Source organism: Mustela putorius, unplaced genomic scaffold (assembly GCF_011764305.1).
Source record: "Mustela putorius furo isolate JIRA1106 unplaced genomic scaffold, ASM1176430v1.1 tig00003863_pilon_pilon_pilon, whole genome shotgun sequence".
Taxonomy (NCBI): domain Eukaryota; kingdom Metazoa; phylum Chordata; class Mammalia; order Carnivora; family Mustelidae; genus Mustela; species Mustela putorius.
The window spans coordinates 17,002,518-17,146,696 of record NW_025422015.1 but is presented as its reverse complement, the minus strand read 5'-3'; the positions used below and the strand labels follow the sequence as shown (position 1 = coordinate 17,146,696).

General features: G+C 39.1%; 2 protein-coding genes, 2 long non-coding RNA genes and 1 pseudogene across 4 annotated transcripts; 2 read left to right on the top strand and 3 right to left on the bottom strand.

Annotated features, from left to right (window-relative positions):
- Nucleotides 1–40,292: 40,292 nt before the first annotated feature.
- On the bottom strand, nucleotides 40,293–59,652 carry IL22RA2 (interleukin 22 receptor subunit alpha 2). The gene is made up of 5 exons (XM_004740287.3): nucleotides 59,557–59,652; nucleotides 58,720–58,855; nucleotides 56,219–56,397; nucleotides 42,150–42,319; nucleotides 40,293–40,710 (listed from the first exon to the last, which is right to left on the bottom strand). Exons 1-5 carry the CDS (start codon nucleotides 59,615–59,617, stop codon nucleotides 40,561–40,563), a joined length of 696 nt encoding a protein of 231 aa, XP_004740344.1. The 5' UTR covers nucleotides 59,618–59,652; the 3' UTR covers nucleotides 40,293–40,560.
- On the bottom strand, nucleotides 43,686–43,824 carry LOC123387859 (annotated as a pseudogene).
- Nucleotides 49,250–66,593, top strand: LOC123387846. The gene is made up of 2 exons (XR_006602338.1): nucleotides 49,250–49,293; nucleotides 57,965–66,593. It is a non-coding gene; the product is annotated as an uncharacterized LOC123387846 (long non-coding RNA).
- Nucleotides 66,594–72,857: 6,264 nt separating this feature from the next.
- On the bottom strand, nucleotides 72,858–95,413 carry IFNGR1 (interferon gamma receptor 1). Its single transcript, XM_004740288.3, has 7 exons — nucleotides 95,218–95,413; nucleotides 84,233–84,347; nucleotides 82,951–83,114; nucleotides 81,010–81,179; nucleotides 78,918–79,107; nucleotides 75,975–76,099; nucleotides 72,858–74,229 (listed from the first exon to the last, which is right to left on the bottom strand). Exons 1-7 carry the CDS (start codon nucleotides 95,300–95,302, stop codon nucleotides 73,654–73,656), a joined length of 1,425 nt encoding a protein of 474 aa, XP_004740345.1. The 5' UTR covers nucleotides 95,303–95,413; the 3' UTR covers nucleotides 72,858–73,653.
- Nucleotides 95,414–95,453: 40 nt separating this feature from the next.
- Nucleotides 95,454–96,562, top strand: LOC123387845. The gene is made up of 2 exons (XR_006602337.1): nucleotides 95,454–95,753; nucleotides 95,950–96,562. It is a non-coding gene; the product is annotated as an uncharacterized LOC123387845 (long non-coding RNA).
- The last annotated feature ends 47,617 nt before the right edge of the window (nucleotides 96,563–144,179 follow it).

The following is a 144,179-nucleotide window of genomic DNA, read 5'->3' as shown; positions in this document are numbered from 1 at the left end:
AAGTTTTTATTCCACTTCGAGGAGCTCTGTGTTGTAGTGAAATCAGCCTATTGACTAGAAACCAAGATATTGAACTCTACTATGGTAGAAAATAAACATGAATCTGCTCAGTCTAGCTCATTTATTTTTCTATTATGAGAAATATATTTTTATCAACGTATTTTACTTATCCTTTGAAAATGTTAGTTGTGCTATGTACTTACAAAAGTGGTTTTATATTGATGTAATTTTAACACTATAGCAAAAGTTTGTGAAGAAATTTGTTGTAAGAAGCCATCCTAAAAATAATAAGATAATTAAAATGATTAAAAAAATAGATAAAATAAATACAAATTAAGTTCACAGTGTACAATTGGGTTGGGAGAGAGCAATAATTACCCTTCTTAATATTTGCTATTAGCGGGACGCCTGGGTGGCTCAGTTGGTTGGACGACTGCCTTCGGCTCAGGTCATGATCCTGGAGTCCCGGGATCGAGTCCCGCATCGGACTCCCAGCTCCATGGGGAGTCTGCTTCTCTCTCTGACCTTCTCCTCATTCATGCTCTCTCTCACTGTCTCTCTCTCAAGTAAATAAGTAAAATCTTTTAAAAAAAATAAAAAAAAATTTGCTATTAGCTCTCTGGAATCTTGCTACTCAAACTTTAATGTATATTTGAATCATCTTGGGATCCTGTTAAAATTCAGGTCCCATTGCAGAAAATGTGGGGTGGAGCCCTGTGTGGAACCCATTTCTCACAATCACCCAGGTAATACCCAACATTTTTCTGCAGACCACACTCCGAGTAGAGGTAGAGGCTATGCGGTATTTAATGGAGGAAACAGCTTTTGTGCCTCTGTTGTTTGACTGCAGACTCTATGCCAGCTGCCAGTTGAGGTCCTCGGAGATAATGCCGCTCTTTTTGCATAAGCTTGAAACTACTTGGAAAATGAAACAAGAAGGTAAATATTGAAGCAAAAGTAGTACCTTTATTACTAATGGAAGTCTAAAGTAAAAAATGTAGCTTCACATAAGAGGTACGTGGGCTCATTCTAGAAGATGGCAAGCCAGCTTACCCACCTGCACAGCACTGCTGGACTGATGCAGTGTCCTAGGAGAGAAAATCATCTGCTTTTTGACCTAGCTCACTCCCCAGAGGAAGAAGCCAGAGCAAGGGTGAGAATGCCTTGTTATTCTTCCTAAATTGACCAATCATATAGTTAAAGGGATGGAGAGCAGTCTGGAGTTATAGATCTTTAAGGGAAGTAAACACTGCAAAAGAAACAGTTCCCATGCCCACCTGCTTCCTTCGAACCAGGCAGCTGCAGATCAGCAATGTCTCCATCTTTAACCTTTAGGGAGAAAATGCCTTGGAAGAAGGCATACTCCCCAGGAATCATCAGTAGGCTTAGGGATTTGGGGGGCAGTTTGCACCTGTTTCCATCAGTATGTCACCTGAGCTGTGCTTTTGTGCTGCCCAGATAGAACCCCCTTGGAGGCCAATACTGGAAACCAGCTGCAGTTAGTTGCACAGAAAAAAGGCAGGCAGGAATTGACATAGGACAATGAGGGGACAGCAAGAGGAACTCTTTAAAGGTTTCTTCCAGAGTCACTGCTTCTACTAGATGCCCTGCTTCTCAATGTCATATAGATAGTGGGCAGAAGACACCAAGGTAAGAAGTAGAGCCTAAATTGACATAAAAAAAAGACAAGAATTGTGGGGAAAAATCCAGAAAAGATGTTTGGAGGGTCACCAGAATCAACTGCAATTGATAGATCAGAGATAAAAAGTTAGATATATCAAAGAAGATATGGCAAATAAGCATGGAAAAATGTGCTCCACATCATTAATCATTAGGGAGATGCAAATTAAAATGAGGAAATACCACTACACATCTATTAGAATGACTAAAATCTAAAATGAATAACAATACCACCGGTTGCTGAGGAGGATGGGGCAACCAGAACTCTCTTATGCTCTTGGTTGAAACGTCAAACGGTATCATCACTATGGAAAATAGTTTAGCCGGTCCTTAAAAAGTTAAAAATTTACATACCATAGGATGCAGATATTCCACTCCTACATATTTACCTAAGAGAAAGGAAAGCATATGTTTTTGCAAAGACAAGGTCACAGCCGATTCATGTTTATGGCAGATTTATTTGTGACAGCTCCGCACCGGAAATAATTAAGTGCACATCAAAAGGCAAATGGAGGGACACTTGGGTAACTCAGTAGATTAAGTGTCTGTCTCTTGGTTTTGACTCAGGTCATGATCTCATGTGTCGTGAGATCAAGCCCTGCATGAAGCTCCATGCTCAGTAGGGAGTTTGCTTGAAAATTCTTGTCCCTCTGCTCCTCCTTTGCCAAATGTGCTTGTTCTCTCTCTCTCTATCAAACAAATAAATAAATAATTTTTTAAAAGGCAAATGGATATTTAAGAGACCAATGTATTTGAAAGAAATATTAGTTTATATTTTGGGGCACACAATGAGACGTAATTTTATGATATCCGCAATCAAAAAAAGTGAGAATGGAACTGTAAAGGAGCAGAGTTTTTAATGTTATTGAAGTTAAGCTGGCGTAAATTTAAATCAGAATGTTATAACTTTAGGATGTCAAATGTAATCCCCATATATTTTGTGTTTGTGTTTGTGTTGGTAACCACACACACACAGTTAAGGAATATGCACAGAAGTATAGGCTCTGCTCAAGGCCAAGTCTGGTTGAGATTCTCTTTCCCTCTCCATCACCCTCCCCGTCATGTCCTGCTCCTGTTCTCTCTCTCTTTAAAAATAAATAAATAGGGGCGCCTGGGTGGCTCAGTGGGTTAAAGCCTCTGCCTTGGGCTCAGGTCACGATCCCAGGGTACTTGGATTGAGTCCCGCATCGAGCTCTCTGCTCAGCCAGAAGCTTGCTTCCTCCCCTCTCTCTGCCTGCCTTTCTGCCTACTTGTGATCTCTGTTTGTCAAATAAATAAATAAAATCTTTAAAAATAAATAAATAAATAAAATCTCTCTTTCTCTCTCTCTCTCTCTCTTTTTTTTTTTTTTAAAGAATATACAGGGGTGCCTTTGTGGCTCAGTCAGTTGAGTGTCTAACTCTTGGTTTCGGCTCAAGCCATGATCTCAGGATTGTGAGATCAAGTCCTGCATCAGGTTCTGCACTCAGTGGGAAGTCTGCTCAAAGATTTTCTCCCTCTACTCCTCTGGTGCAACCCCCCAAATTAATAAATAAAATCTTTTTTAAAAATGACTATTCACAAAAGGAAATGAGAAACTTAAATGTCTCACCACAAAAAAGTGAATTAAACATAGAAAAAGATAGTTATGCAGGAAATGAGGAACAAAAAAGCTATAAGGCATATAATTAACAATAAAATGACAGAGTTGAGTTCCTCTTTATCAGTAACAATTTAAATATTAATGAATTAAAATCTCTAATCAAAAGACAGAGATTGGCAGAATGAATAAAAATATAGGATCCAAATCTCTGTTTTCTTACAGTGGACTCAGTTTAGATCTAAAGATACAAATAGATTGAAAGTGAAAAAATAGAAAAGGATATTCCATGAAAATAGCAACCAAAAGAGAGCAAGGGTAGCTATACTAGTATCAGACTAAATAGTTAAAGTAAAAAAAAAAACAAGAAGGACATTATATATTTATAAAGTTTCAATACAGCAAGAAAATATAGCAATTATAAACATTTATGCACCTAATAGCAGACCATCGAAACATATGATGCAAAACCTGACAGAATTGAAGGAAGAAATAGACAGTTCTACATTAGTAGTTGGAGATTTAAATATCTTACCTTTAATAATGGATGGAACTGCCAGACAATAAGTAATGACAGAGGATATAAGCAACAAGATAAGCCAACTAGATCTAACAGACATATCCAGAATGCATACCCAACAACAGCATATGCATTCTTCTTAAGTGCACATGATATATCTCCTAGGATGGATCATATTTTAGGCCACAAGTAGGCCTCAAAATATTTAAAAAGATAGATATACAAAGTATCTTCTCTCTATAGCAGAATTGAGTTAAAAAAATCAATAACAGAAATAAAACTAGAAAATTCCAAACTTTATGGAAATTAAACTACTTGCTCTTAAACCAGCAATGGATCAAAGTATTAGAAAATACTTTGGGCTGAATGAAAGTGGACATACAACATACAAAAGCTAATGGCACACAGCAAAAGTAATGCTGGGGGACATTTATAGCTATTAGTGCTTACATTAAAAACAGATCTCAAATCAACAGCATAACTTTATAATTTAGGGAACTAGAAAAAGAAGAACAAACTCAACCTAAAATTAACAGAAGGAAGGAAATATTAGAGTTTAGAGTGGAGATAAAAGTAGTAGAGTAGAGAAAATCAATGAAATCAAAAGGTGTTTCTTTGAAAAGTTTAACAAAATTGACAAACTTTAGTTGGATGGACTAAGAAAAATGAAGGAAGACTCAAATTGTCAAAATCAGGAAATGGGGACATTACCTCCAATTCTTAACAGAAATAAAAAGAATTTTAAGAGAGTACTATGAATAATTATATGCCAACAAATTGAATAACCTAGATGAAATGGACAAAAACCTTTCAAACCTAAATCACAAAGAAATCTGAGTAGATATATAACTAATAATGATATTGGATCAGGAATCAAAAATATCCTGACAAAAAAGCACTGAACTTGATTGCTTCACTAATGAATTCCACCCAACATTTAAGGAATGTTGGGTGGAATGTCCACCATGGAATGTCCAAGAATGTTGGGTGTTTAAATGTCCACCCATTTAAAGAAGGAAGATCAGTCCTTCTCATACTTTTCCAAAAAGCTGAAGAGGTGGAAAAATGTACTAACTCATTCTATGACGTCAATAATCCCGATGAAATAGTCAAAGACAATCCAAGATAGAAAACTACAGACTAATATCTTTTATGAACATTGAAGCAAAAATCCTCAACAAAATACTAGTAAACTGAATTCAGCAGCATGTTATAAGGATTAAACACCATGATCAAGTTGGATTTATTCTGAAATGCAAGGATGTTTAAATATATGAAAATTTATCAATATGATATACCGTAGTAACAGATGAAGAAAAAAAAAAAGGCCATGATCATTCAAAACAGAAAAATCATTTGACAAAATTCAATGATTTAATGATAAAATCACTCAATAATGATTTAATGATAAAATCACTCAACAAACTAGAAATAGAAGAAACTACTTCAACATAATAAAAAACATATATAAAAAAACAATAGCATACATTATACTCAATAGTAAAAGACTGAAAGCTTTTTTTCTCTAAGATCAAGAACAAGACAAGGATGTCCACTCTCACCATTTTTATTCTTCCAGACTAGAACTTCCAGTCAGAGAAATTAGCCAATAAAAAGAAAGAAAAGGTATCTAAGTTCAAAAGAAAAAATAAAATGATTTCTGCTCACAGATATGATCATATATGTACAAAACCCTAAAGATTTCACAAAAAACTGGTAAAACTAATAAATTCAGCAAAGTAGTAAGACACGGTCAACAGAAAAAAAGTCAGTTTTACATCTCTAACTGTGAACAATCTGGAAAGGTAGTTAAGAAACTGTTGCATATGCAATAGCTAAAAAAAAACCCCAACAAACAGGAATTAATGAAGGAGGTGAAAGATTTGCACAATGAAAACTACAAAACATGGTTGAAAGAAATTAAAAAAGAAACCAGTAAATGGAACCATATCCCGTGTGGCATGGAACACTGGGTGCTATACATAAACAATGATCATGGAACACGACATCAAAAACTAATGACGTACTGTATGGCAACTAACATAACATAATAAAAAAAAATTAAAAAAAAATCCCCGATGTTGTTTTTGTAGAAATAGAAAATCCATCTTAAAATTCATATGGAGGGGCACCTGGGTGGCTCAGTGGGTTAAAGCCTCTGCCTTCGGCTCAGGTCATGATCCCAGGGTCCTGGGATTGAGCCCCATGTCCAGCTCTCTGCTCAGCAGGGAGCCTGCTTCCTCCTCTCTCTCTCTCTCTGCCTGCCTCTCTGCCTACTTGTGATCTTTGTCTGTCAAATAAATGAATAAAATCTTAAAAAAATAATAAAATTCAAATGGAATCTCAAGGACCCTGAATAGTCAAGACAATCTTGAAGAAGCAGCCCAAAGCTGGAGGACTTGCGCCTGCTGATTTCAAAACTTACAACAAAGCTACAGTGACCAAAACTGTGTGTTAGGACATTAAAAAAAAAAAAAGACATATAGACCAATGGAATAGAATAAAGAACACAGAAATAAAAACTTACATATAGGGCCTAATGACTTTTGACAAGAGTGCCACAACCATTCAATGGAGAAAGCACAGTGTTTTCAACAAATTGTTCTGGAAAACTGGATATTCACATACAAAGGAATGAAATTGGAGGATTACCTAACATTGCATACAATAATTAACTAAAAATGGAGCAAAGACATAAATGTAAGACCTAAAACTATAGCTGTCTTGGAAAAAATAAAAAACAGGATAAAATCTATAGCAATGATTTCTTGGATACAACACTTAAGGCATAGGTAATAAAAGAAAAAATAGACAAATGAACTTCATGAAAGTTTTAAAATTTTTTGCATCAGAAGACCATTTTAAACAGGTAACCCATAGAATAGGAGAAGATATTTGCAAATCATCTCTTATAAGGTATTAATGCCCAGAATATATGGAGAACTTCTCAGACTCAATAAAAACAAAAATGTGCAACCCAATTAAAAAAGTGGACAAAGAACTTGAATAAGCATTTCTTCAAAGGAGATATACAACTGGCTAATAAGCACTATAGAGGATGCTCAACATCACTGATAATTAGGGACGTGAATCTCAAAACCACAATAAAATATCACCTTGCAGCCGTTAGGGTGGTTGGTATAAAAAAAAATCAGAAAATAAAATTTGAAGAGATTAGAACTGTTGTGTCCCGCTAATGGGGATATAAAATGGTATAGCCAGTGTGAAAAACAGTTCCACAAAAAATTAAAAATAGAATTACCACATGATCCAGTAATTTCACTTCTGAGTATATACGCCAAAGAACTGAAAGCGGGATCTCAAATATTTGTAAACCCATGTTCTGAGCAACATTATTCATGGTAGGTACACTTGAAAGCAATGCAAGTATCCATGTGTGGATGAGCAAAATATGTATATACATACAATAAAATATTACTCAGCTTTAAAAAAGAAGTAAATCTTGCATAGGCTACCACATGGATAAACCTTGAGAACGTTATGCTAAGTGAAGTAAACCAGTCACGAAAAGACAAATACTGTATGACTCCACTTATATGAGATACTTAGTCCAAATCATAAAGATGAAACATAGAATGGTGGTTGCCAGCAGCTGGGGGAAGGCAGAAATGAAAGGCTATTGTTTAGTGGATATAGAGTTTCAGTGTTATAAGATGAAAGTGTTATGAAGATGGATATTGCACAACATATGAATGCATTTAATACCACTGAACTAGATGCTTAGAAATGGTTAAGATGGTAAACTTGATCTTATGTTGTTTTGCCACAATTAAAAGAAAATTGGGAAAAGAATCCAGGTGAATGGATAAACAAATGTGGTATACCCATGCAATGGATTTCCACTCCGTCGTGAACAAAAAGGTATACTGATACACACAATTCTGTGGACAAATAATTGTGTTTAGTGAAAGAAGGTAGACAAAAGAAGTATATACTGTAGGATTTTATTTATATAAAATTCTATATGATGCAAGCTAATATATAGTGAAAGACAGCAGAGCAGATTGTTGGTAGACAGAGAGATAGGAAGGGAGGTGTGGAGGAAGATAACATGAAGGGGTAGGACGAAATGAGACCTTTGCAGAGATGTGAGCTCAGTAACTTGATTGTGGTGATGGCTTCGTGGTTGTATGCTTTTGTCATAAGGTATCATGTTGTGTACTCTAAATAATACATACAGGTTTGTTGTATATCAATTATATGTCAATATAACTATTAAGTTTAAAAATTATTGCTAGCATTTTGGGGATACTCTGTTCATTGTGGTATATATCTGACAGCTGGTAAGCAAGCCTCACTTAAAGGTCCAATGTGGTGTGGACCATCATTGTTGTTACAGATGTTTGCTGATGGCATGGCTCCCTGGACCATGTGGGCATCCTGGGTGATACGGAGTGCAAAGGAGAGACAGCCAGAGTTACTGCTTCTGCACTTTGGGAGTTCTGTACCACATCCCTCCTTCCCAGCTTGTTGTAGATGCTGGCCACCCTCCCAAGGGCCTGGAGGAACTTCTGTCATCACTTTCTTCCTCTTCCCCACCTTTTTTCAAAACTGAGGAGGGACTCCCAAGTCTCAGTGCTCAGGTTTGCATTCAGGCTTCAGGCTTCTGAACTATGATGTGATGTTAGAAAACTGTTACCATTTTCCTAGGGCTTCCTAACAAAAATACCGCAAATTGGGGCGCTCGGAACAACAGACATGTATAATCTCATAGTTCTGGAAGGTACAAGTCCAAAATCAAGGGTCAGCAGATTGGTTTCTTCTGGAAGGTACAAGTCCAAAATCAAGGGTCAGCAGATTGGTTTCTTCTGAGGGCTGAGAAAGGGGGTCTGTTCCAGGCCCTTCCTCTAGCTTCTGGTGGTTTGCTAGCAATATTTGGCCTTCGGCTTGAGGCAGGAGAACTCTAATCTGTACTCGGCATTCTCTCTCTGTGTGTGTATATGTCTCTTTTTAAAAGGACATCATCATACTGGATTAGGGACTTACCCTTCTGCAGTATGAGCCTATCTTAACTAATTACATGTGCAAAGGCCCTCTTTCCTAATAAGAACACATTCTGAGTTTTAGGGATTAGGACTTCAGGATATGAATTTTCAGGAGATATAATGCAATTCATGACAACAACAACTTGAACTTCTCAGTGCCTTAGTTTCTCTTCCTGCATAACATGGATATCAATAAACCTTCCATCGTGGGGTTGGTATAAAGATTCCATCATCAGAACATGGGAAGCACCTGCTCCCTAACACACAGTGAGCAATTGCGAAGTGTCATGACCACTGCTGTTCTCTCCCACTGCATGTGCAGATTTTGACCCTGCAAAGAATTTCTGTTCTGAATTCACAAGTCTACATCTCCTTCCAGCCAGTCACCACCCAAAGTTTTTAATAGCACACATAAAATAATACAAAGCAGAATATGCCAACTATGGAGGTCCTGAGGGGGTGATAGTTCCATCTGCCAGGTAGTAACAGGAGTCTTCATGGAGATGCTAGAAGACTTTGAGGACAGGGAGAAAGATTTGAGTCCTTTTTTTTCCAAGAGAAATTTTGTACTTCAGATTTTGGGGGAAATTACTGATCTCCAAACTTCAAGGTCTCATTTGTAAAATGAGAATACCATAATTATTGCAATGATTACATGAGACATTGTAGCTAAAGTGCCTTTCTGATGCCCCAAACATAATAGGTTCTCAATAAATAAAAACAAATAAACAAAGATAATTCCACATCTGAGTACAACGACAGACAGTTCCCCAAGGATGATACGGGAGCACAGGGACCACATTAGTCAGGGAACCTCTCTGGCAGCAGCTGGTTGTAAGTTGAAGAGGGCACTTTGAAATATAGCCACAGGGGATCAGTTGTGTCCTGTGGGTCAACAAAGAGGCAAAAAAACTCAGTTCCCTGTGCTATTTTTAATTCATAAATTCCTTATTCTAAACTAGGAGTTTCTTATTCCTTTTGTATAAATTGACAGGCTAGCTTGAAGAAAGCATGTTTGCAGGTTATAAAATAGAATAGGCATTAACCTCTTCTTAAAGATTCATGTGCTTGAAGTATTTGAAGAAATGGTATTTTTATTAATCCTATGTTTGAGTTAAGGGTGTGACCACATATATCACATTTATATCCCACCTTTTCAGAGAGAGGAGACTCAAACACATTGACCAATGGAACTATAGTAAGCATAATTTCAGATTTCTTGATATTTGGGATGGCACTTCCTTATCTTGGATTTTGTCACTATGGATACTTACATTTCTTTTTTGAGCCTCAATTCTTGATCTTTACAATGGGATGATACAGTTATTATAATAATTAAATGAGACAATATAGGTGAAGGGCTTATTATAAAACCCTTAAATTTGTGGTTCTGGATGCCTAGTGTTTTTCCTGTTTTGGGAGAATCCAAAAATTGATGGGAGACAGGGCTTGACTTACCCCAATAGAAATCAAAGGGAGGCAGATTCTTTTTCTAATATTGACCCTGGACTGCTAGAGCATGGATGGGTGGCCAAGGGGTGGTCAGTCAGATGTTCCCAATGGGAGCATTCAAAGGCTCAGGGCCACTTAGATATTATCTATTTGTGGTAGTGGCTGTGATGCCAATGGCACAGAAGCAAGGACCCAGGAACAGCAGATTCCAGCAGGGTGTTGGCTGGGCTTTGCCGATGTTAATTCTGCTTAAACACAGCTCCCCCAGTGATCCCGGGAACTAATTTCTATCCTTTGAACAAATTCATGTTTTATTTAAATTAGCTGGAAATCTGTTTTTTTGTTTGCAACCAGAATCACTTTTAATTTTACAGCAAATGTGCAAAATTACCAGTTAAAGAAGGACTATGGCTCGTGGATGGTTGAGTTTCTCCTGAGTTTTACTTCACAGAATAGTCAACAATTGTTACAGAAAACCAGGGTAATTCAGAAGAAGACTGGTGTCTTGATATTCCAATATAAATAATATTCCCTAGGCACCGAAAGCAGGCTTTTAACCGTACTGTCGTTGTAAGTCAGGAAGTTGTTAGTCAGTACCTGAGAATTGCTGTGGGTACTCACTGTCCCAGACTGTCTAGATGAGTTAGTTGGGTTCTGAGTGGCTTCTCCTCCTTCTTATTTAGGAGGCTGCAACCCAGCTCAGTTTCCCATGGGACCAGTGACTTCCTCTCTCACTTCCAATCCCCACCAGACCTCAAGGAGACTAAATGAAAATGCCTCTGAAATCCGCTGGTAAGAGAGCAGCAGACACATTGTGTATGTCTGTGTGTGCAGACATGCCTCTGTATTAACAGATAGACTCCTGTGTGTAAGTCATGCAACAATACCATTTGGCCACCAGCCGTTGTGTCAGAAGGTATTTTCTCTTCAGATAATAATGAGGATCGTTCGTTCAGTTTTTAAAGTCAAATGTCATCTGTCTTTTACATTTTCATTGTGATTGTAAGCTGGTAACTAAAAACAAACAAACAAACAAAAAACCCCAAATGAGCCCCAAACCACTGCTTTTTGTCACTACAAACTGTGCTTATCACCACATGAAAACTCACCAAGACAATTTTCTTGACAGGAGAACTTGCATTTTCTTCCTTCGTGTTTCCCTTCCTCTCTCCCCTTTTCTCCTTCTCTTTTTCTCTTTCTTTCTCATGGGAAATACATAATGTTTGGTTTAAGTGTTTTTAATGCACTTGGAAGGGTGAATTTTTTTCTCCCTCTTCCTTGCTGTCTCCCCACCCCATCTCTTACCCCAGGAATGAAGAGGTAGGATAGAATGATTTCCTCATAAATGTCTGAGGAAAATAGGTTTGCCATCCCATAATATGAAAAGATATTTGTATCATTTATATTCCAGGTTGATGATAAAACCATCTTATAAAATTGGTTAATTATTCTGGGGTTCAATGGTTTATCATGTTAGAAAAGTGGGGTTTGGGGAAAGATCCAAGATAAAGACAGTGATGGTAAGGGAAGACTCAATTTATAGCTTTTACCAGCAGTAAAATCTGAAGGCTTGCAAAATCTCGACAGGGCCCAATTACATAAAACCAAGTTAATTTTCCTTGCATGAACGGTATTTAAAAGCCATTTGGTGAGCCATGTTGGGACACCTATGTTTTGAAGCATGTAAGGAAACAGCTGTGGTCACATTTATAGGAATCTATTGAATAAGATGCTTCCAATTCAAGCCATGTGATTTCAAATTTGTGATGTTTACAGGTATCTCTGCATCCAGAGTACATAAAAAATGAGGTAAAATCATAGAAACGAATTTTCCTCCTTTCTTTTGCTTTTTACAAACTCTATTTTTAACTAGTGCTTTTTGCATGATTGCCTTTTCCCTCTAATTCTTAAATATTTTCAAAATCATGTGCAATTCTTCAATGACTCCTTTCTGTGCCAAGCAGAGACCTACTTTGCATACCCCCCTTTCTTACTAACTTCAACACAAAAACCAACATATTGATGTATGTCTGGAAAATGGTAAAAAGGATGTTCCCTTTCAAAGATAAACAAAAGGGAAATGCAGGCAACCAAATCCAATAAAAAGAATGCATGTGACATCATGGTATTGTAGAAAGAAACAAGTTACGTTTTCAGCATCACTGATATTTATAAGTCACTCGATGAGCCGTTGTGAGACTCCTCTGTTTGCAGTGTGCTAAGGTAACAGCTGGGTCCCATTTATAACATTCCACTTAATAGGTATCAGAGTCCAGGTTTACAATTTCAGATTTGCAATTTACAGGCATACTTACCTGCAGATATCAGAAGACAATTTTAAATTGGGTAAAATCATTGAGGAGAAGACAGATCATACTACTGCATTACTACATCATTAGTATGATAGGTTTTTCAAATATTGCTTTAGTTTTGAATCATCTTAAGATCTTAAATCATTCCCCTTCCTACCAGAGTCATACTTAGCAGCCTCTTTCCATACCTATTCTGCAGTACAAAACAAATCCTCTAACCAATTGAAGATGACTTTTTAACATGGAATGTTGGATCTTATGATGAGTCTTATCGAATTCTCCAGTCTTTGGAGCATATTATTTTGAAAAAACAAAAAATGCATGGTCTGTGGAGGCTGACTGATCTGTGTTCATATAGCTATTCAGTTAGAACCCCTGACTTGACCTCACTGAGGCTTGCTTCACTCTCTTTGTTGAAATGGGCAAAAACATTGTCAACTTGCCAGACTTGTTTCAATGACTGAATGAGAATGACAATAATAGCTAAGATTCATGAAGGAATTTCTATGTGTTAGAAACTGCTGGGGGAGGAAAACACTTTTCCTCTACCGTCAGGTTCATTGTCTGGGGGTCTGTGAATTTAACTGACAAAATACAGATTAAAATGAGAGAAGGAATATCAATTTATTAATATGTTTGCACGCACAGGAATTCACAGAGAAGTGAAACCCACAGGAGTGGTTAGACTTGGGATGTTATATACAATTTTAACAAGGGAAAGAGGGTTTAGGCTTCAAGGAACTGTAAATTGTGGGGAAGTAACAAGGAAATACGTGGCAGAACTAATAAAAGTTTATTTTGTAAAGCTTCGTTTATGCAGACTCATTTTGGTGCTGACTCTGTCTCTTGCGATACAGGGTGCTTTCTTCATCCTAGTACAGGAGGGTGGGGACATCTTATTCCAGCTTTACAAAGGGAAATGCACGCCTTGCACATAGGCAGGAAAGGGGAAGACAGAAAACTCTTCTTGTATCTGTTAATTCTTTTATTTTTTTTAAGATTTTATTTACTTATTTGACAGAGAGAGATACAGTGAGAGAAGAAACACAAGCAGGGGGAGTAGGAGAAGGAGAAGCAGGATTCCTGCTGCATAGGGGGCCCAATGCGGGATTTGATTCCATGACCCTGGAATCATGACCTGAGCCAAAAGCAGAGGCTTAACAGACTGAGCCACCCAGATGCCCCCATCTCTTAGTTTTGGCTCAAGCCCTTATCTCGGGGTCCTGAGAGCGAGCCCTGCACTGGGCTCCACGCTCAGCATGGAGTCTCTTTCAGTCTCTCTCTTCCTTTCTCCTTGCATCTCCCATCACTCCCTCCGACTCTCTCTCAAATAAATAAATCTTAAAAAAAAAATCTTTATGGTGAAGTGGTATATTTTGGGATAGCATACCCTGATCCTGTCAGTATCCTACTTTACATTGACTTGATAATTCATGCAGACCAAGTGCACATGGGAAAGTTACAACATTGAATAGGCCAGAGAAATGTGAATTTATTCCCTCTTTCTATGTCATTATAAATTTTTGTAAGAAATTTTTACATAGTACACATAATAGCCTAATGGACACATCTTAATATACTTTGCCATTTCCCTCTAGTTGAAGAGCATTTAGATTGTTTCTACTTTTTGTTTTGTTATTAAAACTTACACAGCAATGAATATTACTGTGTGTGAATTTGTATTTGCATTTTGAATTTTTCACCCTTAGTACAGAGGCCCAGAAATATAATTACTGAGTCAAGGGATATGAACACTTTAAGGCGAATTTGCTTTCCAAAGTGATTACCTTAATTTATCAATCTCATCCTCTCCTTATTATTTATAATTTAATCATTTTCTGGTTGACGGTTATAGAATGGTGCTTTGTTTTACTTTAACATTTTAACCTTACTAATGAATTGAATAATAAAAATATTTACTGGGAATTAGTATGTCTTCTATTGAGAACTGTTTATTTGTGCTTTTTTCCTATTTATCTATGTTTTGATGTTTTTCTTATTGATCCCTAAGAGCTCTTCATATATTAAGAGAAATGCTTTGTTCATTATCTGTTAAAAAAACAAAACAAAAACAAAACAGCCACACCCTGCTATTTGTCTTTTACTTCAGCTTATGTTAAATTTTAAGATTTAGCTTAATTTTAGGTTTTATGGGTAAAAATCTATCAATCTTTTTCTATTAAACCTTCTTCCATTTTTTCTTTTTATAATCTAAAACTTTTTACCTTCCAGAGATCAGGAAAAAATGTGAAGTGTTTTCTTCTAAGTTTATTTTTGGTTTGAGGGTTGTTTTTTTTTTTTTTTCAATTTAATTCTCTGGTTTAGAATTTGTTTTGATGTGTGGTATGGGAAAAATATCAAAGTAATTTTTCTATTATAGCACAAAGATAGGCCCTTGTAATCTGGTCTCCATTAAAATTAAATGAACAAAGACATCTAAAGCAAAATACCCAATGCCAAAAAAATCAATTAATGGATTTTTTTTGAAAACTATCTTTACAAAAGAAAGAAACTTAGAAAACTGTTATGTAAGATTTTTAAAACACAAGAAAAATCTCTTTTCATCTTAATTATTCAAGGCATACAAAATACTGCTTTCCCCTTATTTTAGAGTACAGTGTTCATATATTTTTCTCTTGCTATATAAAAATGTTGAGTCTTCTGTATCTTTGTCTCTATGTCTACCTATGTACATATACATGCATGCATTCCTCATGTGGCCGCTACTTACCTCCTAAACCTCATAAAAATGAAATGATCCTCCAGGTGAATGAGAACTGGTAGTTGTGGTACAAAGGACTGCTGGATTAATTCTCTGTCACACTGCAAGTTGAGACCTCAGGAGGGTATCTTGATTGAGATTGAAGCATATACATAAATAAATCCCCAGCCATTGCTTGATTTGAATAGATATATGGGAGCTGGGGACAGAATTGACCAGATGCTGGACCATATGATAAACACAGAGGGTCATGGTGTGGTATAAAAACTGGGCATTTATATGGTACAGCTGGCCATGCATAATCTTCTCCTAATTTATAAGCAGGAGCATCTGTTCTCTAGCTGCCACTCTTTCCAATTTTCTAACGGCCTTCTCCTTGAGTCTCTTGTTTAATCGAGCAGCTCCCCCATGCTGTGGGGAAGAAGGTGGGGGTCACCAACAGGGAAAAATGACATGGCCTTGAATCTGCTTTTCAGAGAAGAAAAGGAAAAATATCTCCAGAAACATTCTTGGTCTCATTCTCAGTAAGATTTCTTTATTATCCAATGGCATTTTGAAATGGTCTTAAATGGAACATCTTGGGCTGCCATCATTGGGCCAGATCATTATAAAGAGAAATTTCTCTCTGCCCCTTAATAAGAGAACTCAGGTCAAATTATCACCTCACATTGCTTCCAGTCAGAGAGTTAGTATCACTTTTTGTTTAATTTGGATCAGCTAGCAGTCCAGGAGACTACACAGGCGAAATCGGGAGGCAAGAGCCAAGATGTCCTTGTCATCATGCAACTTACTTCGAAAAAATGAAGAAAAAACAAAACAAAACAAAAACAAACCCAAAACCCCAAAAAGCTTTTGAGAAGGACTATCTCCCTACTCACAGTTCTTTCCTTCTGCTACCATTTTTCTTTCTGCTTCCTGCCAGGGCACGGTGGGGTTGTGGTGGTGGTGGCGGCGTGTCCTCCATTACCCACTAGAGGAGGTCCAGCTTTCCTGCCTCTCTGTTCAACCCCACTGATGTCATAGGTGTTGGGGACTTAGAATGTTTTTATTTCAAAAGGGACTTCTACCACTGGTATTAAAAAAATCAAGGAAATAAACATTTTAGTGATGAAATTTTGTTTTTGGGGGGACATATAGATAATATAGTTTAAAGAGAGGGAATACTTTACTTTAAAATAAGACTATTTTGGAAGAAACTCATTGGTCTAGGGCTTAGAAGAGTCTTTAGCTCTTATTCTGCCCCTCCAAGTATTGTGATGTTGGTCCTGTCACTTAGCCTCTCTGAGGCTGTGTTTCCAGAACTTAACAATGGGGATAATAAGTACTCCAATTCATTTTACGAAAATACCTTTTAAGTTAAAAGATATGAGACAAATAGAAGTGACTATTACTAAATCCGTGGTCAAGTGGAATTTAAGAGCTATATGAATTTTTCTAGTTAATATAAGTTACATAATTTATCATCCAAACCAGGATACTTTGAAACATTTTAGGGGTGAGAAGCACACAGGAAGCTGTGATAATAGTAAACTGTCCTGGGAAAACCTGGACATATGATAGTCTTGGCCATAAGAGGCTCTAGAAGCCATATGCTTTAATTATTCATAAGACCAGCTTTGTCCCTGGACACTATACACTTAAGAGAGGATAAAAACCTAAATAAGTAAAAGGTCTTTCCACTGATATGTTGTTATGTGTTAGGGGAAACTAAACACATTCAAAACACTCAATGATGTTATATGTGATGATCATCTAATGTTGCCTTTTGACACAGTATCACCTTGGCCATTTGTACTCCCAGAAGCCTCCTGCCTTCCCTATCCAATAGTGTTGATAGAATAATATAGAACCATGCCAAATGGTCGAGATGATTTCTGCAGTGCTTTGCACACAGTGGGCAAGGGTGAAGGACAACTGTGACCCTGATGATCCCTTTTCACTCCCACCATCAACTTTATCCATTTCTTCTGTGACATGCATGCTGTCCTTGAATGCCTGTGACTCCCCACCATGTCCTGCTCCAACCTAAGACCATATACACTGATGGTGTTCTGTGTTTGAAATAATAAAGTTTTCCCAAATCCTCTGATCATAAGAATTACCTGGGATGCTCTCATGGTGACTCTGAGTCAGTAGATTTGAGATAGGGTCTGGTGATCTACATATTTAACCAAGTTCCTGGGTGATTCTTATGATCACATGAGTCTGAAATACACGGATATAATAAATTTGATGGAAAAATATGCCTTCCAGATCTTTTGAACCAGTAGTTATTAAAGTGTGGCTTTCCAACCAGCAGTATCAACATCACCTAGGGACTTGTTAGAAAGGCAAATTATTGGTGCTATATTGAGTAAGAAGTCTGGAGTGGGAGGGAAATGATCTGTATTATACCAGACCCTCCAGATGATTCTCATGTAGGCTAAAGTTCCAGACCACTGATTTGGACCAATCCTTTCTTCTTGTCCTCCATTTTTTAGATTAGGAATGTTGGCATGCTCTTCTTTCACTTTGGGACCTTGGGTGTTGAGAGAAGGACCTATAATCCTCAGATGATTGGGAGCACGGTAGAAAAGAGATGGTCGGGGGCTACTGAGGATAGGCATGGCCCTCCATTCTGTCTCTCTACTCCCAGAGCGAGGGGTCTTGTATGTGTGGATAAAGACTCTTGTTTGCCAAGGAACTCTTAAAAGACACAGGTTTCTGAAGAGCCACACCCCTGTGGTAAACCAGAGCCTGGGTGTTAATGGTGATGCCCCACCTAAGAAATCCCCTGAGAACCCAGACACCAAGAAGCCCCAGTTCCTTACAGAGAAAGACATGTTTCACTCTTGGTGAAGTTTCAGCTCTGCTTTTGGTGGTTAGTCTCTGTTTATTCTCAGGGTGGTTGATGAATGACTCTTCAAATTAGTGCTGCGGAAGAATATCTGAAATTGTAACCTATGGACAACTATTGATGTGGTTTAATTACACATCTTACCCTGTCACACTGAATGAGTGAGTATTCAGACATCTCTCATATACTCAGTGTTCTGAGACTTCTGTCATTAACTATAATTTTCACAATGTTTTCAATATTCAAGTACAATATGTGCTATTATTTATTTAATATTTTCCACTTATTCTACTTAACAACTCTTTCAGAATAGTTCTAAATTTCTAAAAATTTATGAAGATAACAGAGAGATTTTCCCATTTTTATACCCTTCACTCAATTTCCCCTATATTAACATCTTTCATGTTAATAATATACATTTTATTATAGAATTTTATACTATATATTATATTTATCAATTATACTATATTTATCATAATGTATTAAAGTATATAATATATATACTATGTATATAGTATATATATTTATCATATGATATATTAATAGTATATAGTATAGTTATCATAATTATAGTATATTTGTCATAATTAATATATAGTATATGTTTATACTATACATTGATATATAGTATAGTTATCATAATTATAGTATATTTATCACAATGAGTTATATAGTATATTTATCATGAATTAATACTGATGTATTATTATTACTAAAGTCCATACCTTATTCCAGATTTCCTTAGGTTTTACCTAGTGCCCTTTTTCTGTTTCTTGATTTCATCTAGGGTATCACTTAATTAATTACTCAAATTATATTTGGTTTTTAACCCAGACCTATTGATCAGTGAACTAATGTAAAATGATGCTACTCTAGCAACTGCTTTTGCTATGAGTATAAAAGCCCTTTGTCTCTGACCCAAGTGTTTCCTGTCTACTGTCAGCATCAAAGAAACTTTGACAGGCTAACTTGTTATCTTACAATACCAGATATCTCAAAGTTCCTGACAGTTTGTCATACAACTGAAGTGGGGCTTCTGGGTAGTTCAGTAGGTTGAGCATCAAGCTCTTGGCTTTAACTCAGATCATGATCTGGTGGTCAAGGGATCACATTGAGTGCAGAGTCTCCTTCAGATTCTTTCTCCCTCTCCCTCCTCCTCTGCTCCGTCCCCCTCCCCCACACTCCCTCAAATAAATAAAATCTTAAAAAAATAATAATTCAATTAAGTTGTGAAAGCCATCTTAAAAAGTGATTGTTAAAAGTTGCTAGATTTATAAAGAGTAATAAAGTTTATGAGTTGTACTGAAAAACTCAAGGAATATCAAGGGATTTGAATTTGTAGATTTTGTAAATTAAAATATTTATATAAAAACATTACAACATTGCTAGAGTAAGGTTTCTTGCATGAAGGATGTCATAAAACTTCTATAAATAATACTCTACTGGACTGTCTCATCTTGGATTGCTGTCCTATGAACTTGCCCAGAATGTTTATAGCCAGGAATGAAAAGCTTTACTGCCTCAGGGCATTTCACATAGGACAAAGAGCTTAATCCAAAGAATGAATCTCTAATGGTGGAGTTTGGGCACCAGTGTGGGACTAACATTCCTCAAGTCATATTATGAGGCAGAGACTTATTTTGCGTATTCAAAGGTTGGAGCAAAAACCTCCTATCTTGATCTCTGCTGAATACTCATGACCTAGAACAGGCACATCATTTGTGCTCTTTAAACATACGTTAAAGTATTATGATTGAACTAATTAATGGTTTTAAACAAGAGATAGCCATGACCAGATTTTCATTTTAGAAAGGATATCCTTTCTAAAGAATATCTGAGAATTAGATGGGAGGAGGCAACTCTAAATAGAAGACCGAAAAGGAAGTGGCAAGTGAGCTTGATAGTAGACACACAGCTGAGACTTCTAGGGTTTTGGAAAAAATTTTTACGCTTTTCAGCAAATAACTAGTCTGGTTCAGGAAAACAGTTATTGGCTTATTACCAGGCCCTTAGTGAAGCCAAAAGCCTGACCAAGTGTAGCTCTGTGACCATGTGACCTAAGCTCTCTTCATTAATGGGTGTTCTCTTGGACCATCAAGCTGGAAGGCAGGAGAGGCTTAACCAAGACTAAACCCAAACATGTTCTTAGGGCACACATAAGTTGCAGAACCTTGAGAATCAACAGATAAGCTGACCCATTCTGTGAATATGTGACCTACTCAACCTCTTTCCCAGATACACCAACTTTCTCAGTGTGCTCATGAACAAATGTCCATGCAGTAGAGAGGGAGGCTATTAAACATAGCTCAAAAGCATGAGATTCCTCTCACTGAAGCTGGCCTGCCTTCTGCCATTCTGAGTGCCCCTATTGGCAACAGCAACAAGAAACCTATAAACACATTGTATGTTACCATATCTTGGAGGGAGCAGTGATATGTACGCCCTGGTGTAGGCCCATCTAGATTTAGGTTTGCTTTGCTAGCCCACCAGGCTTCTGTTTGGCACAGCATCTGTGGATTTACTGAGTTTTTTTATTGTCCATCATGTTTTGTCACACAGTATTGCTTCTCACAAACATAGTCTCTTCATACGAAACAAAGTAGAGTGCATATACCAAACTACCTTACTTGGCAACTCTTTGGTGATGTTTTAAAGGCACTTCATACTCAACATATCCAGACCTGAACTCCTGATCTTCTCAACCACAATCCAGTGCTTGTGGATCAATTTCTGAGTGACTGGCTCTGCCGTCTATCTGGGTACCCAAGCTGGAAGCCTCAGTGTCATGCTTACCACCTCCTCCTCTTTTATCCTTCATATCTAATCTCTTATGTTTGCTTCTGGACAGTTCTTAAATTAATCTACTATCTCCATTCTTACCATCCATGCTGGATGGCACTTTCAAGAAGAGTTTAAATTATGTTATTAAATAAAGACTACCACAGCTTCTGTTCTTTCCTCTGCTTCCTTATTCCTGATGGCTCAGTGGATAGGAGCCCTGGAGGGGCAGAAAGTGTCTTAGAACCATGAGGTAGCAAGAATGTCGACAAAAGCCAACAGGCCGAAGAATGGCAAAGTGGAAGAACAAAATGAGCTTGGATCCCCAAGGACTTGTTGCACTGCCATGATGTCTCAAAAATGGAGAATCTTTGTGAGAGGAGGGGATATGGGTGAAAATGGCTTTATTAGATGTACTCAGCTTGTGATTAAAAACTCAGGTTAAAATGGCCGTGGACTGTGTAACCCCCAAATTTGTGGGTTCTACCCCAGAACCTGCAGGATCAGCTGGTCTGCGATGCTTTTTGTCCTTCCTTCCTTCCTTCCTTCCTTCCTTCCTTCCTTCCTTCCTTCCTTCCTTCCTTCCCCTCTCTCTTTCTTCCTTCTTTCCTCCCTCTTTCTTTCTTTTTTTTCATTCTCTTTCTTTCTTTTTTTCTTTCCTTCCTTCTTTTAGATTTATTTATTTGAGTAGAGAGAGAAGGTGTGTGTCAGAGAGTGCGCATGCATGGGGCAGAAGGCCAGAACGAGAGGGAGAAAGTCTTAAGCAGATTCCCTGCTAACCATGGAGCCCAACACCAGACTCCATCTCAAGCTCCTGAGATCTCGACCTGAGCCAAAACCCAGAGTCGGTGGGTTAACTGACTGCACAACCCAGGTGCCCCATCCCTTTGTTTTCTTTAGGTCCAGTAAGATTATTAAAATCCTAAACAAGTTATAAGGCAGTAGTTGGCAGGATTATTGAAACCTCCAGAAAATATAAAAAGTGAAAGCCTCAGAGTTGTCTGGGTGGCTCAGTCAGTTAAGTGTCCGACTCTTGATTTCAAATCAGGTCATGATCCTAGGATCTGGATGTTGAGTCCCACATGGGGGGCTCTGTGCTCAGCACAGTGTCTGCTTGTTCCTCTCCCTTGCTCCTGCCTCTGCTCTCTCAAGTAAATAAACAAATGAATGAATAGATACATAAAAAATTAAAATCTTAAAAAAATGAAAGACTGGGAATGTGAGGGATAAAAATAAAAAGTTTATGCTATAAAATTATTTTGATATAATAGTTTAAATCAGTTTTATAAACTTTGCAATAGTTAGTCTTCGGTGTATTTCTTAAGAGATTTAGAATATTTCTGAGTCTTTAAAAGGTCTTTGATTAAGTTTTTATTAAGTGTTTAAATGTTTGGATAAATCGAATTGGTTAACCTCACTTTTTGATTACTTGTGTAAGTAATATATGGTTAGTTAGGAAAATGCTTTTGTAAAGAATGTCACTTGGTTAATAAGTTAAACAGATTCATAAATGGAGTGCTAAATGATATATTACTATTAATATTTCTTTCAGGGTGCCTGGGTGGCTCAGTGGGTTAAAGCCTCTGCCTTTGGCTCAGACCATGATCTCAGGGTCCTGGGACTGAGCCCCACATTGGGCTCTCTGCTCAGCAGGGAGCCTGCTTCCCCCCTCTCTCTGCCTGTCTCTTTGCCTACTTGTGATCTCCGTCAAATAATAAATAAAATCTCAAAAAAAAAAAAAAAAGCACATTTCTTTCATAGGCTTAAACCTCTTGAACATTAAACCATCTGTCCATCCTTTTCTGCTCTGGGTTCCTTGACTTCTGTAGCCCGAGATCCACTCTGTTAAGGTGACCTAACTAAACACGGGTTCTTTGATTCAATACAAATATATTGAAAATATTCTGCACACCACATGCAATGTGCTGACACAGTCCCACACATAGCCCTAAACATCTGTTCTCTGGACAGATACCCGTTAAGACATGGGGTGGCACTTATTTATACTTCCTGCTCTATGTCTGGAAACAAAATAGTGTGTAGAGTGGTAAGTTCTGTTCTCAGTATGCCAGAGCAGACAGCTTCAGATCACATTAGGAGGACTTGAAAAGCAGACCTACCTAATAAGAGAAAGCACAAATTGAGTTGCCACTCTTCCTTTCATTACACCAATTAAACTAACGAATGTTTGCATCCAAAGCATCATTTTCCAAAATCATTCATTTTCTTCCTTTGTTCATACTCCAAAACATCTTTCCAGAAGTGCTCACAAATTAGTGTTGGATACACAGCTATTGCATGTAGTAGTGGTTAAGACACATTTTGTGGGACTGAACACTTTTTTTTTCAACTTAATACTGTATCTCTTAGGTGTAGTTGGAATATCATGAAAGGTATTGCTTTCTATTGCTTCTATTGCAATCAGAAGGAAATGGTACCTTAGAATTGTGAGTTAATTGTTATAGAATATGTAATATGATTTCATTGAAATCTCAAATCATTAAATTTTCAACTTAAATACTTTTGGTATTTAAATCTCCTTAATTATAAGCTTTACTTTATTAATTATAAAGTGGTCATTAATTATCTCCTTATTTCGTTATTTATACTTTTAATTTAAAATTTTTTTTCTTTATAGAGAGAGAGAAAGGAAAGGAGGAGCAGAGAGAGAGAGGGAGAGGGAATCACAAGCTGGGCATGGAGACTGACATGGGGCTTGATCTCACAACCCTAAGATCATGACCTGAGCTGATATCAAGAGTCAGATGCTGTACCAGCTGAGCCTGACAGGAACCCCTTTTTTGCCTTTTTAAAAGAAGATATCATGGAGATGCTTCAATGCTCAGTTGTTGAGCGTCTGCCTCAGGTCAGCTCATGATCTCAGGGTCCTGGGAACAAGCCTTGCATTGGGCTCCCTGCTCAGCTGAAAACCTGCTTCTCCCTCTCTGGCTCCCCCTGCTAGTGCTCCTTTTCTCGCTGTGTCTCTCTCTGTCAAATAAATACATAAAACCTTTAAAGGAAAAAAGATATCCTGGATATTTTAATGGAAAATAACTTTTTGAAAACAATATAATAACAATATTTATATTTTATCTTAACATGTACTTTAAAAATATATTCAAATTCAAGTCCATACACAATATTATATTTTTAATCCTTAATCATTAAGAATAGCTATAAGTCAAGAAGATGGTAAGGATTGAATTTCATAATATAGCATAATATAATTTCTTCATCTGCTTATATATAGAATAGTTTGGTGAAACACATAGCAAGAAAAAAAGGTGAAGAGAAAAATCATAGAAAATCTTGAAATAAATGGTCAGCTTAACTTAAAATTTGGAAACAATGATAGAAACTAGACTTCACAAACTATTTAATGAAATTGTAATTACTGGTTAAAGCAATGAAAATGAATAAGAAAATCACCTCAAATACATGGTTCCATCATTTCAGATGGAATCCCTATGATGTCATATTCTTTATTAAATGAAGATTTAATTATAGATCATAAAACTACACATGCAAAAAGCACAGACGCAATCATTCAGCTGGAAAGAAAGACTGAATAGATAGCAATCAACACTATTTGAGAAAGGCAAACTAACACCACCAGAAAACATTGATGTCATGTTTGCATAGAATAATACTATATGTCCAATATTTAACCAAGCATAGTGATTTTTCTTTTGTAAAAATAGCAAAAGAGTTAAGGAAAATGATGTGAAATTTCCAGGTTCTGTAGAAATATTTTTGAAGTTTGATTCAATAATGGGCCAACATGTAGGACTTTCTAAATACAAAAGAATCCCTTTCTAGGATAGGGAATTCAAACTGAGATCATTACTAAATATATAATAAAAAGAAAGGATAAATCATACATAAAAATTGAAAAGACAAACATTTTACCTTTACCTAGAGCAAGGACAAAGCTCAATGTTTTAACAAACAAATATTTATCATAAATATTGCTGAGCTAACATAAAAAGTAAACAAGGAAGTTGAAATATAATGATTACTTCACTATCTTATACCTCATTTTAAAAAAGTAGAGGTTTGAACTGAAAAAAAAATTAATCTTGAAATTTTAGTCATTGATTTAAAAGATTTTCCAAAGCACACCATGATAATGGCATTAACATGACTGGTAATGAAAATGGAAATGGAAAAAGCCAGAATTTTGGCTAAAAATCCAAAAGCAGTCTTTGTGCCTTGTATGGTGCAGTTAGAATTTGTTACCAAGAGACAAGGCTGATAGTAATGAAATTCTTTGGAACAGTGCAGAGATTATATAAATATTTTCATCTTCCTAAAGATGAAGCAGTTTGATGAAGCACATATAAGATTTGACCTCACAGGGATACCTGGGTGTGGCTCAGTGGCTTAAGTGTCTCCCTTTGGCTCAGGTCATGATCCTGGAGTCCTGGGATCAAGCCCCGCATCAGGCTCCCTGCTCAGTAGAAAGTCTTCCTCTCCCTCTGCTCCTCTCCCTGCTTGTGCGCATGAGCGGGTTCACAAACAAACAAACAAACAAACAAATAAATTTGACCTTGCAAACATTCTCAAAGGATAGGCATGCTGAATAAGTGCTGTTAAATGAGCTGGTTTTTCATTCAGGCAAGACACAAGATGCTTTGAAAGAGAAGCATTGGACTGCTGTTCTCCAGAAAGGAAATCATGGTCTTTGGTGGAATACCAAATTAATTTTGAATTTTTTTTCTCTACAGTTGTTTACTGTGAACCATTATTCCCTATTAATAAAATAAGCAAAACCTTCAAAAAATAAAATAAAGACAACAAAACCAACTTGAGTTTAGCTATTTCACTTTTCCAAAGCAGTCTGTGGAAAACTTCTCCAAAACGAAATCAGTAAAAACCCTATCAGAACTACGGTGTCTGTAGGGGGGGTTGTTTATTTTGCGTTACTGCCAGCAGAACACAAGATAAGTGAAAATCTTGATTCCAACAACACAATTAGTAATTGTAAAATGAGGCAAATAGAAGTGAGGGCATGAATAATTAATATCATGAAGTAAATAGATAATGATAATAAACAGATAATAATGTACGAATTACATGCCTCTCTAGTTTGTTACTCCTCTGAATGTCAATGGCCCATTAGCAGAACACTCAGACATATGTAATAATAACAAATTTAGTCATCATGGATATTTGACCAACTTTAAGCCACATAAAAACCATAGTTTTCCACACTTCTCAATTTTATGCTTATGAAGGCATATTTGTCAAGATTGCAGGATAGGATTTTTTTTTTTTTTAAGATTTTATTATTTGTCAGAGAGACACAGAGAGAGAGAACACAAGCAGAGGAATGGCAGGCAGAGGGAGAAACAGGCTCTTGCTGAGCAAGGAGCCCAATATGGGCCTCGATCTCACTATCTGGGACAATGACACAAGCCGAAGGCAGACACTTAATCAAGGGTGGCATCCAGGCATCCCAGGGTAGGATGTATTTTATTTAACAGCTTGTTTGTTTTTAAACAATTAGTTTCTGAAATGTGAGCCTCATTTATTTCTGACCTTCCCTTAGTTCCTGTAATGTTGGGAACAGTTTTGCTCTTCACAAAGGGTTAGGCCTCCAGCACACAGGGCCTCCCTGAGGCTGACCCTCACACCCTACCATACACCTATCAGAAAGAAAAAGGGACCTCTCCCTTCATCTTAGAATTGCTGCAAATGACCAGAGCTGAGACCTACATGGGGTGAGTATCTGCAAAGTTAGAGTACTGCCAACTCCTGTCAGTTATTTTTCTCCTAAAATGTCAGTTATTATTCTCCTAAAGTGTAAAGTGGAGGCCAAGCTGGTCCTTTAGTCCTCGTTCCTATTACTTCTGGTGGTACAAGTTTATTGAAAAGAGAGAAATTTAGGGGAACCTGGGTGGCTCAATCAGTTCACTGTCTGCCTTTGGCTCAGGTCACAATCCCAGGGCTCTCGGAAGGAGCTCTATGTCTGACTCTCTGCTCAGCAGGAAGTCTGCTTCTCCTTCTCCCTCTGTGGCTCACCCTGCTTGTGTTTTCTCATTCTCTCTGTCTGTCAAATAAATAAATAAAATCTTTAAAAAAAAATAAGAAAATAAGAAAGAAAGAAAATAAAAAAGAGGAATTCATAGGAGACTTGGTGCTTTCCCCACACTGACATCTGAGGGGAAGTCCAGGAGGGCAAATCCTGCCTCAAGGAGAGATTGGCGTCTCACCCCCATCTAGTGTTTGTTGACTTGCTACCACTTACAGGCTCTCCCGAATGTTCCAAAGATAAGGTCGATGAGAGAGCTCTGGCGGGGAGCATGGTGGCTGAGAGTTCATGACTCACAAAATTAAATATGTTCCTCAGATTTTTGAACATACATACTGGTGCCTGCCTTCCTCCTGAAGAATTCTGATAGTAGGAATCTGGCTAGAGTAGATTTGAATGGCTGCACAAGGCAGGAGGGAAGCAGCAGTAAAAGGGGCTTTCTCCCATTCAGTATGGCAAGGAGGTAATTTTCCCAGAGACATGAGGGTTACTGGGTTTGAGCTGTCTTGGGACCCAACACCAGAGGGTTGCTGGAGCAGAGGACTCAAGGACTAACATGCTATGAGGTGGTCTGCTGAGGGCAGAAAACTGAGGGGATTTTAAAAGATCAGCAGTCATAATGGTCAGATTTCAAAAATGGCCCCCAAGGACCCCTGTATCCGTTTATAACCTTGGGTTGTCCTCTCTCAGACTGTACCTGACCTGACCATTATGGCAGAAATGAGGGCATGTTTCTTCTGAGACATAAAAGACAATGCTGGTTCCATCTCTTTTTCCCTCTTTCTCTCCTTCTTTCTCTTTTTCCATCAGATCATGTGCTTTGGGGAAGCCAGCTGTCATGTCATGAGGAATCCTATGGAGAAATCCATATGGCAATGAACGGAGTGAGGCCTTCTGCCAATAGCCACCTGAATGAGTCTGGGTTTCTGTCTACATTCTCCAGCCTCAGATTAGCCTGGAGATGACTCTCTCCGCAGCTGACTGTTCATCCTCAGATGGGAGTGTGTGTGTGTGTGTGTGTGTGTGTGTGTAAATGGCAGGAGAGGAGAAGCTTGAATTGGGTGTGGTATTATGGTTTTGGTTTAGCCTAGACTGGAGTTTTCAATACCTAAAATTGGAAAGTTAGTTTACCGGAGATGCCAAGAGTTAGGGAAGGGAAATCCAACATTGCATGATGGAAGCTATGACGAGAGACACTTAAAGCCATTTCCTCTTTATTTGTTTATTTTTTTAAAAGATTTTATTTATTTATTTGACAGAGAGAGATCACGAGTAGGCAGAGAGGCAGGCAGGGGGGTGGGAAGCAGGCTCCCTGCTGAGCAAAGAGCCTGATGCGGGACTCGGTCCCAGGACCCTGAGATCATGACCTGAGCCGAAGGCAGCGGCTTAACCCACTGAGCCACCCAGGCGCTCCCATTTCCTCTTTATATTCCCCCATTAGATCAGCCCATTCCATCGAATGGGAACAAGCGAGGTGGATGTTTGTGTGTATGTGTGTGTCTCCTATGATATAGAGAAGAGGTAGGCAATGATTTCTGTAAAGGTCAAGATAGTATTTTAGGCTTTGTGAGCCACATACGGTCTCTGCTGCAAAGTCTTAAAAAAAAACACTCTTAGCAAATGCAAATACACTCAGCTCATGGGTTTTACAAGAATACAAAATTCAGGACAAGGTCTGAATTTTGCTCTCGAATAATAGTTTACCAACCTTTGATATATGTGATATACAGGAACAAAGAAAGAGACACTAAGAGAAAACAGTTATCAGTGATAAAATGAAAGCTGTTCAAACCTAGGGATGGCGTGGCCAGACGACCTAAATCTATACTGAACGAGTACTGTGAATCTTAAAAGCTTAAAGATTTAAAAGACTCTAAATAATACTCATTTCATAAAATCCAAACGTCCTAATTGCTCATATTGTCTTTAGTGAATGTCTTCATACAGGGTCACCTATGGCTCTGCACATGGGTCTGAGCCCCCAACACTGGAGATTCTTTCAGTGGGTCTAGGGGAGGAATTCACAAACTTTTCCTATAAAAGGTTGGAAGGTAAATATTTTAGGCTCTAGGCCACATAATAATTTGTCATGAAGGAAACTAGAATATGTCACTCAAAAATTGGTCTCTTTGATATTAAAAAAAAAATACTGTGAGCTGAAGGCAACAAACACAGGAAAAGTCTCGATACTCTCTCCCTTTTCTGTCTAAAAGCGAGTTATAAATTCTCCATTCACTGGAGACAGATGTCTTCAGCCCAGGATGGTACCAGAGGAGTCTGCAAATAAACCTTCTTTCACTAGTTTTCTCCCATATATTGACCTTACCTCAGTTTGCCACCACTGGAGACCTGAAACAGCTTTCCTGGTTCCCCGGTCAGTATCCCTGAATGCTTCATTGTTTGTTAAGATGCCAGATAAGCTGGAATACTAAGCTGCCATCTGAGTCACTCTTTGCTTAGCTTCCTCCCTCATGATACCTGCCCCATGTGTTAATAAAAGATTTGTCTTTCTCTTGTTAATCTGCCTTTCTGTTAATGAGTCCCTGCTGAAATCCTTAGATGGGGCAGAGGTGAAGTTTTCCTTATCAACAATCACAACTACTTAATGGGCCATTCCAGTACAAGACCAGCCAGAAACAGTATGTTAGAAAGTGAGCACTACTTCATTTACAGGGTGGATTGGGTCCACAAGCCTATTTTTTGCCCATCTCTGATGCAGAGTTTGGCCCAAGGATACTGTATTCGGAAAAGCACTATGTTTTTTTTATAAAGTGCTCATAAAAATTTGTAAAAAAACAAAACAAAACAAAACTCAAAACCCAATAGAAAACTGGCAAAAATTTAGAATAGGCAGTTACAAGGGAGAAAAAGAAATAAAATGATTTTATAAAGAAAGGAAAAAAGCAATATAATTAAAGAAATGCAAAATGAAACAGAACACCACCTGTTCCCCTGCTAAATTAGCAAAAACTAAAAGATCAGAAAATATGCACTTCTGTCAGGTTGTGGGAGAGCAGGAGGGTAAATTAGTCCATCTTCACAAGGCAGCTGAACAATAGCTATCAAAATTATTTATAAAGAAGTTTTACAATAGCAATAAATTGAGAACCATTTAAAAACCCACCAAGAAGGACATGGCTGAAAAATTCTGTTATGTTTGTTCTTTTTTTTTTTTTTAAGATTTTATTTATTTGAGAGAGAACATGCACAAGAGTGGGGAGAGGGGCAGAGGGAGACAGAGAAGCAGACTCCCCACTGAGCAGGGAGTCCAAAACGGGGCTCGATCCCAGGACCCTGAGATCAGGACCTGAGCTGGAGGCAGACACTTACACAACTGAGCCACCCTTGTCTGTTCCGTCTTATACTACATAAACATTATGTAGAATAAGGTACAGCAGTATGCTACCCATGGCAGGCTGTTGATTATCCTTCCAATTCATTCTCTCCCTTTGTACTGAAGGGGGCCACCCTCTTTGAGACATTCCTCCAACTCCCTCGCAACTGGATATAGCCATGTGCCTAATTCCTCACCAATGGAGACTGCAATTGATGTGTATAATTGCCAGCTCATTTTCTTAAAGATGTTTCTTTTGAATCACTCTTCCTTTTTCTATTTCTGTGGCAGCCTTAGAAAGCTATATGTTAGAGATTACCCACCTGCCTTCTTTCCAGTGGGCTCCTGATTTCATTCCAATGATTCAAATCATTTCAATGATTTCCTGGAGCAGAACCCATTTTTCAACCCTGCACTGTAATGTGAGAAAGAAATTAAGAGCTATCATACTTCAACGAGGATGTTTTGGATTCTCTTTACAGCACTTTAGCCCTTGCCCTAACACAGAAATGGGAAATGGTGCTTTCATAGCTAAAACATAAAACGTGGCATTGGTATAATGGGACAATGGTGGGGATGGTGTCCCTACTGCATTTCAGGCTCAAAGACTGATGACCTTTGTTCCAGTTGACACATGCATTTGGAAAATTAATCAACTACAGTAATGGAGAAAGCAGACCCCTTCAGAGGAAGCTCTTAGAAAGAGTCAGGAAGCTCTTGGTGATTGCTGGCAATCCTAAGCATTCCTTGTATTGTGGCTTTGTAACTCCAAACTCTGCTTCCAGCTTCACATGGCCGCCTTTCTTGTGTCTGTGTCTGAATTTCCCTAGTTTTATATGAACATCAGTCACAAAGTTACTTCTGGATGAGTTAAGTTTTCTTGCAATTTTGTTACCTTTTGCTATGTTGATTTTTTTTTATTTTTTTTTAAAGATTTTATTTATTTATTTGACACAGAGAGATTACAAGTAGGCAGAGAGAGAGAGGAGGAGGAAGCAGGCTCCCTGCTGAGCAGAGAGCCCGATGCGGGACTCGATCCCAGGACCCTGAGATCATGACCTAAGCCGAAGGCAGCGGCTTAACCCACTGAGCCACCCAGGCGCCCCGCTATGTTGATTTTTAAATGCTATCTGATCACTCTTACCAATAGGTAGCCAGACTACCTACTATGGTCATTCTCTGACCACTGATCACCAGCACTTGCATTATGGAGCCAAGTGAGCTCCTTCTGTGTTAATTTTATTGGTTTTGTCTTTCCAAGGTCAGATCTTGGATGCATAAAAATATTTTTTCAAGATTTTTACAAATAACCTATTACAAACTGTGGTTCCCTGGAGGTCCTCCAGGCAAGAGATGTTCAGTGTGTGTGTGTGTATGTATGTATGTATTTAACTTTATTAAAAGAAGGATGCTAAAAATAATTAGCTTTGGTGTGGCCCATATTTTTTTACTTAGCTCAACACTCTTATAAGAGCGGTGTGGGAAAAGTTGTCAAAGAAAGAGACGCTCAGCCTTTTTCGTAGGTTAATTCTGTATTGGTAATATATTACTGATAGATGTGTTTCAGAGCATGGACAACATTACAGGATAGGTTGGAAGGTCCTGGGAATTTGTGAATGCCTTGGCTATCTACAGGCCATTCTTACCTTCAGGGGAAATATTGATCAGATCCTCTTAAAGTAAATATGTACTATACCCTGATAGAAAATTTTGGTTTCCTCCATTCTGATATTAGTGGCAATTATAACAAATTAACTGCAGCTCATCTGCCTTCTCATAGACAAATGGTTTCAGTCTTCCTTCCATATTTGCCTGAGGGTTCTGTCATAAGCTATCACTATAAAAATGGATCTTTAACAGAAAAAGATGGTTTCAGGGGTGCCTGGGTGGCTAAGTCATTAAGTGTCTGCCTTCAGCTCAGGTCATGATCCCAGGGTTCTGGAACTGAGCCTTGCATCAGGCTCCCTGCTCAGTGGGAAGCCTGCTTCTCCCTCTCCCACTCCCTGTGCTTGTGTTCCCTCTCTCGCTGTCAATCTCTCTCTGTCAGATAAATAAATAAAATCTTAAAAAAAGAAAGAAAGAAAAAGTTGGTTTCAGAGACTTAGTGGAAAGGACTCTACCAGATATATCTGCATCTATTGTTACTTGAAAGACCAGACTCAGAATAGCATAGTTTCTGTGTGATACTATGAGCACAGACTATCTACCTCCAGTATCTAGGCATGCAAGAATTCATCAAATAAAACACAATGAACTGAGGAGAAACATCTAACTGATTTTTTATTGAAATAATGTATAGTTGTAATATTGTATTTTGATAGATATATGCTAGATATTGCTACTTAATCTATCTCAATGTCTTGCATCTCTAATCTTAATTAAGTAGAACATTTTTGAAAGGTTATCATTCCCACTGAGTCCTTGGAATTCAGAAACAATTATTGCTAGTGAAGCTTTCCCCCTTTAGTGACTATGTGGTTACTTGTATAGAGCCATTTAATAGCCCTTTAAACCAGAATATGATTTGAAGAACTGATTGTGCAATCTAATTGATTCTTTAAAGGGTCAATAACTTTTAAAAGAGATTTTATTTACTTATTCAGAGAGAGAATGAGAATGCACACATGAGCAGGGAGGGGGTAGGAGGAGAGGAAAAGAGAGAATCTCAAGCAGACACCACGCTGAGCATGGAGCCCCACTCAAGTCTTCATCCCATACCTCCAGATCATGACCCAAGCTGAAATCAAGAGTCAGACCCTCAACTGAGACACCCAGGGACCCCAGAGTCAATAAATTTTAAAAAAATAATATGCTCCCACCATTATGGAATAAGGGTTGTACTTTACATATAGGACCAATGGCTAAAAAGTCCCCTAGTAAATGGTCTAGTACCTATTTTGATTTACAGAGATCCAGCCTTTCATACTAAGGAGGGTCAATTCCTGATGGGCTTAGTGTTTGTTTCCTTGTATGTTTAAGTAGGCTTTATACCCAACGTGGGGCTTGAACTCACAATCCCAAATTCAAAAGTTGCATGTTCTACCACTGAGCAGGCCAAGAGCCCCAGGCTTGGTGTTTTAAAAGATTTTGAAGAGAGAGGAACTCACCCACATTTATAATAACTACAGGTAAAATCTGGTGGAATGAATTTCTTGGGTTTAGTTTTCTAAACTTGGAATAGAACAATTGAAAATACATCTTTGGAGAGATGAAGACTATTGAAAATACAATTTCTGCAAAATTTTGATATGGAAGTTAATATTCTGGTCTTAGTAAATGCTTAAATAGGTACAGCTCTAGATCTGCTGATTATACAAGTTGACTTCTATATGTTAAGTAACAGTTCTTTGTTGTATCTATGTAAGTGTACCAGGCTGAAGTACACGGTTATTGATCATAACAATGAAGGATCCACTAATAAAGGATAAAAGGGATTTTATCTTACTTTTTCTTCCTTTAGAGATGTATGTGATTTTCAGAAGATAACCTTAAAGTTTATAGTTTCATTGACCTCTAGGACATTAACCAGGTTTGTGTCCAACATTCTTTCTTTCAATGACTATAAATGCTTCTCTGTCTCCTATATTCCTTTGAATAAGATTTACCATTCTTCTGGTACTCTCATTCATGAATGAAATCTCTAATACACACTCATTTAAACACACACACACACACACACACACACACACACACACATCACTGAAATATGACTAAATACCCACCAGTAGGACAAAAATTTAAAATATTAACAATACCAAATATTTACAAGGATATAGAACAACTCAGATTGTCATGTATTGCTGATGAGAATACAAATTAAAATACTTTGAAAAATTGGGTTTGTTAATATCCACTAAAGCTAAACATACTTACACTTAATGACATACTCCTGGGTATATATCCAACAGAAATCCGTGAGTATGTCTGCCAGAAACATACATAAGAAAATTTGTAGAAACTTTGTGATAATGCCAAACTAGAAGCAACCCGGTGTCCGGGAATGGAAAAGATAAACTGTGTTTTAAATATACAATGGAAATTTACCCGTTAATTTAAAGAGATGAACAATTGATACATGCTACAACATGGATGGGTTTTACATCACTGACATTCAATGAAAGCAGATGCAGAATACCACATGCTGTACGACTTTATTTATATGAAGTGCAAAAACAGAAAAAGTTTGCCTCTGAGACAGAAATCAGGATGTGGGTATCCCTTGGGCATACTAAGTGGGAGGGCTAAGCAAAGAAGCCTTTGGATGTTGGAAGTGTTCTATATCTTGGTCTGAAATACATACAGCATACCTATGTAAGAATTACTGACCTATATCCTTAACACTTGTGGGGGTTTTGGGCATATAAATTATAACTTAATTTTAATCGAAAGAAATAAATGTACTTGGAATACCTCACGGGTTCTGGGGGGTGGGAGTGGGCCAGGGAAGAGAGAGTCATTTGGAGGCTGCACAGCCAGGAACAATGTCCAAGTTGTGCTGCAGACTGGCCCATTAAAGCCGCCTGTGCTGCAGTGGGCATGCGGGTGCCATTCATACCACGTAAAGCTCAAACACCAGCATCAGGTGCTGCCACCGAAACTGCAGCCACGACCATCTCTGTGCCACTCTCTCACCACTCTGGCTGACATGGATTCTGTATAAGACTGCTCATTTGAAACCTATTTTGGGATTCAAAGCCTGGGCGGGGCTGTCAGTTTAGGAGAGCTGCAGTACAAGGTGCAGGGGAATTATGGAGAGAAAGCACCTGCTGTTATTTCATAAACTAGGGGTTGGGGGGAATTCCTGAACATAAGACAGTGGTTCCAACATGAAGCAGCCTGAAAGAATAACAAATGTGTGTATAGGGTATGTAATTCAATTAATCAACAAGCGCTTAAAGTGTGCCTGTGTTGTACCAGCTGCTGTGCTAGTGAAGGGAATCCTTAGGCTGCTCCCTGTTAGATTATTTTTCCTCACTTATTTGCGGAAAAGAACAGGAATTGGCACCCATTCAGGGTGAAGGTGCTGAGAGATTAAGTTCAGATCTTAATAGTAGATCTTTTCCTTCCAGAACAATGTGAGCTCACTTTTCCTTTTATAGGTTTATGAAAAAAGTAATGATCTCAACTACCTTTTCCTTAAAAGAATGAGATTTATTACTTTTAATAATGAACTTGAATGATTGGAGCACTATATATTGATGGCAGTGGGTCCCAACCTGTGGCTTGGCAGACTGTCAGTGACTTTTTTTAAATTTATTTGACAGACAGAGATTACAAGTAGGGGGAAGCAGGCTCCCTGCTGAGCAGAGAGCCCAATGCAGGGCTCCATCCCAGGTTGGAGATCATGACATGAGCCGAAGGCAGAGGCTTTAATCTACTGAGCATCCAGGTGCCCCAGACTGTCAGTGTCTTATCTCCATAGCTCCATTCTTACCATTGTGGCAAAACCATCGATACCTAGGATTGTGCCCTGGGGTGCCATATAACATCGAAACTAAGAACAGAAATACACTTGTAAGCTGGAGTTCTGTTACAGAGTTGACAAACAATGTTTATGGAAACATTCTTCTTTGCTAAAATTACTTTGAGAAAACAAAAAAAAATAGATAAACTTTAAACACCCCCAAATATTGTTCTCTTTGTAAATATGGAAGGTAATAGTAAAGTCAGGTCTTAGCTAGAATTTAGACAGAGTAACAAAGCTCTGTTCTCAAACCAGTAGAGATGACATGCTATAATGGCAACTGCTGTGTGTGTGTGTGTGTGTGTGTGTGTAAGACAGAGAGCAAGAGAACTGTAAGCATTTGAAACAAGTACTGAAGACATTGTAGGTGTGGTACATGGAAAAGAGTCACTAGTACTGAGAGGGGCATTACTAAGACATCAACAAATACTTGTGGCCTGAATGTGGAACATTCTAAAAGGACCTTTTGACCTTGAAGATTATAGTAATAGACCAAGAGGGAAATATTGGCCCTTTGGTTACAGTATTCATACAGCCATATGATTTCTGAAGAATATCACATGGGACGTTGATTTGCTGTTATAAAAATGAGTAGAAATGAAAGTTACATGTATTGAGTGCCAAGATAGTGGCAAATTGAACCAAGTGCTATAACCAAGTTAAATTTGCTGAACATGTAAGGCCGCGGCTAACCTCATCTTTGATAAAACCCTGAGAAGAATAATACACATTTGTAGGGCTTTCCCAAGCCCAAACTGCATTAATTTTATCATCTGTAGAAAGACACACTTTCTAGCAATGTTCCTCTCAGCATTTAAAGGTTAGAGCAGACACAGAGAAAGTTTACTTACAGCACACAATTCATGCCATACAGAACTTGTTGTTTTATTCTACTAGTCAAGGATCTCTGGGTTGAAAGCAATAGAAATTTAGTGAAAATTAAGTAAGGGGAGGGGAAGCAAATTATTTGCTCACTTAAGTCAAAGTTCAGCCGGATTTACCTGAAGAGCACAGAAGTCTTTCTCTCCATCTCTGCTCTGCTTTCCTTGTGTTCACTTCAGTCTCTAATGGGCTTAATCGGGTGGGAAATTTGGCCGGTGGCAGCTCCACATTTAGCTGATCCTCACAGTGTGTGATCCCAGAGGAAAGAGCAGAGTTCTCTCCTCTGCTCTCAATATTTGAGAAGAACCCTGTTTTCCCTCCTAAGTCAGATCCCAGCAAGTGGAGGTGCTGTGGCTGTAGGGGATGAGGAAACCCCCTTGATAAGGTGACAAACCAGGGCAAAAAAGAAGAGCAGAGCTATGGGGGCCATTATGTGGCAATCTTGGAGTTGGTGGATGATATGAGATGACTGGGAAGCAAGGACCAGCTCTGCAGTGATCGAACTAGCTGCTGTGCTTGCTGCCTTTTCCAACCACCTCCCACCTCCCTAGTCCTTGAACAGGATTACATGGACCCATCTCCAGGATCATCAGCCTTGGTATGATTTCAAAGGCAGGGAGCAGGCCTTTTCTACCTAAAATATGTATTTCCAGTATGTCTAGAATTAATTTTACTCAAGGCATAGTATATTGTTCCAGAATAATCTTTAAAAGATAAAAAGCCTCAATGCAAATATCTGGCAGAATTGGCTCATGGTTGCTTTCTGTCACCAACAGGGGGTCAGAGAGGAGGAAGGCCTAGACAGGGGAAAGAATGCCAATGGACCAGCTCCTGCCCACAGCAGGCCCAGGAGGTAAGTAAAGAGAGGCTAGCTATCACTGAAGTGCTGAAAGGGATTGAGGTCTTAGCTTTTAATTATTTATTTATTTATTTTTTAAAAACATATATTTTTATCCCCAGGGGTACAGGTCTTAGCTTTTAAAAAAATTTTTTGAGATCTTTGGGGCATTGGGTTCAAGGTCCCTCTCTTAGGATCACTCCTCTTCTGTAGAGATTAGTTTTTGCTTTTCAGTCCAGACAACACCAAGCACTGGGTTTTGTAGTAAGTTCATTATTGTTAAGACACACAAGTCCACTTTTCTTTCTGGAGAATGTGATCCCAAAAGCATGATAAAATAAACAAAAGAAAATCCACTGAAACAATAAAAAACATTCTATTCACCAAGTTCACTTTTGCTTCTGAGTAAATGGCATATAGTTAAAGGGAATCATACAGTTTGATATAAGAGTTTCTATGGTATAATTTTAAAAGGCTTCATTCTAAAACAGTTCATTCTAAATCAGCTTTTCAACTCATTGGGTTGTTTGGTTGCTATTGTTGTTGATTTTGGCTTTTGATGTTTTAGATTTGTTTTTTGCCTTGAAAACATTGAGTCTTCAGTTATAAAATAAATTTCTGAACTTCTTGAAAATCAAGATACCATAGAAATTATTGGCACTAGCCTTCGAGGCAACTTGGAGATGGGTTTTGCCAACAAGGGAACATTTGCTAATAACTGCATAGACTTAGATCTTTCTAATACATACTTTCCAACCATTCAGGACAAACAGGAACTACTGGTGCTGCTCTGTTTGTCCCTAAAAGCAGATGGCTACCCACCAGCTGCCCAGCTGTACCATCGAATCTTCCTGCCTCTACTGCTCTCTTGTCCTAAAAGTCAACACTGTCCTTTAATATAGCAGCTAATATTAAAGAAAAAAATGAAACCAACATATAAAAAAGGAATTCTGAGGGCACTTGGATGGCTCAATTGGCTAAGCATCCAGTTGTTTGTTGAGGCTTAGGTCATGATCTCATGGGATCAAGCCCCAGTTTAGGCTAGGCACTCAGCAGGGAGTCTCCTTGAAGATTCTCTCCCTCTGCCCCTTCCCCCGGCCCTTTCTCTTTTTCTCAAATAACCTTTTTTTTTTTTTTGTAAATAAAAGGAATTTTAACTAGGAAATTAAGGGGATATGTGTCTTTACAAAATCCCAGAGTAAGTTCTAGAGGGTCTGATAAAAGTGCTTAAGCTGTGGAGCAGATAGATGTGGTCTTGGCCCTTGTCAAATCACAATCTCTCAGAGGCTCCCCTGTAAAGTAAGTGACCATCTATTTCAGGATAATCATGAATGCCTTGTGGCAGATGTGAGGGTTAAAGATATAACGTATATGCAAATGGACACTTGTACGGACTGAATCCTGGATGTACCTGGAGAAATGGCCACCCCTTCATCCATTTTTATGTTAGTTCTCCATATTGGGTTGAGATTATCTCTGGAGGTATGCTCAAATTCATTTTTTTCTGGTCATATCGAAAAGCAGTGAAACTAATTCTCTAGCTTTTGCTTTGTTTCTTACTTTCTCCCTCCATGAAATTCTGAGTAATTTTTAGTCTATCTATTATTGTGTGTAATTGTATATAACAAGAAGCATTTACTATATCTTTATTACATTTTGGAGCAGTTTTAATGAGGAACTGTACAACTATTCTCTGATATATAGCTCTTCACAAGAAAGACAGCCTTAAACACATATACAAGATTAAGCCCAAAGTGGAGAAAACAGCTTTTTGTTCCCTCACTGAGCCTTAAACCACAGACCTTTGCTCAGGGGACAGCGGAGCTGCTGGAGGGTCTCTGATGGGTTTTCTCTGGCTCTATAATCTCTGTTTACTCCAGTCCCTCTCCCAAATAAACCTACCACCCATTGTGTGCTTTCAGCTCCAAGCCTACTTCTCTATCTGGTTCCCAACCACCATCTATGTCCACCAGTCAAAATGTCATTCATAACATCCTTGAATATAGAGAATATGAAAGTGCCACCAGCAAGAGACCCTTTGCCCAGGATGATTGAGTAGTGAGTATGGTATAAATTAGAGTCAAATTTCTTTTTACTGTGTTGCTGAAAGATATTACTCGATTTTGAGAGTAAGGATAAGTTATTTTAGGGCAATAGCAAGAAACAAAGCCAACACAGAAAAGAAAACCTTAATCTGAGTATATATTAAATGAAGGAAATTATATTGCATAGGATTCCTTTGGTGCTTAGATGTTATTGTCAATATTAATCTAGGTATTAATCCAGAGATCATGAGAAGTTTTTTATTTCAAATACTGTTTTTATTTACATAGAATTTAAAAGAAAATATTAGTTCACAAAGTAGAAATATTTTATAATAGAAATGTATGAAAAAGTATATTCATATGAAATAGGAAATGTACGGGAAAATATTCATTCATGTAAAAGTTCCATTTATGTAAAAGTTGGCCTATGTATGTCAAGTTAACTGTATCAGTAGAGACTGAAAAAGGATTGCTTCAGATTTGTTTTTGTCTATAACGTTACCTTAAAAAAATGAATCCAACAATATTTTGTTAAATAAATGTCTGCTCTTACTTTGGCCCTTGAGTGTTTAGCTGTCTTAGAGCAATGCAGATTGTTGTTAGAATGTTACATTGAGAAATAAAGTTCTGTATTTCAGAGAGCCCTTTATTCCCCATCTCCTCTTTTAATTCCAATTTTTTAAAAGATTTTATTTATTTATTTGACAGACAGAGATCCAAGTAGGCAGAGAGGCAGGCAGAGAGAGAGGAGGAAGCAGGCTCCCCACTGAGCAGAGAACCTGATGCAGGTCTCAATCCCAGGACCCTGAGATCATGAACTGAGCTGAAGGCAGAGGCTTTAACCCACTGAGCCACCCAGGCGCCCCTAATTCCAATGTTTGGAGTGGTGTTGCCTAAATCAGTTTATAGTAAAATGTAAAGGAAGAAAGAATAGATAAGCAAAGTGCTCCCCAAAGTGTAATAGTGAACACCGCATCAAGGAAATATAAACACAGCTTTCAGTAAGATGCTTCAACAATGAGTCATCCCACTCTCAGAAAGCTTTTGATTGCCATGTTGTGGAGCACTCCATACCCCTTCAATGAAGTTCCACACATCTTTCTTCACTTCTCTGACTTCTTCGGCCTAGCATGGGTTGATAAATTTCAGCCACCGCACAGTAAGCAGAGCCAGGTGTCAGAGCTCCAATTTCGACAACTCTGCCAGCTCCTTCATATACCTTTTGCTCCTATACATAAAGGGGCAAAATAAGATGATAAATAGTTTCTGGTTAGTCACTTATTTGCTCTATTTTTTATAATATTAGTAAGTTGTCCATAGTCTTGGCAGTAGCTAGATTATAGAGTTTCTTCCCAGACACATAGTCCTCCAGAGTCCTCATTCAGAGCTTAATAAAGGGAGAGATCATGGTTGTGTACATGCAACATGAGGGCTGCTGACTGGCTGACCCAGTGGCCAGAGTTTCTTTTCCAAGAATTTGGACTGTGAAGAGAATGGAGGAGACATGGAGACCACTGAAGACACAAAACATGTGGCCAGAGGGATGAACTCAGATCCTTTAAGACCCACTTCTCCATTTGTCCTTCCCAGACTTCCAAGCCTGGCAGCACTTTCTTTTTTGCATCTGTCTGTCCCTAAGTTCACTTGTTACCTCCTAATAGCTGCCCCCCCCCCAGATGAACCAGTTCAAATAGGTATCTGTTGCTTAGAACTAAAGGAACCCTGCCTTAAATGCGTACTGAAGAGGAACATTCAGTTAATCATCAAACAAGATAAAGGCACTGAAGGTGGATTAAAATATTATAGCAAAGTTGGCATAAAGACATAACGCTATGATGCAAAAGTCACTTCAAACGTGTGCCCCAATGTTCATAGCAGCAATGTCCATGATAGCCAAACTGTGGACCGAGTTTAGATGCCCTTCAGCAGACGAATGGATAAAGAAGATGTGGTCCATATACACAATGGAATATTACTCAGCCATCAGAAATGATGAATACCTACCATTTGCAATGACATGGATAGAACTGGAGGGGATTATGCTGAGTTAAATAAGTCAAGCAGAGAAGTACAAATATATGGTTTCACTGATATGTGGACCATAAGGATTAGCTCGGAGGACCACAGGGGAAAGGAGGGAAAACTGAATGGGAATAAATCAGAGAGGTAGGGAAACCATGAGAGACTTTGGACTTTGGGAAACAAACTGAGGGTTACAGAAAGGAGGGCAGTGGGAGGATGGGGTAACTAGGTCATAGGTATTAAGGAGGGCACATGTTGGGATGAGCACTGTTATACACAACTAGTCAATCATTGAGCATTAAAAATAAAAAAAAAACAGTTTGTGTAAAATCCATAAAAATGAGTATGCATGGTCATCAAATGAAATTAAATATAATTAACAGTAATCTTTAGATATGCAAGCAAGATTAAGTGGACACCAGCTGAACAAAGGCACAAACACAGATAGACATACACAAGAGTTGCAATGGTGATGCCAAGAGCTAATTATTTATCAGTGATTGTGGAAGTGAGAAGGAACTTAAAAAAAGATTAAGAAAAATAAGAGGGGATTGAGTGGCAGAAGAGAAGACATACTTTAAAGCTAAAATGTTACCTAAGTGAACACAAGAAAAACACCAAACTTATCTATTCACCTGAACTTACCTTTTCCAGTGAATTATTAATTATAAAGACTCGGTATACTAGCTTGTAATAATCTTCTATTGATACATTTTTTCCTTTTTGGTCTCTATATGGTAAATCCGGAGCATGGAGAATCACCAACAAAGATCCATTAACTTGGGCCATATTCATGACTGGAGGATCTATTCTTGCTGGAGAAAGAATAGGAAAACTTGACAAATCATTCAAAAAATATAATATTTCACATGGACACATTGTAGATAACAAGTCATGATTAAATTCAGAGATCTGGCTGAAATCATTATGAAGGGATACTGCTGAAACCTAAAATAGGAATGTCTGAGAAGTTTCTTTAAAGATAATTTTTTCTTTGCCAAGACCCATACCTTCTGGTTCAGCTTTAAGGAGAAATTGATCAGTCATTTCCCCAGCGCACAGTGATTGTTTTGGGAAATGAAGTGTAAAAAGTTATTTGGGTGGAGATCTTAGAGTAGGGCAAATATTTTGTAGGTTCTTTTTTTTTTTCTTTAAAGATTTTATTTATTTATTTGACAGGGAGAGGCACAGCAAGAGAAGGAACACAAGCAGGGGGAGTGGGAGAGGAAGAAGCCCCCGATTGGGGGCTCTATCCCAGGACCCTGGGATCATGACCTGAGCCATACGCAGCCCATTAACGATTGAGCCACCCAGGTGCCCTGATGTTTTGTAGGTTCTTAAAAGATGCAAAATTTCATAGTAGCTTTAAAACTGTTTGAACATGTTGCTATAAAATTCATTCTACAAGATTATGTTATTCTATACACAATTCTATACATTAGCATGGGAATGATCCAGAGAGAGAATTTTTGGTCCTTTTATCTTGATATCATTAACTAGATCATTATGAATTAGGAAAGACTATTGGATAAATTAGTGGTCACTTCAGTTTTCCTCAGATTAACTATAATAATCCTAGGTGGAATTAATTGTTTGATGGATATTGTTGTTGTCATCTCCTTTGATATTCATTACATATTTTTAGTTTATAGATTCATATCTTTTATAATTCTTAAAAATTAACCATTCTTGATAGATAAGAGAGATAATATAGACAGATAGGTGAATAGAGAGATATATATGCTCATCTTCTGGAATTTCAATTCAACTTCTGTTAGAATTTCTTATTTTCAGACCTATTTTCCAGCCCACCAATTTACTTTTCAGCCATGTCTGAACTGACTTTTAAATTCCCCAAATTACATTTTCTTTTAGTTCAATGATTTATTTTTCATTTTAATGAGCTCTATTTGGGTCTTTTACAATCTGGTCCTTAAAAAATGTTTTGTACTTTGATTATGCTTTTATTTCCTCTGCTATGTCTTTATTTACTTTGCTATCGGCTTCCACTATTATAAATACCTGAAAGGGTAGTCCACTAGGTGACTGTTCGTTCCAAATTTGCTTATACTGATCTGCTCCCTTGTGTTTTTATTGTGAGCATATGTCTAAAGTTGATACTTTCTTTTTTGTTGCTTTTGTTTGAATTTTTAAAATTTAACTTAAAAATTTTTTTAAAATCAGAGGAAAGCCTGAACACAACCCCCTACCACCAGAAATTGTGCAGCGGAGTTCCCTGTGCTTGGGGAAGTTGCAGGGGTCAGAATGACCTGGGTACATCCACCTTCATGATCATGCTATCTCCCCAACCAGGAAGTATGAATTTTTAAATTTTAAATAAACTTTTATTGACCTATAAGAGATATTTACAAATAAATAAATCCTATATAAGTAAGTCATATGGCTCAACCAATCTTTACAAATAAACACTCCTGAATAGCTTAAAAACAGGACATTATTAGCACTCCAGAAACTTCCTTCATGTTCTTTCCCATTACTTAGCCCCAGATGATGACCACAACTGTCCTGATTTCATCACCATTTAGTTGTTTCTTTCTTTTTTTTTTTTTTTAAGATTTTATTCATTCATTGAGAGAGAAAGAGAACATATGCATACCTGAGCAGGGGAGGGGCAGAGAGAGAGAGAGAGAGAATCTCAAGGAGACTCCATACTGAGTATGGAGCTTGCTGTGGGGCTCGATCCCATGGCCCCAAGATCATGACCTGAGTCAAAATCTAGAATTGGATGCTTAACAGACTGAGTCACTCAGGTGCTCCCATATACATTAGTTTTTGAAATCATGCAATACATACTATTTTTGTGTCTGGCTTCTTTCACTATAGATGTATACAAGAAATTTCATATATACATATATGTACATATGAAATTATGGGCTGAATTGTATCCCCTGAGAATTCATCAGATGAAGCTCTAATCCCTCATACCTCAGAATATGACCGTATTTGGAGATAAGCCTTTAAAGAGGTAATTAAGGTAAAATGAAGTCAGACTGACTTCATGGGTGGTATGGGTGGGCCCTAATCCCATATGGCTGGTGTCTGTAAAAGACATGGGCATGCATGAGCAGAGGGAGCTGGCTATGTGAGGACACAGAGAGAAAGCCAAGGAGAGAGGCCTTGGAAGAAATCAAACCTGCTGACACTTTGGCCTTGGACTTCTAGCCTCAGAACTGTGGGAAAGTAAATTTCTGTTGTTTAAGCAGGCATTCTGTGGCATTCTGTGGTATCCTGTGGCAGCCCTAGCAACCTTATATATATGTGAATATATATGATATATACATATTATATATTATATATATAGGAATCTATGTAGATTATATATATAGGAATATATATAGATATTCATCCATGTTGCTGTATTAAGAGTTTATTCTTCTGGTTGCTATGTAGTTTTTTATTAAAATCATTTTTAAAATTTTTTTTCAGCATAACAGTATTCATTCTTCTCTGTATCGTTCCAATTTTAGTATATGTGCTGCCGAAGCGAGCACTGCTATGTAGTATTTAAATGTATGACTATTGCAATTTATTCACAGGCTTAGGTTGTTTTATATAGGTTTAGCTCTTATAGATATTTCCATGTTTCAGTGGACACACCAATTTATATTACATTAAGTGGTATATGAAAGTTCCTATTTTTCACATTATAACACTTGACAATATTATTTTTTACAAGTTTTAATTTTGGCCATTCTGGTAAGTGTATAATACCAATTCATTGTGTTTCTGAGTTGCCTTTTCCTGAGGACTAATGGAATTTCATGTGTCTATTGGCCATTTGGATGCCCTTTTTTGCAAAGAGCTATTCAAGTATTTTGCTCATTTTTTCATTGGTTGTCTGGTCTTCTTCTTATTGATTTGTAAGAGTTCTTTGTACATTCCAAATATAATCCTTTATCAGGGACATTGTAAATATCTTCTGTGACTTGCATTTTATTTATTTTAATGGTATATTTTGATAAATAGAAATTCTTAACTTTAGTGTAGCTTAATTTATTAGTCATTTCCTTCAGCATTAGTACTTTTGGGAATCTGCCTATCCCAAAGTCATGAAAATATTCTCCCACGTTATCTTATGGAATAGTAGTCAGCAGACATTTTCTGTAAAAGGTCAGGTGATAAATACTTCAGGCTTTTGGGCAGTATATGTGTCTGTTGTAACTACTTCACTTTGCCATGGCTTTTGTAGCATGGAAGCTGTTGCAGGCAAAATGTAAATGAATGGGTGTGATTATGCTACATCAGAATTTTCTTGACAAAAATAGAAGCAGGCACTTTGGCCTACAAGCTACAGCTGCTGAGTTTTATAGTTTTTCAGCCAGCCAGACTTGATTTTGTAAATGGATAGGGGAACAAGATTTATTGTCTTATTGAGTCTCAATTAGACCATAGATAACTTCACTGAACTACACTGTGGACACAGATCAAATGACCCTATTCATGTTACATTCCCTCTGAACTCTGACATTTGGTTTTGTGTCTGCAAGCTGTCCTGAGGCCATGTCAACCTGATTCAACCTCAAGTTGGTGTTTTCTGAAACACAAAGTTGGATTATATTTAAATCTCAAGGCTTTATGAATTTAGGAAATACCTAATTGGTAACAGAGTCAATACTGAAACATACGCCCTCCTTTGTTTCCTCTTTCTTGGATGGGCTTTTCCTAGTCCGCTCTTTTATTTATAGGAGCCCTTCAAGTGTTCAAGGTTTTGTGAGGGTACTAGCTGTAACTCTCCACCTTGTGCTCGCCTACAACCTGGTCCTCTGCCCCAGGAATGGCTGTTACCACTCAGGGTCTAGTTCCTAAACTAGAAAAATACTCTCAGGACAATAAGGCTTTACTTTCTTTATCCTCTGGTTTTCCTTCTGGTTTCCAGCTACTTTGTTTTGGCCCCTGGAAATTTCCTTTCCTTTCTCTCATGTTCTTCTATAAGAGAATGTGAAATATTTTATCCAGACTTTAAAAGCATTTTAGAAGAGGACAGTTTCTACCCACACAAATCTGAAACCAAAAGTTGTTAATCCACTTGTCAAATGTCAGAAATTTTGCCAAATTGCTTAGTGAAGGATTTCCCCTTTGTTTACACTTTAATTCTGTGAAGTGGTTGGTATTTAATCCTCTTTGTGATTTCCATGTTCCAAATTCTAGTGACCACAGACACTTTGTCTATCCCTGGCGAACTGAGAAGAGAGTTATTGCTTAGTTTTGTAGGCTAGTTTGACGTATGTTTAATTTTCTTCTATATAAAAAATGTATTTCTAACATTCTTGTCACATATCTAGCAACAAAAAAAACAAAAACCAAAAAATCCAGTCCTTTTTTACTAACATGTCTCAGAGTTTAGACATACTTCAATTGGCAGACATTTGTTAAAGATGAATACTGGTAAGATTATATTATCTCTTTTTCACTAAAATATTTTTGTGTAAGCTGACCAGTCTTTGCCCCTTCTAGCCCAAGTTAGTATTACTGAAGAATTGTCTTTTAATCATATGCATGTAGAACCTGTCCTTTGAATGTGTACCTTCATCATCTTAGATTTGGTTGCTCAATGTGATACTTCATCTTAATCTTAAATACAGGTGAAGTATATACTTTAAGTATTGGCCTAGGATACCAGTGAGCCTGGCTGCAGACATCACAGGAGCTCCTGGATGCTGAGCTTTGTAACTGAGTGACCATTCTTAGCCTTTGCCCTCAACTGTGATTGTGTTACAATGGACAGTTTAAGACTACTTGACCTTACAAGGCCATTTTACTCGAGTACTCTCTCCTTGAAACACTATCTTCCCAGAGCATATATCAGTCCTCTGGTTTCCTCCTACCTTGTTGGCTATTTCTCCTTGTGAGATACCTACTCAGGCATCATTTGTTGAGATTCTTTCAATACCTGACATTACCAACATTCCTTCTCAATACTTCTTCCTGCCTAGGCAGTCCTATCCATGCCCATTGTATTATATGCAAATGTATGTCTTAGAGAGCTGGGGATATATGCATAGATATTTCCCTTGGATATCTGAAAAACATGTTAAACTCAACATATTCAAAATTGACCTATGATCTCCAATACTTTGTACCCCATCAAACTGGTCTTTTTTCATCAAACCTCATAAAAAAAATCTCAGGGATTTATCCAATTATGCAAGCCAGAAGCCTGGAAGTCATCTTTGACATGTCCTTCTTCCTTATTTCTACATGCAACCCATCACCAAGCCCTAACAATTTTTCTTACCAAATGTCTCTTCAATGATAAATTTTCTAAAGTCCTTTCCATTATCCTAATTCAAGCCAAATCCTGACTATTACAAAACTCACTATTACAGAACTCACTAACTCAATTGCTCTTCTTTTTCTGATCTGTACTTCCAAATATAGCTGAAGTCATCTTTTCAATACATAAGTCTGATCATGTAATTCCTGATTAAAATTACCTTATATTTTTCCAGGGACATCTGAGTGGCTCAGTCAATTAAGTGTCTGACTCTTGATTTTGGCTCAGGTCATGACCTCTGGGTGGTGAGATCCAGCCCCATGTCAGTCTTTGTGCTTAGAGGGGAGTCTGCTTGAGATTATTTCCCTCAAATCCTCCCTGCCTCATGTATGCTCTCTCTCTCTAATATAAATAAATCTTTATTTTTTTAACGATTTTATTTATTTATTTGAGAGAGACAGAGCGAGAGCTAGAGAGAACACAAGTGGGGTGAAGGGCAGAAGGAGAAGCAGACTCCCTGCTGATCAGGGAACCTGATGTGAGACTCGATCCTGAGACTTGGGGATCATGACCTGAGCCAAAGACTGAGCCACTCAGGCACCGAAATAAATACATCTTTAAAAAATAAAAATCACTTTACATTTTTATGGAAGAAGTCATAACTCCTTAATAGAAAATTTTCATTCTTGGTCTATCTCTCCAGTCCCCTCTTTTTTTGCATCCCTCCTGCCCGCTCTTCTTCAGCATGTGTCTGTCTTTCAGACTCTTATACTTGGCCTGCTTCCTCCTGCCAGAGGACCTTTGCCAATGTTATTCCCTTTGCTTGGAAATCCTCCAACTTTTTTTTTGTCTAGTTAACCTCTACTCATCTTTAGATATCAGCTCAAGTGTCATTTCTCCAGAGATGCTCTTCCTAACATCCCTGATCAGGTCCCTCCTTGACGAGGCTCTGATACGACTGTGGATCTCCTTTGTACCACCTGCCATTAGTATCATGTGATGTTTATTTGTATTACTATTTTATTAAAGTCTGTCTTCTCCATTAAACAGAAATCTCTATGAAGAAAGAAACTTCTTTGTGTCTGCTGTGCTTGCTATTTTCTCCCCAAGACCTAGTATAATGCCCGGAACATAGTAAGTGCTTCATAAATACTTGCAGAATGAATGGAGCCAAGGTAATTATTTAATCTGACTTTAAGTCACTCCATTAGAAAATCAGGTCTACTTCAAAACTCCACAGCTCATTCTAATTCAAGAAAATATGGTTTTAAAAAATACTGAAATCATACTGAGCCTCAAATGCCGCTATAACTTAAGAATTTCTTTTAATGTTGCTTTGTCCCTAGATAGATACCAGGAGCCAGAACCCTTTAACCTAAAACCACACCCGAATGTTCAGAAACAGATCTCAGGTGAGTCAATGCAGCTAGTTGATTCATTAGGCCTGTATCACAGACTCTAGAAACATGCTGTCCTTATAGCCTAGCAACGTGTTTTTCAAAACATTGTTTTCAGAAAGCCTCAGGACCTGTGGCAAGAGAGGCAAAGCTGGAGGTAAGGAAACAGGCAAGTGAGCAGGGGTCTCATTATCTCTTCCACAAGAGTCGCTCCAGTTTTGACTGTGTTACAAATTGCTTTCCTATTCTTCTTAAGAAGTCCTGGCAGAAGGCTTTTTTAGTTTGGGGGCTTTTATCCTTCCTATGAGAGTCATACAGAAAGAACACAAACCCTTCTCAATGCAACACTATTTCAATTAAAATATAATTGAGTTGACCCTCATCTCAGCCAATGTCTTTGGCTAATCTTATCAACTAACCTAATGGCTCACACTCAAGAAAGCTTTGTTTGAGGAACGAATTTGAACTTGACCTATTTTCTAGTCTTGAATATAGCAATTAAACTACACTGCAAACTCCCTCTTTGTCATATACCAGCTTGGTTATAAAGTCTCTTTTTCCTCAACCAAAGAATTGGTGGAGTGTATTGAGCTTGAATCTCGTGTTATTCCAAGAAATACTGTGCTGGATGCCATGGATAGTTTGCTCAATTCCCATTCCACTCTTCTGCTAGTTGAAGATTTGCAAAACTAAAGATGCCTTTTTTCTAAATTCCAATGTATCTAACATTCTGGACATGATCTAATTAGTTTGGGATTTAATTAGACATTGCACTAGTTAGATCTCTAGGGTAAGATTTGGAAGGCAAGAGAAGTAATAATGATACTAGTTTTATGATAAATCTTTCATCTTTACCTAGAGAATAATTGTGAATTGGAGAAAGGTAAGTACAGACTCTGGCCAGAAATGGGACCCTGATTCTGAGTTGATAATTATCTCTGCAAACTCAGAATGCCTCTTATAGTGTGTTCTTATAGTGGTCAGGTAATAAAAGTAAATTTAATGAGATAATACACAACAACTGACAGATATCATTTCCATTCCTGTTCCCTGATTCATGGAAGTTATTATGGGATGGAAGGTCAAGTGGAAGTCAATGGAGTTTCTCTTTTGAACAAAATTTGTGCATCAAAACACCTTGAAAAGTGCAGAGGTAGTGAGATGTATCACTTCCCCGCTTGACTCATTTATTTAAATTATACCCTCCTCTTCCAAAAAAGACAGATCTTGAATGATAAAAAGGAAAATTGCAAACCTATTCAGGTGGTGACCATGGTATAACTGCTATTTAGCTGCAGCATCTCTGTTCTGGAGATAGCTATTGGCTGGAGAAATTTTTGCTGCCTTTGTTCAATAATTAGAAAGCACCAGAACAATTTCCTTCCACTTGGCTTTCATTGTCATCTGGATCTCTGTCACATATAATCTACAGGGTCTTTGATCTTTGTACCACAGGATATCATGTTGGTCCACTAAACTGCTCATACAATACTGGTTGAACTTGATATCCTAAAGTCCTATGCACTATAGATGCTTAAGGAAGATACACTGAACCTGAGTGTTGGAGTTAAATTTCCTCTCGGGTTTGTTGAGACATTTCCTCTCCAGTGAAAGGCAAGTTGCTTCACTTTGCATCCTCTACTGCAAAGAAAGTTTCACTGGGTTTGTTGGGCCTCTATGCATTTTGTAGGAGACACATACCACATTTAGTTGTGTACCCATTTGCAAAGTAATCCATAAGATTTTCAGCTTTGAGAAGGACCCAGACTAAATGACAGACTTCTCAACTAGTTCGTGTTGCCAACAAGCAGCTCTGCCACTTTTATGATCCAGGAAATCTAACAATCTTCAAATTATCTGTGGCAGATCAGGATGCTATTTAGACTGTGGCAGTTCTGAGTCCTGGGATTTTTGGCACAAAATTATTCCCTATTTAGAAAATAACTGTTTTCCTTTTGAAAAAAATTTCCAGACTTCCTGAGCTCAGATAAAAATGGAACACTGGAATCAAGTGATACCAAGGAAACATGTGACCTGAATTTCCTATCATGAACTGGGTGTCTTCTGATGTAGAACATCATAAAGTGCCAGCATTAAGTTGGAAGTGGATTCTAGGAGTCCAGCTTTTAGCAGGTCTTACCATCAAATTAGTTTGTGAAAGTAGTTCAGTGCAACTACATCTACTGCTCTATTACTTTTTCTTCCTCTATAGTTATGGCATCTTGAGGAGTCCTACATGACTACTTAACTTAAGTAAGGAGGAGGGGGGAGAAAACTGATTCCCAGAAGGTTCTGCATGACATGAGGGTACTGGCCAGAACTGGACTGCTATAGCACTGTTGGTGGCAGGAGGTCTGGATAAGAAGTATATGGATGGATCTCTGAGCAAATATTTCTGTGTTCAGGTGAATGCAAAGCAAAATACACTTACCAAAAGGAAGTTTTCAAAAATCTAGGTGGATATAGAATTGCAAGAGACCAGAATAGCCAAAACCATCTTGGAAAAGAAGAACAAAGTAGGAGGGCTCACACTTTCCAATTTCAAAATGTGCTACAAAGCAGCAGTAATCAAGACAGTGTGGGATTCCCTGGGTGGCTCAGTCAGTTAAGTGTCTGCCTTCAGCTCAGGTCGTGATCCCAGGTCCTGGGATCAAGCCCGGCATTGGGCTCCCAGCTCAGTGGGAAGCCTCTCCCTCTCCCTTTGCCACTCCCTCCCACTTGTTCTCTCTCACTCACAAATGAATAGATAAAATCTTAAGAAAAAAGAAAAAAAAGACAGTGTGGTACTGGCATGAGGAAAGATACATTGATCATTGGAAACAAATTGAAAGTTTAGAAGTAAACACACAGGTCTGTGATTAACATATTTTCACCAAGAGCACCAAGATCATTCAAGGGTAAAAGAATAGCCTTTTCAACAAATGACACTAGACAACTGGATGGCCATTTATGAAAGAATGAAGGTAGACACTTACACCATACACAAAAATGAACCAAAATGAATCAAAGACCTAAATATAAGAGCTAAAACTGTAAGACTCATTTTAAGAAAACTTAAGATAAACCTCTATAGCCTTAGACTTGGCAAAAGATTTTTAGATATACCAAAAGCATGAGCAACAGGGAAAAATAGATTGGATTTCATCAAAATTAAAAGCTTTTGTGCTTCAATAACTCCATCAAGAAAGTGAAAGGACAAACCACACAATGGGAGAAAATGTTTGAAAATCATATGTCTGACTAAAGTCTGGTATCATAATATATCAAGAACTCTTATAACTTAATAATAAAAAGACAAATAATCCAACTTAAAAATGGGCAAAGGAGTTAAATAGATAATTCTCCAAGAGAGATACACAAATGGCCAACAAACACATGAAAAGATACGTAACATCCTTAATCAGGGAAATGAAAATCAAAACCATATGAGGAGGGTGCCTAGTTGGCCCACTCCATTAAGTGTCTGCCTTTAGCTCAGATCATGATCCCGGAGTCCAGGGGTCAAGGCCTGTGTCAGGCTCCCTGCTCAGTGGAGAGTCTGCTTCTCTTTCTCCCTCTCTCCCTGCTCTCATGCTCTCTCTCTCTTTCTCTTTCAAACAAACAAAACAAAAAACATGACATACATACCACTTCATACCGACTAAGATGCTATAATCAAAAAGTCAGACAGATGTAGTGAAAAGAAGGGCCATCTGTACCCCAATGTTTATAGCAGCAATGGCCATGGTCGCCAAACTGTGGAAAGAACCACAATGTCCTTCAACGGATGAATGGATAAGGAAGATATGGTCCATACACACTATGGAGTATTATGCCTCCATCAGAAAGGATGAATACCCAACTTCTGCAGCAACGTAGACGGGACTGGAAGAGATTATGCTGAGTGAAATAAGTCAAGCAGAGAGAGTCAATTATCATATGGTTTCACTTATTTGTGGAGCATAACAAATAGCATGGGGGAAAAGGGGAGATGGAGAGGAGAAGGGAGTTGAGGGAAATTGGAAGGGGAGATGAACCATGAGAGACTATGGACTCTGAAAAACAATCTGAGGGTTTTGAAGGGGCGGGGGGTAGGAGGTTGGGGGAACAAGGTGGTGGGTATTATTAAAGAGGACACGGATTGCATGGAGCACTGGGTGTGGTGCAAAAACAATAAATACTGTTACACTGAAAAGAAATTAAAAAAAATTAAAAAAGAAATTAAAAAAAAGTCAGGGAGGTATTGCTAAGGATGTGGAAAAATAGGAAACCTCATACATAGCTAAAGGGAATGTACAATGGTGCAGTGGCTTTGGAAAAGAGTCTGGCAGTTTCTATAATGATTAAACACAGGGTTACCATGAGACCTAGAGATTTCACTTCTATGTATATACCTAAGAGAAATAAAAACATTTGTTTACACAAAACTTGTACATGAATGTTTATAGGAACCCTATTTATAATAGCCAAAATGTAAAAATAATTCAAATGTCCATCAACTGAGGAATGGATAAACAAAATCTGATACATTCATGTACTGAAATATTATTTAGTCACATGCTGAGTGAATCTTGAAAATGCTAAGTGGCCAGTCACAAAAGACCACATATTACATGATTTCATTCATGTGAAATGTCAAGAATGTTCAAGTTCCCTAACTCTGTACATACAGAAAGTGGATTAGTGGTTGCCTTGGGCTAAGGGGCTGCAAAAATGGGAGAATAAGAAGGCAATAGCTGGGGCATCTGGGTGGCTCAGTGGGTTAAGACTCTGCCTTCAGCTCAGGTCATGATCCCAGAGTCCTGGGATCAAGCCCCGCATCAGGCTCTCTGCTCAGCAGAACTGCTCAGCCTGCTTTCCCCGCTCTCTCTGCTTGCCCCTATGCCTACTTGTGATCTCTCTCTCTCACTGTCAAATAAAGAAAGAAAGAAAGAAAGAAGGTGATAGCCAAGGAGTATGGTGTTTCTTTTTGAGGTAATGAAAATGTTCTAAAATTGACTCTAAGTGAAGGTGGTAATATCTATTAATATACTAAAAACTGCTGAATTATACCCATTATATAGGTAATTGAAATTATATTTCAATTATATAATTATATATCATCCTTTCTTATGGAGGCATAAAAAATATAATTACATCTCAATAAAGTTGTTTTAAAAACTCTACATGGAGGCAGTGAAAGCTTATTTCTCCAGTGTCTCATACTTGCTCTTCGGGCTCAGGAAAAAAATGGCAGTGTGAGAGGGATGGAGACTATACAGAGACTCAACATATGGACTTCCTTTGGGCAAAGCTGGGCTAACAGTACTCAGAGTCTAACTTCCCTGTAAGGAGGACCAATGCTGAACCCCTAGTATAGTTCACTGTATAGAGTAGATTTTTTTTTATCCCTTCTAATGGTGAAGGGACAAGAGACAGTGGAATGGACACTTTCCTGATGCTAGACTTGTCTTCTCTGCTTCAGGGCTTTTATCAACATTCCTTCTGACTACCCTACAATGAATGTAGTGGTATTTTATTCATGAGCATAATATTTGAGGATATATTGCTTAACTACAGAAGAACCAAGTTAATGTGGAAGAGGTGAAGTCAGTCTCATACCCAAAGGAACATTTGGCCTTCTGCTATATCCCATCACTTAGAAGCCCCCACTTCACAGAAAGATAAAGTGGCTAATTGAAAACCCAGTTTGAGAGACAGGACCTTGGGAGTTGGTATATGCTCTAATCTTGTGACCAATAATATATGGTGCTCTTTCTTTCATAGACATTCACTGGCCTAGGATATAAGAAGTAGAAGTGGGAGGGCTGATTCTTACTATTAAATATGATGAACGACTCATGAAATGATTTGTTTCCCATACACTTGATTATAACAACAGTGGTTTCAAAGAATTGGAAGTCGAAGCTGCCTTCTGACTATGAGGAGCTTTTCATGCCATTTAACCAACAAGGAGAAAATGAGGTCCTTGTGTGTTGCCTGGGCCCCTGGTTCTGAGTATCAAGGAGAAGCAGAGTTGCTATTTATATAACAAGGGCCAGGTAGAAGTATGCTTGGTATCCTCTGTGGTGCGCCTTACAGCTCCTATATTCAATGATAAAAATTAATGTAAGGCTATGTTAAACTAACACAGGAAAAGACTAAAAGGACCCCAACTCCATTAGAATGAGGAGCTGAGGTACTGGCTGGAATGAAAGTGAACACTGAGTTAATAGTGAGAAAAGTTGGGGCATGTGGGTGGCTCAGTTGATTAAGCAACTGCCTTCAGCTCAGGTCATGATCCTGGAGTCTCGGGATCGATCCTGCGTCAGGCTCCCTGCTTGGCAGGGAGTTTGCTTCTCCCTCTGACCCTCCTCCTTCTCATGCTCTCTCTCTCTCTCAAAAAAGTAAATAAAACCTTTTAAAAAATTTAAAAAATATTGTAAAAAGTTATAAATATTAACTACCTTCATGGCTAATGGTGTTATGAGGACTGCAGTAAATACCCATATTTTCTTTCTTGCTTTGGTATGCATGTCTTTTTATATATATACATTAAACACTTTTCTTTTTCTCTTACCCTTTTGTCTACTCTTACATGGTAATGGTTTATTTTATAATTTACATTTTAGATATTATTCTAGGATTATGACTACCTTAGAAAAAGAATATATGTCATTGAGGAATGGATATAAGTGCAAACTTCTTTTCTCCCATTTGGGGGGAATGAACAGAAGTCTTAATTTCTGAAGTGTATTTTCAGGAACTTCACTCCCATGCTTGGGAAAAGCATTAGGACTCCTTTTTTCTGCTGTGTAAAACTACTTCTCCTCGTAGGAGCTGGCAGTCTGGCATCAGACTAGACTGTGGCCCTGCAGTCAGATGCAGCAGAATGGGAATACTGACTTGGGTGGTATAAGCCATGAGACCGGCCAACCACTGGACCCTTAGTGCCTTGAGTTCATGGGCTATAAAACAAGGTTAGTCAAAGCCATCTTCCAGGGATGTTCTGAGAATTAGGTCAAATAACGTGATGCCTAGAGTTCAGCAAAGCACTGAGCTTGCTCTGTGGGGTTACTCAGGGGCAGGAAGAGCAAATGTAAAGAAACTCCACGGGAACTCACTTTCCCACCAGGGAGTGAAGCGCCGTGTCATGGTCCAGCCCGAGTGGATCCCAGCCGAGGTGGTCCTCACCCGCCCATAGTAAGGTTCCTGTATATCTGATGTTTCATTGGTAAGGTCGCAAAAGGATTCTAGAATACCCCAACAGTTCTCTTTATTTTTCCATTGTCTCTGTCCGTACCTGCAGAAGGGAAAAGAAAAAGATCTGAGGGTTGATGTTGTTGTTGTTGTAGTTCTTTTCCCAATTGAAGACGTTTTCCATTTTTTCAATCTATTAATTTTTTAGACCGATTGGGATTTGTCCTCCAACGTCAGTACCCCTGTGAAAGCTTCTGGCTGTTCTCTAGTATCTTTTAAAAAGTTCTTATTCTTGTTAATCAAAGCGTTATCTTGCTGAAAGATAAACTCAAGCCTGACATCTTCTGTATCGTAGCAAAAGGGTTTTGGGTTTTTTAATACTTAGTGAAGTTTTTCTTCTGGTATATGAACCAACTGCCACTTTTCAGTACTAGCTTCCCACATCCTTAATGCTTCTGAGGTTTCAACTCTGTGGTTTTCTTCACTTCTCATCGGCCTGCTGTTGAGTAATGTGGCCAATTCTGAGAAGTCGCTACCAATTTTCATCTCAGGTATTGCTTACCCAACACATCTGGTCAATCTTTTCATTGAAAATGGAGTGGGGGTTGCAGTGAGGGAGCCCTGAAATCAGGAACTAGGAGTGAGGGAAGGGAGCCCATGAAAAAAGCCCATAAAGATGCAGATAGGTTGACTCAGCCCAAGAGTAGGAGACGGTACAACGGCAGAAGGGAAGAGGAATGGCTCCCTTCGTTTTCCGTCACAAATCAGAGGACACAATAAGTGATGGTGGGAACAGAGTAGAAATGAGAAGCTGGGGCAGAAGTCTTCCCAAAATACTTGTGGAAAGACCTGAAATCTAGCTTTCCAGCCACATAATGAGGAATACTTCCAGTGTCTGTACTTTGTAAATTTTATGGTGACAGCAGCGGCATTTTATCAAAGGATACCGTGAGAGCAAAACCTGTTACATATATCGGGCACAATTTGATGTTTTTAATTGTTATTTATTGTTGATATATGGTCTTAGATAGCTGAATTTAGCTATAGTGGCTAGTTTCTCTTGGTAATGTGATACCTCATTTTTTGTCCTATCTCAAGTGGGACGGATATTAACAGTAGACCCACATGAAAGGAATAGAATAAAGTGAGAGGCTTCAAAAATATAAATGTGCATTGTGCTCTTGAAAATATCATACAGAGAGCAATGGATCCAAGTAATCTAAATCTCATAAAGTTGAGGAGCCCTCTTTAAGAATAATTATGAGTATAAAATTCTCCCACAGGGTCCTAAAGTTTAATCTTCATTAAACAACTTCTAATCCACTGTCAACACTGGACCACTGATAGGCCCTATTTATATTACCTAAGGTGAAAGTATAAAAAAGGCCCACCAAGCCTTACATTCTATATGCTGGAATAGCTCCCACTATGCACAGATCTATTTTTAGAACAGAGAAAGCTTTATTGTAAAAAATGCATACATTTTACAGTTGCTATGCAAAATCTGTTGAGAAAAGCAGCAACAGTTAAAGACTGAAAGACTTCTGGAAATGGTTTTTGTGACATTAACAGGAAGTTAATTAATGGGAAAATCTGACCTTGAACCTACTCCCATCTAGAGAGACATGGATTTGAGGGTATGGAATAAAAACTGCTATTTCCGTCCACAGCTACATCTGATTTCTGAGCTTTGAATGAAAAATCATGAATGTGGAACTGTAATATCTGCTGTCTCAGGATCTCTCAGCCAGCATCTCAAAATATGGAAGAGAAGGAGGAGCCCCAGTAACCCCCAGAAATGGATGAGTGGGAATACCCACCATTAGCAAATCAGGAGCTTCGATCTCCTGGCCTCAATCCTGGAAGGGAACTGATGATATCAGAGCTTTGGCAATGATCCCCCAGAAGCAGCCCACAGAGCACAGGGAGAAGCATGCCACAGCACGTTCTAGGAGCCACTTGTTTTTGAAAAGAATTTTCTAAGTTTTCAAAAGTGACTGTTGGATTAAAAATCTCTTTTGTGCACTCATCCCCATGTGTCCCGCAGCAGCTTCTTCAACTGTCAACAGCGTCAGCTTGGTTGAGTACCTACTACATGCTAAACTCTTTGTGCCCAACATTCACTAGATAAATATGTAGAGACCCCCACCGTGTGCCAGGCTCCACGGGGAAGTCAGAGGCTCAGCTCGTAAGGTGTCGGTGCTACGTCTCTGAGGGGTGAAGCGTGTCCCCAACAGACTGCTCATCATCGAGACTTTTGTGTCCCCAGGCAGCATTTAAGGAGACAAGACACTCCTGTCCCTACCTCTGCTTCTTCTTAACCCCTCTGAGGCTGAAAAAAAGGTCCTAACACTCCACTGTCTTCTAGAGCATATATTCCCGGTGGCCATCTTGATCCCAGCTGGAGGAAGCTCAAATTACTTACGTTTTATATTGCACGAAGTAGATACTGCTGTTGCTGGTGCAAGCCCTCCCAGGCTGCCAGTGCAAAACATTGTGGAAATTTCGAGACTGGAAATGTACTCTCTGAGGCTTCAGAGACTCATAGGCTGACTGAGTTTCTAAAATAAAGGAGAAAGAAAAACTTTGAACATGAACACGGGCATGGTTGTTCTTAGCAATACTTGGCAGTGTGATGCCTGCATCTGGATTTCCTAAAGGAGTTGCTGGAAGTGCAGATGGGAGAGGTGAAACCCAGAAGTCAACTTCTGAATCTGGAGTGTGAGGATTTTTATGCACGGTCAAGTTCTAGAACAACTGTGTTCCTGACTGTAAAACCTCAAGTGATACCCTCCCATCCCATTGCCGAGCTCCAGAAGAAGCAAATGGTAGTGGAAAAAAAAAAAAAATAGCATCTTCAGTGCCTTCCATGATGTGGTGATGGAATGTAATGACCAAGATGAAAAGCCCGCACCAAGACCACTCACCCATCTTCCCAGGAGCCATTATATGACTGCTACACTGAGGCGAAATTTTGCCTGGGATCCATCTTGGTTCCAGACCCTCAGCCCAGCCCTAGGTTTCTCCTTCCTCAGGATATGAAGTTTCTTGAGTGTCTCCCCTTTCGTAGCTACTTATTAAGTCCACCTGGAGTTATGCAGGCTGCAGAGAGAAACTGACTCTATGTCTGTTCTGACCATTTCATGTCAGAAGAAAGCTCAAAATTTGACAAAGCCAGGAAAAGTAGAGCCATTTTCAACAGTCCCTTGAGCAGACTCGGATGACAAAGTCATGAGCAGTTAAAGAGAAGTGAAGCACTTACCTACGACCCCAGTCGGAAAGAAACAGATGAGGAAGCCTAGAAAGCAATGTTTGGGCGGCATGGCTGGAGTGCGACCGGTCAGGCAACCAATGGCTCCTCACTGAGAGTGCAGCTCTGGACAGAAGAGGAAACTGAAGAATCCTCAGGCTGGACATCCCCTCGTGGGTTTAACCATGGTTCCTTGAAGCCACTCCGATTTCACTTTGTTAAGACACTATGTTGTTTATTATTCTAGGGTTATTGTAAAAGTATAAAAAGCACTTCAAAGAATATTTGCCATAAGTCACTTCAACGTGGAAGCTTGTTTTTTTCGGGACTGGGACTTTGTTAGCTCCGAAAAGGCAGAACACAGAGGATTGGCAGACTGCAGGGCAGGGTAGAGCAGGAATTGTGCAAGGTACTAGAAGGTGAGGGGAGTAAAACACTCCTGAGGCCCTCAGGGAAGGTAGCCCTGGGAGGCTAAGGTGCTGGCTGGCAGACTGATTCTGAGAAATGTACTCGGGAGTTACAGCTACCCGGGCTCCTGGCTGTGGTTCAAGCTGGTAGGGTGTCTGATTGATTCTTCCTTTTCCTCCCTTCTTGGAAGCTCTCTGACTAACTTCCTGGGTATACCTCGTACCCTCCACATCCTCTGGCTCTCCACAGGGCTTCCGGGCCCTACTCATCCCTCTTCCCAGTCCATGGTGGCCCGGGGCCCCACTCAACTAATGTTCTTCCTTTTCCATTCCCCACCTTTGTTTCCAGCCATCTGAGAAAGATTTTGAGCTGTCAAACTGCAGGAGTCCTTAAAACGTTGAACGGTGGAGGGCAATCGTGTGGAGCTACATTCTCTCTATTTCATATCTTCTTTGAAATCTGATTGAACTAGGTCATCTGTTCTTTGCCTATGATACATTATATTCATTTTTCTTACCGATTTTTTTAACCACATGTTTGTAGAGGCACTAAAATTGTACGTTAGAGCACAAGAAGAAAGTCATAATTTTTTTTAAAAAGATTTTATTTATTTATCTGACAGAGATCACAAGTAGGCAGAGAGGCAGGCAGAGAGAGAGGGAATGAAGCAGGCTCCCCACTGAGCAGAGACATTATTTTTTTAATTGAGGATTTTTAGGTCAAAAAGGGAAATACCTGTAGTCTCTTTTAAGTCCTTGGTAGAAAAACCTCTGTAGTAAGTACTAGGTAGGGCTGCTAAGCAGTTCTCATTCATTCCTTCATTCAGTAGCATGCACCAGACATTTGCTGCCTGGTTATTCTCAGCAGCAAGGGTCCAGCAGCGGTTGAGACAGACATTGCCCCTGCCTTCCAAGGCCTATTTGTACGGGGAAGTAGATAATAACTGCCAGAGCAGTACGGAGGGGTCTGTGAAGATAATGCCAGGCTTTCCAGTGCCTCCATGCTGTGTCCCGCTTCCAAACCAGACCCCGCATCTCCTCCAGGTAGGATTTCCACTACTTAAAAGCAAACCAAGGCTTTCAAGGAAGAATAATGCAACGGATCTTAGGCTCCCTTTGTACCCTCTTGGTGCTCCTTGTCCTCTAAGCTTCTCAGCAGCATATACCTACTCACTGCTATTCTATTACCCAGTGAGCTGTAGACTTTGCATTCACCTTGGGTTTTTGTTTGTTTGTTTGTTTATTTATTTATTTTTAAGTAGACTCCATGCCCAGCATGGAGCCCAGTGCAGGGCCTGAACTCTCAATTCTGAGATCAAGACTTGAACTGAGATCAAAAGTCAGACACCCAACTGACTGAGCCACCCAGGTGCCCACATTAACCTCGGCTTATAAGTTAGGGGGGAGGGAGTGATAACCTGTGCTTGAACTACTGATGTTCCCTATCTTCCACACAAATAGTTCTTGTTTCAAAGCAGCCCAATTATCCCAAATTCCAGTTAAGAGAAAAAGAAAACTATTTTAATACAAAGTTTAATAAGTAGTGCAGCAGACAATGAAATCCATGTTTCCACTGGGTTACTGATTTTTGTAGAGCAAATAAGGGACAGTTAGAGGGGAAAGGAGATCACAGAATATACTAAGTACTGAATTCTCTTGAAGATGTGTGAACTTTTGTGCTATGTCAAATTGCAGAAAACAAACCAGTCCTGTAAGCATTCAATGAGCTCTCTAGTTGTGTGGTATCATAATCTGCCTAAAAGCCAGTTCTGCCACAACACCTCAGGTAGATGAGAAGGTCAAGTTCAATTCAAAATCCTACTAATTTGAAGCAGAAGAATTTGTACAGAAATATTTTCAGTGAAAATACATTTGCTTTGGGAAGTAAGAAAATTACAGATAACAGGAGATGTCTGCTCTACTTTGCTTCAAGCATGGAATGTTGACTTCCCACTCCTCATTACCTGTCTTTCCCGGGTACCCTCCTCCTGTCTAACTCATGGGCAGGAAGAGTCCACCTTGGAAGTGACAAGGGCACCTCCATCATGCCGGGTCTGGATAGAACTTGCCTATCCAGGTCTGCCTTGGACAGACCTAATTCTTTTCTTTTTCCCTATGGCTTTCCACAAACCAAAAATTTACCTAATTAAGAAAATATTATTTTTAAGTGTAATATGGGATTTGGGTTATCATTATTATTATTGTTAGAAATATATATTGAAGTATTACAGATAACATGACATGATGTCTGGGATTTGTTTCTAGGTAATCCAAGAGGTCAAGAAGAGGGTGACCAGCCGGCCACAAGCTGGTAGTTATTGAAACTGGATTTTGGGTACAGGGATCCTTATTATACTTTTTACTTGTATATGTATTTGAACTTTTTCATAACAAAAGGAAAAGGACTTTAAAAGTTTATCTACAAGATGCCATCTTTATAAAACTTTTGGTAATTTGAGTGCCATTTTAGTGTCGGTAACAGGACCTAATAACTATGGAAGACTGTGTTAAATTCTTTTCATGCATTATTTTAGTTAATTTTCAGGACAGGTCCAGGAGGTAATAGTATCCTGATATTACAGTTGAAGAAAACAAGACATAAGCTCAAAGAACCTAATTAGCTTCATCACATGTAGTGACAAAGCAAGGAGTGAAGTCAGGTCTGGCTGACCTAAAGGGTCTATTACAAAATCACTCTGAGTTATTCTTCAGCTGTAGCATTTATTTCATAAAGGGATAGAACGATGTCAGTGAAGATTTGGCCATTCATTCCTTTCATTTTTGATTCACTCAACTGAATGTTTACGGAGCATGTGCAGTTTCCTGAGGCACTGTGTTAGGCATGCAGTGATGAACAAGAGGGCAGAGCCAGTCCTGATGGCGCCAGCTTCATTTTCTTCAGCCACATCTTATAGTAAAAGGCCACATATTCCTCATGCTCCTTCATAAAAGTGTTTAAAAACTGCCTCGGTGGTATATATCCAAGATGGACTGGGTTTCTGCTCCAGATTCTTTCCCTCATTCTACGATTTGGTAAGCAGCAGGGCCTCTTTCTATAGCTGACTTAACAGAGCACAATGGTAACTTGCAATCCACTCTTCTCTTCCTCGGAACTAGAGAGAACCATATACTTGTAATACCAGTAACGAGGAAACGATTTGTTTTCTCTTTTGCACCCTGCCCTCAATAACTCTGAATAATCATGACCTTTAAGCACTTCTGCATTCTGGAAATAATTGGCATGCATTTCAAAAACAGTTCATGGACTAGAATCCAGGAAAAAAAAAAAAAAAAAAAAAGAACTTCGTTGTTCAAGTACATGCAATCAACACATGACCAATCTGATTAAGTTTAGTTCTGACTAATTTTTGGACCACAAACACTGATACATTATTTAAAATCTCTATTAATATGACTGAGGGCTTCCTTAGGGTAACTTTCTGCTCTTCATGCCTGTTACTGATTTGGTTTTGACTATTCTTGACCAAGGTCTTTTACTGACCCAGAGCACCCCACTGGATATAACCAGTCATTATGCCAATTCCCCTAACATGTGTCTGGGCATTGTTCCAACTTTGGAAAGATTTCCATGGCATAACCAGAATCTACCCCGTTGCCACCCCTTCCACTGCAATCACTTGGGTCCCCCCTACTACCATCTGTTGCTCGGGTTGTGGCTGTAGCCTCCTGTTCATTTTCCCTGCTGTTGACACTGTCCTCTGCATCGGCAGGACAGTTTTCTTTAAAAATATTCAATCCAAGTTTTCTTTAAAAATATTCAATCCAAGCCTTTGCGTAGAACCTTCTAATGTCTTCACGTCTCTTTCCAAATAAAAGTCAATATTTTTATACTCACCTATAAGGCTGTGGGCAATCTGGCCCCATTACCCTTAAACTTCACCTCCTACACTTCTAACCCATAGTGCTCTGGCCCTAATGGGGGCATGCCAGTCTTATCCCCTCCCTAAGATCTTTGACTCACTGTCCTCTCTGCTTGCACACTTTTTGAGATGTTGAGACACACCTGTCACTTTCTTTCTGTATCTACTCAGATAGTACCTTACCAGTGGATTCTTCCATGACCACCCAACATCGGTGCACTTCTCCTCCCTGGCCCACCATCTGTCCACATCTCCTTTGTCTGGTTAATTTTCCTGCATAAATTTTATCATCATCTGATAGATTGTTTATTTTTTTCTTGCTGTCTATCTTCCCCACTGGAACAGAAACTCTAGGAGTGACCTCCTGATGTTCATGTGTTGTTCGCTGTTTCACTACGGGCCATGCTGGGCACATAGCTAGTGAACCAGTGAAAAGGAATGTGTATTAGCAGCTGAAAGGAATTTACAATATTTAAGCCAGAAGAACATGAAGATGCTTCTCTGCTTCTTATAGTTGAGGGTGGGAGTCCTGATGACATGGGACTGAGATTGTTGGATCTGTGAGGTCACTGTGTTTCTTTAGACACATACAGAAAACTCAGGCTCTGTAACACCAGGTGGCACCACTGCCAACTCTCCAGCCTGACCATGTAATCTGTGTGACCTGAGATATAGCTGCTTCTTGAGGGTTGGAGACATTTCCTTGATTAATCACCTGGGTGCTTCTCTGGGTGAAAAATGGGTGTGTATGTGTGTGTGTGTGTGCGCAATTCTTTGGCAATTTTCTAATTCGAATTCTCCTAATTAGTGTGTTCAGATGTTTTCTCTCTTTAAGGTTCGGATTCAAAAAATTATATTTTCTTTAGAAGAATGTCCATTTCATTCATGCTTTTGAATTTATTTGCATGTAGTTATACAAATTATTCGCTAATGATATCCGTATTTGATTTCCCTTGTTTCTGCCATTTCTTTTATAATTTCCATTTTGAGAAATGATATTTTCTCCCTTTTCTAAAATTTTATTCTTAGTTAAGTCAGCTAGTTATTTGTCTTTAAAAATTTTTCAAGGAACCAGATTTTGTGATTAGTTGTACCTCCTACTTTTTAAAAAAATTTCATGTTTCGTTTGTATCTCCTTTTGCTTTTTAAAATTCCTTCCTACTGTCTTCTACTTCATTTGTTGCTTATTTTTATAAGAACTCCTGGAGTCAGATGTTTGTTTCATTTGTTTTATTTATTTATTTTTTTTTGGGAAAGACCCCAAATTTCAATAACAAAACACCTCACTTTTGTATGGAGTTATAAAGGTTTCAGGGAACAATTATGCATGCAATCACTTATTCTGCTTTAAAAGAAAATTTGTTATTGAAGTACAATTATATTTGTTCCATTCTTTATTTTACATTAATACAAGTAATTTACACTAGAAATTTACTCTGAACTACATCCCAGGGGTCTTTTGCTGTGAAGTGGGATATTTTCCTCTTTAACAATTCTGTAGTTAGATCGCTTTTTCTGACTCATGGATAAAACTTTTTAATTCTCATTGTTTTTTCATGATTCTCAGAGAAGAAAAATGTTGACTTACGCAACCATGTGCAGTTTGGAAATCCCCTCTTATTGTTTTGTTTTTTGGGAGTTGAAGGGCAGGAGGATGGATTAGTATTCATTCATTATTCACGAACAAAAATAAAATATGGCCGCACAACTGCTTAGGTGTAATGTCCCTTCAACAAGATGCACACTGAGCTCCTAAACAAAATTTAGAAATCCTCCTAAACCTCAGAGTAAGGAAAGTAACTTTTGCATTTTAAAGTAATGACTTTTTGTCTTATTTTACTATAGCACTGTAACCAACATAAGTAGCTTATTGGTTTTAGAGTGTATTTCCAGCCGCACTTAAGGCTATTTCTGGAGGGAGCTGCCTAGTTATCAAAGTTAAAGCAGGACTTATATTCAAAGACAAATGGAAGGAGCCTGCACTTTGGAGACAGATAAATCTTGAGTTCGAATCCCTCAAAATAGATCTTTCTCAGTTTCCCACTTGCGATGGGTTTCCCATCCTGGTACTCAAAGGCCTGTGAATTATTCCCCCAAATGCCCAGACAAACCTAAAGGACAGACTAAGTTCATTTGATTTCTGGGATCTCTAGATTCTTTACTGAACGCATTTATACATCCCATATTGAAAAGATACAAACTTAGGGTTATAAGTCCGGGGGATGTCACCTACAGCATGATGACTAGAGTTCACGAAACTGTACTGTATAAGTGAAAGCTGCTAAGAGAATAGATCTTAAACATCCTTAGGACAAGAAAAAAAGTTTTGTAACTATGTGTGGTGATGAATGTTAACTAGACTTGTTGTAGTGATTATTATATAACATGAACAAACATTGAATTGCATATCTTAAACTGATACAATGTTAAATGTCCATTACATTTCAATTTTCTAAAATAGAAAGTAAGCACCTTACTTTCTCTCCACCTGTGCTCTTCTGTCAGCCAAAGACGACTCCAGCAGAGGTTTCTGGGCAAGGCTGCAGGCTCCAGATTCCCATGTCACAGCTCTTGGCTGACTCCTTAGCCTTGAGGTGCACCTTTTCCCAGGCTCTGTGGCACCCCCCCAACTTCCCTGGCTCCCCATTGCCCCAGTCCTGCCATCCTCCATGTTGTATGTACATTCTGAGTTCCTACTACGTTGTATTCCCAAGATATACCTCTTTGGTTTCTCGTTTACCAAAAAACAACTACTTTCCTGTGGCCTTGTTTCCTCATTTGGAAAAAATGTATAATGTCTGTCTCCCCAGACAGCAAGGAAGGTCAATAAGAGAAATTTGCCAAACATCTGCCTATAGTGGAGCCATGATAAATATTCATCCTCCTTCCGGGTTTGGTGAGTTGGGACAGCTGCCATAATGTTCCCCAAACACTCAGGAAGGAGTCAAACAGGAAGAGAGGATGGCCACAGGTCTAGAGAGGGAAGGGGTCATATCGGTTTCCATGCTGGCCCTATCTGAGCGCTACAGAAATGATGGCAGCAAACAGTTCTATAGATGGTATAACACGGGTAGACTCATTGAGGTAAAAACAGTTCACTGAATTTGGAAAGCTATTACAGGACACAGAGGTTAATACCCTTCAAAATCAAAGAGCTGGGCTTGGAGGGATTTTGCAGCTTGTCGAATTTTTATCATCCAACTATAATCCCACACCTTTATTTCATTTATTCCATAGATTTGATTGAGTCAGTTCCAGTTTGCAAGAATTTCTGCATTTCTGTACAAGTTTTCAAATTTTCTGGAATGTCAGAAACAGACATATTCTCTATCTCTACACACACACACACACACACACAGCTGCAAAAAGAATAACACTGATATGGGCATGACGATAAGCCAGATAGGAGCGGCTGCATAGAGAATAAGACAATTCTGTGAGTTAGCAAGTGTTACTGAGAACTTGCTCCACGTCAGGCACTGTCATAAATTCTGGAAATATACAATGGGTTAGGCAAGCTCTGGTTTACATACAGCCACATTCTAGCATGTGTGTAGAGGGAGGCAGACAGTGAGTAGTCACAGGGATCAGTGGGATCAGTGCTGTGGAGACAACACAGGGTGCGGGGACCAAGAAAGCCAGGCGGATGCCTCAGCAGAGGGCGAGTGAGAGAAGGCTTCGCTGACCAGGTGCTATGTAGACGGAGGTCTGAGCTGGGGAGGCAGGGAGCCATGCAGACCTCAGAGAAGCACAGTTTGAGAGAGGGAGCCACAAAGTCCAGATGAAAGAGTGAGAGGCCACACGGTTGGAGGGGAGGAAGCAAGGGGCAGAGTATTTACGATGTGGTCAGGGACACACAGCGGGGCCAAAGGCCTTAGGAGCCATGGCAAGGATTCTGGATGCTTTCTGAGATATGGGGAAGCCACTAGAACATTTTAACACAAAACATCTGAAATGAGACTGACAATAAAATGTCAATGTTGAAGTAGTAGATTGGGAACACGAGATGGGAGAGTTCTGACACCCCATTCTTGTTCCTTGTCAGGGTCAGTGCAACACAAAGCCATTTATCTTTTGCCTCTGAGTGGCAACACTTCCTGTGGAGAGTTCTGGCTCTGCTAGACAGCACTTCTCAGCTATGAGAATGACGAGGACATTTTGAAATGGGCAAGAAGCTGAATTAAAATACTATCCTTATGTACGTTTAAATATGAAAAAAAATTTGCAACTCAGGATGCTACATTGTTTCTTAGATGTGGAAGATTCTTCTCAACTAGTTCCCTCTACATCCACCACCCAATTTATATTTAAATGTCACTTACTCAAGAGGCTCATTCCCAATGTCAATGAGGTCTGCTTGTTATGTGGCAGGTGCACCCTGGACTTGCCCTTCACTATACTCCTGAGTTTGTTTGTAATTAAGAATGTGATGATCTGATCAGTTTCCTTCCCACCCATGGGGAGCCGATCTTTATGAAGTCTTGCATTTGGCCCTGGCAGGGACGGCATTAAGGGCTGCGGGAGCTCATCTCTTAAGCATTGCTGTCATCCTCCTGCAGGGTAAACGTGAAACCAAGTGACTTGCTCCAAACTACCTGATGAATAGCAGAACTGGGGCTCTAGCGCAAGGGCCTGATTTCAGAGATCTTAGCCAGTCTCTCCCCGACACACACTCGAGACTAGGGGCTACCGGTGCGGGCCTGGCTCTCAGTAGGTGAAAAAACATTGACCAAAAGAAGACTTTTCTTAGACCAAATCCTCATTTGAAATCGATCCATCTTTGAGATGTGAATTTAGAGTGCCTTTCTAAGTCAGGCCGGGTTAGTGTCAGGGATGCCTGTTGCTCAGGCCCACACACTTCACCCTGCCCACTGTGGGTACCATGCCATTCGTGGCCTCTTCCCAGCAGGAGAGAAGGGCCGTTCAACCCTCTCCTCAGTGGGGTTCTAGATTCCCTCTCCTTCCTGGAGTCTCTCATCTGGCAATCTCATGCTCACACTCCTTATTCTGAAAGAAATGGCTTTGTGGGATTAGTTATGTGACCCAGAGGTTCCTCTTCCTCTCCAAGCCTTAGTCTCTTCACTTAAAAACATGAGTAACATGGGATTTTAGCAATGAAGTGTGCAAGTGAAGCCCTAGGCAGAGCTCCCGGCACACAGTGAGGACTCAGCCAGTAGGAGTTGGTTATGCCTTAGTTCCTAGTTACGGAGGCTTCTAGAGACTCTCAAATCAACCCCCACACTGAAGCATTATTCTTTCGTGGGGAACTCAGTGCAAGCTGGCCACCCTTTTACAACCTCGTTGGCACACGTAAGTCATCAGACGTCTATTTCTGACTTGTTTTTCCCCTAGCTGCTTAATTCCTTCTCCACCCTTTGGTTTTTAATGAGTCTTCTTTTATTGCCTCTTAACACAGCTTAAGCATCCCAGAAAACATCCCCAACTCTAAAGTCTCTTTACCACCAAGCTGCAACAACCACTAGCAGGCAGCTGAGATTTATTGGAAAAAGCATGGAAGACAGAATTTTTTATCCCACCAGTCACTGGGTATGGCACTAACCCTGCTGTCATGCTTTCTCATTTTAAATGGGGACAGCAATTCCTCCTCACAAGGTGCTGTAAAATGAAACGAGGTGGGGTATTTTTTCAAGCAGTTCAATAATTACTCATTTGTTCTTTGTTCATTTATTCATTCCTCCCTTCATTCTCGATTAGCAGTTCTAGTTTAAAGTGGGCAAGAGTCCAATTCCAGAATCTAGAGGCAGAGAAGGAGAAATGTAGAGCAAGTATCTCACCTCATAAATGAAGCTAACCTATAAAAGTGGAATTCGTGATCTAAGACATCTTTCCATAAGCTTCTCAGGTATAAATGCCAGTATCTTAATGGGACACAGCCAGTAATCTTAGACACTTTAACTTGGCATGAAATGATGCAAAGAGTGTTGGCTAACCAGTAATTAGGAGAAAAATTAATTTAAGAAGCAGAACTGTGTCAGGAAGAAGACCCCTTTATGGGTTAACCTAACCTAACCTAACCTGGGAGAGAGGCGCACACAGGCTCACTGAGTCTGCGGGGTCCCCGGGAGCACGGTGGCCTGCTTCCTTTCTGGACCATGCGTAGGTTGGGAGACAGAGGAGACAGTGTGGCCCAGGGTGGTAAGACCTGGGTTTGACACCTGGCAAGCCTCATCTGGAGCCTGACTTCACCCTGCACTCGACGGGTGACTATGGGAAGTTGCTTCACTTCTCTGAACCTCTGAACCACCCTCTCTGAACCAAGAGTAAGTGGAAACTTACTCTTGGAGCCAAAAGGTAGAATTTAATTCAACTCTCAAGAGGCTAAGTAATTTACTCACATTCAGCAGCAGCTTTTGACCTAAAATTTAGTGGGTATATTGCCCTAGGAAACAGACCCTACCAATTCATCAAAGTTTGAAGACAAGGGAATAAAATACAAAGTACAATATTAGCAGCAAGGCAATATATCCTTGTTTATAGATGAGATAGTTGCATACTGGCACAGCCAACCAACTGAAAACTCAAAAGAAATAAGTTTAGATGTTGGCTATATCAAAAATAATCTGTAACAATAGCTTCTTGTTTTTACTTTCTACAAACAGCCATTTAGAAACCATAACGTCAAATATCAACTAATAAACTTGGTAAGAAATGCCCTCCCTCTGCCACTCTCATGATGGATATAATACTTGAATACAGAAATAGTCTCCATTCTTGTAGAATATTCAACTTCGTAAAATGTAAGATATTCCTAAACATTGTGCAGGGCCAATGCAATGCCAATACAACTCTCAAAAGCCTTCAAAACTTGGGGGGAAACTTGGTGAACATTCGTATAGTTCACCTCGAAGAACAACTGTTGAGGAGAAATATGACCAACAAGCAATGACTTAAAGTATTAAGAAGGGTCTCGGAAGTTAAAATATTCCAGTATAAAGCTCTAACAAAACAGTGGACACAGAGCCACTTGGCTGGTTGGCTGACAGTGGGCAACTGTTGATCTCAGGATTCTAAGTTCAAGCCCCCTGCTGGGTGTAGAGATTTCTTAAAAATAAAATCTTTTAAAAAAGAAAGGGATTAAAAAAAGAAAGATATTTAAATAAATAAATGATAGGCTGTAAATATAAGAAAAGACAAAACAATGTTAGTCATAGAAGTACTGAGAATTTGGTATGATACATGTGATTTTTGAAATCAGCAAAGAATTGAGATGATTTATTTGTACTAGGGCAGCTAATTTGTCATGGTAAATATGAGTTGAATTGTATCCTCCAAGAAGATAATAAAGTCCTCACCCCTGGTACCTAAGAATGTGATCTTATTTGGAAATAGTGTCTTTGCAGATCTACTTAAATTAAGATGAGGTCATACTGAATTAGAGTGGGCTCCAATCCAATGACTAGTGTCTTTATGGAGACAAAAGATTTGGACACAGAGACACACAGGAGACAACACTATGTGACATGAATCTGAGGCTGCAATGACACAGCTAAAATTCGAGGAAAGCTGAGAGTTGCCAGTTACCACTGGAGGCTAGGAATAGGCAAAGAAGGATCCATCTAGAGCTTTCCAATATAATGTGGCCCTTGCCTCAGAATGGTGAGGGTATATATTTCCATTGTTTAAAGCCATCCGAGTTTGTGCTATTATGGCAGCTCTAGAAACCAAAATAATAAAGCTGGATTCCTACTTTCCCACTTGCACAAAAAGAAAAAAAATCTAGAGGGATAAAAGAATTCAGTGTAGAAATGAAATAAACAATGATCCCCAAATAACATAAGAAAATGTGGGTAGAAGTTTGTATTTTCTAGGGAGTTTCTTTAAAATGGAAGGAAAAGATGAATAAATTGGACTTTATAAACATTTTAAACACATGCAGGGTAAGAGATAAGAAATTATTAAATAAATATGTAACTCACAGCAAAGGATACAGTCAATAAAAAAAAAAATAAACAGCCCCCAAAGAGATGCACAAAGAACAAGATTAGGCAAACTCTTGTACCTGTCTAAAGTCTAAATACCTAACACATAAAACATGCTCAACTTTACTAATTATTAAAGAAATGCAAACAGAAGTATTAAAATGGCTACCTATACAGCTGTTAGAAATTAAAACGACTATTATCCTAATTAGCTAGGACACGAAAACCATGTACACATGTGGCTGGAATGTCTATTATTAGCACAATCCTTTTGGAAAGCAGTAATTTGTCTATTTCAATTATTCTCATATTTTTGCTTTTTCCTTTTCTAACTTATATGCTTTTATCTTAAAGATTTATTTTTTACAATTTTGATACAAAAGATTAAATTCTGAAAAGGGTATGTATTTTTATGGAATATATGTACTCATATATTAGTTAAAAACTGTAAAGACACTGTTCCCCAAATAAGTGAGTATACTAGTTTTACCAAAATCTCATTAGTATTGACTACAACATTTTTTCCCCACAATAGAATAACATAGCACCTCATTTTAATCTGTACTTTTAAGTGAAGGGAAATGTTTCTCCCTGGTTAACTTACTCACAGAAATTATGTTTAAAAAATTTTTTTTTTGGTCAGTTAATTCATTTGAATCTTGAAATTACTATCCTCTTTGTAATTCCCAAGAATTCCTTGTGTAATATACAAATTAACTCTCTTGTTAATTTGTTACCAAATTGCCTCTCTTGGGGACTCTCTCTTCACACATGCTTCTCAGGGCTCCCATCTACTCCAATGGCTTTGACCACTGTCTTTATGCTAGAGGACCCCTCAATCCCCATGCTCTCCAAAAAATCTGCTTTTTCCCCCTTCCCAAACAGCCTGGAACAGTGTTTAATACAGGGATAAGTACTAAAATACAGACATAAAAGGACCACTTTTAAACATTATTTTTAGGACTGTTTTAAAGATTAGATATGAATAATTAGAAAATAATTCTATAGTCTTAATGCATGGAAGCGAGCAAATGATTAAAAAATACTAGGTTACTGCCTGAGTGCTTGAATAAATAAGTACAAAATGAATTTTAAAAATACTTTATTTATCAGTCTCCAAATGCAATGTTCCATAAAAAGACATATATGTTTCTATTTACATATTCTTTATTAAGTCTATTGATTTGAATTAGAAATTAAATTCAATATGGGGAAGTTTTCAGGATTTCTTCTGAAAGTGAGCATTTAAAAATACTACGTATAAAAAAAATACTATATACATGGGGCGCCTGGATGGCTCAGTCCGTTAAGCATCTGACTCTTGATTTCAGCTCAGGTTATGGCTTCAGGGTCATGGGATCAAGCCCCACATCAGATTCTGTGCTGGGTGTGGACCTTGCCTAAGATTCTCTTGCTCTCCCTCGACCTCTCATCACCCCTTACTCCTGCTCTCATGCTCTATTAAAAAAAACATATATATATGTATATATATATATACACACACACTATATACATAGACTTCCAAAAACAAATATGCTGAGGTACAGAGAAGAAAAAAAATCTATTCTAGGTCTTGGAAGTGATTGGAAAGGACCCTAGGCTATCTCACCTACTATCATAGGAAGGAGGGTTCTTACGAGTTTTCACTAACAGCCCACCTAGATGGAAAATTCCAACTGTGACAATGTTTTTTTTTTTTTTTTCCAAAGCCTCTGCAGTTTTCAGACCAATTATAACAGTGCCACTTTATGTAAACCCAGATACTCTTCTTTGGTTAATATTGACAAAGATACAATTTCTGAAAGGTGATCCTTTCAGGAAATAAAGAGGAAAACCTACATGGGAAAAGCCGATTCTTCAAAGTAGGCACATCTTCGTTGATTAGGAAAACTCTTTGGAATCTGCTGTCGGTCTGTAACCAATCAAGGACTCCTTACCACCTTCATCCACAAGCAGATCCACTAACACATGCGGCTTATCGTAACCAAAGGAGGTGGTAGTGTTTCTCAGCACTACGGACTCCTGTCCTTCAGTCTTTATTTCAGTTTTATTATTTGGAGGAAATTCTGAGTCAGATAAGAAGCTGTCAGATTCCACAACGCCACTATCGGAACCATTTCTGGAGTGATAGGAGTTTAAGGTGATGACACAGGGTTCAGACTGGTTACTACTTGTATGGACAGAACTCTCTCCCATTCCTGGGGTCAGAGGGCTACCAGAAGCTGTGTCAGGATTATTTTCTTCAGCGGTGACCACTTCGATTTCACTGGAAACGTCTTCTTGGTGTTCTGTTTTTCCTAGGCTGTCTTTAGTGGGCATACTTATAATTGTGGCTGGAGACAACTGGTCTTCCCAGACCATCTTCTCATTTTCTGGGACAATTGGCTGGTAGGTGATGGGTGATACACATTTTGGTTCAGACCTTGCCTCTGAAGAGGCATTTTTTACCACAGACAGCTAAGGGAAGAGAAACCAAAGATTAAAAATAATAAATTATTAAACTTAAGTGCATATCCTTAAAAAGATACTGTCTAAAGGTAATTAATGGGCAATGAAATATACCACTAAATGGCAGATTTACGGTAACAATGTAATAGCATCTGGTGGTTGTCTTTTCTTGCTTTTAAATGAAAATATACTATATTAAGAGCAAGGTTTTTTTAGAATTTTTAAAAAGCCATCCACCATCTAACCATAGGTGTTGCTTTTTCTCCATTCAATTAAAATTAAATAATTAAATCAATTAAAATTTAAATAATTTTCTCCATCACCTCCACATGTATGCATGTCACATGTGTAATGGGAGTACACCTACTTACATAATATTTCACCATTTGCCTTCATAATTATAATTTTTATTAGAATTTTCACTGCCTCATACAATTTTATACTGATGATTAAAGTAATTTCTCTAACAGTGCATATTGAAGTGTTTCGAATTTTTACTAATTCTAGAACATGTTGAAGTGAGTATCTTTACATATCTTTTCATTTAGGAATTTTTTTTTAAAGAATAAATTCTTAAAAGTAGGATTACTAAGTCAAAGGCTGTTGCACTATTTATGGCACTACTACACATTATACCCATTACATGTTTACCTTCCCACCAGAGCTGAATTACTTTTACTAGTATACACCAATTTGACTACTACTGGTACTACTGGATATTCAGGTTCATTTTTCCTTCTCCAGTGGGTATAAAACTGCATACTGCAAGGTTGGTTTGTGCTTATCTACTTACTTATCCTTAATTAGTAAGGACAAATACTACAATTCATACATGAGTTACCTACCACCAATAGTTCTTATTCACTTTACATTAAGGTAGTGTTTTCAAAACAAATTGAAATGTGTCCTTTACACGTTATAGATATTATTCCTGTCCTATTTGATTCAAATAATTACCATTCTGTTAGCTGGAGATGTTCTTTTCATCATACAAAGGCTTTTAGATGTTAGACATTAAAAGGTCAAGCTTCTGGGGTGCCTGGGTGACTCAGTCAGTTAAGCATCCAACTCTTAATTTTGATCAGGTCATGATTTTGGGGTCTTGGGACTAAGCCCAGCATCAGGTTCCGCATTCAGTGGAGAATCTGCTTGAGGATTTCTCTCCCCTACCCCCTGTTCATGCTATCTCCCTCTCAAATACATAAAAAAATCTTTTTAAAAAACATCAAACTTCTGGTCTCACTTGTGGCCATCTTTCCTTCTACACTCCAACCATAATGGTGCTTCTGTATTTTAGGATTTTCAAAAGCCACACTTTCTTGATGCTGGGGTTTAGCACAGACTGTCCCTTAATACCTCGATAAATGTCTGTCCCTCAAGAAGCTCCTGTATCACTGTCTCTGGAAGGGCCACAATGAAATCCCACCCTCCAACGGTGGACAAAGTCCTCACTGGCACAGATGAAAACCTCTGTGTTTGAACACCGTACACCCACTGAATACTGATCTTCTTCTCCCACTAAACTTTAAACTCCTTAACAGACTTATCCAATTATGCTCTTGTTCTATGCATAAAAAGTACATGATGTGTAGTAAAAAATATGTGGGTTTGGATGTGTGGTAGATCAACCAATCTATGACAGGTGACATGCTGCTGAACGTCATTCTACTTTAAAAAAAATAAGAAAATTATCAAAAGAGTCCAAATAAATGCTTTAGTATATATAATTAAAGAAAAATATTAAAATATGTTACCAAGGACTTGGGTAACATGATGCTTTCCTTCTTACATGGATTCATCTTCTTAGTGTAACAATATACAAATACCAGAATAAGTACTAGAAAAAGCAGAATGGCAACAATTGGAACCCAAACAGAATCTAAAAGAAGGGAAAAAACAGCAAGTTAGAATTAAGACAGAATACTGTTATATCCATGAAATAGTTATAAAGTCTTACTGCTGTTCTTTAATAGATTTGCCCACTGGGTAATTAATACGGTCAGAATCGCAGAGAACCCTTGCCACAGAAGTTAGGCAAGATGAAAAAAGCTTCAGTGCACCTGTCCTAGAAAACTAAAAAGGCTCTTCCCAGCTCTGCAATTTCCTACCTTCTGCACCTACACGACACGAAGTAGCTAACACAGACTTTCATAACAACTTCCTTAAAGCCTCCAACATAGGGTGTTTCCCTAGTTACATTTTTCTCTCCATTAAAAAGCAGAAGAAATTTTAATAAAAATCCATTCTTTCAGAAATAAATTGACAATGTTTATAACTCTTAAAATCATTTAATCCCACTCCTCAGAATTTTGTTTCATTTTGTATTTATTTCAAGACTGCAAATACTTGTAAAGGTAACCAGACATATATACAACACACACGGACAGGAAAGCTGCAGGAATTACGTGTGTGCCTTTAAACGCAAACCAGAGATTATAATTTAGAATAGGAAAGATCTGTTTCAGAGCACATACATCTATAATCACTACAGTGTGATTAATCACTATAGCTCTAATTTTGCTTTTTATTTTCAAAGCACAATCTTCAGTATTCTATTTTCACAGTCCTCTCTTCCAAATGATCATGGTGGTGTTTAGCCTCCTTACTGGCATTTCATTACCTTTCATTTCTATTCCAAAGTTACTTTTTTGGAATAGTTGCTCTGGAAATGATGACTAAATGAGCGTGAGTATAACAGCTATTACAGGATGCAGAAAAATATGAAGTTACTACGACAGTAAAGGTATAATCACTGTGATGAGAAGCAGGGCCTGCTCCTGAGCGTCAGGGCCACCACCATGTGGCCACAGAACCAGCTCAGTTTGTAATTCAGACATTGAAGAAAAAAAAAATCTGGGCATCTGCATTATTTCAAATTTTACGTATTAACTAGGATTTTATTTTTTCAAAATAACCCAATAGCAAGTTGGCATAAAATGCACTGCATTATTTTAAGTCACAAACTATTTGAAACCCTCATGATAATAGCCTAAAAGTTATTAAGTTTTAGGCATTTGGTCTAATTCTTCAGCCTAGATTCCCATTCTTCCAGAAGATATTTGTAGGGACACCTGGGTGGCTCAGTCAACAAAGCATCTGCCTTCGGCTCTGGTCATGATTCCAGTGTCCTGGGACTGAGTCCCAGTCCCTGCTCAGCAGGGAGCCTGCTTCTCCCCTTGCTTGCACACTCTCTCTCTCTGGCGAATAAATAAAATCTTTAAAACAAACAAACAAACATAACAAAAAAAAAGAAGATGTCTGTATCATAAAATTTTGAGAGGCATCTGGGGGGTCCAGTTGGTTAAGGATCCAACTCTTGGTTTTAGCTCAGGTCATGATCTCAGGGTTAGGAGATAAAGCCCTGCTTCAGGCTCCTTGCTCAGCGTGGAGTCTGCTTAAGATTCTCTCTCCCTCTCTGCTGCCCCTCCCATTCATGCTCTCGTCTCTCTCTAAAATAAATAAATAAATTTTCAAAATAAACAAAAATAAAATATATTATAAAAACAGCCTAATTGGAAAATACACCTATACAAAGAGTTATCAAAGCATGCTATCACAGAGAAAATCATAAATAATCTACAAGTCCCAAATTGGGGAACATTAAATAGAATACAAATTCTACACAATGAAATAGCCTGCAGAGATTAAAAAACAATATTAATAAAGTATATGAATTAAAATGGAAAAATATTTTAAAATATGTACTTAAAGCATTACATAAAATTTTATATACTATATAATACGATCATGGCTATGTAGAAAAAGAGAACAGAATGAGAAAAAAAACCACCAAATTATAACGAAATATTTGGATGGCAAGTCTACAGATAATTTTGGTTTCTTTTCTTTTTTTTTTTTTTAAAGATTTTATTTATTTATTTGACAGATAGAGATTACAAGTAGACAGAGGCAGGCAAAAAGAGAGGAGAAAGCAGGCTCTCTGCTGAGCAGAGTCCAATGTGGGGCTCAATCCTAGGACCCTTGGATCATGACCCGAGCTGAAGGCAGAGGCTTTAACCCACTAAACCACTCAGGTGCCCCAATTTTGTTTTTTTCTAGAGTTTTATATTTTATAAATTATTTATAATGACATTTAAATTTTGTTAAGTACCAAGAATAGGTCAAATTTTTGTTAAGGTACCTGACACTTGAAAATACCAATTCTAAAGTTCCATCATATGTACACCCCCCCCAACACACACACAAAGAAAAGATAATGAAATAAAAGTATTTTTAAATGTTATAAAAATGACCCATAACCTATCAACATTTATTTTCAGATACTAATTTCCAGTGTTTGTCCAGTTCACATCACACATGCCAATGAATATTTCTGCTATTCAGTTTTTAAACTCACCACCCCAACAGAGAACATTCTAATGGATACATAACATCATGCTATACTGAAATAAGTTGCTTTTTATCACTATGTGTAATCCTGAAATGCAGACATCTATGCATGGAATTTTAGATATTATGTTTCTTTCTTCTCTGGGTCATCACACAGCTTTCCAAATTGGTTGTTTTAGATCTCTTAATGCCTGAGAAATGAGTTTATTTTTGCTTTTGGAATTCTTTGAGAAATGCAACCACTGAATATTTTTTTAAAGAACAGAGATTTACTGAAACTGCCTCTTTTCAATTACTCTAGTTCTGTTATCCTTCCTTATATTTAGGAAAAAACGGCAGAAACTTGCCTTTTATGTGGTTATCATCAGAAGTGGTAATACAAAGTTCATCAGACATCTCAGTTTTAACAGACCAATCTTCTGAGAACCCTTCTGCTGAAATACAGTAGTGCGAACTCAGAGAGGACACTGGGATAACAAGGTGGCACTGAGTCTCATTGCAATCATCCTCATTCTCTTCTGACAACTTATACTGAATCTGTATGGGGAAAACAGCAACAATGAAAATGTATGGCTTCTTTTATTCTGCAAAAACAAAACCAGACCCAAAAAAGCACCATTTTTATCCTGATCAAACACTTGAAGGAAACCTATTGGTCAAAGTTGAACATGTCTGCAAACAGTTGATATCAAATAAGAAGTCAATTTGTTATTTTAACACAGCATTATGCTACATATCCATTAAGATGTGCTTTGTAGGGATTACAGATTTAAAAACTCAAATAGCAGTAATGTTCATTGTTAGCTGTTAAAGCAACCAGCAGTCATTAGTCTTGTTCTAATAGTGCTAGAAACTTAGCTGATGAGAGATAAAAGTACCCGTAGAAGAATATGAAAGGGATTTTGCCAAGATCATGGTATCTCCTAGTAGTAGTACACTGAAGGGACAAAGGCAGTCTCTGACAGTTTGTCATTCATCCAACCAGCCAAAGGATGTGCATCCTCTGTGCCAGGGAGTGCCTGAACACGTGAAGGTAGGACAGTGGGGCCGGACCTCAAACAACGTCCCCCAGAGCAGAAAGAAATGTGAGCCAGGAGTCCTGCAAGGGGGCTATTATATGGAACTAGGAATGATCAAACCACAGGGGTGCAAAGAGTCTATGGTGTCAGAAGAGAATTCAAAGGGGGAGATGAAATGCCCGCTCGATAGAAGAATGAGCAGAAATTTGCCCAAGTTGAGAAGGTGGAGAGGACATTCTGTGAGACAGCAATGGTACCTGCAGGGAACAAAGAACCAAAAGCACTTCACCACAGCACAAATAAAACTTAGGTTGGAAAAAATGGGGAGAGGAAGCTGAAAGGACACAAGCGGCTAAATCACGACGGCCTGGTAGGCCATGCCACGGAAGGGAATTTAGGTATGATTTTGTAGCTCTTAGGGATTTGTGAAAAGATTTTAAGGAGTGAAGGAAGGGTAGATGTGTACCTGAGAAGGATGACTCTGCTAAGCATCCAGAGTGATGTTTTAAAATCTAAGTCAGATGTCGCTCTTCCTGCTAAAATCCTTCCGAGACTTAACACCTTCATCAGCATAACGTCAAATCTCTCCAGTGCCCCCAAGAGATGTGGCCCTGGTGACCTCTGACCTCATCTGGGCCTGCACTCTGCCTAGCATGCTTCTGCCAGATTCTCTGCCTAAAACAATCTCCCCATCTAGATCCATGAAGCTCACCTCCTAGAACCCTCCAGACCTGGCTCCAGTAACACCTTCCTTGCTCTGACCATACTACTGAAGATCACTACTGCCCCAACCCCACTGCCCATCCCCTCTCTCTGCTCTGTTTTTCTCCAATCCACGAAGCACTGGAGCAGGGTCTGTACTGCTCACTGCAGTCTGCTGGTCCCAGGGACACACGGTGCACGTGCCTGACAAATACTATTTAATAAAGCAATGGCAGCACTGCAGAGAAGGGATGGATTAGAGTCATTCCCATCCAAGTGTGGTCTGTACATCAGCGCCAGAAGGCAAGTATATCCCCACAGCAGAACCACTAACTTTCTCTTTCAAAAACAAGGATTCCAATTATAGCTTCCTATTATTTTATATCACTACCCATGAGGAAGATAATATTAAAATCATCTTTGTCTTACCAGTGGAGAAATAGGAATAAACAGGTTTAAAATCCTAAAATAGGGCCATGTTGTTAAATGAGGCCAAGGCAAAACTTAAATGTATTCACTTGCCCAGCATTAGTAATTAACTCCAACAGCAACTCCCCTCAACAACATTTATTTATGTGGTTTTTTCTTACCAACACTGAAGACATGTAAGTCTTGCCTGAGTGTTCATAAGCATTTCACTTTAATTACACTATAGATAGAAACAACTTATGCTAGCAACAGAAAAACAGAACAGAATAAAGGAAATAGAAATACCTACCTTACTTCCATTTATTTTTAAATACACAGTATACGTAAATATGTGACAATAATTTTCATCATATATGGGTATTGGCTTTTTTTCACTTGTATTAACTAAAGGGTGAAATATGTCAATGTTGATTTGGTTTTCCCTCTTTCTAATACCCACTGCAGGTGGTCCAATGTTCCCTGTGGCAGGGTGGGAGGGACACAAAAAAAAGGAGAATCAGCACTGCCCTGGAACTTTATAGTGCATTACACAAAACTGCCCAATTCAATCCGTTAACATACTCTTTCAGTTGTTCTAAGGCAGATCTATGTTTAAACCACTCCACAAATATCTAGAAGATATTCTAAATGTCCTTAATAAAGAAATACTAAATTAATCTCAAGCAGGATGTATTTTTATCTAATAGAAGCTCTCCTTTAACAGCTTAAATGCACTTCTGGTGCTAAAAGTCAACAGGTCACGAATCCTGTTAAAAAACCTTCATGTAACAGAAGCTCTATTAAGTTTTTTCCTTTTTCTGTGGGTCTGCTTATTACAAAGAAAACCTGTTCTCTAAAAAATGTTTCAGAAAAGGCATTTCAGTCACCTTTGAACACTCACTGAAACTCTCTGTATCACCAGTGCTTACGGATGGCTGGCATGAAGGCTCTTAATGAAAGTTTGCTAAATACACTCAATTTTTTTTAATTTAATTTTTTATTTTTTATAAACATAGATTTTTATCCCCAGGGGTACAGGTCTGTGAATCACCAGGTTAACACACTTCACAGCACTCACCAAAGCACATACCCTCCCCAATGTCCATAACCCCACCCCCCTTCTCCCAACCCCCTCCCCCAGCAACCCTCAGTTTGTTTTGTAAGATTAAGAGTCACTTATGGTTTGTCTCCCTCCCAATCCCATAATACACTCAATTTTTATGGTGAAAATCAAAACTAGATATTCATTCATTCAACAAATATTTATTATGTGTCACTCATGCTTGAGACTTTGTTGGTGAACTGTTTGCTTATTCTTCATGTTTTTACTGCCCATTACATGCCAGGCAGGCCTATTTTTATTTGCTAATTTACCCTCAGGGCTTGGTGTACTTCCAAGCACACAGTATGCCCTTGATAAATCTGTATGGGGAAAATCTGACATACAGATGGTGCAGTTAAGATGACAAAGGCATGGACTTGGGCATAAAACTATTTCAAGGGCATGTAGAGGAAGGGCGTGGAGTAGGCAACTGTCTGAAGAGCAGGAGAAGCCAGGCTGTGGTGGAAGAAACCGCATGTGGAGGCTGAACAAGGACGGAAGTGAGGTGGATGGCAAGGCACAAGGCCTAGAACACGAGGGAGGAGTCAAGGGACTAACTGCTTCTTCGCCCGGGCGTGAGGCTGTGAGAACTACAAGGCAGGATTTCAGTCACAGAAGAACTGGCCATGACGATTTTGGAGCCTGAGGTGATAACTAAGGTCAGGTATACTGTAGGAATGCACTGCTGGCAGGAGAAAGGGCTAAAAAAATCACTGGGGTTGAGGAGATTATAGAAATCTAAAATTTGTTAATGTATTAAGCTGAGGCCTTGGGGATCAGGCAGAGGGTCGAAGAGGGAAAGCTGTCTTCAGTGCGCATAGCTCAGCAGCGAGTGATGGAGCTGGGGCGGGCGGCGGGGTGTGGTGGTGCGCAAGGGGAAGACCAGCACAGAGTCCACCTAGGCAGCACCAATCCGTGCTTGTAGGGAATGGAACTGTAATGGTTTAGAAGGGGCAAAAGTGATGGGCACCTCATAGCCCTACTTTGTGAGGCCCAGCGAAAGAATAAGACACAGAGTCCCTAAAGTCCTCCAAAAGTTTCTTGGGCATTGTGATAATTTTTAGCAAGTGCTAATGAAAGCAAACATATACAGAAGATATGTGTAAGTATTTTCAAACTTAAAATTTCAAATTTAAAAGTTCTACTCACCTTGTTTACACAGAATAAATTCTTTTGACTCTACATAGGCCGATTCTTTTTGTCCAAGCCTAGCTTTAATTCTGGCCCAGAGAGAAAGTGATGGATCATTAATTACGGAAAAGATATTACAAAAGTTCTGAGAGGTATTGCAGGCATCAATCCATACTGCATTCCTAAAATGAAGAGGAATAAAGAAGCACAATAATAACTTTTACTGTTAATTTATAAACTCGAATCATCTCTGTTTCTGCTTCATTTTTTTCATTTACAGCATGGGACTGGTAGAAGGAGCTGAACAATAGGCTGAAGAAGCCAGACAAAGTAGGAAGTCCTTACTCTGGTTAGAAGTACTAGAAATTCCTTTACAATAAAGAAGCTCAATTCAAAATACAACACTTAAACAAAGTACATTCCCCATACAATTTTTAAAAATCTTATCTTTAAATAACTCTAGATTCTATTAACATAAATAATCATTACTTGACTGCAGAATCTAAGACATTGCACAAACTCCTGACACTTGTCAGAAATATTTTGAAGATTTCATCTTTCTACTCAACAATACATTCACTATGGAAAGTAAGAGGACATCATTTTATTTTTTTAAACATTTTGTTTTGAGAGAGAGAGAGTGGGGGTAGGAACAGTGGAAAAAGGACAAGCAAACTCCATGCTGACTGCAGAGCCCAACGTGTGGCTGGATCCCAGGACCCTGAGACCATGACCTGAGCCAAAATTAAGAGTCAGATACCCAACCCACTGAACCATCCAGGCGCCTGGCATCATTACTTTTAATACAGAATTGTAAGGTTTATTTGTCATGCCTTTAAAAAAAAAATCTCTAATTCCTGGGCCACCTGGGTGGCTCAGTCAATTCAGTATCTGACTCTTGATCTGGATGTAGGTCATGATCTCAGGGTCGTGGGATTGAGCCCCAGCCTCTCCCTGTCTGCTGGAGAATTCTATTTCTCTTTCCCTCCCTTGGTTACCACCCTCCCCCCCACCCGCTCGGATACACACGAGCACTCTCTCTCAAATAAACAGATCTTTAAGTCTTAAAAGTTAGTGAGACTCCCCTACTTCAATTATGACAGGAAGAAGAACTAAGAGGCAGGAAGTGCTCTGAAAATAATTAATTTGCCTCCTCAGCACTTCTGGAAATCTACAGTTTAAGAAGTCCTGCCACATGGGAAAGGAAAGATGATGGGAAAGGAAACATAACTACACAGTTATGGAAAGTAAAGAGACCTAGACAAAAACAGAATAAAAAAGATTAAAGAGTAGAACTTACCCATAGGTTTTTACCTGTACAGTAAAAACAGGGGTCTGTGGCATGGTTGGGTAGTCCCAATATAGGACAGTATTAAAGTTATAGGCCTTAATGTTAATATTGGTTGGTACTGGCACTGTAAGAGATTCAAAAAGTAAAACGGACAATTGTAAGAAACCATCATTAACATTAGAAAACCCTATAAAGAGCTATGTTAGCCAAATATGTATTTTGAAGTAAAATTCAAAGGACAAATAATATAATTATTTAAATTGAGATTTATAAAAGTTAATTTTATTGGAAAATGCATAGCATTCTTATTCATTTTAAATTCCTGAGACAACACTGCAGTATGAGGGAAATACAAATATAGTAGAGGCAATAAATCTCTTATTATGTTAGGAATTTTTATAAATAAATACACTGCCCATTGTAATAATAATCCTCAATTCATTTAATAAGCAGAATTTCCTATATTTGATACCAGAGATTGCCTTACAAGGCTAGAGGAGAACTGGCTACCCCAGGGATGGTCAATTTCATTCTAAAATACCCTATAAGCTCATAGCCCTTTGCCTGGTATCATCACACACCTTAGCACCTTTTCTGTAATACAGGAATAGAAACCTAACTTGCCTCCAGGAGCCATCCACCTTGTCAGTTTCATTAACATTACTTTCTGGGGTGTGCAGTGCTTTTTACAAAACATAGTCAATATTCTTACCTTTGCTCTTTTAAAGCATTTCAGAAAATGTCTACTGAGATGTGAGTCACATGAGCGAATAGGCTGAAGTCACTTTAACATCTTGTAACTAGTTATTAAAACTAGCCATTTATTCCCCTGCTCAGGGTAAAAGGTTGTTGTCCACCATCCCTTGGAAAACCATCACACACATACATCTCCCTTTCTCCTTTTCTCTTTTTCTCTCTCCTGCCCTCCCTTCCTTCCCTTCTTTATCAATGAACACGAAGATAAAGAGTTGGCAATCTGACCTCAATTTTAAGATGATTCAATCCTACCTGAAAACCATTATACATAATTTACAATTACAGTTAAGATAAATAAATGAATGGCAATGCGGTCAGGTAACATGGCTTCCAAACATATCATCAGCCTCAAAAACTCCGAGAGAGGCAAAAGTTTATTTATTTATTTTTTTAAAGTTCCCCAGCACAGGACGCCTGGGTGGCTTAGCTGGTTAGGCTTCCAGCTCTTGATTTCAGCTTAGGGTCCTGGAATAGAGCCCAGCATTGGACTTCTGTGCTCAGTGGGGAGTCTGCTTGAGATTCTCTCTCTCCCTCTCAAATAAATGAATATTTTTTTAAAAATGTAAGTAAAAAATAAAAGTCAAAGTTCCCCAGCTATAATCATGATTACTTGGGGGTTATATAAACTGGAACTCTAATAAGAAAAATATTCCCGGGGCGCCTGGGTGGCTCAGTGGGTTAAAGCCTCTGCTTTCGGCTCGGGTCGTGATGCCAGGGTCCTGGGATCGAGCCCCGCATCGGGCTCTCTGCTCAGCGGAGAGCCTGCTTCCTCCTCTCTCTCTCTTCCTGCCTCTCTGCCTACTTGTGATCTTCCTCTGTGTGTCAAATAAATAAATAAAATCTTAGAGAAAAAAAAAAAAAAAGAAAAAAAGAAAAATATTCCCTGGGTTGGACATTAAAGAATGTGGGTTTTCCTGGTTATACAACTTGTCACTTCAGATTTCCTAATTTGACACATGAGGTGTTAATTTCATATACCTAAGGTATTTGCTTACTGTTGAAGGAAACACTTACTATATTTTTTCCCAAAACAAAAATTTCAATTTTCAAACCCAAACTGGTACATTCTTTTAATTTATAATTATTTTATACTTGTATTATCTTTTTAAGGCAGAACACAGATCCAGAATTACTTAGGTAAAAAATAGGGACTTGGGAACAATTATTCTACTGCCTTTTTCCTCCCCTTTCTAGTTACTTTTCTCCTTTCAACAGGAGGTGATTTGTGCCTCAGAGGGGACAGGGGGCACTGTCTGGAGACATTCTTGGTTCCCACAACTGGCTGGTAGTGGTAGGGTGCTGCTGGGATCTCAGAAGAGAAGCAAAGGTTGCTAAGTATTCCATAAATGTCCAGGATAGCTCTCCACATTTTGGCAGTCCAAAGTGCCAATAGCACTAACGCTGAGGAACCCTGCTTCATACGTTCATAACTTTAGGAATGTTTTATTATTATTTAGGAGGAAAAACTAACTTAAAAACAGATTTTTTTTTGATAAGCCAATATATTTCATGGCTTGCCCACAATGAATAGCTTTGGTTACTGCCCAACTATCTAACTTGTATAACCACCTACCAAAGAAATGAAATGTGATGATTCGTGCCAAAAGGTTGAGATTATGAAGCTGGGAGGACATCTCACAGATTCAAACACTACACGCATATAATACTCTCTTTCTGCAGCCAGTGATCAGACACCTACAAGTTTTCTATTTATTCTTTCTGAAATAGCTGTTGGTACCTAGCATCTTTGGTTCTCTAAGCAATTTCTTTCCAGGTGAGCCAAAAAGCACTGGTCTGGGAAGATTTAGCCCTAATTCTTCTCTTTTGGTTTTGGTAGAGTTCCCATGGCCTTAACTTAGCAAGGTATATTGGGGCCTCCTTTTTCTAGGTTTCTTTAGGTATGGTTTTGTATGGTTGCACCTCAAATTCATGAAATGATCTAGTCTCAAAGAGTTTATACCTGTGAGGAAGGAATACAAGCCCCCGCCCCCGCCATTTCTCTAGCTTCAAGTCAACATTAATATCAAATAACATTCACACAGGGGCACCTGTGGCTCAGTCAGTAAAGTGTCTGCCTTTGGCTCAGGTAATGATACCAAAGTCCTGGGATCAAACCCATGGCCCCCCTGCCCCATCCCCTGTTCACATCTGCTTGTGCATGCATGTTTTTCTCTCAAATAAATAAACCTTTATTTAAAAAAAAAATAGTAGCAGTCACAGATAAACATTATTTTCTACCAGGTAAGAGAGGAAACCAATGCTAAGAAAACTCACAATGAATGTGAACTTCTCTCAAAAGTCATCTCTTAACTTTAGCATCTTTTGCCTCTCTGGAGGGTGATTATTGTCAAACCTCCTGGTCCTGGTTTCTTTTCGTTAAACAGTCCTTCTCTTGGTTCCTCTTTCTAGCTCAGGTCATGATCCCAGGGTCCAGGAATCGAGCCCTTAGTCGGGATCCCTGCTTAGTGGGGAGACTGTCTCCTCCTCTCTCTACCTGCTATTCCTCCTGCTTGTGTGCGCTAATAAATCAACCTTAAAAAAAATAAAATAAAATAAAAAGGGCAAGAAGAAACCACATGGCACCTTCAGCAACAATGGCAACCTCCCTGGCTAGGTAGCTAAGCTCACCAGGCAATTTCCTACTCTTCCTGTTACCAAACGCAACAGTGTTGCTAAACTTTCTGCCTTCCTTGCTTCCAATAATGAGGAGTTCTTCAGTCTTTTAAGTCTCTTAAAAAAAAAAAAAAAAATCATTCCCCACAGGAGTTATGTTTTTACTATATAGATTCAGGTTGAGATTCCTATATTTGAGGAAAAGGCATATAGAATATTAAGTAAAGTGCATTTCCATTTAAGAGGAGATTACTGAATCATGGTTCTAAAACCACAAAGTAGGCTTGCACATTAGATTTGATTCTAATGTGAATCAAATGATATTTCCCCTAGTTTAAATTAAAACTTGACCTGGTTAGACTAGAACTGGGTTTAAATCACAGCTTTCAAAGTAATCAGAACAGGTCGTGGGAGGAGGAGGTCTCAGTGGATACTTACAGACTTTACCATTCTATTAAAGGAGAAACTTCGAATATATACACCAAAGGATGTAACCTGTGGTTTTAATGTTACCAGAAGAGAAACCATGTGGTTATTACACATCTGCCTTTGTCATTATTTGACAAACTCGCAGGATAGAAAAATTTTCTACTGTTTTAGAATTTTGTGACCTAAAGTTTAATTTGTTTTGTATTCAAATTAAAATAATTAAGGCTTACAGCAAACTTCTATTCAAAATAAATTTACCTTATGTCAATAAAAATATATGTAGAAATAGCAAGAAAGGATTAGCTGTGGAGTTTAAGGAAAGATCCTACTAGAGTATCTCATCAAATAAAATAATCTTACAGATTTCTCCATCTCTTGAAAATGATACAGATAGTTTTCTGTAACTCACAGTGCTTCAGCAATGAGTTCCGTTATTTGGTGCATGCTACCTAAAATAATAATTCACTGTTTTCAAATCTGCTTCTCAGAATGTTTCTAGAACACAGCTGAGGTTTAACAAAACCAAACACAGTAAAGAACAATCAGTTTTTTGTAACACTCTACAATGCAGGCGGAGAAAAAGGAGAGTTCTGGTTACAGCTGTTTCCTCTTGATAAACCGGGAGAGACAGGATGTGAAAAAAAAAAAAAAAAAAGAGCAAGGAAGAGGACAAAAAGATTGATGAAGATCAGTATGTGAGATGAGGAAGCAGTGCCACAAGACAGGGCAATGGCGATGTCGCAAAAGACCAGAAAACCTCAGCCAGAAAGAACAGCTCTGCTGTAACTGCTGGGGAAGCAAGGAACCACGGACATGTCCAAATTCCCTCAGCATGGATGATGACCAGAGTATGCGCTGCTGCATGTCCTCCATCCCATTAACTACCAAAGGCACCTGTGCCTCTACTGGAAAAGGGACAGCCACAGAACTCTTCCCTCAATTTTAATAAAATCGCCTACAAAGACTGGATACATCTACCGCAGAGCAGAGCTCTGAGGTCTGGAGACACCATCTGACAATCCACTTACCCACTTCTCTATGGGAGGGACAAGGTGAGAGGCATAAAGATGTTAACAATAAAGGGGCCAGAAATCGAACTGTTTTGGGGGACTCTAAGCCATCTGACACTACAGCTCAAAAACAAATGCTCCAAATTAAAGCATCCAGACCCTTTTGGGAATGAACAACTCCGAGAAAAGCTCTACCACCTTTCCCCTAGTGAAAGATGCAGGCAGGGCCATGCAGGCAGGGACATTGTTTTTATAAAGGCTTCTTCTTCCATTGCAAACTGAGAAATGGCATGAGAAGTCCAGGGAAGAAAAGGGGGAAATATCAAACCAAGACTTCTGCAATTTCTTTTTCCAAATATATTTATGATCACAATCCATACCTCCTGAATGGTTTTACAGGATTGATAAAATGGCTCTTTTTCTTAATGCCTTCTAAATTTTTCTCTTAGCAAGATGCAGTGTCTTCTAGATTTAAGATGAATAAAGACATTTTGAGAATTCTTGCACATATTTCAAATGTTTCAAATGTTCATGAAATTTTTTCACTGAAACACTTCAATATTTTGGGGCTTTGAATCATCCATCACATTTTGTGAGATGATACAAAAAGTCTACTTTCTACTTCTATTATTTTCTTACATCTTTACAAGAGATTCAGAGCTAAGGATTCAAATAATAATATTACTATCATAAATAATAAAATAATAAAATGAGTACTCTTCATAAAATAGTTCCTTAGCTGGGTCAAAACTGTTAATATGTCTGCTGTCTTCAGAATCTATTTGGATTTTATCACTCACTCTCTCTCCTAAGTTGTGGAGCCCAGAATAGAAGAGACATGAATGAAGTATTTTCCTTCCTCTTTTTTTAAAAAGAGATGGACATATCAAATAGTGCCTTATATGGAATTTGTAACTAACTAAAAGCCCCCCAAATCTTTTACTCAAACCACCACCAAGTTACAGCTTATCCAATAAACATCTGCTTAGCTACTTCTGACCTAAAATGTATGATTTTTATAAGTGCTCCCATTAATTCATTTTATCTAGTTGGGTGTGCTTGGCACGCCAGTAAACTCTAATTGGACCAGACCCACCTAGTCCCCAAGAAAAGTCCTTTCTCAAGACTAATTCCCATTTGGACTAAGTAACTGCAAGTTGAGAAATGGTTGAGAAATAGGAACTGAAAAACTACAGTCTTTTTTAGTCTATGAAGAACAGGGAAAAGGTAGAACAATTTAGTTGCTGAACCTATTTTAAAATTTCTCATGCTGATTTGGATGAGCTTTTTTTTTTTTAAAGGCAACACAATCTCTTCTATACAACTGCAACAATTTAATATTTTAAAATGTATTTGTTGGGACGCCTGGGTGGCTCAGTTGGTTAAGCAGCTGCCTTCGGCTCAGGTCATGATCCCAGCGTCCTGGGATCGAGTCCCACATCGGGCTCCTTGCTCCGCAGGGAGCCTGCTTCTCCCTCTCCCTCTGACTCTGCCTTCCACTCTGTCTGCCTGTGCTCGCTCTCGCTCTCTCTCTGACAAATAAATAAATAAAATCTTTAAAATGTATTTGTTAAAATAAGTAACAGTGGATATTATTGAATGGTAATCATTAATGTGTAAACATTTACTACAAGACAAGCAATATGATCCACATTGTTACACACTGTCTCAGCGAACCAACACAAACCATTCTACGAGGGAGGTGGTATCATTATACATATCTTTACCAATGAAAGAACAAAGCCTTAGAGAAGCTATTTAAAAACCTGGCAATCTAAAAAGTTTTGTTGGTTTTTGTTAACCAACACAAAAACCAACACAAAAAATGTTACTTAGGCATCATCTTTGCGATAGTTTAACAAATTAGAAAATGACCTCCACATATTAATGGGAATTGGAAATTATTATTTTTGGATGACTTCACAAGCATCTAATTCAAGTAGTTTTGCTTGATTTATTATACTATCACAATTATATGATGACCACTGCAAAAATCTGAACAATGCATTAAAGGAAATCAGATCTTTGGAATGGACATGACTGAAATGGGTATCAACATTCTGATTACTATGCCTTTGGATAATCTAAAATAAAGAGATTCCCTCAGTAAGAAAATTTCAAATAAACTGATTCCCTCCTATCGAATTCATTTAATTCTGGTTCAATTCTCATTCTGTTTCTCTGTCCAATTACAATGGAACCATTAATTATTCATCAAGTTCACATAACAACTGCACTACTGCTGTATGCTGCCAAATTTTATGAGTGCTCTTTACAAGGGTTATATTTCTCTTTCTTAGGTTTTCCTCTATATAGAACTAAAATGAGGACCTTCTAAAGTCCATATGAATTATGGATCAGAATAAAATGGAAAAAAGAATAAAATGAAGAGGAAAATTATGATTAATAACTTGTTAAATATAATAAAAATGCACTGTCTTAAGTATTTTGAATCTCTAAATACAGAATTCATATAAAATAATGAAAAGTTTAAGAACACCCAGAGCATTTCCTTAAAGTCAGAAAAAAGACTTTCTCCACTTTATCAGTGGAGAAAGCAACTTAAGAGCCCCACGTCTATGTGAAAAAGTACAGTGTGCTCTTGGATACTACTAACACCCAGCGTGGAAGAGCAAACAGCTGAAGGCAGACACTGCTTCACTTAAAAATACATATACTACTTTTTACAAATATATATACTACTTTTATACACTTTTTTATATATACTATTTTTATAAAAATATATATACTACTTTTAAAAATATTTATACTACTTTTGTAATAGTAGTATAAAAGTAGTATATATACTACTTTTCATCCAGGTAAAACTGGATCAGTTTTATCAGTTTTCATCCAGTTTTACCTGGATGAAAAGCGAAATACCTGATTATTAGACACATGAGTTTATTTTTCCTATCCATTCACTAAGAAATACTAACAAAAGCCTATCACTGTAGCACAATACATTCCCAACCACTTGGGATTTTGCAGAGACTACGTTCTCCTGCCTGCTTCCCTGTTCCTACCAGGTTCCCTCATATAAGATGAACTATCAAGCATATGTGAAACCCAGCACAGTGAGAGTGAACACACTGAGTGCCTTTTTTAAATGTCAGGCACTAGCGAGACAAGGAAGCTGGCAAAGAGCCAGGCATAGGTTATCCTTGTGGGTTTTCAAACTAACTTTAAAAGCATAGGAAACACAACACAAACTAGAGAAATACACTGAAAAGCCTGGACAAATGTACTGAAAATAGAAGGTGCGGGGGGGTGTCCCACTGGCACTTCTGTTTACAAAATGCCGGGAGTACAAGAGGCCATAGTAGATGTTCCCAGGAGAGCAGACAGACAATACTCCCAGAGCTGGCTTCAAGTATGTGCACACTGTGTAATCACAAGGCGCCCGACATTGTTTCAGGTGCTGGGAATACAAAAATGGAAGGTACTGTTTCTGCTTTCAAGGATCATGATTATGTAGCTAACAGTTACTAAGTGCTAGGCACCACTGTTAACTTATCGCATCTCATCTTCACAACTGGTATCTCCATTAATGGATGAGAAATGGAGGCACAAGAATGTCTACCCAGTTTGTAGAGAGGTCAGTGCTACTCAGTAGGGAGCCTGGCAGGTGGGCTCCAGAATCCAAGTTCTTAACCACTCTGCAGACTGACATTACCTAAAGCAAGTTAGTCATCTACAAGGGCAATTACGGTACAAGGACAACTGTGATAAGATCCTGGACTTTTGCACAGGTAGGGGTACCTGGCTTAGGAGGACCCTGCCTGCACTTAGAAGGGCATGGCACATGGTTTAATGCTCTACCTAAACCAGGAAACCTGGCCATCTGCTCTTCTCACATCCAATCACTAACTCCTGCTGACTCTGCCTTTTATTTTTTTTAAGATTATTTATTTATTTATTTGACAGACAGAGATCACAAGCAGGCAGAGAGGCAGGCAGAGAGAGAGGAGGAGGAAGCAGGCTCACTGCTGAGTAGAGAGACTGATGTGGGGCTCAAGCCCAGGACCCTGAGATCATGACCTGAGCCGAAGGCAGAGGCTTTAATCCACTGAGCCACCCAGGAGCCCCTGCTTTTAAAGGTTTTTCAAACTGCCTTCTCTTCTGCATTTCAACTGCCATTTCCATCGATTCATCCCAACTTAAGCAGGGTCCTAACTGGCCTCCTTCCTTCGAGTCTATCCCCAAAGTACTGTGTAAGATGAACAGGCTTTCTAAATGGCCTAACTGATCCTGCATAAAATCATTTCTTCTTCAAATAATCCATGACCGCCCACCAACTAGAGCAACATATAGTGAGCATATTTATTTTACTGGCCTAGCACCTGTACTTCCTTCAGGAATATTTCTCTTCTGGAAACTACCCTACTGCCACTCCTGGAACATGGTCCTTCCCTTGCAAGCTGGTGCCTGACCCAAGTGAGCAAATCAGAGCCTTCTCCTGGGATTTTGTTAAGACGGCAGAAGCTGCAAGATGCAAAGCCCAAAAGCTGTCCACATCCATGATTCCTGCCAAGTAGGAAAAGCTGTCCGCACACAGAGTCAGAAATAAGAAATAGTCTTTGCACTTTTGAGTTACTGGTTCAGCTTTCTCAGGCCCAGGGGGCATCTCTACTCTAACTCCTGCTTGGATTCTCTAAGCTAATAAATCCCCCAATTTGCCTAAATTAGCCAATGCTATGTTGCTCTCCTTTGTTGTCTGTTACACATGACAAGCACTTCATTTACTGGGTTCGTAGCTCTCTACATTATCTTATTTCCCCTTATAGCCTCATACATATATTCTACAATGAAACCCTTAGTATTCCATTAATTCAATGTGCTGTTTCACACCTCTCCCTCTGTACACATAAATCTGTACCTCCAGCTCCAACTCTGGGGTTATCATCTTTCTCTGTGAAGTCCTTCCTGATTCCCCGGTCATACCCAGGTACCCCCTATCTTGCTTTCCAGTAGCCTGTGCAAAGGTCCAGGCTCTTATCACAATGTACTGTAACTGCCCTTGTAGATGACTAACTTGCTCTAGGTAATGGCAGTCTACAGAGTGGTTAAGAACTTGGACTCTGGAACCAAAATGCAGGCTTCCTACTAAGTAGCTGTGACTTCTCTAAAAACTGGGCAGATGTCCTTGTGCCTCGATTTCTCATTCCATAAATGGAGATACCGATGAGCACCTACTTTATATGGTTGTTGTGAAAATGAGATGTGATAAGGTAACAGCAGTGCCTAGCGCTTATTAGGTATTGGCAATAGAATCATGATCCTTGAAAACAGAAACTGAGGAACTCCCATTTTTGTATTCCCAACATCTGGAACAATGTCCATCCAAAGGAATGACTAATTATTTGTTTGCCTGCCTCTTAAGAAGCAAGCCAAAGGACAGGTGGATATGAATGCAGCACCCCTAACTGGAGCTCACAAAGGCATAATAGAGAGTTTCGGACTCAGATTTTGCCAAGGGTGCAGAAGGCGGGGCCTCTGGCAACTGCTTACTGTGGATACCGAGCAGACACTCAAGACGATGGGGTTTCCTATGATTTAGGTTTAACACTCTTGAAGAAGAGAGTCACTGATCTCACTGGAGCGCCTAATCACCAGGACAACCAAACTTTGGAAAACATACTCCCTGCATTTATTTCCGGGGAAATCTCAGTGAGCAGGCAGAAATAACACGCTCCGAGGAGCGTAGCTAAGATGCACAGCCTGACAAATCTGCTCCCGAAGGCAGCACCGCACGGCGGCCAGACTTAGACATAAGATGACCAACCACTGCCACTTACGGATTCTCATAACGGGGGAAGAACAACCTCTCTCGTAAGGATTTGGGGTTTACTCTAAGAATATTTAAGTCACGGGGGCTGGCCACACTGTCCAAATCCTGACCGAGAAACTCAATTAAAAATGAATTAAAAGAACTGGAAGACCAAGCTGTTTTGTTTCGGCAACAATGGGAGAGGCGAGAGAAAGGGAACCGAAGTCCGCTGACCGCCGACGCCCGGAATGGGCTCCCAGGCGGCCGCCCACGCAGACGTCCCGGGGCGTCCGGGAACCCCGCGCGAGGTCCCCGGCCAAAGCGGACGCGACCCCGCGGGGCCGTGCTTCCAGACCCGGCGACTCCCTCCCTCGTCCTATCCCCACCCGGCCGCCGCCCCGCCGCGAGCGACGTACCCGAAGGCAGTTCCAGATCCGCGGGGCTCAACTCAGCCCAGCTCTCGGCCTGCAAGACGAGGAGGAGCAGAAGTTGCAGAGCCATGCTGCTCGGAGGTGACTCCGGGAGCGGCCCCGAGAGAACGCGGCGTCCAGCCTACAGCCGGAGCCTCGCGTCACTTCCGGACCAGCCGACCAGCGCTCGGAGGGACGGCTGGGCGTGCGCCTAGTCGCGGGGCCGCGGCGGGGAGGTGGGGCCAGAACCCTGAGGCGGGGCCAGAGCCGGGAGGCGGGGCCAGACGGGGAGGCGGGGCCAGGCGGGGAAGCCGGGACAGAGCCGCGACCAGGGCGTGATCTCGGGTCTGGGGGATGGAGGCTGGGAACCCGGACGTGGGCTGGAAGACAGGATGCGGACTGCCAAACCCGGCGTGGGTTGGGAGGCGAGATTAGGACGGGAAGGCCGGGAGGGGCCGGGTCCAAGGCCTCACGGAGTTAAGGGCGTGAAAGACTGTGGTCGTGACAAGGCTCACAGGTTTATGAGGAACTTGGATCCAAAGGTTAGGTTCTTTCGATGGGGCACCACCTTCCGTGATGATTCTTCCTGTGTTCTGGGGTTGCAGAACTTTCCTTGAAGCCACAACCGAGCCATGGTCCTTACTTTAACCCTGTTCGACTTTGTCATCAACGCGCTTGACAGTTTAGAACAGGAAGAGCCCTAAATGCCTTCTCTAATCCCTGCATTTGTATTTGCAGAAACTGAAGCTTCAGTGGTGAAACGGTTTGTGCAGCCTTCCACAGCCTACATCGAACTAGCTTGGCCAAGAAGTACTTCATCCTTGGAGGAAAAGCAACTTGTGTTATCTTTTTAGCAATTAAATATCACGAAGCGATTTATTAAGAACGTCCTCCTTCCTCCCTGACCATATTAACTCTGCATTTCTCACATTCCTCTTCAGCCCAATGGCCTTTGCCTTCCTAGGGCACTCTAGGCTGTACTCAGATATGTATATGGCTAACTGCCTCAGCTGTTTCAAGTATCTTGTTATCATGGCTCTGCGGAAATAGAATCACAACCCAGCTTCTCACTTTACCTTACCCTGTCCTACTATTTTTTCATGGCACTTTCCTCCCCCCCCCCCCCATGCTCTGTTACGAGCATATCAATGTTTATTTTCTCCTCCTTCTGGAATGTAAGCTCCATCACCCTGAAATCTTTGGCACTTCGTTGGCACTTGTTGAACAAAAGAATGCATGACTGCGTAGCATTAAGCAAAATTTTAGAGGGAAAAAATTTAAGATGCTGTACATTCTAGAAAGGAATTATTAAAAGGATCATTTTATTTATATTAATAAATCTCTTAGCTCAGATTTCGGCTTGTCCATTTCTTTAACTGAGGCATTATCCAAATAATGCTGACAATAAGGGTTTTCTTTTTTTCCCAGCAGGGTTTTTTTTCTGAAACTTCAATGAATATATGAACCACTTGAAGATCTTGTTAAAATGCAGACTCTAACTTAATTGATCTGATACAGTTGGGCTTTGAGACTCTGCATTTGTAGTGGTATACAGAGAATGCCAGTGCCCTTGGCTCTAAAACCACACTTTGAATAGGGATGCTTTACCTCTATGTAGATCAAGGTTGGGGGAATACGTTGGTATATATGATGCCCACTGTCTTAGTCTGTTTAGGCTGCTTTAACAAAATACCACAGACTGAGTAGCTTATAAGCAACAGAATTTCATTTCTCGAAGTCTGGAGGCTTGATGTCAAAGATCAAAGTGCCAGCATTATCAGGTCAGGGCTGTCTTCTGGGTTGGAGACTTCTAGTTGTGCTCTCACGTGATGGGAGAGGGACTGAGCTCTCTGGAGCCTCTTTTATAAGGGCACTAATCCCATTCATGAGGTTTCCATCAGGACTCAAGCATTTCCTAAAGGCCACATTTCCTAATACCATCCCCTTTGGGAGTTAGAATTTCAACATATGAGTTTTGGGGGGACACAAATATTCAAACAATAGCACTCACTATATGAAAGACACCTAGACATTGCAAGAATGTGAGGATGAATAAGAATTGATCTTTGCTGGAGTAGGACAGAACACGATATTCAATTCAGTTCAGTAAATATTTTTTAGTGGCTAACATGGGTTGGATTACTCATGAAGTAGACTCTGCAGGGGAGTTTAGCATGTAGGACATACTGTTGTGCTCAAGGGTTGAGCAGAGGGAGACACTGATCGGTGATGTCATCCTAACAAAGGCTTCAGCTGGTATGTGCTATGAAGTATGCAAACCCAGGGATTCACAGACCTGTACCCCTGAGGCTAATAACACATTGTATGTTAATTTTTTTAAAAAAGGGCTTCAGCTGTCCGCTTGGAACTGGGATAATCTTTTAGAGGTATCATGAGATGATGTAAGTGGCTGGCCCTTCAATTCCCAACACTGATTGGTTATTGGATACAAAAAACCCCTGTAAGGGGACATGATTTGGGCTTGTCCATTTCTTTAACTGAGGCATTATCCAAATAATGCTGACAATAAAGTTTTTTTTTTTTTTTTTTTTTTTCCCCAGCAGTACTCCTAACAACAAGGAATGGATGGGGCTTAATCTTCTGTTCTTGAAGGGTATTATGGGCAGAACTTCACAATCTGCATTCACAATAGTGTCTGTCCTTCTGAGGCACATTGTTAGTCACTTGGAGACTAAGGATGTTTATTAATTTACTAAATATTATTGAGAGCCACTATGTATATATAACCCTGTTATACATTGAGATAAAGAGCTAAGTAAGACAGATATGGCCCCTGCCTCCATGGTGCTTATAGTCTATAAGGGATTAAACAAGCCTTCATCAAACTATTACATAAATAAATACTGAAATTGTAGTGATCCTCATCAAGGAGAACAATGGATTTATAAGAGAATAAATTGCAGTTTAGTCTAAGTTTTAAGGAAAATCTTTCTTTTTTTTTTTTTTTAAGATTTTATTTATTTATTTGACAGACAGAGATCACAAGCAGGCAGAGAGGCGGGCAGAGAGAGAGAGGAGGAAGCAGGCTCCCCGCCAAGCAGAGAGCCCCATGCGGGGCTTGATCCCAGGACCCTGGGATCATGACCTGAGCCAAAGGCAGAGGCTTTAACCCACTGAGCCACCCAGGCACCCCTAAGGAAATTTAAGGCACTTATAATTATGCCATGACCTGAAGGATAAGAAGCAATTAGTCTAGACAAAATTGAGAGATTGGTGCTCACAAATTAGTAAGATTAGTAAGTAATGAGTAAGGTAGGAGGATGATCAATAAAATATCTTTTAGGCTCCAATATACAAATCTTATATAGCCACACAGAAAGCAAATGAGCAATGGCAGTTGCCTTGGTAAAAATCTTGTGCCTAAGGGCTAGAGAATATCCCAGTATATGGTGGTTTCTTTATATCCTCTGGTGATATTTTAAAACCAGACCAAACCAAAGCAAACAACATACAATGTAGAGTAAGAGATGGTTAATCCCAAAGCTAAGTAAAAGTTGAAGTGCCACTCAGAGCTAAGGCTGCATTTTGTAGGCTATACTCAACACAGGAAAGTAATAGGACAAATAAAATAACTGAAGATATTAGACAATGATCTAATGAGAACAGAGACTGTGTGTGTGGTACAAACTATGCACTTTTGGCTCCTAGCTATGTGTATTTCCTTCCCTTTTTCTCTAGAGCAAAAATGCTAATTTTCCTTTAAAGGCAGCAGGCTGAAAATTCTGTGGCCAGAGCATTTAGTTCTGAAATCTAATTATTCTATAAATTATAGTTCATGCTCCCCTACCCTCTCACACTTTACCCATGCTTCTACATTGCCTCTTACTTACATTTTCACCATAGTATTTATTACCATCTAAATATAAAAGTAGTGAAATTGTGCTAATTTTTACCAAAGAGAGCAATGGGGTTATTGGAGTATAAGTTCTCTCTCTCTTCCACTAGGAAGTAAGCTCCTTATATTCTTCTCCGCCATATCCCCTGTACCTAGATAAGTACCTATCATTACACCAATATTTATTGAATAAATATATGAATGAACCAAGCAAGCTTGTGAATAGATGGGGGATTGTGGCAGGTACAGTTAAATTTGTGGTTGATTAAGCTATAATTGGGCCACTGATGAGAATTGAGACATTTGTACATCATACTGTTACCAGAGGACTATTAGTTCTTGCCCTTCATACAGCCCTCTTCCAAGGAAAGCTGTCATGCTGACATCTGATCATGTAATGTCATCATATCATCTGATCATATACCTCTGACTCAAAGACAGTTATCCATCAACTACAAAGTCTTTTAGCAGATAGCTTCTCTCAGAGCATTTCCTAAGGTAGATGCCACATGTAAGATGTTGACTGTGGCTGACCTTGTTCACTACCTGACTGCTAATAACCTTGCTCAATATCCTTCTGCCTTGCTGCCTTCCCATGATTAGAGACTGTCAAAGCTCAATACTCACTTTCCCAACCTTCCTGGCAGCTACACGTCATCAGATGACACAGTTCTGGTCAATAAGACTTAAGCAGAAGTGTGTGTGTGTGCGCGCGCACGCGTGCATGTGATAGATGCAATGGAAAAACTTGCTAGACTTGACCCTCCCCCAATCTTCTTGCCTTGAATGTAGACACATGATACAGCAGTTACCTTGCAACCATGAGGCAACATGACTGAAGATAATAAGCCAGCAGCTAAAAATGGAAGAATAGAAACATAGAAAGCTTGGGGAGTCAATGTAAGCATTGAGCAGCTGAACCAATGTCTGCAACCACCTACTTCTGGACTCTTGTTATAAGAGAAAATTGAAGTCCTATTGATTTAGGCTACTGTCAGTCTGGTTTTCTGTTAATTAACATGAAATTTTCTCTCACTCTCTGTCAGGTCAACCTAAATCTCTCTCAAAGAGCTGGAATGGACACCACAATGACAAGGAGAATGGCTGGGGGTAAGGAGAAATTAAAAAAAAAAAAAAAAAAAAAGCAACAGACTCAAGAACAGAAAGTCTAACTCCAGACTACTAAGCAAAGAAAATCCCTTACTGAGGGGAGAACAAGAGGCCCCAGTCTGAGAGCAGCAGCAGCGGCCAGAAGCTTGCTATCAAGGCTGTGTACCCTGAACACTTCTCCCTCACTGTGGCCCCTGAGGACTGGCTCACAGCTGACTATTTCCTCTTCTGACTTTGCAGCACATCTGCACCAAAATCAGTGTCTCTGTCCCAGTCATCTAAAAAAGCTCACTTAAGATCATTTCAAGCCATATGTTGTCAGCTTCTTAAAAGACAGATACCATTTTCTTTTGGAAAATTTTCCTCCACATCATACAAAACACTAGTGCTTAACTGCTGTTGGAAAAACAAAACAAAACAAAACAAAACAAACAAACAAAAAAAAGTGACTTAAAGAAGCATGGAGTTTGTCCCCAGGGCCTCCTTCTACTTCCTCTTTCAGTGTTTCTTCCTCTTGAAGTGCTTTCCTCACCTCACTAATGCCCAGTGCCTTCTTGCTGTTCTTTCCATACTAAGAGACCTCCCATGCTGAGAAATCTCTAAAACTGCCCTGCCTTGATCTTTGACCAACATTTAGGTAAACCATTTGATAATGCACAGACAGATATTCTTAGCTCTTTGGGGATAAAGATGAACGAACAGCTTACTTTAGATGTATTAGCATTTGGTATTTTTGGGGGGGGGGGTTAGCACCTTTAGATATTTTAGCATTATAACAGCTCCTAAGTAGCAAAACAATACATTTGCAACAGTGATGTTGGAGGTCTTGAGGTCTCGACAAGTACATAGAGACCACAATATTTGCTCTGGGAAAAGGAATCTTTTGAGTACCTTTCAAATTATGATATAACATCATAAAACAGTTATTTTACTAGCAGAACGGGTTTTATTTGGAAATGGAAAGGAATTGCAATTGCAAACTGTGGTGAACCAGAGACAAGTCCAGAGAGAGACAAAGGAAAGGGCAGCTTTTATTAGGATTTAGGAGGAAGCTGGTGAGGGTTTTGAACAAAAGTTCACTGGAGAAGAATAAGAGTTCAAGGTTGTGACAGTTTCTCATTGGCTGCATGGGGTGATTAGTGCATTGTTGCTGAGCAGAGAGGGATCGTCCTTCTTCTTAAAAGCAGGACATAAAATAACGATGTGAAAAATGTCTTCCCTTGTCATAATAATTCTTATCTTTTTTTAGTACTGGTTCTTCAGGTTCCTAAGGGCTCTTCCTTCAGCGCTCTGTGACTCCATGTTAAATGAGGTTCCCTTTTTTATTTCTGTCGTCCCAAACACAGCACACACCTGATACTAGCTTCTGTAAACTAACAGCTCATGGACTGAATTCAGCCAGTAGACCTGTTTTGTTTGGTCAGCAAGAAAGTTTTATTTGCATTGGTTCTAGGCAGAGTATACATTCCTTTTAAGTTTTTAATATCTATATTGATTAGTATTATCCTGTATGCCAACACAGAGTTTCTAGAGCAGAGCAGAATATTATCTACATAGAGCAAATAGTCATCCCATCTCTCCTTTGTCTTAATTCTTCTCCCCTGGAGCCATGTGATGAGAACCAGATATCATAACGGTTTACTGTGGGGAAGGAAGCTTTTCCCGCAAAATGTATCTGCACATCCCTCCCCTTCTGAGAGATAAAAAAGGGGAATATTTATATTTATTTGAGATTGAGAGCATGAATGGGGAGGGGGCAGGGATAGGGAGAAAATCTCTAGCAGACTCCCTGCTGAACACTGAGCCTGCCACTGAGGCTCTATCTCATGACCCTGAGATCAGGACCCTAAGAGCAGGACCTGAGCCAAAATCAAGAGTCAGATGCTTAACCTACTGAGCCACCTAGGTTTGTATAGGAAGGAGGGGAGACAAATAAGCTATTAGCAAAAGAAAGGAAAGGATTGTTTCAGGCAAGGTTAAATTTCCTTAGGGGAAAGGACAGGGGGTCTTATTAGATGGATTCTCTCTTCCTCCTTGGAGGTGAGGGGGTTGGTGGGGGATGGAGAGGGCCTGTGTGAAAGATTACCTCTTTGGTACTGATCAGAAAATTGCTGACTGACTGGTAAAATTACATTTCTGGGGGAGGTTGAAACTGCAATCAGTTTACATGTTAAGCCCCAGTTTGGTGACTGGCCTAGCATAAGCAGCTCCATATTGAAACCTCTACCTCATATCATCCTTTAATTTAATTAATCTTGAATGATACCTTGCCAAGGTCTCATAATCAATAGTTTGATCAAAGAATGTGTAAGTGCTATTATCCAGGCCTCTAAAAAGAGAATTGAAAGTTTGTGTAAATGAGGAAATTATAATGTGATTTTTTTGGACTAGAAATTAAACCAGTGAAAGGATAATTATTTCTTTTTACTTGCTATAAACTGAATGACAGTGTTGCCCTGCAATATATATTAATATTGCAGGGCAACACTGTCATTCAGTACATATATGTATATATGTCATTCAGTACATGTATACATATTCAGTATATATGTTTGTATATATATATATATACATATTCAGTATATATACATATATATATATATATGTATATATACTTGTTAAAACCACAGCCCCAAAATGGAATCATTAGTTGAATTGTCAAACCCTGCTACTGACAGAATTTCTTGGTGTTGGGAAGCACCCCTCTACACAAAGAAACCCAATTAAGGGCCTTAATTTGGTCCAAGAACATAGTTTACCCCCCCCCCAACACACACACACTCATATGTTAAATCTTAATCCATTTTATTGGTATTTGGAGGTGGGGCCTTTGGGAGATGATTAGGTCAGAGGGATGGACCCCCCCCCCTTGAATGAGTTTAGTGCCCTTGTAGAAGAGACCCAGAGAGGTCCCTTGCCCCTTCTATCTTGTGAGGACACAGCAAGAAGATGGCTGTCTATGGACCAGCAAGCTGGCTTTTGTCAGACTGCTGTCAGCTGGTGGCTTGACCTGGGACTTCCCAGCCTCCCACACTGTGCAAAATAAATTTCTGTTGTTTAAAAGCCCCTCAGTCTATGGTATCCTGTTATTGCAGCTGGAAGAAATGAAGACGCTTCCAATTGTGCAGAGAACAATTGCATTTACATGGAAATGTATCATGTAGGAAAGCGCTAATCCTAGCTGCTCCTTAGGAGTGAGCAAGACTGAGTCAGTCCATCATCAGACATTTTGAAGAGAAACTGCATAGTGCAAGGACAGGCATGAAACCTCCGAAGCTGCCCAACCTGGGCCTAATGTATCCATCACCATTAATTAGCCACATGACTAGGAACATGTTCCTTAATCTCTCTGTGCCTCAATTTCATTACCTGTGAAGTGGAGATAGAATAATGTATTGAACATAGGGTTATTGTGAAGGTTCAATGAGGTCATTGTGAACAGTGCTTAGCCCTATGCCTGACAGGTAAGTGGATAAACATTAGCTGTGTATTATTAGTATATTCTAGATACCCCCTGCCACAGTAATTTAAAGAATAATATGGTTAATTCTGGATAGAACTTATTCTATGAGATAGAGGATTGTAAACAAGAAAATGCCATTACACGAGACACCTGGGTGGCTCAGTTGGTTAAAGCTTCTGACTCCTGGTTTTGGCTTGCGTCATGATCTCAGGGTCCTGGGAAGCAGCCTGGTGTCTGGCTCCCTGCACTCAGCATGGCATCTGCTCACAATTCTCTCCCTCTCCCTCTGTCCATCTGCTGTACCCCCCCAACTCTAAATAAATAATAAGTAAATAAAATCTTTATAAAAAATGGCACTACATGGACACTTGGGTGGTTCAGTCTGCTAAGCGTCTACCTTCCGCTCAAGTCATGATCCCAGGGTCTTGGGGTCAAGTCCTGCATTGGGCTCCTTCTTCAGCCTGCTTCTCCCTCTGCCTGCTGCTCCCCCTGCTTGTACTCTCCCTCTCTCTTTCCGGCAAATGAACAACAAAAAAAAATTTTAAATGGCATTACAGCTTTGTATTGTAATAGAAGTTTGTGTTAGCTGTGGTGAGAACATAGAAGGGATGTTAGTTCTATTCAAAGAGATGGAGAGTGACCTGGTGGAGAGCGATCTTGAAACTGGTTTCTATTCTCACCTTGGGATCCAGCAACCACCAACTAGTGGTAGAGAAAATAAAATAGAAAATTTTAACAGTATGTGGGGATGTCCCAGGATGTGCCACTTGGGCATAGAGACTATTTTGGATTAAAAAGCAATCAAGACCCAGCAGATTCAGAAAAGTCTCTTTCCCTCCGTACAACTGCCTACAAGAATTGAGACAGAGGATCTGCTCCAGGAAGAGAGCTATCACCATAAATAACTATGTCATGACATCAGCCCGGTGTGGAGACAGGGAGTAACCTGTTTGATTAAAGTCCTTTGTGTCTCCTTGCTTCTGAGAGTCCCAGCAAACATTTGTCTACCATTTACTTTTTTTTCATTTTCCTGGGGATTGAATTCCTTCCCTTTGAAGACCCCGACCCCTACCTCCTTTCTTTACTTCAGAATGACATGCATACCTCATTTTGCTTGACTGCCTTTGGAATTTTTTTTTTTTTTTGAGAGAAAGAGTGTATGTGTGTGTGTGCGCGTGTGTACGTTGGCAGGGTGGAGTGCAGAGAGAGAAACTCAACAAGCTTTGTCCTCCATGCACAGCCCAACAAGGGACTCAATTTCAGATCACAATCTGAGCAGAAATCAAGTCAGAAACTTCATCAACAGAGCCTCCTAGGCTTATGTCTTTGGAATTTCTATGTCTGTGTGAATGAAATGAAATTTTATTTTCTCCTGTTAATCTGTCTCATGTCAACTTGATTCTTTGGCTGGAAGGATCTTGAAGGGGACGAGAAATTCTTTCTTCCCAACAAGTATTATTTCCCTATAGACTAATAGGAAATGACTATGTCTTTGACAAAAGTGCTTAGATTTCAGCGAATGGAAATAACAAATCTGTAAGCAACACCAGCTTGCATTCCCCCCTGTTTTTGCCTTTATAGCTCCAGCATATCCGAGCCCACAAACTCTGCACCTTCACCACACCCCTTTCCTTAGTCATTCGGGTCAGGTTTAAGTACATCAACAAGTTGGTAGAATGTCATAACAAGAGTTTGCTTTTTTCTTTAATTGAGGTATAATTGATACTTAATGTTTTATTAGTTTTAGGTACACAGTATAATGATTCCATATTTGTAAATATTGTGAATAATCACCACAATAAATTAGTATCTGTCACCATACCTAGTTACAGTTTTTTTCTTATAAGAACTTTTAAGATCTACTCTCTCAGCAACTTTCAGACACAGTATTATTAACTATCATCACCATGCTGTATATTATAGCCCCACGATATTTCTTTTATAGCTGGGAGTTTATGCTTTTTGAACTCCTTCACACATTTCACTTCCTCTGCCCACCCCACACCCACTGTAGCTACCTATCTGTTGTCTGCATCTATGAAGGAGCTTGCTTATTAAAATTAAAATATAATAAAGCCAACACTATCCCTTAAACCAAAAGATGGAAGAACAATTTTATCAAGACTTAAGTGGAGATATTAATGTATTTTTTTAAAATCACATCAAAAGAAGAATGGTTATGATGGAAACACAGAAAAATCATGGAGGTCTGGGATGCAAAATTATTCAATGTGTCTCCGGTAGAATCCTAGAGAAAGAGAGGATATCCTTTCCTGATCATGCTCATATTCAGTCCCTTTGCTAGAAAAAACAGAGGTGGGAAGCCAGATTGCCTGGGTTCAAATCCTAGACCCATTTAATAGCTCCGTGTGCCTCATTTTCCTCATTGGTAAAATGTGGATAATAGTCATACTTTCCACAACATGGCAGATGTGGGAATTCAGCAAATGTGTGGGACAGAGTAGTGTGGCACTTGACACAGAGACAGTGCCTGAGACATCACAGGCCACCTTTCTCTTTTCTCAGTATCAGCAGTTTTCCTCTTTCCTCTGGCCCTCCGTCCCATTACACTCTATGCTCAAGCCAACTCCATTCCGACATTCCTGACATTAACTTTGGTTATGTAGTGGGGTGGAAGCTGAGACACTGGCTGGTGGTGTTAGATGAAGCCACACATTACAGCTCCTGAGAGTGTACAGAAGAAACAAGCTGAGGATGGTCACATGACATGGGGGATTTGTTGACTGTCATGAAATGTTGAGGAACCTTAAACAGGTGCTGAGCCACATCTCTGATTTACTGTAGGACTAGCAACCTCTTGATGACCTTGAGCCCTGCCTGACATTGGGACTCAGAAACATAGATACTGATATGAGGCACTACAGGGAGAAGCAGTAGACCTCTGGGAGAAAATCACTCTGAGTGGGAAGTGTGGCGCAAGAATGCATTTATTCAGTCAGTAGCCATTCAATCAGTGGAAGTGTCATTCAATCAGTGGCCAGTCCTCATAGGACAATGACTGACCGCCTCCTGCAAGGAGGAATTCTGCTGGCAGATGGCTTTTGGACTTGAACTGCAACATCAGTTCTTCTTTGGGACCCCAGTCTGCTAGCCTACCCTGTAGAGCTTACACTTGTCAGCCTCCATAATCATGCGAGCCAATTTCTTAAAATAAATCTCCCAGGGTGCCTGGGTGGCTCAGTGGCTTTAAAGCCTCTGCCTTTGGCTTATGTTGTGATCTCAGGGTCCTGGGATCGAGCCCCACGTTGGGCTCTCTGCTTAGCAGGGAGCCTGTTTCCCCCTGTCTCTCTCTCAGCCTGCCTCTCTGCCTGCTTGTGATCTCTGTCAAATAAATAAATAAAATCTTTAAAAAAAAACATGTATATACATAACATGTATATAAACACAATATATCATACATTATATATACATATGTTGTATATATACACACACGTACACGAACACACACATATCCTACTGGTTTCATTTTACTGGAGAATCCTGATTTATATAATCATGTTCAGTGTTTCTCAAGCTTAGTTTGTGATTTCATAGACCATGCTGCTAGCCTTTCTGACCAAGCTAGGAAAGTGTGAGGACCTGCTCTGAACATTATGGTTGTTTCTTGCAACATCCATATCGGCCCTCCTTTGCTGCATAGAGCTCATGGGCTTTGGGTAGATTACAGCCTACTCCTCACTCTAGGCCAACCTATTGCCCTTCTGGGGCAATATGCTTTACTCAATGTCCACCAATTTAAATGGAAATATCATCCCCAAAGACCCTCACAGAAACATCCAGAATAATGTTTAACCAACTATCTGAGCACTGTGGCCCAACCAACTTAATACAGCAAATTAAGTATCTCAGCCATTCTGTTGTTTCTGCAAAAGTGAAGAAGGTGTCCATTTTTTTGACAAGACAGACACTAAATGTGAAGACAGACTGAGCACTTCCTCAGGATAATACCATCCATGGGCACATAGGTTTTTCCCACTCTCTCAGTTGGTGGCTTATGATATGGGCAGAACTGGGTCTTCCTATTACTGTTTGGGGGTACTTGTCACTGAGTAGGCTAAGGAAAGAGGTAGGGACTGGCACAAAACTAAATTTCCAGAAGCAGGCCTGCAACAGTAAGAATATCCCTGACTACCTGGCCACACAGTTGAACTTGGCTCCAGCTACCTCTGGGAAGCAAAATATCCAGAAAAAGCAAATTAGTGAAATCCACTTCAGGAGGAAGATGGTATCCAGCACAACTTTTGCACCCATACTACGCACAGTACCTTAGGAAAACAGGAAATTGGAGGAGACATTCAGGAGGTGAATGGACCTTATTTCTGTCTGAGTGAGGAGGAAGATAAAACCTCCCGCTCCCCAGTGCTTGGGCCTTTGTTGGTGGTGCTCAAGCTCATGGGAAATAGATTTTGAATTTATCTCTTACCTGTGCCTCAAAATTTTCAGCAACTCTGTAGTTTCATTATAAAATGCTTAATGTCATAATGAGGGTATTAATTTTGTTTTTGTATTTCTTTTAGGAAAAGGAATGAAAATACAGAAATAGCAATCTTTTGAGGATTAAAACAGTTCTCACTTTCTCTGTGGAAAAAACTGGGGAGGTTTTAAATCAGAGCCTGGACGTTTAAACAGCTAATTGCAATGAGTTTCCTTTCTAGAAGGTGTTAAATTCTAATCATTACTTCATCATCACTTCAAAAGATTTGTTTTCTCAACTCTGTGGTTTAAAATGTGTGTGTTAATTAGTCAGCAGTAAAGAGGAGCTGGGGAGTTTGCTGAACCGCAATTGTAGTTTTAAGCTAGAATAGTTGATAGAATCCTCCCACTGCTTGAGTCCAAATTATTCTCAACAGAATCTTCTCTTTAAAGAATAAAGAGTCAGAAAAATAAATGGCTTGGGCAGATCTATTTTTAAGAGATGAGGATTTGGATTTAAAAATCTGTAACCCCAGTCCAGTTTTGCGGTTACGAAATGAGATAAAGAATAAAACATCAAAAGATGATTTAAGAGGCTAGACTTGCCAATAGCTACATGTGGCTACCAAGCCCTTGTAATGTGGCTAGTCCAAACAGAGATATGCTGTAAGAGGAAACCCGTTCTGGATGTGGAAGTCTCCATACAAGAGAGAAAAGCAAAAACTATCATTAATATTTTTCCAATATTGATTAGATGTTGAGGGATCATATTTTGGATATACTGAGTTAAATAAAATATGTTTTTGAAATGGATTTCTTTGTACCTTCTTACACTTGCTTATTGTGGCTATTGGAAGATTTAAAATCACATACGTGGCTCATATTAAAATCTGTGGCACTACACAAGGATGTCCTTCATTTCTGCCATCTTCTCTGCATCCGTGGTGTCGCCATGTTGGCCCCAGGATCTCCTGCTTGGTTGGATCTTGCATCAGCCTGCCACCTGCCACCATGTTATTCCTCTCTCACGCTTTGAGCAATCCTCCCTGCTCAGATCTTCCTCAGTCAGTGTGTCCCTGCTTTCCTTGAGATTGATAATGTCTCCATCCTGCTATGAGAGTCTGGGTCTTCTGCCTGATCTTCCTTTGGAAAACGATGAAGGTTTGAAATGGTCTATTATTTTAGCCCAAAAAAGTTGAACTTGTTGGGAAGGATACCAGGACATCTCAGGAAGTCCAAAGACTGGGCCTTGGGAGAGGAGGCAGGGACAAGGAGAGCACCCTGGGCTACTTGAGAGGGCTATTTCGTTGTTTTTCTGTTTCCTCACACGTGGTTCAAGAGGCCACTCGATGGCTTCTGATTTTTACCCATGAGGTCTTTCAGCTACAAGTAGAATGACACCTGTCATGGTCTGATTCTGAAGTGGAGAGGTCTAGCTTGGGGTCCTTGTCTAGCACTGTATCTGATAATCTCTTCAATTTTTCACATTGTCATTGGCCTGAGTGTATGGGCCATTGCTCAACACTGACTCATATGACAGTAGTAACAGGAACTTGTTTGCTTTGTAGTTTAGGAGCACTTTTTAACAACCATTATATTACTGAATTTTCCCAACTGCCAGCTGTAGATAGCCCCAATATGGTTTGTTTTTGTTCTGTAGACATGGTAACAGAAGTGCAGGCCAAATGACTTTCCCAAGGTTCCGGGAGCCAGGTGATTTGGTTGACTTATCTTGAAGGCTGGGCTTAAGCTTACCCCCATGTCTAGGATGCTTTGCACTCTTGAATGCTTCTGACTATGTTTTCTCAGGAAAACCCCCTTGGCTCTGACATTGCAGAAAGCCTATCTTTAAAAGTTGTGGAATAATTTTTTGTGCTTTGTATCAAAGGAACTTTGGAGGTGGGAGGGGGAAAGTGGTGAACTGTACTAAACAGATGAGTCATTGTTTCAAGATTGAGGAAGCAAAGATTTATATCTGAGGGACTTTTCAGGAGTTTCTTGATCTTAAAAACAAATAAGTGAAAGAAGGGAGGAAAATAGACCTCAAATTTTTATTTTCCCTTCTTCCTCTTGAGGCAAGTTCTTTTTTTTTTTTTTTTTTTTAAAGATCTTATATATTCACTTGACAGAGAGAAGGAGCACAAGCTGGGGGAGCAACAGGCAGAGGGCAGAGGAAGAAGCAGGCCCCCCTCAGAGCAAGGAACCTGACGTGGGGCTCTATCCCAGGACCCTGGGATCATGACCCCAGCTGAAGGCAGAGACCTAGCCAACTGAGCCACTCAGGTGCCCCTTGAGGCATGTTCTTATTACATTTCCCACCTGCCACACTTCTGACTAATTTCAACAATTTCTTGTTAAAAATGCCAAAGTTGTAATTTCCTTTCCATACACACCCTTCATTGACTACCTCTCAAGAGGTGTCTGTACATATGCAGGCAGTTTTTCTAGTCTTTTCCTACCAACACCCAGGTCTGGCCTTTAACTGAATAAACCTCACTGAGGTTTATCACTTTTGTCTTCCTTTTCTGTTTGGCTGTTTTTATTCCTCTTCAGTATTCTACCCACTTGCAAGAAAGAGTTCTGAAAGACGTCCTTATCAGCTGGCCTGGAAGGAAAGAGCAATGAATTTTCTCATCTGTAGACACACACTGATGAGTCAGATTCATAGCATAACTCTTTTCTGTGCATGTATGTCCCTTAAATATTTTCTTGCCAGCCTTTAAGTGTTTTTTTTTGGGGGGGGGGCTGTGGGGAGGGGTGGTTCTTAGTAATATCTGTGAGAATCTGGAGAACTAGTTAGTATTAAGATCTTGTTAGGTAGAAGCTAGATAGGAACAGTGGAAGGACCACCCCAGGCAGAATCCCAAGTCCTCAAAGGGGAATGATGGAGACATGTGCTGGAGGCAAGGACATAGATGAATATGCTCTCATCCACGTCTGCCCCAGGGTAACCTCTAGACTCATTATAATACATCTGCATTGTGGGCCCAGAACCTCCCATTGAGAAGGGCTGCCATGATGGTTCCAGTGCAAACACTATAGAGTTAAAAACTCCCCCTCCTAATCTATGGGAGGAGTTTTCCAAATGATTGGAAGCAGCCTTCATTAGAGACCTCTCCACAGTCTTCACAGAGTCTCCCAGCTCCGAGACACCCAATAATATCCAATCCTGAAACAACCCAGAGACTGGTTCTACCTCAGAACCTACCTGCCCTCCCACCTTGAGAGGGTATGTTCCCTTTGATAAACTGGTTTGTGCTTTCTACTTTCTTTCTGACTGTCTTTATTGGAGTGAGGACCCCACATAAATCTGGGAAATTCAAGAATGAAGACCTCCATTCACTCTCACTCCTCACAGTCTGAACTGTCAATGTTTTACTTGGTTGTTCGTTGCAGTGGGATGAATTAAAATCTCTACAGAGAAAATAGATTAATTGGACAATGTTATGTTTGGTCATAGTTTTATGAAGATTTCTAGGATTTTTAAAATATCCGATTTTGCCTCTTTCTGGAAGAGAACTATATATATTTTTTTAAAAACTTTCAATGAATTATACACACAGAAAAGCATACATAAGAAAACATTATTCATTTTTGAAAACTGAATATACTAAGTAACCAGGACCCAGAAGAAACGGAGTGCTATAACATGCCAGAATTCCCCTCATGCTCCCTGCCTGAAAGAGAGAGAGGAAAAAAAAAAAAAAAAAAAAAGGTTTAGAAATGAGCTTAGAAATGGGAGCTTCCAAGTTGTAAAAGGTTATGTCACTACAGATTAAATCTTTGGTTAATAATGGTGTTCACTTTCCCTGATTGACTTCTTTTCCATATGTTTTAGGTATATTGGAATTTCTAAATGATCTGTCTTGGATCACTTGTTATTACCACTCTTAGTTTTAAAATGTCATCTATAGATTAGGCATCCAGGAGGCTCAGTAGGTTATATGTCTGCAGTTCATGATCCTAGGGTCCTGGGATGGAGCCGGCATCCTGCTCCCTGCTCAGTGGGGAGTCTGCATCTACCTCTGCCTCCTGCTCCCCCTAATTGTGTATTCTCTCTCTCTGACAAATAAATAAATAAAAACTAATGTACTGATTATTCAACTTTGTATTCTACCTTATTTTGGCTTAATATTGCATTTTAGCATTTTTTCCATTAATGACTTTACATAAATATCATTTTTAAAGACTAGGTATTCTTATCCCATAAATGAACTGTCATGTACTTACTCATTTTCCTGAGAGAATCTTTAGATTGTTTTTAATTGCCAACCAATGAATGTGACAGTTGACATTTTTATACATGAGTCTTTTCCTGCACTTTTATATTAGGTGGGTATCTAGATGTAAAATTACTTGCCAAAGCATCTGAATGCTATAGAGGTACTTGAGAAATATTTTCCAAAATATTTTCAGAAATACTGTAGCAGCTTCACTCCTAGAAACAACATATGAGAGTGCCTTTTCTGTTGTTTATTATCAGGGCTTCTTATATCACTAAGAAAGGTTTCTGGCTTAACAGGAAAACAAAATTGAATCCATCCAACCTTCAACTGGGGTTGAATATTTTCCCACCTATTTGCTTGCCATTTGTGTTTTTTCTGTTGCAAAATCAATACATTTCCTTTGTCTCATGGTATGATTTGTTAACCATGATTGGTGTATTTGTATTATTTCTCATCTCAGAAAAAAGGGGGTTGCTGTTTCTATTCAGAGACTGTGGGAAAGGGTCTGGCATAGAAGATAGTAAGGAACTTCCAGGGAAGGGAGGTGGTTACCCTTCATGGTGATGACATAGTTGACATTGATAGACTAAGGTTGATAATAACAAGTGATTCTAAGATGGGACATTCAGAAATCTCAAGATAGCCAAGAGAAGTGAAACAGAAGAAGTGAACATCATATTTCTTTATTTTTAAAGATTTTATTTATTTATTTGACAGAGAGAGAGAGATCACATGTAGGCAGAGAGAAAGGGAGAGGGGGAAGAAGACTCCCCGCTGAGCAGAGAGTCCGATGTGGGGCTCCATCCCAGAAACCTGGGATCATGACCTGAGCTGAAGGCAGGGGTTTTAACCCACTGAGCCACCCAGGCACCCCATGTGAACACCATCTTTAACCAAAGATTTAATCTATAGTGATATAATCTACATCTTGGAAGGTATCATTTCTAAATGCATTTATTGCTATTTAGAATACCAAGCTGCTAGCTGAGTATTCTATTCTAACCTGACAATGTGTTCTTTCTTTCATGATAGGCAAGATTGGCTTCTGTTATTCTTAAAGTTTGTTACTCATTGAGGTGTCCTTCATATGCTATCCCTTGGGGGCCACACAGAGCCTGTTTTTGCACCCCAACTTCATGTACTAGAAATTTGACACATAGCATGCTGATTGACTAAAGGAGGTTAAAGGAGTTTCTCTTTCAGATTTTATTTTTTGCTACTGGAACTCACTCCTGTTTGTTTTGATGATTCTGTACAGAGAATTCTAACTTGAAATAACTGGTTTTGAACTCCTCGCTTAAATAATTTGAATAGAAAATTCTACAGTTATATGCAAAGTTAAATTTGTTCTGTGTTCTTATTATACCAAATCAATTTTTTAAATGTTTTATTGAAAATTTTCTTTTTTTGTTTTATATCTGTATTAGCTCATTCAGAAACGTATGTAGTCTCTTAATCCTTATTTGTGTTTTAAACATTGGCAAGAGGGCTACATGGGCTTCAAAATTCAAGTCATAAATCTTTACCCTCAACTTTGGGCTATAAAAGAAATTTGAAATCCAATGTTTAGTAAATTGGAGCTCTTGAGATGGTTTACCTATTACTTCCAGGGTATTTGCATTAGAGAATCTAAAGAATGTTCAGACTAAAATTCAGAATTGGATCTTCCTTTCCACCCTTTCTTTCTGTCCTCTTTTTTCCCTCTCTTTACCTCTTTCTCTCTCTCCTCAATTCACTCTTTCTTTCCTTCCTTCCCTTCTTTCTTTCCCATACATGCTTACTATGCGCCAGTTACTTTTCTGGTGGCTAGGGATAAAGCAGTGAATAAAACCAGGGCCACTCGGTGGCTCAATAGGTTAAGCATCCTGCCCTTGGTTTTGCCTCAGGTCATGATCTCAGTGTCATGGAATCAAGCTCCATGTTGCTGGAGGCGGGGGCCTGCACTCAGCGGGGAGTCTGCTTCAATATTCTTTCTCTCTGCCCCGGCCCCCAACTTGGGCCCTCTCTCTCTCTCAAAAAAAAAAAAAAAAAAAAAGTAAATCTTAAAAAAAAAAATACAGGGGCACCTGGGTGGTACAGGTGGTTAAGCATCTGCCTTCTGCTCAGGTCATGATCTCAGGGTCCTGGGATAGAGCCCCACATCAGGCTGTTGCTCAGTGGAGAGTCTGTTTCTCCCTTGCTCATGAACTCTCTTTCACTCTACCCTCTCTCTCTCTCACATAAATATAAAAATCTTTTTTTTTAAGAAAAAGAAATTCCTAAAAAACAAACAAACAAACAAAAATAAAAACAAAACTCATGCCCCATGGAACTTTCTTTCTAAAATCAGGTTGATTGAAGCATCATTTCATGCAGTAAAGTTTGCCACTTTCAGATGTACAGTTCTATGGTTTTGACAAACCTATACAATTATGTAAATAACACCACAGTTAAGTTAAAGTATATTTTCCATCATCAAAATCAAAAGCCCTTATATAATCATACCCTCTACCCATCCCCAGCTCTAGGAAAGCAGTGATCTCTTTTCTGTCTCTACAGTTTAGTTTCTTCCTGGATGCCATATAAATGCAAACCTTTGGTAGGTGGCATTTTGTGTTTGGCTTTTTTCATTCAGCGTAATGCTTTGAGATTCACCCACGCTGTTGCATGTATTAGGAATTTGTCTTTTTTATTCCTGAGTAGGATACCATCTCATGGACGTACCACCATGCATTTATCTGTTCACCATTTAATGGTCACTTACATTGTTTCTAGTTTGGGTTATTATGTATAAAGGTACTGTCAACCTCCACTGATAGGTTAGTTTATATGGACACATATTGTAGTTTCTTTTGGGCAAGTACCTAAAAAATGGGACTGCTGATCATATGTTAAGTATTTGTTTAACTTTATAAGAAACTGCCAGACTATTTTCCAAGTTGGCCAAACAATTTTGCATTCCCACCAGCCGTGAATGAGAGTTCCAGCTGCTCCTTATTCCCACCAGTGTCCTTGCCAGTAGAAGTTTCTTTGTTGTTGTTGTTTATTTTAATTTTACTTTAACAATTTTAATAGGTGTATGGGATTTTATTGTATTGGAAAGCACCAGGCTTTTGCCCAGTTAATCAGTGTTGGTATTTTTCAGTCTCCCACACTTCCTCTTAGATTGAAAGAGACTGAATCAGTCCATCAGGTTATGACAGATAGAGGAGCCCAATCATCTTGATTGGTGGTTCTCATTGTGGATTCTCTCATGTGGAGTTTAGGCAGAGCCTTGCTGTTCACATACACATAGGGTTATGCTGTGTTTTAGGGGGGCATACTCATACATTGAGCTGGAGAGGTAGGTGAGAGAGGCCTCTCCTTAGTATGCTTCTGATGAAAACCAAAGAGCCAGAGGAATCCCTGAGAAAAGCTTTGTTCCAGGATGACTAATTAGGACGTGTTGCTGGTGAGGAGACCAGAAACTGTGAGACTTGTTTGAAGGATACACAGTGATTCAGCCCTGAGCTAACAGAGGTCTGAGGTAGGTAAAGTATTGGTAAAGTGTGACTAAAACAAAACCCACCAAAACAGGAATGATTATGGATACAATATAAAGATAAGCTAAATTAGTAGCTGATAATGGGGCCTAAGGCAAATAAACAAGTTGATGTGCTTAATGTTTCACATTTAAATGATAAGGAGAAGGAGCCCAATAGCAAAATGAAACAGCATTTCACAATGTCCCCATCTTGCTAAACCCGATGATCAGGCAGTTCTCTAGATGCATTTCACTGACTTATTAGAAAAAGAGACAGGGACGCCTGGGTGGCTCAGTTGGTTGGACAACTGCCTTCGGCTCAGGTCATGATCCTGGAGTCCTGGGATTGAGTCCCACATCGGGGTCCCAGCTCCATGGGGCGTCTGCTTCTCCCTCTGATTTCTCCTCGCTCATGCTCTCTCTCACTACCTCTCTCTCAATAAATAAATAAAAATCTTAAAAAAAAAAAAAAGAAAAGAAAAAGAAAAATTGTGATCAATTGACATACCAGATGTCCCTTTGTCCTTTCCTAACCTTGAGATGCCACTCCTGGTTGAGTCTGGTAACACTGCCTGCTCCTGTTTCTCCTTTGTTGGCTCCTCCTCATTGCTGTCACCTCTGAATATTTACATCCCGAGCCTGCACCTGCTGTCCAACCAGCACCTCAAACTTAGCATATCCACAGCGAGACACCTGGTCTTTAGGATCCCCAAGCCCTGTCTCCCGCTCTTGTCTTCTTTTATTCCAAATGCTCAGGCCCCAAATCACGAGATCAGCCTTGATTTTTCTTTCTCCTAGATCTCTATCATATTCATCAGGATATGTTTTTGGTTTTCCCTTTAAAATATGCCCAGAACCTGACCATTTCTGTCTCTTTCTACTGCTACCATCATGAGCCGAGTCACCTGCTCCAGAAGCCCTATTTTCCTCACCTGTAAAAAGGGGGTAATAATTAATGATAATAATGACTTTTTCACAGGATTGTGTGAAGAATTGTATGTAAAGCAGTATCCTGCACATAGTAAATAACGGTTATTTATTATTTCTATAACTTACAGAGTATTCTTTATCAAAAAAATACATAAAGCTACATTTTAGAAAAGGTATCCCTTTTCTTTAGTCTCAAAGTCAAATCTATTATTTTTAGTTGCTTCTTTAAGGATCTGATTGTTTATCCTATAATTGTGGTTTGAGGGGAAGTTGCACAATATGCTTTATTTGTGCTGACCATTTAAGAAATTTCTAAGTTGTTACGAGGAGTAATACATTTCTGAATAACCTAAAGCATGGCTTAAAAATGGGAATTTCTGGGCACTGAGAAGAGTAGCATGTTTCTGAATTGTTGTTGAGCTGTTCTTTTTCTTTAGACTAGAAAGAGAAATACTTTAGGTCAGCAGCCCCATTCCTCTGATTTCAGAGACTAGAACATGCAATTTTTCTTGTCTCCTTTGCCTCTAAAGTGAGGCCTCTGATCCTGATACTAGGCGTCTCCTTATTAAAAACTGGAGAATGGTTTTGTTATCTATTATTTGATAGAAGGACCTACAGTGGGAGAACTTTTTTTTTAATTAGCCATGGTTGTCAAGAAACAGAGGCTATAAATGCTCTTATTCAATCTTCTTGAACCTTTCATTTCAGAAGATATGAGCCTGGTGGTGGGTATTAAGGAGGGCACGTATTGCATGGAACACCAGGTGTGGTGCATAAACAATGAATCTTGCAACACTGAAAAAATAAAATTAAATTTAAATTTAATTAAATTTAAATTTTAAATTTATCTTATTTAAATTTATTTTAAATTAATTAAAATTAAATCAAATTTTAAAAAAGAAGATGTGAGGTACAGATTTTGGAAAGATTTAAGACAGAATATAAATTTCTGTCTGTTTCTACTGCTACCATCATGCTGGCTACTAAAGAAACCTTTAAAAAAAAATTATTTATTTTAGAGTGAGAGCAGGGAGAGGGGGAGAGGGAGAGAGAGAACCTTAAGCAGGCTCCATGCTGACTACAGAGCCCCACCTGGCAGATCTCAGGACCCTGAGATCATGACCTAAATGAACTGAAAGCGAGACTTAAGACACTTAACCAGCTGAGCCACTTAGGCTCAGAGTCCTGGAGAATGACTGGTAAGTATAAATGTAATCACATGTAAAATGACTCTAAGTTAAGGTACTTTTACAAATGCAGCCTCTTTCCTGGAGCACATCAACTCAGCTCAGCCCCTGCCAAACACTAGGGGTGAGAGAGCAACTATCAGGATTTTCATATTCAGTAACAAATTTTGTGGAAGACTAGAACAACTCGATAGACAGGACCACCAAGGGCTAAAGACCCAAGAAGTCTTTATTATTGACTCATTATTCCTAGGATATGAATTGTTTTTCTCGTCATGATTTACAAAAAGTAGAAGAAGAAGAAGAAGAATGTTCTCTAACTCAGGTTTCTTCTTAGTCAGCAACCTTTATGAAAACCAACTGCTTTTAGAAGAGGCTGATTGGAATGTGGGACACAAATGAGCCACCCAAAAGGATGGTAAATTGGCTATGAAAGAACTCCAGTCTATCTGGAGATGACAGGATGGGACTGTTTATTCTGACAATGCTGAGTATGCACTGTCAAATATTTGAGGGAACAAATCATAGACTATGTTGGTTTCTTGCAAGTTCTTTTTGCTTGTGGATTTTCTCGACTGCCTATGATAATCACTATGACTATACAGTTGTCGAAATTTACTGTATCACTATATGGTTGCTGCAGTGTTGGGAATTATATTGAGAGAAGGATATGCCAGAACCAATTGTATTTGGTTCAAGGTCCAAATGAACAGTTGTCATATTAGAGCTATGATTCAGATAAGAGCTCTGCCTTATTCCTGTTACACATTTTTAAGGAAATCATAAAACTTTAAGCACGACACAATTATTAGTCACTATGATTAAAAATATAATTAGAACAAGAATCAAAGAAATACAAATACTTAAATATAATTAACATTCTTTTCCTTCTTTCATAAGTATTGGTTTTTCATTCATTCTTCATTTCTTCATTGAAAAAAAAACTTTGAAAATTTCTTTCTAAATCTCAATACTTTCCATGCCCCAAACTCTTGCATGTTATGAAGTTTCAGGCTTTGAGAATTCTACCCCATCTTTGAAGCAAAATCCCTAATATTTTCTTGCAACTTTCTAACTGTTGAGCTTTAAAATTCTTGCGTATTTTTCCAGCCCTCCCTCAAGGGTTACTTCTAAGATAATTTTTAGAGGTTCTTATTCTCTTTCATGGAAATTTCTGGTTTTCTTTGTTCCTGTAGGAAAGTATAAGAGAATGTATCTGCCTGTGAAGAGCTTTACAGTTGCCTGGATAAAACCTTATAGATAATGTCTAACTAAAGGAAATATTTTCTCTCTTCCCTCTACCTCAGCTTCTGCTTTATTATTTTCCTAACGTACATTGAGTAGTCTCTTCCCAGTCACCTCTCTCAGAGATGGGATATACAGAAAACACAGTGATAACAAATCCTCACCTTAAAAAGTATACTTAGGAATTTCTGGGGGCACCTGGGTGGCACAGTTAGTTGAGAGCTGATTCTTGACTTTGGCTCAGGTCATGATCTCAGGGTCGTGGGATCAAGCCCCCATGTTGAGCTCTGTGCTGAGTGTGGAGTCTACTTGAGATACTTTCTCCCTCTGGAGCCTCCCCACCATGTTCTCTTGCTCTCAAATAAATAAATAAAATTTTTTTTTTTCAAGTATATATAAACACTATTTTTTGTTAAATAGTAATATTTGAAAACATACATAAAAGATAACACCATTCCTGCCCATTTTATCACATGAAGGCTGATGCACCATTTGTATTTCACTTAGGTATTTATTACCTTTCTCCCATCCAGTTGTGTCTGTTTTTATTAGCTTCTGTATTCTCACTATCCAGAATAGTATCTGACCCATGAAAGACATTGAAATATTTGAGTGAGCAAATTAATGTCTTTTCCTTCCTTTGTGCTTCCTAAAGATATTAATGATCATACTATATTGTATTATGTTTAAAAGATGGGTTTAAAGGAGAGTTAAGAGTTTTCAAATAAAAGACTCATATACTTCAGCTATTACTCACAAAAACATATAATTATGTGGCAGATATATCTTATGTTCTGAGAATTCTGCCCAGGAAAACTTAATAAGTTATATTTAGTTCATATGTCATACGAATACAACATTTTTTTTAAATCAGTGGTCTTTTTTTTTCTTATTTTGACAGAGAGAGAGAGAGATCACAAGTAGGCAGAGAGAGGCAGAGAGAGAGGGGGGAAGCAGACTCCCCACCGAGCAGAGAGCCCAATGCTGGGCTCGATCCCAGGACCCTGAGATCATGACCTGAGCAGAAGGCAGGGGCTTTAACCCACAGAGCCACCCAGGTGCCCCCGAATACAACATTTTGTCACAAAAAAGAAATTTGTGGAGTGCCTGAGTGGCTCAGTCAGTTGAACATCCAGCTCTTGATTTTGGCTCAGTTCATGATCTTGTGGTTGTGAGATTGAGCCCTGTGGGATCCAGCTCTGTGCTCAGCTTGGTGTCTGCTTTAGATTATCTCTTCCTTTTCCTCCTGCTCTCTCTCTCAAATAAATAAATAAAATCTTAGAAAAAAGAAATTTATTCAGGAGTTAGAAGGTTGTATTTTAGGCCCAGGTCTTTCCTCAATTATGTCTGGGACCATGGACAAATTTACTTTTATCTGGACTTAGATCCATTAACAGTGTCCACCAGACTGCACTAAGTATCTCCACTGTCTACACTTTGGCACACAGGCACCCCCCCCAATTGAATATTTTTAAGAAAACCATTCAATAGGTATATCTAATTCCATTTTGTAGAAGAGGAAATTTAAAACTTCGAAAACTTAATCAACATGTCCCAGATCTATAAACATCTGGGATATCAACCACTACTCTGACTCCAAAGTCTCTGCTTTTAATCACCTTACACTAGATCCTACCTCCTTCCTAAAAGATGACTACGAAGTGTTGAATTCCTACCAAGTGCTGAAATCCTACCAAGTGCAAAATACCAATATATTGATTGTAAACCTGAGAACAGCCATGCACAGTAATTATGATTATCCTCAGCCTACATCCCATAGAGCAGAAAACTGATGCTCGGAATTAAGAAATATTCTCCTCCTCATCCATACAACTAGTACATTCTGAATAGTCTAATACTTCTTTCTGCAAATTATCATAAGGTTAGCTTATATTTATGTCTCTCTTCATCTTCTACCCACTTGTGTGCCCTTTGACTTTAGCCAACTCCTTAATTGGTTGGAGTTCTTCGTATAGTTGAATGATTTTTTTAGTTGGTTGAGTTTTTTTTTTTAACCATTGTTCCTAAAGGGTTGGAGCCCTTGGTGGTCCTATGTCTATCGAGTTCTAGTCTTCCACAAAATTTGTTACTGAATATGAAAATCCTGATAGCTGCTCTCTAACCCCTAGTGTTTGGCAGGGGCTGAGATGAGTTGATGTGCTCCAGGAAAGAGGCTGCATTTGTAAAAGTACCTTAACTTAGAGTCATTTTACATGTGATTACATTTATACTTACCAGTCATTCTCCAGGACTCATGTATCTCCTATACAAGTTAGGCAAGCCAATCAAGTAGGGATGTCATAGGAGTCCTGCTCCAATCCCTATGTTTTCCACGCTTTTGATGGTGGGTGGAACTGATTGTTATAATTTCTTTAGGGGTATGCTATTTTTTCAGTTGTTATTTCTGAAGGAAGAGGCAGTCAGCCTAAACCACTTAGTTTAGTCTTTTCTTCCATAATAGCCCTTAATCCGTGGTTGGAGAATGTGATACAACTCTTTGAACTAGTACTCAGGACGTGGAGAAACCATCACAGTTTGAGTTTGCAGACTAGTTTGAGTTTGCAGACTATTTGAGACCAATTCAGGCCAAGACTTCATTTTCATCTGCCTCTTCGACCTCTTGGGCTAGAGGAGTTCTGGTTCTATAGAGATTGGGGATCAGTTCAGATCCAGTCTAATAATGTGTTCCAATTTCCCAGCGCTTAGTTACCCTAGACAAGGACCACATGCCTCTTTGTTGAAGATTTAGGAAGAAGATATAGTGTGTAATTATGGCAGTGATGAAAGGTATTTCTCAGGGAAACTCTATCACCTCTTCATTGAAGGGACTCCTTATAACTGGCTCAGATCTGGGAGCTGGATGTGAGAGCATAATTCTTGTAGCAGTTCTGGTTAGGTTCACTAATATGAAAGACTTGGTGTTTTTTCTTTTAACACACACAAATATAAATATATAGATAGATATATCCTGCAAAATACCTTGCTGATTGCACATAGATCTGTTTTTTAAATCTATTTAAGTAGTATTGAGATAGCAATCTTTTTTTCCCATACATTTAAAACTCAATATTCCATATTCCTTCTCACTGTAGCATGACATTCCTAACAAAAACTTATCAGATTTCAGTCATCTCTTCCCCCAGGATTGGACATCTTTAATGTTTTTCACTTTCTGCTCAGTGGAGGTGTCCCTGCATGCAGGCCCTGTGCCTGTTGAGCCTATATGGAGACTCCGGTAGGACTGTACCCAGGAGTCACTTCACCTGTTCATAGGGTCTGCTGAATACTATTGTGTAGTCTCCTGAATGACTAGAATAGTACATTTCCACCTGTGATGCATAATCATTCTTCTTTCCCCCTGTTTTTACTAAAACTTCGTGTTTTCTGATTATCAGATTTTTGTCTATCTGATGTTTATTTGATCTATCTAAATATCACCTAGGGTTTGATCTCATTTAGTTTTCAGGTCCACAAGAAATAGTGGCTTCTATAGATTTGGCTTCTATATACTTGTTAGCCTCTTGTATTTCCCCTTCTGTGAATTGCATCATATCCTTTGTCTGTTGTTTTGTTTCCTGTGTTGTTGATTTGTACAGATCCCTTCTCTGCTTGACTTATTTCACTCAAGAGTAATCTCTTCCAGTCTTGTCAATGTTGTTACAAAAGTTGGGTATTCATCCATTCTGAGGGAGGCATAATAGTCCATTGTAAACATGAACCATATCTTCTTTATCCATTTGTCCGTTGAAGGGCATCTTGATTCTTTCCACAGTTTGGCAACTGTGGCCATTGTTGCTATGAACATTGGGGTATGGATGGCCCTTCTTTTCACTACATCTGTAGTGCAATTGCAGAGTCATAAGGTAGCTCTATTTTTAATTTTTTAAGGAATCTCCACACTGTTCTCCGAAGTACTGCACTAACCAGCATTACCACCAACAGTGTAAGAGGGTTCCCCTTTCTCCATATCCTCTCCAACACATGTTGTTTACTGTCTTGTTAATTTTGGCCATTCTAACTGGTGTAAGGTGGTATCTCAATGTGATTTTGATTTTTTTTAAAAGATTTTTTTATTTATTTGACAGAGAGATCACAGTAAGAAGAGAGGCAGGCAGAGAGAGAGGAGGAAGCAGGCTCCCTGCTGAGCAGAGAGCCCAATGCTGGGCTTGACCCCAGGACCCTGGGATCATGACCTGAGCTGAAGGCAGAGGCTTTAACCCACTGAGCCACCCAGGCACCCCTTGGTGTAGTTTTGATTTGAATCTCCCTGATGGTTAATGATGATGAACAATTTTTCATTGTCTGTTAGCCATTTGTATGTCTTCTTTGGAGAAATGTGTGTTCATGTCTTCTGCTCATTTTTTGACATGATTTTCTGTTTTGTGTGTGTTGAGTTTGAGGAGTTCTTTATAGATCCTGGATTTCAACCTTTTGTCTGTACTGTCATTTGCAAATATCTTCTCCCATTCCGTGGGTTGCCTCTTTGTTTTGTTGACTGTTTCCTTTGCTGTGCAGAAGCTTTTGATCTTGATGAAGTCCCAAAAGTTCATTTTCGCTTTTGTTTCCATTGCCTTTGGAGACATGTCTAGAAAGATGTTGCTGTGGCCAATGTCAAAGAGGTTGGATCTCTTTACGCCTTAAAGAACTGAGAAGCAACAAAAATTAAGCCAAACCCACACACAAGAAGGGAAATAATCAAGATTAGAGCAGAGATTAATGAGATAGAAACTAGTGATACAGTGGAACACATCAACGAAACTAGAAGCTGGTTTCTGAACCAGTAAGATTGATAAACCATTGGCCAAATTAATCCAAAAGAAAAGAGAGAAGATCTAAATTAACAAAATTAGGAATGAAAAGAGAGAGATCACGACTAACACCAAGGAAATAGAAACAATCGTCAGAAATTATTGTCAACAGTTATATGCCAGCAATAATTTAAGCAAACTAGATGAAATGCGTGCATTCCTGGAAACCTATAAACTTCCAAAACTGAATAAGGAAGAAATTGACAAACTGAATAGACCAATATCTAGTAACGAGACTGAAGCAGTGATCAGAAACCTCCCAAAAAACAAGAGCCCAGGACCTGAGAGATTCCCTGGAGAAGTCTACCAAACATTCAAAGAAGAAATAAAACCTATTTGAAGCTGTTTCAAAAAATAGAAACAGAAGGAAAACTTCCAGACTCTATTTTTATGAAGCCAGCATTCTCCTGATCCCAAACCAGGAAAAGACCCCACCAAAAAGGAAAATTTCAGACCAATATTCCTGTTGAATATGGATGCCAAGATTCTCAACAAGATCCTAGCTAATAGGATCCAACAGTATGTTAAAAAGTTTATCCACCATGACCAGTGGCATTTATCCATGGGAGGGATTTAACCCTGGGTGGTTCAACACTCGCAAAACAATCAATGTGATAGAACAAATCAATAAGAGAAGAGAGTAGAACCACATGGTTCTCTCAATTGATGCAGAAAAAGCATTTGACAAGATACAGCATCCATTCCTGATTAAAATGATTCAAAGTATAGGGATAGAGGGAACATTTCTCAACTTCATAAAATCTATCTATGAAAAACCCTCAGCGAATATCATCCTCAATGGAGAAAAGCTCACAGCCTTCCCTTTGAGATCAGGAACACGATAAGGATGCCCACCCTCGCCACTGTTGTTCAACATGGCGCTGGAAATCCTAGCAACAGCAATCAGACAACAAAAAGTGCCCTTTTCAAGGGAAACAAATGTATCTTGATAAGAATGTTGAACAGGGAAAAATAAACATTAACACAAATATTTATTTTAGAAAATAAGGGGTGCTCCCTGGAGAGACAAAAAAAAAAAAATGTGTAAATTTCTGAACAAGGAGGTTGAACTATCTAATAAAAAACATAGAAATTAAAAAAAGGAAAGAAAAAGTATGGCCAATACAAAGTATGAAATACGGCAGGAAAATGTTCTAGTACTATAATAAATACAATACCTTTTAAAAACTCAAACTTATTAATATAAGCTTATAGATTTTGCAGCAAAGAAGGATATAGAAAAGTTGAAAGGAGTGAATGGAAAGAGATACACCAGGAAACCATGAACTTAAAGGAAGCTGAGATAACAATTTTAGGTTAAGACAGAATTTAGGACAACAAGCATCCTAAAAGTTAAAGAGACATTAATATGGGGAAAAAGGAACCTGAGATCAAGATGTGACAGCCATACATGTGCCAGCCAAATTAATGTCAAGATATATAAAAGAACAATGGATCAATTTGGGAGAAGTGTTTAGAGCTTACGGTCTTGTTATTTGCCCAGGAAGCTAACCCTGTTGCCCTTAGCTGGTTGGTGTACTGGGAAGGGGACAAAGGCTCAGCTCCTAGGTTTTTGCTCTTCCAAGGGCATTTGAAGAGGGAATGCCCCCAACCTCACTTTCCTCAGCCTGGAGAGCTCTGATGTGAAGTCCCATTTATTGTGTCTCCAGCTCCTATTACCCCATCTCTCAGGCGACCTTTCCCCGCCTTAGCCTAGCACTGCCCTTTCCCCAAAGTGACCTTGCTTGGGCTGTCATCTCCTGTCCCCCAGGAGTGTTGGGGCAGGGCTGAAGGATAAATGATCTGGAAGCAGCTTGTTCCCCGGCTGTCCTGAAGTGACACCACAGCTCCTGACAAGTGCCGTGGACCTCAAGGATTGAAGGGCAGAGAATAGGGGCCACAGGAAATTTCTCAGCAGCCTATCCCCTGCTCTGTAGCTCTTGGTCTCTTCTGCTTCAACACTAGGATCCTGCCCCTTTGGGTGTGCCTGGGGCTTCTCCAAGTCCTTCTATTCTCATCCAGTCACTCTCTTTTCACTGTGGCCTTTCAGGACTCAGTCTGGGGTAGAGCAATGTTATTTTATCATTTCCCAAGGAACTAGAATTCCTTATGTGTCTTTGCTTCCTTAAAGACTAGTATCTGCGTAAGATATGTTTGTAGCAACATTGACCTTGACCTCTTCTGTCTCACCTAACTCCCAGGTTCATTATGAGGAACAAGTATGTTTTTAAAAATAAAAATATAAAAGCATAATACACTATACTTAAGTTAGTATGATTTAGCACATAAACTACTTAGTAAATAACCACTAAAGAAATATAAATTTGGATGAGTGATAGAGTAGTTTGCATGCATTATAGCATTATTTCCAAGCACAATAGCTGCAATGCTTTGTTCAGAGAGAAGAAAGGACTACTTCAGGTGAATTTTGACCAAATTCTTGAACACACTTAGTTGTATTTGGGGATTTGTCGTTTCAAAAACATTTTAACTTCTCAATTTTGACTGAACTATGCCGATTTTTTGTGAGCGAGCTTTGTAAAATTGAATGCAGAAGTTTTGATCATGAGGCAAAAACTGTCACCCTGTTTTAAAGAAAATTCACATGCCCTTTTTGATGATATTCTAGGAAGTAAAAGGGGAAGTGCTCTCTGGGAGTGAATTTTCTTTACCCTTGTTTTCTACCTCTGTGTGAGAATGGATCAAGTCCTCATTTATTTTGCTAGAAAAATGTACTCGATAACTTCCAAATAAGGAGTAAAGTTTGTCATGTACACATCTGATACCTTAAATCTATGGATCTAGTGTCAGTTAGGAACAAAGAATCTCTGTGTCCTATGCATTCACCAGAAAATTTGGTTTAGAGTTGATCTAGTTAACTCATGCAACAAATGCCATTCAAGGGGTGCCTGGGTGGCCCAGTCTGATTCTTGGTTTCTGGTAAGGTTGTGATCCTGCCTCAGGTTCCACACACAGCTCAGAGTCTGCTTGAGTTTCTCTCTCCCTCTCCCTCTCCCCTTGCCCTCTCCTCTCAAATAAATAAATAAATAAATCTTTTTTTTTTTTAAAGTGCCATTCAGACACCTGATACATGAGAGCATATCAGTTTAAATAAAATATTAACCATTTATCCTTTGTAAGATTTCAGTTCCAGCTCTTTATCCAATTAGATCACTATAAATTAAATAATCTGGTCAGAATTAGTGTAACTCTCTATAAAATTTCCTTTACTAATGTAACTTAATATTGCTCTTTGGCATTCTTGAATATTTATAGGAGAAATGGTCCTGTGAAATTAGGGTTTCTGCAGGCTTTTAGAAGTTTCTCTTGCAAGGGACTAAGAATCTAGCAAAAGCTTCCATTCAGAGAGTACACTGTATGTTTTAGGTGCATGCTTTAGTGAATTTAATTCTCTCTATAAACTTACTAAGTAGATATTATAATCCTCCTTACATAGATGAGGAAACAAAGGCTTGCTAAAACAACTTATGCACAGCCCACAGGACTCAAACCCAGGTCTGTTTGATCTTGAAGTCTGAGACCTTACCCATGTTTTTGCAATATTATTATGCTTCTCAGTCTCCCTAAGGCAAGTATTCCAGGAATCAGTTATCCTTACTAATTGGCAAAAGATAATCTGCAGACAGGATGGGCTACACTCTAGAGCTAGAAGTTTGCTTGAGGTGGCAAGGTATGATTATTTACTAAGTTATAGTTATTTACTAAGTAGTATGATTATCCTAATAATCCTATGATTAGGATGATCTGTGGCACCTGTAAGCTTGCCTGGAAATTTCAAGACTCCTTTTATAAGGAAGCTAGAAAAAGACTGGGTTTTGCAACCAAGCACACTGTGGTCTGAAATATTTCTGACTTGGATATTAAAGAGAAACTTGATTTCCTAGGCCAGATGTCTGGGACATTTAGATGACATGCAGATGCAAGAGTTAACCTTTGATATCAGAGCTTTCAATGACCTATAGGCTAAGAACTCCCAGGATAAGCCTTGTTATTTCCCAGGGTTTCTTGACTTTAAGGAAACCTAGTATCAAATGAAACACCCTCAAATATTCTTATGTGCTTCCTACTCTGTAAATTGGTAGGTTTCAACCACGTTCCCTGTTGTACTTGGAGTTCTATAGGTAGGTACTTGCGAAGGGTGCCCTGATGATAGGAGAGAAGACGGAAGGGCTGGAACTTTGGCTGGGTGTCCCCACACCTCAACTGGGGCATCTCCAGGGCCACAGACATAAAGAACATGAGCTCAACTCCACTGTCCAGTGACTAGATTTTTTTTTTTAATCAAAAAAGCGTTTTTTTTTTTTTTAAATCAGTATCCTCATCTACAAAAAGGTACTGATAATCCTACCTTGTGGTTTTCAAGGTATGTGGTTTCACCTATGACTGACTTCATAGGTGCAGAGCACTTACAACACTCCCTGACAAAGAAATACGCGCTCCGTAATTGTTGGTTATTACTATTGCTTAATTATGTTTTTGCATATAATTTTGTAATAGTCAAACAGCTGAAACTAAAAAAATAAAAAAGAATTGAAAAGCATTTTTCTGTATGATGGCTGAACTTCTTTATGTTTAAACTGTCTCTGTTTATTTAATTTTTGTCTATGTTCTGTATCATTTTCATAGTAAATGGGATCTAATTTATTCTCAATCTGCCACTTTTGAGCCAGCACACTGCCTTCCCTGAATATGAAGTGTTATCCCTGACTTTTCCCAGTAAGAAACTCGGAAATTACCTTTATTTCTTGGCTGGATGATCTCATAAATGAGATTGTGACAACTTAAAATATTTTGCTGTCTTCTTTACAAATGAGGAAAAATAGAAGTAAATGAGCTAGTTAACAGCAAAGAAAAAATAATGCCGCTGCTAGTTACTTCAATGTTTCTTACTTTCCTTGCTCCTCATTTCTATTTTTTTTTTTTGAGATTTTATGCGTTTATGAATTTGTTTATTATTTATTTGGGGGAGGAACAGAGGGAGAGGGGGAAAGAATCTCAAGCCCAGTCGGTGCTGAGCACAGAGCCTGAGGCCAGGCTCAATCCTAGGACCCAGAGATCATGACCCAAGCAGAAATCAAGAAATCAACTAAGCCACCCAGATGCCCCCATTTCTACTTTTGAAACGTCTTTAGAGTAATATTTCAGTGAGAAAAAAGGCTACATTATCTTTATTGTATTTTCCCCACTTTTAAGCTGTATATATAACATACATTTACTGATTTAAAAGGAAAAAGAAATAACTCTTACTGTGTAGATATCTTCTATTTGCCTTTCACTTTGACCTCTTTGGTTCACTCTGCCCCACATATTGTGTGCTCTAACTGACTTGCATGGCCTCCACCTCTTCTCCATTGCCTTCCAATTTTCAGTTGGTTTTGGCCAATGGGTCATTCCATTAGCTTATTTTTCTACACACTGCCCCTACCTTCTAAGAAATCCCATTAGTAACTTCTCCTCCAATTAATTTGAGTGTGTCATTTATTTCCTTTAAGGACCCAACCAACTCTTTGTGTTCATTCCCTTGTTGTTGTTTTTTTTTAAATGCAGTTTCACCATATATGTCTGATAAAACATATTGTTTAGTTTTGCCTTTTTAACTTCTGTAAATGCATTGATTTAAGGTCTCCACCTACCAAGTTCCATTTTTGCTCTTTGCTAATTCAGAAATCATACACTTGTTAAACAAAATTCAACTGAGTAAATGTAAAGGTCTAATTGGCTTTATTAACAGTTAATGGATCAGGCAGCATACTGCCTAGCAAGTAGATAGAAACTCCAAGAAGTTGCTAAAAATGGAAGAATTTTATAGGTAGAAATGGGGTGGGACGAGAAAGTTATTAACAAAAAGAGAAAAGAAAAAGAAGAATTGTTTCAGGCAAGGTCACTCTCCTTGGGGAAAAGGCAAGGGATTTTCTCATGCAGACTATCTCACTAGGGCTCGTAAGAAACTTCCAGATTGGTTGATTTAAAATTCCATTCCTGGACAAGGCTGAAAGTGCAATTAGGTTTTAGGTATTAAGTATTTTTTAAAATTTTTATTATATTTAAATTCATTATCATTAGTTTCAGAGGTAAAGTTCAGTGATTCATCCATTTCATATAACACCCAGTGCTCATTACATCATATGCCCTCCTTAAAACTACTGATGGGAATTAACATACGTGCTCCAGCTTGAAAAAGTTTGTTTTTTATACATTCTGTTTTTATATGGTTAGTAGCTAGTCTAGAAATTTTAACATTCATATTTAACTTAACAAATCTCAACTTAGACCTTTACCTTCCTTTTAAACACCAGCATCATAGAATGTTTATCCCGATTACCATTATCCCAACTTCAGGGCTCTTTTTATCCTGTATTTTGTTTTTGTACTGTTTTTATACTTGCAAAAAGTAGGCATTGTTGATATTATCATTTTATATAATCAGTAAGTCTCTAGATTTAGCTACCTCTCTATCATTTTCTTCACTCACCATTCCGTCTCCATCTGAGATCTTTCTTGTAAGACTGAAGTTAGTTAGGTTCTAATGGATACCCGGAAGGAAACAAAAACAAAGTCATGGCCCGCTATTGGGAAAGTCAGAGGCCTGTGCTGGCAGCACTCCACAAGAAGCCAAATCAAAACAGACAAGCCCAAGATGGGGGCTGCCCAGACAGGAAATCGCTGATCAAACAAGGAAGCAAAGGCACAAAACCCTGCTTCCAAGAAATCCCCAGCCCAAGTAATGAACATTCCACTCCCTAGCTAACAACTGTCAATAAAAAATGCAAACCCACATCCCAGCGCCACAACTTTCTCGAACTCAGAACTTGCCTGCTCACTCTCGCATCTCAGAATGTGTTTTTGATGTGGGAAACAAAGACATAGAAAATGTAGATAAATGTCTTGGGTGCCTGGGTGGCTCAGTCCATTAAGTGTCTGCGTTGGGTTCTGGTCATGATCCTGGGGTCCTGGGATCAAATCCCACATCAGGTTCTGGGCTCAGTGGGGAGCCTGCTACTCCTTCTGCCCCTTCCTCCTCTTGTGCTCGTTTTTTTTCTCTCCCTCTGGCAAATATATAAAATATTTTTTTAAAAAATTAAGTGTCCTTATAACCTGTAGCTCATTGACAAATACTTGAGATAAACAGATTAGGACATTCTTCCAGGATCCTGTGAATCTTCTTTAGCATACAAAAGTCCTTTTGAAACTTCCCTTATCTTTATTTCTCCCAACCCCAGGTATATAGTCAGTTGCTCCTCACCACCCCCTCCCCACCCCGGGGGCAAAAGGAGGCAGCAGGGAGACTCCACAGTGGCTCTTTCTGCCCACTGGTCCTGTCCCTATGCTTTAATAAAACCATCTTTTTTGCACCAGAGACATCTCGAGAATTCTTTCTTGCCTATGGGCTCTAGACCCCAAAAAACTACTTCCAAAAAAACTACATGACTTTCACTTTAATGAAATCTTTCACTTGTATGTTGTGTTATGTCTGTCCCTGAATTCTTTTCTCATGCTGAGGCCAAGAGCCTTTAGCAACATGTCGGAGACCAACTGGATCCAACGTCTTTCCAGTTCACCTAGCAACAGGATCATTTTCTTTCTTCTGAAAAAAACATAACTTCAGATGTTTTTAGTGAAGTTCTGTTATTAGTAAAACCCATCTTGGTAAGTATAATTATTTTACCCTTGCTCTTAAAAGATACTTTAACTAAGTATAAAAATTTTTAGCACTTCTAAGATGGAAGTAAATATCTTTCTGAGGCACTACTTTTGAATGTTTTTGGTGTTCTTTTGTTTCAATACATTTTCTACAGATGTAGATTTCTTGTATTTCTCTTGCTAGACTTGTATTTCTCTTCTCTGGACTCACTGAATCTGAGAATCATTTTTCTCTCTCAATTCCAAAGATTTCTTAGCCAATATCTCTTCATTTTTTTTCTCTTCAATATCTTTTCCATTTTTTATCTCTTAATTTTTTTCTCTCTCATCCTACTGACTCATTCTGAAAAACTGATTTAATACCCTTTATATTTTCTCCACTATGACCTGAAACATTCAAACTCTCTCTCTTAATTTCCATCCCAACATACTGAACATACTTATTTGATATCCTGTGTTCAATAATGCCATTATTAGCAGACATTCTGTGTATTGTTCTGAAGTTTGTTATTCCTGCTAACTCTTCATATAGTAGCTTGGTTTCTTGATGGCCTAAGGTGATGACTGCCCAATCATGCCCACTGGAAAGTGTTTTGTGGGAATTCTTTGATGTCTGGATTTAAAGTGTATTCTCTGAGAACATATATATCCCTAGTTCTGCTAAGAAACTTAGCATTCTACCAGTCTAGAGATTTTTAACAAAGTTTTCAGTTTGGATTACTGGAAACACAGATTACTTATTTGAATTTTAATTCTCAAACTCATGTAAACATCAGTTTAGGGTAGGAATTTTCCAAAGAGACTCTTTCTTCTTTCTTTTCCTGTCCCTTCTCTTCTCCTTTCCATTCTCTTCATTTCTTTGTATCTCTTTACATTTTCTCTTTCTTTTCTTTTATCTTTAAGCTCTTTCTATCCCTTCCTTCCTTCCATTTTTATTTTCTTTCTTCTTTTTCCTTCCTGCTCCACAGCTACAATTGGCAACCAGCCCCAGTACCTGGCTCTGCAGAATGTTTTTTCCCCCTAGTTAGCCTTCCTTAATGCTTTATGTGGAGGTGTTTGATCTGATTAGTTTGAACCCCAGACTAGATGCCCTGGATTGGCAATATACTCTCAGCATAAACACCACCTTAATTCTGTTGTTTGAGGGGCTCTAAGGACCATCTTACTCTCTCGCATGTCCAACCATTCATTTAAAATGAACTCCATTGAGCAGAGAGCCTGATGCAGGACTTGATGCCATGACCCTGAAATCATGACCTGAGCCAAAGGTAGACGCTTAACTGACTGAGCCACTCAAGTGCCCCTAAAAAGTTGTTTTTAATGTAATTTTAATGTAATTGTTTTGCACTGGGATTTTTTTTTCTTCTATATAGTAAAAGGGAGCAGAATATGCCACCCCCCCAAATGCACATCTTTGGCATAAGGATTATCCTAGTATCTCATGGCTATTTTTAAGGAAAAGCAGAAACAGGAAAAGTTCTGGAAACCTATTGATAATAATTCTTTTCTCTCTTCTTATTTGATAAGAAAAAGGCCTCCCAAGTTTTCAAGTTCAATGGTCTGTCAGTAAAAGGGCAAATGCTTACTAAGTACAATTTCCTACCTAACTAAGTGTTGTCTAAGTTAGTGGCACTAATGAATAATTCATGTCTTTGGAAGAAAAATTGTTAACATCTTTGGAAAAACTGAAAAAGTTTTGTTTTTCTTGAGTCCCTTGGGTATTATTTTATAATTTCCTCTGAAAAGGGGATATAGGACCCGTAATGGTACTAAAATAGTGGATTTTACTTGTACTAAAAAGTTTTGTGAGTCAGGCGCTTTATACATACTTTTCTTATAACTCTGCAAGGTAGATAATATTATATTCAGAAAATCTGGATCCTAAAGGTTAAGTCCTCTACCTAGGATAACAGGGCTATTGAGTAGTACACTTAGGATATAAACAATGTCATAATTTGTTCTATTTTATGTTGTCATAACGCCACACCTTGCTTTTTTAATTATAAATCACACTGTAATTCTATTTGCATCTGTGACATTTTGAATAATGTCTGTGTGGCCAGTGACCTGGAAATCCCATGAGGGTGGGGTTCATGCATATTTGGCTTGCATTTGTATTCCTGCTGTTTTAAGGAGTGCCGCACATAGGGGAGGCACTTTAACATCTATCCATTGAATGAATAAATAAGTGAGCTCATATTTATTGAGCACCTACTAGGTGCTTTGTGATAGACATTATGGCAAGCTTAAAGAACCAATGAAAAAGACCCTTAGACTTAGTTTACTGTATAGTAAGGACAAAAAGAAATGCCGTACATAGCTGAATGTTGAATATACAGTTTCGGGAGTTCAGACGTTGTCTAGGAGAGAAATAGCATTCAGATGGTGGATTAGAGAAAATTTAGGGATGAAATTTTGAGCTCAGTATGTATGAAAGATGTATTTCAAAATCTGCCTTTGACAACTTTACTGTCAGTTCTCTAACACGGCATTTGCATTAGGTACAAGGTCAGTTTTTTCTTTAAATTGAGATATAACTGACAGAACATTATATTAATTTCAAGTGTACAATATAATAATTTGATATTTATATGTATTGCAAAATAATCAACACAATAAGTCTAGATAACATCCACTGTTACACAGTTACCATTTTTTCTCTTGTGATGAGGATTGACTGGCTTAACAACTTTCAAATATACAATAAAATATTAACTATAGTAACCATTTTGTATATTATATCCCCAGGACTTGTTTTCTTTCACCTTGTCATTTTCCCATGGTATTTAAATCCTTTCGTTGTGATTTAATTGCATAGTGCATGAGTAATCTCTCAGAAAGAGAGAGCAGAGATAATCATTACCTTACATAGTCTAATATAATTTTAACTTTCGATTTTTTTAATGAAGTCAGTTTCGGAGGCTATGAGACTTGGAGGGATATCTCTGCCTTCTCTCATGCCTCTGTTTTGTATGTTTTGTAAGCTCATCTTCTTCCTCTTCACTATTTTATTCTGTTACTATCACAGCCCATTACGATTTTCACTGCCCATGCTCTTTGGAAAATTTACTTCCAATGTTTAATTTCTTATTTTGACATCTGCATTTTGGATGAATTTTAGAAACAACAAATATGCACCTTTAACATGGTAATAACAATGATGATTAATAATAATAGAGAATATTGTCTGATACTAAAGTGAATACATTTCTATAGTTAAATTCTAACTCTATCATTTGCAAGCATTGTGATTTGGGTAAATCAAGTTATTCAAACTCTCTAAACGTTAGATTTCTTAGTTGTAAATGTGATAGTAGCATGTGTGTCATATGGCTGTTATAAAGATTAAACTCAATGAACATATGGGTTTCCTCACAGTTTCTAGTAGAAATTATTATACAACACGTAGCTTCGATGATGCCTTTTTATTGGCATCTCCCCAGTGAATAGCTCTAATTCAGGGCTCTCTGCTAAACTTCCAGCACAGCTCTCTGACTGCCAGTGGTGTGCTCTGCCAGGTGCACAGGCATCAACCTCTCTACGGCTCAACCTGTCTACAATCAAGCTTTTCCTATCTCAGTGATATCCCTGTGCTCCTGTTATTCAGACAGAAAATCTTTCTCTTACTCTCCCTAAGCAAACTGATAACCAAGTTCTGGAGCTTTTACCCATGTAGCTATGCCTCATTTGCCTCTCAGGCATATGACTTCTTCCATCCATCTATTGTGAATTCTGGCACCATTGACACAGTGTCCTCATCATACCACCGAGGCTTCTCTTGGGTGCATGGTTGTCAGCTTGTTTTCTTTGAAGTGCAAATCTAGATGTGTTGCTTCCTTGCTTAAAGCCATTTGGGGGGTCCTGATTGCAGCATGGGATAGAGGACTCCTCCTCGACTTGCCTCTCACTTTCCTTCTAGAGCATTCTCTTCACCTTCCTCTCTTTGTGCATTTGTGCTGTGACCCTGCAGAGTAGAATGACTACAGTTTCCTGAGTTAGCCATGCCAAGAATCGTGGCTCAGGTTCATACCTGCTCACAATCACCCTCCTCCTTCATATTCCCAGAGCCACCCCCACCCTACCTTCTTTGCCTGGAAGATACTTCCTTATCCTTCAAAGTATGGTTTACATCACCTCCTTTTGTGAAACATCATGCCCTCAACACTTTAAGATGTTGCCAATACTTTATAGCCTTGTCCTCTCTGACCAGGTTTTTCATTCCTGTATCCAAAGGAATGCCTCCTGGAATAAAGATATTTGATAGATAAGTGCTTTTTCAAAAATGAAATAAAATCACTGAAAACTTCTCAATTCATATTGAAACTGATTGTGAAATAGATAGTAAATATTTGTAGTTTCTCTGACTAGAAGGTTCTCCATTCACATGTAGATACAGTTATAACACAACTTACTCTGTTGACACTGTATAAAGTAAAATTTCCACTGTTCTTGTGAAGCTCTACAGTGTCTTTTATATGTCATTCTGTAAATATTAATTTAATTTATGCAATGGGCTAGACACTTGTGGGCTTTATAAAAGTGTTTGGTGAAGTATCCATGAAAGAGATTAAAAGATTCAAACTTCCAGTTATAAAACAAATAAGCCACGGAGATTTTTAAAAATTTTGTTGTTTTCTATACTATCAAAGACAGTGAAGTCTAGACTAGATGTTATCACCATCAGGCCTGTCTAGAGACCCTATCTTCCTGACTGTACTAAATCACCCACTCTGAGTTCGCAATAAAATCCTCTTCACAGGGGACCATGCTCCTCAGACAAAAACCAGAGCTCAGGACACATCCTTTCTGTCTTAGGTTTACTAATGATGTCCTTGCTCTGCTGCAGTGGGCGTTTCTTTCTCCAGGGTCTCCAGGATCCTGGGGCTGGGAAGTCCCCCAGTGAAACACATTTTCTTTATGGACTAACATCCTTCCGTTCCTAACTCCACTGTATTCATTTCCTTCTGGTGTTCTAACAAATTACTACAAACATAGCAGCTTAAAACAATACAAATTCCTCACCACAGGGTTTCCCCATGTCACCAATTTCTTGGGTAAAGTTCTTGGCCTTAAAACGTGTCTGAGCCCACTGGGGATCTCAGTACCAGGTAGAGTGTAGGAAAACAGACTTGCCGTGTGAAAGGGCAGGGGCCGAATCTCCCCAAGTTTTGGAAGGTCCTGAGGCTGAGGCATGGACTGTGTCAAGTACAAAGCACTGAGTGGGATAACGAAGTTGTTCCCGCCCTTGACATCATCTGGTAACTGGACATCATCAAGAACAGGAACATTTGTGGCATGGCTCCCACCCTTTTATTGTGCCCAAGTCTGTCAGGGTTGGGTCAGGCTGCTCCATGGGAGGTCTCACCCTTCTCTTTGGACTGGCAGTGGCTGCATAACAGCCTGAACCACGTGTGGCAGTCTTGTCACTTGCCCTTTGTTGTTCAGGCCTATCTGTCAGAGCTTTTGCTGCAAACCAGCCATACCATATGATAGGCCAGAGATGACCTACTGTCAAATTCTGTGGCCCGGAGGAGTGGGAACTTGACTCGCACGGACATCTGAGTCATCCCTCCGTCAGCCTGGAGGAATTATTCCTAACTTGGCTGAGGTTCTGACAGACGGACCACAGCCTGTGACAGACCCGGAGTTAAAACCCAGAACCTCCACAGTCTTCACCTCCTCGTGGACCACCTGCTGAGGACCCTTCCCACAGATTCAAACATCCAGCTCCTTGGGGTAATGTCTGGTTTCTGGTGCTACCGTCTTCATGTGTCAGCATCCCCTCTTTCCTTCCTGTCTCTGTTGTCTACTCCAAAGTAGGCTTCTTAGCGCCAATCAGGACAACTGACTCAACTTCTGTTGTCCTCGAGGAGGCCAAAACCAGTGCCACAGCCAGTAGCCTTCACTTTCAGGCCTTCTGTCAACATACAGATGGAGTTAGCCCTACCCCCCTTACCAGGTTTGTTATAGCAATAAGCAATTCTGACACAACTAAGTGTCCATAGATTTTTCCCCTGTGTGTGCCTGTCTCTGTGCCCGTGTAACAGTTAATAGTGCCCCTTTCACTCGTACAGGGGAGATGATAAACTATGGTCACCTTAGCTATCCCTACGTTTCCTGCTTCCAAGCACCACCAAGTCACTGGGCCACTTCGTGTGTCCCCCCAGGAATAACAGCGGGGCTCTGACAGGCCCACCACCTCACGCCTGCTCATAGAGTGACACTGGAGATCCCCCGAATATCATGGCCCTCCTCATACCCTCTTGGCAAACTGGCAAATTCTGGTGGTGATTTTTGTTTCCTGTTAACACACAAAAATACACGAAGATATATAATGTGAGGGGGGAGGGGGTGGAAAACGATTAGCTGTAGCTTGTATAGACTATATTCTGTTAGACTTTCTTTTTCTTTTTTTTTAATAAAAATGTTTGACTGGTTTCAAGTTTCATTGTGAAAAAACAAACAAATTTATTATAGTCCTGGAGGTCAAAAGCCTAAAATGATTTCAGTGGGTTAAAAGCAAGGGCCTGCTCCTTTCTGGGGGACTCTAGTGGAGACCTAGTTCCCTTGCCTTCCCAGCTTCTAGCAGCCACTCACAGTCCTTGGTGTGCGGCCTTCTTCCTCCTTTTCAAAGGCAGCAAATGCAGGTGAATCCTTCTCACATTGTGTTACTCTGATTTTTTCTCCCTCCCTTTTCCACTTTAAAGGATTATGTTCTGATTACGTGGGTTCACCTGAATAATCCATAATCTCCCTATCTCAAAGTCCCTAGCTTTATCAATATCTGCAAAATCCCTTTGCCATGTAACATTTTCACAGATTCTGACATCAAGATGTGGGATTTTCTCAGTGGGGGAGGGGCCTTATGCTGCCTACCACAGTCACCATGTTTCACCCAGACTGCATACAGCAATCTGCTCATTCTCCATCCTTTATCCATTCATTTATTATATTGATTGTTTTGGTTATAAAGATTAGTTAAAATATCACTTTTCATGGTCTAATATGAAATATACACAACCAAGCAAAGAATCACAAGACCATGTGAAAGTGTTATATTAAAAGAATTTCAGAATACCAAGGGATCAGTGAGAAAACAGGGTCAAGTTGCCCCTGAATGAGGCAGGAAATTGGAAAAGTAGGGGAAGGTTCCTTAGGGGAAGTTTCTTTAGATAGAATCCTGACGAAGTTGTATGCAGTTTACCAGATAGACAAGAGAGGGGAGATGATGTTAGACAGAGAAGACAACATGTACAAATGTGCTAGACTGTAAGAAAATGTGTATGGTTTGGTGAACTGAAATTTATTTGGTATCCCTAGAGCAGCCAATCCAACTTTCTGCAGTGGTGGAGATGTTCTGTATCTGTGATGCCCATCATGGCTGCCACTGGCCACATGTGGCTCCTGAGCACTTGAGATGTAGCTAATTGACAGCAGGACCAAATTTTCTATTTCATTTAATTTTACTTAACCTAAATTTAAAGAGTCTTATGTGACTAATGATTACCAGATCATTGGCACAGCTGCAGAGCATACAGTATCTCTGAGAGAATAATGAGAGGCGATGGGGCCGGGAGGAGGGTAGGGATTAGATCACTGGAGGCCTTTTTTGCTACACAGGAAATTATAAGTTTATTCTTAGAGATGTGTTTTTCAAAGTGTGTTCTTGGAGACCAGTGGTTCTGTGGAGGTCACCCAGTGCTGATGCCAGGGCTGTCAGTAGAGGCAGGGCAGGTCCAGGAAGGCAGAGTGGGTCCACTGAGGCCTGCAACCTCTCTTCTTCCCATCAACTCAGTTATGTGTCTCCCTCAGCTGAGCAGCTCCAGTTTTAAAAGTTTAATATATTGGGATTCCGGGCAGGGGTCGGGAAGGGAGTGCCTGGGTGGCTCAGTTTGTGAAGCATCTGCCTTTGGCTCAGGTCCTAATCTCAAGGTCCTGGGCTAGAGTCCTGCATTGGGCTCCCTACTCAGCGGGGAGTCTACTTCTTCTCCCCCCTGCCACTCCCCCATGCTTGTGCATGTTCTCTCTCCTCCCGTCTCTCTCTCTCTCTCAAATAAATAAATAAATAATCTTTAAAAAATATATCGGGATTTTGTATACAGCATGAGAGGGGTGACTGTTTGAAGGGTGGTGAGAAATGGGGTGGCAGATTTGCATTTCTGATAGATCACTCTAGCTAGAGGTTGGATTTGACTATAAGGAAAGGACTAAAGGCAGAGAGAAGAATGGAAGGTTGGTCTTCCTAGTCCAGACAAGAGATGCTGCTGCCTGAACAAAGCAGTAGGTGAAGCACCAGGGGGAGCAGAGGCAGGTCTCAAGGGGACTCAAGAGGGGGGTTAGACAGGCTACTGTGACCAACTACATATAGGGAATAAGGAAGAGAAAGGAGTCTCTGAACTGCTAGCTTTCTGCTATTAAAAAAAAAAATGAGTGAAGAGATACATCCAGGGACTATAAGAAGAGAAAAAAGAAAAAAAAAATGGCAGGACCCCATCCATTTAAACCTCAAACCACTTACTACCTGAGGACAATTTTATCATGGCTAATACATTGAAAGCCTGGGCTCAGTGGGCTACTAGTTACAGACTGACCCTTCACAGGCTGAGCTGGAGTGTAGACAGCACCCTGCTGTGGGAGGGAAGGGCAGAAATGGCTTTGAGGACATGTTGTGGATGCTTCAGAGGGACTGACATTCTTCAAATCAGTAACATGCAAGAGAGATGCTTTCCAGCTGGACTGTAGACCTTCAACACAGAAATTCAATTGACAGACCTTGGTGGGGTTCAGGAGTGTACATTTTCAACAGTTCACCAAGTGTTTTTTATGTACCTTGGGCTTAGAAAACCACAGCTCTAGAGATGGTCTGCATAGAGTTCTTGCCCTTAGAACAAGATAGAAACTCAGATCAGGGTAGAGATTTTGAGAATCAAGTACCAAGATAATTCAAGTATGTGGCAGTCCTTGACCTGATAAGTAATCTTGTTTTCACTGGAAAAGCATCAGCAGGGCCTGTTCTGGACCCAGTGGAGCAGGGGAACAGCCTGTACCCCAGAGCAAAGTGGAGTAGGGACTGTGCTCCTGACCAATGAGTGGATCTAATATTTTGCAAATAAACACATGTGAAGCATTGGAGGAAGCTGAACTTACCAGAGAACCAGAAATCCTGCATGAGCTGGAGGGAACTACCAAGGAAGTATATATCATCACTGCTAATGTGACCTCATTGGCATGTCCAGCTGTGAGGCCTGGATGAAGTCAGGTTACAAGCATAGATGAGGAAGCTGAGACCCACAGACTTTGGTCTATTCTTATGTGTTGTCCAAGATAACAGGATTGCTTAATGGAATTCTGTTTAACTTTAAAACTTGAGCTTTTGTTATTGCACTTCCATGTAATGATGAAATTCAGAGTTCTGATAGTTTTGGAAATAATCATCAAGTGGGACGTTCTCTGGTTTTGAACTCATTGTTTTGTTTGTTCTTGGCAAAGCTTCTACTGATGTAACTCAGGAAACTTCTGCAGCCAAGTTCAGAGTAGTGTTTTCAAATAGCATGGGTAGGAGGCTCATTCATTAATGAAATAGAATGGAGTACAGATACATTTTGCTTAAGTTACTTTTACTAGTTTTTCTCACAATAGTCTTGGAAATCACTTAGCAATACAATTCTTTTTTAAGAAAATTTTTATTTTAATTCAATTTAGGTAACATATAGTGTTAGTTTCAGGGGTAGAATTTAGTGATTCATCAGTTGCATGTAACACCCAGTACTCATTCCATCAAGTGCCTTCCTTCACGCCCATCACCCAGTTAACCCATCCCCCATCTCCCTTTTAGCAACCCTGTTTGTTTCCTAGAGTTAAAAGTATTAATGCAATTCTTGTGTAAAAGGAAGAGATGGGCAAAAAGGAATTCAGCCCCAAGAAGTCAAACTTCTTTTCTTTCCCAAACACTTCATAAATTCATATTCTCAAATTCAGAGCTACTATTACAGGTTTGCATGGTAGCCTCACAACCTTAAAAGAAAGGAAAGCCTTGTGCTTCAAATGATGAGAAGCAAGGACTTTTCAGTTCTATGGAAATAACTGACCACTTCCCTGAAAAAGTTTTAAGATTTCTCCAGAGACAAGGTTTGTCATGACAAGTCGCCTGAATATACTTTGCTTTTGAATAAGTGTGTAGCTCAAGGCAAAATGGTGGTTTTACTAACATGAAAAAAGAAGAATTTGTCAAAAATGAGGTTTATCATTTTGTGCTACAAATAATACAATCAAAAAGTGAAGACAGGGCGCCTGGGTGGCTCAGTGGTTAAGCCACTGCCTCGGCTCAGGTCATGATCTCAGGGTCCTGGGATCGAGTCCCGCATCGGGCTCTCTGCTCAACAGGGAGCCTGCTTCCTCCTCTCTCTCTCTCTGCCTGCCTCTCTGCCTACTTGTGATTTCTCTCTGTCAAATAAATAAATAAAATCTTTAAAAAAAAAAAAAAGGTGAAGACAGCCTGCAGAATAAAGAAAATACTTACAAGTTTTATACTGATAAAAGAGTTTATCCAGAGTATATAAAGAACTCTAGTAACTTAACAACAACAACAACAACAAAATCCTTAAAAAAGAGCAAAGGATTTCAATAGGTATTTTAAAGAAGATATACAAATGGCTAAGAAACACATGACAAAATGCTCAACATTATTAGTCATTAGGGAAATAATAAACTAAAACCGCATCTACTAAGATGGTTTTTTTTAAAAAGACAATAATAAGATGTGAGGACATTAGGAGCCTCATACATTTCTGGTGGGAATATAAAATGATGCAGCCACTTTGGAAAACAGTTTGGCAGTTCCTCATGAAGTTAAACATAGACTTAGCATATCAACCAGAAATTCCACTCTTCATTATGTATATCTCAGAGAAATGAAAACATATGTCCACATAAAAATTTATATATTGTTCATAGCAGCATTATTTATAATAGCCCAAATTGGAAACAGCCTAAATATTTATCAACTGATGGATAAACAGATGAACAGAATGTGGTGTGTCCTTACAATGGACTAGTATCTGAAAACAAAAGGAATACAGTACCAATACATGCTACAACGTGAGTAAACCTTGAAATCATGTTAAACAAAAGAAACTTGTCACTGAAGACTACCTATTATATGATGTCGTTTATAGGAATGCCTCATTTTATTGCACTTTGTTTTATTGAGCTTTGCAGATACTATGTCTTTTACAAACTGAAAGTTTATGGCAACCCTGCATTAGGCAATTCTATTGGTGCCATTTTTGTCAGCAGCATTTGCTCACTTTGTGTCTCTGTGTCATATTTTGGTAACTCTTGTGCAATATTTCAAAATTTTGCATTATTTTTGTATTTGTGATGGTCATCTGTGATCCACAATCTCTGATGTTGCTATTGTAATTGTTTGCGGATTGGCAATAACCATGCCCATAATCACAAATGTAGTTGATAATTGTGTTCTGACTGCTCTACCAACTGGCCATACCGTTGTCCCTCTCCTTGGACCTCCCTATTCCTGAGACACAACAATCTTGAAATTAAGCTTTACAGTGGCCTCTAAGTGTTTAGGTGAAAAGAAGAGCCACATGTCTCTCACTTTAAAACAAAAGCTAGACCTGATTATGCTTAGTGAGGAAGGCACATCAAAAGCTGAGACAGTCTAAAAGCTAAACTTTTTGTGCCCAGTAGTCAAGTTGGGAATGTAAAGGGGAAAGTTTCTGAAGGAAATTAAATGTGTTACTTGTAAACACATAAATGATAAAAAGCCAAATAACCTTAGTGCTGATACGGAGAAAGTTTGAGTGGTCTGGAGAGAAGACCAAACCAACCGCAACATTCCCTTCAGCCAAAGCCTAATTCCAAGCAAGACCCTAACTCTCTTCAAGTCTGTGGAGGCTGCCAGAGGTGGAAGCTGTAGAAGAAAAATCTGAAGCTCGTAGAGGTTGGTTCAGGAGGTTTAAGAAAAGAAGCCACCTCCATAACAGAAAAGTGTAAGATGAAGCAGCAGGTTCTCCAGAAGATCTAGCTCAGATCATTCATGAAGGTGGTTACACTAGACAGATGTTCCATGTGGATGGAACAGCTTTATCGTGGAGGAAGTTGCCATCTAGAACTTTCATAGCTAAAGAGGAGAAATCAATATCTGGCTTCAAATCTTCAGAGAATAGGCTGACTCTCTAGTTAGGGCTGAAGCTGCTGGTGACTTTAAGTAGAAGCCAGTGCTCATTTACCATTCTGAAAATTCTAGGGCCCTTAAGAATTAGGCTAAATCAATTCTGCCTGTGCTCTGTAAATGACACAGCAAAGCCTGGATAATAGTACATCTGTTTACAACATGGTTTACTGAATATTTTAGGCCCACTATTGAGACCTGCTGCTCAGAAAAAAAAAAAAAAAGATTCCTTTCAAAATATGACTGCTCATTGACAAGGCACAAGTTCACCCAAGAGCACTGATGGAGACGGATGAGACTGATGCTGTTTTCATGCTGCTAACAAAAGCCGTTCTGCACCCTGTGGAGTAAG

What these genes read in the sequence shown, in the direction of transcription:
- IL22RA2 (XM_004740287.3), bottom strand. Translation starts at nt 59,617, where the DNA reads ATGCCGCCCAAACATTGCTTTCTAGGCTTCCTCATCTGTTTCTTTCCG. An exon ending in TACTTCGTGCAATATAAAAC is followed by an intron (nt 56,398 to 58,719) that starts GTAAGTAATTTG and finishes TCCCTTCTGCAG; the next exon opens with GTACGGACAGAGACAATGGA. An exon ending in CTTCACTCCCTGGTGGGAAA is followed by an intron (nt 42,320 to 56,218) that starts GTGAGTTCCCGT and finishes TTCTTTCTCCAG; the next exon opens with CAAGAATAGATCCTCCAGTC.
- IFNGR1 (XM_004740288.3), bottom strand. Translation starts at nt 95,302, where the DNA reads ATGGCTCTGCAACTTCTGCTCCTCCTCGTCTTGCAGGCCGAGAGCTGG. An exon ending in GGATCTGGAACTGCCTTCGG is followed by an intron (nt 84,348 to 95,217) that starts GTACGTCGCTCG and finishes AATCTCTTACAG; the next exon opens with TGCCAGTACCAACCAATATT. An exon ending in TGATGATAACCACATAAAAG is followed by an intron (nt 76,100 to 78,917) that starts GCAAGTTTCTGC and finishes CCCTTCTTTTAG; the next exon opens with ATTCTGTTTGGGTTCCAATT.